This window comes from Salminus brasiliensis, chromosome 1 (assembly GCF_030463535.1).
Source record: "Salminus brasiliensis chromosome 1, fSalBra1.hap2, whole genome shotgun sequence".
Lineage (NCBI taxonomy): Eukaryota > Metazoa > Chordata > Actinopteri > Characiformes > Bryconidae > Salminus > Salminus brasiliensis.
The window spans coordinates 6,769,089-6,913,267 of NC_132878.1; the positions used below are offsets into that span (position 1 = coordinate 6,769,089).

The 144,179-nt window shown below is 43.1% G+C and overlaps 7 protein-coding genes and 1 non-coding gene across 18 annotated transcripts in view; 2 read left to right on the forward strand and 6 right to left on the reverse strand.

Annotated features, from left to right (window-relative positions):
- Positions 1-4,221: 4,221 nt before the first annotated feature.
- ass1 (argininosuccinate synthase 1) lies at positions 4,222-52,821 on the reverse strand. Of its 2 annotated transcripts, none has more exons than XM_072692743.1 (15): positions 52,746-52,821; positions 50,927-51,060; positions 44,296-44,364; positions 42,651-42,839; positions 40,081-40,137; positions 39,885-39,959; positions 38,659-38,729; positions 37,413-37,443; positions 24,342-24,432; positions 19,640-19,724; positions 19,325-19,389; positions 12,342-12,473; positions 8,465-8,621; positions 5,358-5,423; positions 4,222-4,424 (listed from the first exon to the last, which is right to left on the reverse strand). In XM_072692743.1, the coding sequence occupies exons 2-15, from the start codon at positions 51,026-51,028 to the stop codon at positions 4,376-4,378; spliced, it is 1,239 nt and encodes a 412-aa protein (XP_072548844.1). In that variant the 5' UTR covers positions 51,029-51,060; positions 52,746-52,821; the 3' UTR covers positions 4,222-4,375. The 2 variants fall into 2 exon arrangements, with proteins under 2 accessions (XP_072548844.1, XP_072548845.1); XM_072692744.1 differs by having other exon boundaries at positions 52,751-52,774.
- Positions 52,822-57,027: 4,206 nt separating this feature from the next.
- surf4 (surfeit 4) lies at positions 57,028-72,238 on the reverse strand. The gene is made up of 6 exons (XM_072694997.1): positions 72,015-72,238; positions 64,147-64,333; positions 61,774-61,850; positions 61,621-61,664; positions 60,496-60,682; positions 57,028-58,482 (listed from the first exon to the last, which is right to left on the reverse strand). Exons 1-6 carry the CDS (start codon positions 72,060-72,062, stop codon positions 58,216-58,218), a joined length of 810 nt encoding a protein of 269 aa, XP_072551098.1. The 5' UTR covers positions 72,063-72,238; the 3' UTR covers positions 57,028-58,215.
- Positions 72,239-73,550: 1,312 nt separating this feature from the next.
- On the reverse strand, positions 73,551-78,802 carry LOC140572291 (uncharacterized). Its single transcript, XM_072692745.1, has 2 exons — positions 78,714-78,802; positions 73,551-77,587 (listed from the first exon to the last, which is right to left on the reverse strand). Exon 2 carries the CDS (start codon positions 77,533-77,535, stop codon positions 75,709-75,711), a length of 1,827 nt encoding a protein of 608 aa, XP_072548846.1. The 5' UTR covers positions 77,536-77,587; positions 78,714-78,802; the 3' UTR covers positions 73,551-75,708.
- Positions 77,695-77,858, reverse strand: LOC140538445 (U1 spliceosomal RNA). The gene has a single exon (XR_011977760.1). It is a non-coding gene; the product is annotated as a U1 spliceosomal RNA (small nuclear RNA).
- A 2,396-nt stretch (positions 78,803-81,198) lies between the features above and the next one.
- On the reverse strand, positions 81,199-86,949 carry surf2 (surfeit 2). The gene is made up of 6 exons (XM_072692746.1): positions 86,622-86,949; positions 85,693-85,844; positions 84,682-84,785; positions 82,390-82,590; positions 81,480-81,613; positions 81,199-81,302 (listed from the first exon to the last, which is right to left on the reverse strand). The coding sequence occupies exons 1-6, from the start codon at positions 86,694-86,696 to the stop codon at positions 81,219-81,221; spliced, it is 750 nt and encodes a 249-aa protein (XP_072548847.1). The 5' UTR covers positions 86,697-86,949; the 3' UTR covers positions 81,199-81,218.
- An 821-nt stretch (positions 86,950-87,770) lies between these two features.
- On the forward strand, positions 87,771-91,440 carry bbln (bublin coiled coil protein). 2 transcript variants are annotated; one of them, XM_072695600.1, is made up of 3 exons: positions 87,778-87,808; positions 87,933-88,054; positions 88,963-91,440. In XM_072695600.1, the coding sequence occupies exons 2-3, from the start codon at positions 87,970-87,972 to the stop codon at positions 89,193-89,195; spliced, it is 318 nt and encodes a 105-aa protein (XP_072551701.1). In that variant the 5' UTR covers positions 87,778-87,808; positions 87,933-87,969; the 3' UTR covers positions 89,196-91,440. The 2 variants fall into 2 exon arrangements, with proteins under 2 accessions (XP_072551618.1, XP_072551701.1); XM_072695517.1 differs by having other exon boundaries at positions 87,771-88,054.
- On the reverse strand, positions 90,901-116,416 carry ciz1a (cdkn1a interacting zinc finger protein 1a). 3 transcript variants are annotated; one of them, XM_072695396.1, is made up of 16 exons: positions 116,334-116,416; positions 113,868-114,110; positions 111,209-111,333; positions 108,485-108,651; positions 107,329-107,422; positions 107,132-107,219; positions 105,455-105,531; positions 103,994-104,070; positions 103,690-103,905; positions 102,637-102,767; positions 101,960-102,053; positions 101,671-101,784; positions 101,363-101,482; positions 100,107-100,185; positions 99,859-99,980; positions 90,901-97,862 (listed from the first exon to the last, which is right to left on the reverse strand). In XM_072695396.1, exons 2-16 carry the CDS (start codon positions 114,032-114,034, stop codon positions 97,416-97,418), a joined length of 2,118 nt encoding a protein of 705 aa, XP_072551497.1. In that variant the 5' UTR covers positions 114,035-114,110; positions 116,334-116,416; the 3' UTR covers positions 90,901-97,415. The 3 variants fall into 3 exon arrangements, with proteins under 3 accessions (XP_072551497.1, XP_072551419.1, XP_072551337.1); XM_072695318.1 differs by having other exon boundaries at positions 103,690-103,902; positions 107,132-107,237; XM_072695236.1 differs by having other exon boundaries at positions 107,132-107,237.
- Positions 116,417-120,351: 3,935 nt separating this feature from the next.
- dnm1a (dynamin 1a) overlaps positions 120,352-144,179 on the forward strand; it is a 129,210-nt gene continuing 105,382 nt past the window's right edge. For all 7 annotated transcript variants that reach the window (XR_011980825.1, XR_011980818.1, XR_011980810.1 and 4 more), the window contains exon 1: positions 120,352-120,773. Coding sequence is in view for 1 of the 7 variants with exons in the window: in XM_072695869.1 (XP_072551970.1) it covers positions 120,613-120,773 (161 nt within the window). In the remaining 6 variants the exon portion in view is untranslated. The remainder of the gene's footprint in view (positions 120,774-144,179) is intronic.

The window sequence follows — 144,179 nt, forward strand, 5'->3', positions numbered from 1 at the left end:
ATGAAATATTCTGTATCTACTAAGAATTATTCAGTAACTGCTATTAATTATTCCGTATCTACTGTTAATTATTCTGCATCTACCACAAATTATTCAGTATCTACTATAAATTATTCAGTATCTACTATTAAGTATTCTGCATCTACCACAAATTATTCAGTATCTACTATAAATTATTCAGTATCTACTATTAAGTATTCTGTATCTACCAAAAATTATTCAGTATCTACTATGAATTATTCAGTATCTACCACAAATTATTTCATATCTTCTATGAATTATTTAGTATTACTAAAATGATCAGTATATACTATTAATTATTCAGTATCTATGATAATTTATTCAGTATCTACTAAGACATTTCTAGTATATACTATTAACTATGCAGTATATACTATGAAATATTCTGTATCTACTAAGAATTATTCAGTAACTGCTATTAATTATTCAGTACCTACTATAAATTATTCAGTATCTACTATAAATTATTTATTATCTACTATGAATTGTTTAGCATATTCTCTGAATTATTCAGTATATACTGGGAATTATTCAGTATGTACTATAAATTATTCATTATATACTATGAACTATTTAGTATTTACTATAAAGTATTCAGTATCTATGAATTATTCAGTATCTACTATAAATTAGTCAGTATCTACTATTAATTATTCAGTATCTTCGTACTATAATTTATTCAGTAACTGTTACTCATTATTCAGTATCTACTATTAAGCATTCAGTATGTACTAAGAATTATTCTGAATCTACTATTAATTACCCAGCATTATTTAAAGTGTAGTAAAAATGTACAGCTACAGCTTAGAAGACGTTTTCAGCACTGCTAAGGTTTAGGAGCAGGTTTAGGTTAGCTAGTAAGTTGGATATAGCGGTCACTGGTATGACCTTTGCTTTCACAGGTGACATGTGAATCAAGCCGCTGCATAATAGCGGCCTCTGTGTGCTGACGGATCAGGTCAGGCACAGAAAGAGTCAGAAGAACCCTCTAATAGAGCTCATTCATTGGGACAACTTTGACTTTCATATCTTCTCATTGTGTCGAGGGTCCCTGAGGACAGCGGCTAATGAGAGATAATTGGGCTGAGGTCAAGGATGATTAATTTCATTGGCCACGTCTCATCGTTTTCATACCTGGCCTGACGGGTCACGCCGTCTCAAGCTTCTCTTTGAGCAACGTGAGACACATGCATTTTCACTTCCCTTCAGCCTTCAGTCAGGAGGACTTCCCTTCCATTATTCCATCAGAGATTCCATCAAAGGTTGGTGGCCTTCATTCAGAAACCAGCTCAGAGGAGCAACACTGGTCTGAAACCAGTTGATTCGGTTCGCATGACTTTGGTTCTTAGACCGCTCAACCTGTCAGGTTCTCTAGACGTACCTAGAAAGTTTTTATTTCACATTTTAATGGCAACAAATGTTTGTGGACACTCCTTCTAAAAAACGCATTCAGCTACTTACAGCTTGTCTAGTCCCTGTAGAGAAGTACTGCCAATAGAATAGGACTCTCTGGGGCAGATAAACTAACATGAACCTATGACACCATGCTGCCTCATGCCAGGAGTGGGCTAGAGGGGTATAAAGCCCCCCCAGCATTGAGCAGTGGAAGAACTGTGTTCTCTGGAATGATGGTGGTGCTCCATCCAATACTTTTAGGATGAGTTGGGGAGCTGAATGCAATCAAATCCCCAGAGCAATGCTCCTCCAACATCTAGCAGAAGGTCTGTCCTGGACAGTAGAGACAGTTACTCCAACAAAAGCAGGATGAACTCTGTCTTAGAGTGGGTGTCCCAATACTTTTGTCCATAAACGTATCTTGACAAAACAAACTTCTCCTGGGTGTCTGAACGGCTGAGTCGCTCGCTGTCTTCAAACGCAGACTGAAGACCCTCCTCTTCTGAGAGTACTTAGGCAGAGTGTAGAGTGTGTAGAGTGTTAGGGTCTTCTGGATTCTAGCCGATACAAACTAGCTAAGGGTGTCTTCTGAGTGAACGGTGAAGAGCTTTTGTAAGTCACACTGGTGAAAAACATCTGCTGTTGATCCGTAAATGTAAATGTATCTGCTATGAGGTTTGGACATTTACACTGCCCGCTGCATCCGCAAAGCAACCAGCATTGTGGATGACTCCACCCACCCTTCACACAGACTGTTCTCCCTCCTGCCATCAGGAAGAAGGTACTGCAGCATCCGGCCCAACACGACCAGACTCTGCAATAGCTTCTTCCCCCAAGCCATCAGACTTCTCAACTCCAGAGACTGAACTGATGTTTTTTTCTGTTCCATGCACAAAATTTGGCTTTAAAATGACCAGGAACAGAACCAACAAACGAAGGAGGAGGAACGCCCTACCCCAGTGTTCCCAGAGGGTCCACACACACACACACTCACACTCACACTCTCTCTCTCGAACCATTTACCCCAGACAGTATAGGAAGCATTTTGCACAAATTACTACCTCACTGGACTCAATATTAATTGCACACTGCATAATTTGCACACTACACCTAAATTATTTAGTATTCTCTGTCTGTACTGTGTTGTGTTGCACTTGTGTTCTGTATGTACTGTGTCTATGTTGCACCATGGTCCTGGAGGAACGTTGTTTCGTTTCACTGTGTACTCTGTGTATGTAGCTGAAATGACAATAAAAAACACTTGACTAAAGTCCTGCAGTGTACCCAGAGCTTTGGTTGGACAACGGGACTGGAAATGGGAACACTGGGGTAGGGCGTTCCTCCACCTTCGTTTGTTGGTTCTGTTCCTGGTCATTTTAAAGTCAAATTTGGGATTTTGCCTCTTTTTTGGGGGGGGGTTTTAGTCTGATTGTTGTGCAAGTGGCATATTACTGTCAGCAGGGGGTCTTCCTAGGCCCCATCTCCTCACTCTGAAGAAGGCTCAGAGAGCACGGAGGCTGCAGCTAATGGAACAGGAAGTGTGGAAGCTGGGGAAGGTAAAAGTATTTGTTGAGGAGAGTGTGCAGAAAGTGTTTGGTGGACAGAAAATGGCTTCGCACGGACGGACTGGAAAATAACATTTCATAGAAGATATGTCATTTCTCATGCTCTGCTTGTCCACTCCCAGTAAGTGTTTTCCATTTCTGTCGACAGTGTGTAACGAGGATTTGGCCTGGAAGCGCTCCTACTTAAGTCTTCTGAAGGTACTACACTACATGGACAAAAGTAGCGCGACTTGATGCTGCTTTTGCTGGAGTTACTGTCTCTACGGTCCAGGGAAGAAGGCTTACTACTAGATTTCGGAATAGAATTGCTGTGAGGATTTGCTTGCATTCAGCGCCACCCCAAGCCTTAATTAGGTCCGGATGTTGGACGATCACCACTCCACCTTGTCCCAACTCCTCAACTCATCCCAAAAGTACTGGATGCACCATCCATGATTCCAGAGAATACAGTCGGTTCCACAGCTCCACACCTCAATGCTGCTGAGGGGCTTTATACCCCTCTAGCCCACGGCTGGCATTAGGCAGCATGGTGCCGATAGGTTCATAGTTATCTGCTTCAGAACAGACCTCTGAAGGTGTCCTGAAAGTGATATCTGGCACAAAGACGACAGCAGCAGACCATTTAAATCCTGCAAGTCGTGAAGTGGGACCTCCATGAGCATCAATGTGGGTGACCTGGTCATCAGTTCACCAGCTGTCCTTTGTTGGAGCACTTGTGGTAGGTACCGATCCCTGCATACTGGAAGTCCTATCTCAGAGCTACAACTGCTTGAAACCTAGTTAGACTAGGGCTTACATTCACAGCCAGGGGTGTATCTAGAACCTCCAGATGATTGTAAATATAAATTGCTCAGGTGGTTGATCTAACACCTGCTGGACAGCTCCTGAAGGCCTAACCAATGGGTGAGCTTGCTTGGCTGTATCCACCTAGATACTACGGAGAAAGAAAATCCCTGATTGGATCATTTTTCATTTGGAGTTTCAGATTTTAGGCAAAGTATATATACTTACAGAGAATAAATGCAGCAAGTTTTAATATTGCTAGAAAAAACGACTATGTTTTTTTTTTTTGTTTAGAAATCTTAGAAATCATTGGGCCTCGAATTCCCCTCTAGGCCTTAAGGGAATTTCAAATTAAGCTCCAACCTTTAACTAGAATCAACTAAATAAATCAACAACCATAAAATAAAGTATAAAATATATGTTGAAATATATATAAATCACAAATTCACTCAGCATGAAGTGCTAAAGAGGTCTTTAATCTGAGCCACAGTAACAATCGACTCCAGTGGGGATTTAGGTACAGTGGTTTCAGTAGAGCAGGACATAAAAACAGCATGGTTGAAGGTAAAATGCACAATACTAGTAAAGGCCAACGATGTGAACCTGGAGCTTCACTGCTTCACCTGAGCGTCTCCCTGCAATCGGTGATGCTCCCTGAGCCTAAAGTGAAAAGAAGCAGACAGAGACTGTAAAAAAACTGCAATTCTCAGTTCACCCATATTTTCAGGGCCCATGTCCTACATCTGTCTTGTGTTTCTCCGCACTCAAGGTCCCCTGAACTGAACAGCGATGAGGCATTTTTACATGACCATTCCCCATCCTCTCTTTATCTCTCCAAACTAAACACACGGTTTGTGTTACTGCACCTAAATGAGCACTGTTCTGATTGACTTCCCTGTTCTGATTGAATTATGCTTCATTTCAAAAGCAGTCCAGGTTAAACTGCATGCATGGGCAGAGCTGAATTGCTGTATAGGGGGACATTCATTAACGCACTGCTTTTTGAGAAAAACGACTGGCTGTTTAGCAGCTTAGTTTCCATATAGAGTCCTTATGGAGTTTGCTGCTGTGGAACAGTGGACATTCTGCATGTAGCTCGGCCTGTGTAGCACTAGCAATTCTCCTGACGCTAGGATCCTCCGATTCAAATGAAGCCACCCACTGCCTCTTTTCAAACTGCTGCGGACGTGGCATTGCCAGGCAGCGGACATGCTTGGAGGAAATCGCCAGGGCCCCAGGTCCACCACACTGGCTAACAGGTGCTTGTGCCAGCCAACATGGCTTTAAGAATGATGAGGGGAGAGAGCGCCATCTACCCAACTGGAGAGAGCACAGGCAATTGTGCTCTCTCAGACTCCGGCTGCAGATGGCAACTCACGACTCCCGGCCATGGTGGGAGCGCACTAGACCACTAAGCCACTGGAAACCCCCCATGTCAAACCCCATGTTGAACTTTCTTTAAAATAGCATATGGTATTTCATTTTTTTTATTAACTTTACATTAAAGTCATATCATATCATATATTCATAGCTCATTAAAAAAAGCATATTCATATTTATTTTTTTTAAATAAAAAAAAGTGTCTTAACCCACCTGACAGCATTGATCTTGATAAAGCCAGAAGCATCACAGGGGTCGTAGTCTCCCTGAACGTCCATGCTGAGAAGAAAAGGAAAAGATGTTGTTTACATCAGCGTTTATCATCAGACATTTCTTCTAAAACAGCATTTTTCTACAGGTGAGGAGTGTAATTCACTTTCACTCCACAGCAGTAAATACAAATCACACTGAGTGCGCCCTCATGGACAGACAGCTGTACACATGCATTTCTGGACAAGCTGAGAGCTCCAGAAGCAGCATCTGAATGTAGAGAAGCATGTGGGCTGAGGCGGTAGAGTAATACTACAGGATTTTACACTAATATGACTCTATGGGTTATGCAGCGTTACTCAGCAGTTCTGGAGAGATGTCTCATAGTTCAGCTCCACCAAAGCCCCCTAGTGCAGTAGCCAGCCCGGAGTGGGGATGACTGAGACGCCGTTCTCCCTGTTACAGTCAGTGGAGCATCAGGATGTCCATTTAAGATGACGTGTCTAAACTAGCTGTTTCACAGTAACAGGTTCCGCTTTGTACGGATTAAGGGTTCTATGACTCATAAGAGTGGAACCCTTTTTCTTTGCCACGTAGAACCTGTTTTTACAGGCTCTCAATCAGAACCATCTACAAGAAGTTTTCCCACATACAAAAGAACCATTTATAATTGTTGTGGTTCTATATAGAACCATTGCCATTACTGAAGAACCCTAATCCCCTTGTTTAGGAGTGTACCCTTACTGCTTCTGAGTCTCATTACAGAGACATCAACAATCAGCTGTTTTTGCAGTGTCTGAATTGCATGGCTCTGTGTGTGTGTGTGTGTGTGTGTGTGTGTATGTAGGAGGTGCTGGTAGTGTGAGGGTTAATACAGGGCAGTGAGGTTTTTCCTGACGGTTCTTCACTGAGAGACCCTCTGAACAACAGCTCAGTCATGAGTCTCTCATGATGTTGCTTACAGGTGTTCTGACGCCTCTCTGTTCTGTGTGTTATAATTACTGTAGTTTCTGCCTAATGAGGAGAGTGCACACACACACACACACACACACATTCGGATGAAGCCTAATACAACAATTAGACCTTTTAGAAAGAAGTAGTGAAGGATAAAACACACACACACACACACACACACACACACACACACACACACACACACCAGAAAACAAACCCTCAAACTGACTGAGTTTGTGTGTGTGTGTGTGTGTGTGTGTGTGTGTGTGTGTGTGTGTGTGTGTGTGTGTGTGTGTGTGCACGCAGAAACATTTGTCCTGGTGTGTAAGTCTTTGTATGTACAGCTGTCTGTACAACTGTGTGTGTGTGTGTGTGTGTGTGTGTGTGTGTGTGTGTAAAAAGGCTGCAGAGACACATTGTGACATTTTCTGCAGGATCAATACAGCGTGTGAAGAACACCACTGTGCTAATGACACTATTTACTGACTCCTGTAGAGACGCTGCAGGGTGTGTGAGAGGGAGTGTGTGTGTGTGTGTGTGTGTGTGTGTGTGTGTGTGTGTGTGTGTGTGTGTGTAAAAAGAAAGAGAAAGAGAGAAAATAATAAGGGAAAGAGGGAGACATATAAACTAAGAAAGAGAGGGGGAAGAAAGGGAGAGAGAGGAGATAGACATAGACAGACAGACAGTGAGTGAGATACAGAGACAGAGACAAATAGAAAGAGAGAGACAGGCAGACAGAGACAAAGAGATGGTAAGACAGATAGAGACAGAGCCAGACACAGACAGAGTCAGAAAAAGAGCCAGAGAGAGAGAGAGAGAAGATACAGGCAGACAGACAGTGAGCAAGACAGAGAGCCAGACAGACAGAGACATAGACAGACAGAAAGAGAGAGACAGAGAGACAAAGAGATGGTTTCAGACAGATAGAGACAGCCAGACACAGACAGACAGAGAGACGCCGACAAAGAGACAGACAGTTAGTCAGACAGACAGAGAGACAGATACTTAGTCAGTCAGACAGACAGACAGAGACACAGTCAGACAGACAGTTAATCAGACGGACAGAGAGACAGACAGTCAGACAGACACTTAGTCAGACAGACAGAAACACAGTCAGACAGAGAGACAGTCAGACAGACAGAGAGACGGTCAGTCAGACAGAGAGACGGTCAGTCAGACAGACAGGGAGAATGAGGTTTTTAGAGGGTGTAAAACTAAGGTTCTCTATTCTGTCTCAGTTGGTTCTCCACGTTCTCCTCTTGCAAACACTGTAAACCGTCTGACGGGACTGCAGGGACTCTCAGACCCCTGAGCCGCCACCTACTGGAGCTGACCCTACCCTCCACACTTGACCAGCATGAAACGCAACGGCAACATCCCCCAAACACACACAAACACAGACAGTTGACAGGGCCATTAGCAAGAGGAGAAGACTGGACATATGGACGCTTCACTGTGGTCACTGAGCTCGGCCTAAGGGCGCACAGGGGTCAGCACAATGAATACACACTCTGTTCTCTCTCAGAGGGCAGAGAGAGACACCCAACACATATGCACTTGTAGGACCATGTGTATACACAGATATACACACACACACACACACACACACACACACACACACACTGCGTAACTGACCAGCCATAACATTAATACCACCTCTATACTTATTGTCCATTCTAATAGCTCCACTTCCCATATAGCAGCACTGTGTAGTTCTATAACTCCAGACTGCATCCAGCTATTTCTCTGTAGCCTCCGTTATCAGCCTCCTCCTCTCACCCTGTTTGTTCTTCAATGATCAGGACCCCACAGGACTGACCACCACAGAGCAGGTAGTGTTTGGTACTGGGTCATTCTCACTGGCGCTGATATAATGATCATATAAATGCATATTAATGCATTTACACCCGTTTGAGGAGTAGCAAACGTTCGTGACAGGCCTACATGGTGCTGGTGTGTTAGAGTGTGTGGATGGGACACCGCAGTGCTGCTGGAGGTATCTGTGGAGTCTAGTCTAGAGGAGCATCTGCTAAATCCCATAATTGAAGCCTGTAGCCCTGATGTTCTCTGGTTTTCCTACAAAGTCAACCTGAAAATGTACGAAAACACACACGCGCGCACACACGCACACACGCACACACAGTCGTGGTATTCACCTGACGAGCTCCTCGTTGTAGAGGGAGCTGGGCGACTCTCGGCCCAGGATGTAGACGTGGCCTTTAAACACAGACAGCTGCACCTTCCCCTCCACGTTCTCCTGAGATTTGGCAATGCAGTGGCGAACAAACTCACACTCCGGACTGTACCAGAACCCTGCCGGAGAGGGAGGAAGCAGGCGTTAGTCCACACACAGCGCACAAGCTTACTATGTGTGAGAGGTGTCTCAGGGGAAGTAAATGAGGCCTGTGTGTGAGTGATCCGGTCGTAATCCGGGGTGTTTACACCTGGCTTTTTATACCAACACGCAAAATTTCAACATGATCACCAAAAACAAAAACTGTTAATGCCAAGTGTAAACAGACCCAAAACGGCCTGTCCAGGTCTGGAACAAGATTTTTTTTGGACACATAAACCATGGATGTATGGAGACGGAAAGGATAAGTTCATGATCTGGAGGGTTCTTTGTTTGTGTGTTCTGTTAAACATGGTGGAGGCACTGTTATGGCCTGGGCATTTTGATGGCTGCTTCAGACCATGAACTTATCCTTTCCTTCTGCCTACATGGATGTATGGAGGAACCATGTATAGAGAAGGAAAGGGAGAGTTCGTGGTCTGGAGCATTTCTCATCATCCGTCAAACATGGCGGAGGCACTGTTATGGTCTGGGCATGTATGGCTGCCAGTGAAGCTGGGTCACTGATGTTCACTGGATGAACTCTGTAGCTCTACTTGGTGCTAAGACACACACTGAAAGCAACCCAAGAGTCAGCCACTGTGCCTCAACCTGGTTATTAGCAGCTTTTCACTGACTCAAGACAAAACGAGCCAAAAAGACCCACAAACAAGCAGCAGCTGAGAGAGGGGCGGCAGTAAAGACCTGTAAAAGCATCTGATGGGAGGAAACTCAGCATTTGCTGATGGGTTCTTAGAGCTCTAGACTTCAGGCAGTCATTGACTGCAGAGGACTTGGTTCCAAGTGTTAAAAATATCCCTTATATCCATAATTGGGTTGGGTTGTCCAATTACTTTTGAGCCAGTAAATAGAGGGACAGCATAAACAATGGCAGAAATTACACTATGAATACACTATTTTTGTTAAACCATTAAAGCTGAAGGTGTACATTCCAAATCCACTGAGGTGGCCTACGATTTACCGACGACGTATTACTGTCCAAATACTTATGGACCTGACTGTAACTTATTGAACTAAGTTACCTGATAATTCAAACTTTTGCAGCCTTTGACCTAAAACACCACGAAACAGCTTTGCTTATGCTTAAAAATGTTATTTTGGCCAATATATAAAGTGCATACTTTATATTATTATTATTATTATTATTATTATTATTAATAATAAACACTCTGAATCAGCACCTTCACGATGCATCAGTGCAATTTTACACCCCTAGAAATAACACATCGTAACATAAATCTTTACGGTCTGTTGTGTAAAGCACACACACACACACACTCAGAAAACACACTACCTCTCGCCACCCCCCACCCTATCCCACCCCCACCCCACAGTCTGCTATTAGTGTGTCCACTGAGGCCAGTGTGTGCAGGTGTGTATGAAGCCCCATGTCTGATCTCTCTGTGGGGCAGCGGGCTGCCTCCGTTTCCCCCCAGTGGAAGACTCTAATGAGTTTAATCTGCGCACCCCGTCCTGCTGTTCGCACCTTTGTAAGGTGCTATGTCCCCCCATCCCCCCTTTCTCTCCCATGCGGCTTTAATTGCAGAGGGACTGATCTGTAATCAGCCACTAATGGAGCCAAATCCTATTATGAGTGGGGAGGGCCGGGCCAGAGAGCAGCCTGCTGCCCGCTACAGAGGGATTAGGACACCTGAGACAGGGAGAAAAGAGAAATGCCCCGTGCATGTGTGTGTGTGTGTGTGTGTGTTGGTGTATTGGGGTGTTGGGGGGGGGGGGGGGGGGGGGTATGTAAAGGGGGAGGTATTTGGTCTGATCAGGCAGTAGATTAAAGGAAAAGTTCAGGCAAAAATGACATTCACACGACCTCTCCCTTAACCCAAACCTAGTTGATCAGTGTTGACATGTTGGGTGTGTGAGGTTTGCTGCTCTGGAGCCTCTTTTTAAAGCGAATGTAGACAAGGAGTGCTACAAGCTTACGATTATAACCAACTAGCATCATTCTAACAGCATACCAGGATGACCACAGCGCTCTCAAACCACGTGGAGGTCTTCAGTATTCGCTAACAGACTCTGGATGATGTCGCTTTTCTCTGTTTATAGTGTTGATAACGCTGCTTGCTGCCACTGGGGACTTACAGGTGTCCAAGGTGGTTAGGAAATTGTGGCCAGGGGGGCTTCAGGTGGTCCCAAGTTGTAGGACTGTGGCATTGTGTGTGTAAGGGTTTGAGGGAGTAAAATGTGTCTAACATCATGCAGCTACATTAATGAACATTAATACATTCACATTTACCAAAACAGCCTTGAATATAGGCTGTAAATAGCTGTAATAGCCTATATGCGCTAAATCATCTCCCGTGAAATATATATATATATATATAAATAATATTATAATAATATTAAAATAATAATAATATAATAATAATAATATTAATAATAAAAATTATTATATAAAATAAGAGAGCACCCTACATGATCAGTTTCTCTGGTTTTACTATTTCTAGGCAATGTGTTTAAGGAAATTAACATTTGCAGTGTATTTCATAAACCATTAACATTTCCCCTAAATTCCAAAGTAATAAATTGATATTTAGAGCATTTATTAGAAGAAATGACAACTGCCACATATATCAAGGCGAACTCTGACACCTTAATCTTTTTATTAAGCGCAAATGAATCATCTCGTAGATCTCTCTCTTCACAGAGCCTAGTGACGCATTAGCGCTTTTATGTAGGGATGTAAACACAGCGTCGCTACTGTTGAGCTCAGAGGGTAGATTACACTTTATTATTTATGCTGAAATATGGATTAAATCTCATAACTAACTAACTCTCATTCTCTCACCCCTCCCTCACCTCTCTCTCTCTCACACACACACACACACACACACACACACACACACACACACACACACACACACCTGCTCCTCTCTTAGCTCTTAGCTTAATCCAGTCCAATCACTGATCATCCATTTATCTCTTAAAAAGATGTTGAAGCCCAAAAGGCTACAACTGTGGGTGTGACTAGTTGAGCTTTTGGATCTTTCAAAAAATTCGGTTCATTTGGTTTCACTGAGTGAAAAACACAAGATTATACTCTATAGACAAAAGTATTGGGACACCTGCTCATTCATGGTTTCTTCTAAAATCAAGGGCGTTTATCCTGCTTTTGTTGGAGTAACTTTGTCTCTACTGTCCAGGGGAGGAGGCTTTCTACTAGATTTTGGAGAAGCACTGCTGTGAGGATTTGATTGCATTCAGCGACCAGAGCATTAGTGAGCTCAAGATGTTGGATGAGCACTGTCCCACCTCATCATCCTCTGCTCCCCAACTCATCCCCAAATTACTGGATGGAGCACCACCAACCATCATTCCAGAGAACACAGTTCTTTCACTGCTCCAAAGCTCAATGCTGGGGGGCTTTATACCCCTCTAGCCCACGCCTGGCATTAGGCAGCATGGTGCCAATAGGTTCATGTGGAAGTCAATGTTTGACCAGTGGTTGCATGTAGATGCAGATGTTCTAGATTATTTTGGAGCAGAACCTGTAAAGGCCTCAGCTTTTGGGCTTGTGGAACTGGCGGTTACCCCAATTCTGATCTTTCGCAGGGTCACTAAATCAAAAGAAGTCCTCTGACAACTGACCGAATTGACTGAATGTGTGCTTGCATGGACTGCAGGCGAGTGTTACACCTCTCCATAGATCCCTACACACTCCTTACCGTTGTACAGAAGCTCAGAAAACTTGATGCTCAGGCCTTGCTTGATGCGTCTGACCTCCCGGTCCATGGTAAACGTCTCTATGTCCAGGTGGGCGTGGTGGAGGATAGTGCCTCCCGGAGTTTCGTAGATACCTGACAGATAGAAGAACAGAGCAGGAACATCAGAAATGTGAGAAGGGTGAAGCTGAAGTCATAAGTGTATCAAAACTCACAAGTTCTTGAGGAACACAGGGTCATATGTCCTACAGAACAATGGTGTAACCGGGACTAGTGTTTAGGACATATGGATAAAGTGCTTAAAGAGGGTTCTCTGACTTGTTAAACTAGTGGAACCCTTTTTGGTGCTAGATATTCTAGAAGAAAAGACAAGGTTCCTCTTGTATGTGAAGAACCACTTAACCAGGAACAAACAATTTTAGCATGGGGTTCTGTAGAAAAGACCGGTTCTACACCGGTCAGCCATAACATTAGCACCACTGACAAGTGGAAGACACATTGACTATCTTCCTCTGCAGAGGCTTCATCTGTGAAGGGGTGGACCTACATATTAGGCAGCAAGTGAACAGTCGGTTCTTGAAGGTGATGAAGGTGTAAAAAGCAGGAAAAAAGGGGAATGAGTAAAAGGGTAAGACACAGGAGACTGGCTTTCTCCTCCTCTTTCTGTAATGCATTTACTGTGAAGTGAGACATGGGGTTGAACTTCCCACCCATAAACGTCCCACCTGCTTCTCGGCTGCTTCTTTGCCTACGTTTCATATGCATTTTTTGTGGAATATGTCTACCCTGTGAACGCAGCCTAATGCATATTCATTTGGCCATTGCTCACATTTGTGGTCAGTGACATCAGTATGTTGGACTTCCATAAGACGACAGAGTGATAAAGCTGGTCCCTCCCTTTAAAAACGTCCCAGTCAGTTTCTGATCATGTTGCTGTTTAAAGCAGCATTATGTGAGAATTGGCATTTCTTGCTCCTGGGCTCCTCCTACTGTTCTGAAGTGGAATTCACACTTTGAGCCACTCCTAAAGGACTTGCTTTAGGAACTTTAGTGACACAGAACCATCACTGAAAGGTAAAGAAGCATGTGGACTGAGGTGGTACAGTAATAACACAGGATTTTACACTAATATGACTCTGGTGGGCGTTTTCCTGCCCACTTCACCAAAGTGTAAGCACCACAGAGCAATAGCAGTGTGCTGAGCCCAGAGTAATAACGATAGTGGCACTGTTCTGTGTATTGTAGGTCAGTATTTGTATCATTTTGAAGCTGCTATTTAAGGTAAAATTGCTACACAATGTTGCTTTAATCTTAGGTGTAAGGCCTTCTGTCCAGCTCCTGAAGGCCTAACCAATGACAGAGCTAGTCTGATTTTTTCTAACTGTCCTGGTTGTCCTAAATGGACCATTTTTAGGTTTGATGTTTTAAGATTTTAGCTCTACGTTTCTGAATTTAATGATGAAAGCAATATATAAACTAATAAAATAACTAAAACAGTTTCATTAGACCTTCTCTGGAGGCCTAGAAGGCCTGGAGGGTTCCCTACTGTTGCATTGACAATGCAGATCAGATTTGACATCCACTGCCTGTAGAAGGCCTTTGGGCACCAAGCTTTCCAAAATGCTGTTAGTCATGCTGTAAATGATCATGTTGTCTTCAGTGGTTTACAATTAGTTCCCATATTAAAGTCCATTCAGGTTTAATCAGCAAAGCAGTTTTAACCCAACCTTTGGGCCAAAACTTGCCCCATGACCATAAAGCCCCAAAGGATTAGTCCACAGCTACCATAGGCCATTAGATTTCATTCAAAAGTGAAATTTGAGGAAATTTAAATTCCAAAAGAAAGCAAAACTGTCCCAAACTAACAATTCCTCACTCATACGTGTCAAAGACACACACTATCTGCTCAAGGGTCTCAGCCTGGCCTCGTGTCCAAGCATCATCGTAATCATGACGGACTACGCTGACCAGAACACTGTCCATCACCTGCTATGGACTGATGAGCCAAAATGACAGGGTAAGAGCCCTCAGCTGCCAGGATCTACAGCCCTGGCTCTCCCTAACCTGTAATTTACACCCCCTGTGTGTGTGTGAGTGAGTGTGTATGGGGTGGGGGATATTTAACCTATGCAGAAATGAAGCCTTCACTCAGCCGTCACTGAACAGAAGAAGGAGGAGATGAGTGTTTCCTGTAGCTGTGTTCATCATATGGACACGACAGATTTCGGGACCCATGATAATGCCGGAGTCACACTGGTATGGGCAAATTATTAGCAGGCGTCAGAGGGGTGGAGCTGTCTAAATGTTGGCCCTATTATTGTGGGTTAGATCCCATCCATGAGTCCCAGAGAGTGGCCTTACTCTCTCGGTGTGGGTAGCTTAGTCCTCTCTTTCTCCCAATCGCTCAAAACAGTGCCAGGAAATGCATGTTAGCCTTCACTCTCACAGCACTGGTAGCATTGTGTGGTAGGGGGAGCCCTCTTGGGACCATTCCTAATGCCCAGCGTGGGCCAGAGGGGTATAAAGCCCCCCAGCATTGAGATTGAGAATAGGAAGGCCTCCCCTCATGTGATAGAAGGAGTTCTGACCTGCAGATGGGTCAAGCGGACACATTTCTGATAACAACAGCTTCTTAAAAGCAGAAATATTTCAGACTCTTTTGTTTTTGTAACTTTGGAATTAAGAGGTCGTCTGAGAAAAGGCCCGAGGCCCACACTGAAAGAACTGTGGGAGAATGACCGCAGAGCCTCCTGACCAAAACAGGATTTAGAGAAGGTCTGATCTCCTAAGCACTGAAAGGGGCAATCTGATACATTAAGACTGAGTGGATTTAGAGCTGAACGAGCCGAGAGCCGAAGTGTTTCAGTTCCGTTTACAGCGTCTGATCATCTATCTCTGATCACCTCCTCCAACACCAGCAGCAGCACTCATCAGCTCCGCTCCACACCACTGATCTAACCTCTGTTTACACAGAGTGAGAGAGAGAGAGAGAGAGAGAGATATAGATAATGTGTGAAAGAGACGAAGAAAGAAGCAGACAAAAGTGTGTGTGTGACAGAGAGAGAGAGAGAGAGAGAGAGAGAGAGAGAGCGAGACAAAAAAAGTGTGAGGCAGAGAGGGAGACAAAAAGGTAGAGGGGGGAGAGACAGGGACAGAGACGGAGACAGGTGTGTGTCCTGGTCAGGGCTTGTGGCCCTTTGGGCGTCTCGCCCTGCTAACACAGGTTTAGCTTTGCAGCTTAGCATTCTTACTGCTATCTGAGCAGATACACCTCAATTATCACCAGGCCTCAACACTTCAAAAGCAACTGCTCCCCACAACCCCCCATAGCCCCCCACAACCCACCCATAGCCAGCCATAGACACCCCCCCCAATCCCATCAAAAACTTCTGGGATGAGGTGGGATGGTGATCATCCAACACCCTGACCTCACTAATACTCTTGTCACTAAATGCAATCAAATACTCACAGCAGTGTCAGTGGTCCTTAAGTGAGACCACGACCAGTAATCATGTGGCCAAAAGTATGTGGACACCTGCTAATCCAGGGTTTCTTCTGAAATCAAGGGTAATAAAGCAAGAGTTGGTTTCTCTGTGCTGCAGAAACAGCCTCTACCTGTCTGGAAAGGCTTTACACTACATGTTGGAAGATTGCCATGAGCAGAGTTTGATTGTAGTCGGTCACAGGAGCTTTAGTGAGGTCAGGTAGGTAGTGGATGGAGTGCCATCCATCACTTAAGTTAGTGGAGTCAGGATGTTGGATGGTCATCTCCCCACCTCTCCCCCAACTCATCCCCCAACTGAAGTTAGTGGAGTCAGGATGTTGGATGGTCATACCCCCAACTCAACCCCCAACTCAACCCCCAACTCAACCCCCAACTCAACCCCCAACTCAACCCCCAACTCAACCCCCAACTCCCCACCTCATCCCACCATGGAGCACAGTTCTTCCACTGCTCCTCAGCTCAATGCTGCGGGGCTTTATACCCCTCTACCCCATGCTACTAACATTAGGTATGGTGATCCTCAGTGTGCCTAATTGTATGGGCAATACTTTTGCATAATTCAGTTGTTGTGAGAAGGTCCTAAGCTCAGCCAATCAGCTCCAATTCCACATACTGATCCATTTTACTGTCCAGCGTAGCGATGGGGGGACATCACTGGAGTCTCTGAATGGTCTGACCAGGGGCAATAGCACAGGAGTTAGATGTGGAATTACAGGTGGACAGCATTCCCTAAGGCGGCCTGCTCAGAATTTCCAAGCTGCCATCCCAACTGGACTGCCCTACACGCACCCCGAGTGACAGCAGCCTGACAGCTGACTGGTAGCTCGAGCCGGGAAACAACAAATTCACACAACAAATGCTAATGGTCAGAAAGCATGGGTTTCCAGGTCCACCGCAAATCTGTTTTGTGGTATTATTCAGTTGACAACTGTCAACTGACAAGCTATTTCCAGTCTGCCACTCAGATGACCCACGCTGTCACCACCCCATCAGACACACCATGACACACACACACACACACACGGACCCTCGCTGCACTTCATTCCTGCAGACTTTGTTATAAACACAGGCTGTCAGCGCAGTTCCTGCACCAAACTGCCCTCGCCTCGCTTTCCCCACCTCTTCCGATTGCCTGCACGGTGGAGCAGTCCCAGCTTCTGTGTGTGAAGGACCGCCACAGAAGAATAAATAAATAAATAAAAATCAAATCAAAATGTTCTGGATTTTCCAATTTCTACCTGCCACTCTACAGCAGACAGCAAAGGCACTGGGCGGAGAGTCAATTTGCCAGTCAGAGCAGTGTGACGGAGATTACTGTGACAAACCGAGAGTCTGAGGGTCCGGAGCAGACCCACTCAGTCCAGACAGAAGCTGAAAAGAAGGTTAAAGCCTGGTCAAAAATCAAACGCACACAATTTCCCCCGTTTCTCTGAATGTCGCTCATTAGCCAAGGCGTGTTTGGTGTCTGAAGTTTGGTGCTTCTTTAGTTCTGAACTGGAGCTGCTGGGAGGATGTAGCTAACAGGTGGACAGTGTGGTCTGTTGGTGTGGCATAACAGATAACACCACTACCTGCCACTGAGCTATTACACCATGTGGGAGACTGGGGTTCCATTCCCGGTCTGGGTGACTGATTGTTGTGCTTCACCCATACGAGTCCTTGGGCAAGACTCCTAACACTACACTGGCCCTCCTCTGTAATACGAGTAACCTTGTAAGTCACTCTGGATAAGAGCATCAGCTAAATGCCATAAATGTAAATGTATCAGGAGCTGAGGCTACGTTCACACAGTAGGTAAAGTGGCTCTCACTTAATCTTTGGTGGGATTTAAAGGCGGCTAGAGGCCTCTGCCCATGAGAAACGGGCTTTAGGAAAGCTGGAAGTACTGCAGACGTTCGTCATGAAGGGGTTGAGTAGTTCTGAGACTACATGTTAAATATTTTACATAGATATTTTAATTGGTCGCGTTCGATTGGTTCATTTCAAACAGCTGAGAGTTTGGACATTCTGCCAATAAACCTAATTTGCTAATAAACCTGGCAAGTGCCTACATCCTCACATCCACCTCCAACTCTGTGGAGCTGGTCAGTGCTCTCTAATATGACTCACTGTTATCTATACAAATCTGCAAAACCAGGGTTTGGTGGTTCTCCATGATGTTTGGCATCAGGCATGTGCTTTGTATGGACATAGACTGTCATTATGTCTCTGTAATCCAGTAAACCTGTTCTGCGGCCTGGCTGCAGCGTTAATTAGGGAAAACAGCCAAACCGGGACTAAGACTAGTGATTATCTGCTCAAATTAAGGGCAGCTGGACTCAACATCGATCAGTTACTAAAGAATCAATGATCTATGGACGGCGATGTGTAGCCAGAAACGTCCAGCTAACTGAGGCTCAGATCACACCTGTTTAGAGGATAAAGCCTCATATCTGAGAGCACAGAGTCGAGGGAATGGCCTTATGAGTATTTTCCACTGTTTGCAGGCTCATTCAGTAGACTGGCTCATCCAGGTTTGCCTGCTTTCCCTTTTAATTGAACTTAGCATGTTGCTAAACTCGCAACTAGGCTTGATTCTTTCCCCACCTGTTTTCAGGGCACGACTTCACCACTCAATGAGCTCCCACATGTTGTGATGCCTGGATTCCAGCTGTTACTGTGAATTGCAGCAAATTCAGTTGTTTACCTTCTCTTTTGTAAAAGCAAGCTCTGACTTCCTGCTGAATCTGTTTGTACAGCCAATCCAACAGCAGCTTTTTCTCCTATTGGGGTTTTAGCGGCATTCACGCTGAAGGCTAATGCTGCCGCTCAGTGGGAGTGGCTGCAGTGACCCCTGCCACCTGTGACATCATGTGCATGCCCTCTATAGACTAAAGTAAGTGATACCTTGTTCCAAAAGAATGAAATGAAGATCTGGATGCATAAAATAAATAAATTAATAAATAAATATTTGGCTGTGCGTTTACAGAGACGACACTGGGGACAGTCCAAGTCCAGTGTGTCCAGCACATATCAGACCAAACGTCTACGCTGATTGTGCTGCATCTGATGGTCAGTGATAAATCATGATAAATTATTTGAGTTTAAGACAAACGATTTGTTAGCTACATTAGCCTCTTAGCTCCAAACCTCAGACACCAGTAACCGAACCACATGTCTTGGCCGTTTGGCTACATTTGGGATAATGCGGTAAATTAGTTTGATATCCGGCCTTAGCAAGCTGCCACTGTTGGGCCCTAGAGCTTGAGCAAGGCTCTTCACCCTCTCTGCTCCCCGGGCGTGTGTGCTTACTGTCACTGTGTGTGTGTTTGAACACTAGTGTGTATGTGTGCGCGTGTGTGTGTGTTCACTGCACGAATGTGTTAAAGGCGGAGGCCAGATTTCTGGAAAGGTGTCCAGCACTAATGGAGAATATGGATGTCTTGTCTTGTTGCTGTAAACCCAGGTTAAGGACAGAAAGAAGTAAAGAAGAAGACAGTACCTCTGGACTTCATTCCGATGAAGCGGTTCTCTACGATGTCAATGCGGCCAATTCCGTGCTTTCCACTGAGAGAGGAAAAAAACGGAGCACATTCATTACCATGAACATATGTTTATTAAACAGCACTGAAAATAGTGCTACACGTATCAAACTGGCCTCAAAGAGCTGGTTTGGTAAAACTCTGGGACTATATATATATATATATATGGACTGACGTCAAAATCAATATGGATATTATTAAGCAAACAACGACTTAATAATTTAAGATCCAGGTCCGAACAGAAGCACTATTATTCTGGCCCCACTGTAACCTACCCCACTTCATTGAGGTAGCTGAAGATGTCCAGTGGAGTGTCCTTGGTCTTGCCCTCCTTCAGATGGGTCACCTTGACTGGCACACCTGTCATAGAAGGAAGGACACATGCATAAGTCTGCATTTTCCACACCAGAACTACCTCATTCTAAAAGCAGTCCCGGCTGAAACACTCCTTATGACTTCAGTATGAATGGGCGGAGCCAGGGGTGCTCAGGGGCGTCATTAGACCCACTTTCTTGAGACATGTGCTGCTGTTCCCCACTAAAATCAATGCGCTGCAGCAGAACTACACAGTTTATCACGCAAGTTCATACACACACTACATTTCCCATAATGCCCCATCAACTTTCCATACGCTTGAGAAACTAATGCTGCATTCTATTTGAACTGGGAAGTTGGAAATGCCCCCATGAGGCAGATTTCCTACTCTGAAAGTTGGGAGAGCCTCACCAACCCAGAGTTCAAAATAGGGCCCTTTCAGCCAGACCCAGTTGATCCAGTAATGGGCATTGATAACACAAGCTCGCAAAATCACCACTCCACCTCCACCTCAATGACCGATTCAGCCTACAGCAGCTTGGCTCCGCCTATTTCCAATGAAATTATAAGGAGTGTTTTTAGAATGAGGTGTAATCCAGGGCAGCCAATCAGAACAGAGGTCAGTTGCACATATATAAGTCCTAAAGGCACAGTAACAAAAAGTGCTTATTTATAGGAGATATGGAGAGGTTGAGAAATGGTCAGTAACATTAGAGTGGTCATGAGAATCTGGTCATGGGCAGCCCGCTAGTCTTAGCTGAGTGTAAAGAGTGCTCTGGGGTGGTGATGGTGAGTGTGAGCGTAGAGGGTGATTGGGGAGGAGTGGTGGGAAGAGGTGAATGGCAGTGTGAGTAAAGCTACCTCAATGGGTTCTGAAGAAAAGCACTTATAAATTCAAAAGCTTCGCCACTCTGAAGGCTGTGAAATCGAGAGCAGAGCCTTTCCTAATTTAATTACACACCCCCACCATTGTGCCACCATGTCCTCCTTACTTACCCACACACCCCAACCAGAGAGAGAGAGAGAGAAAAAGAAAACGATAAAATAAATAAACAAAGTAAAAATGAATGTAAGAAAGTGTGGAAAGAAAGAAAGGATTTGAATAAAGAAAGAAAATAATGAAGGACAAAAAGAAGGACAGAGTTGAAGGGAAAAAAGGAAAAAAATTAAAATAAAAAAGAGAAAAGAAGAGAAATGAAAAAGGAGAAATAAAACAGCAGAAAGAAAAAAGAAAAACAAGTGAAAAAACTAAATAAGGAAGAAAAATGAAAAAATAAGAAAAAATAAATAAAGAAAAAAAAGTGAAAAGTAAGAGCAGGAAGAAAGAGAGATCCATCCATCCATCCATCCATCCATCCATCCTTCTATCCATCCACCCATCCTTCTATCCATCCACCCATCCTTCTATCCATCCTTCTATCCATCCACCCATCCTTCTATCCATCCATCCTTCTATCCTACAATCATTTCATCCATTCATTCATCCATCGTTCCATCCTTCTATCCGTCCATCATCCATCCATCCATCCATCCATCCTTCTACCATCCATCCTTCAATCCTTCCACCCATTCATCCATCCTTCCTTCCATTCTTCTATCCTTCCTTCCATCCTTCTATCCTTCCACACATTCATCCATCCTTCCCCTCTTCAATCCTTCCTTCCATTCTTCAATCCTTCCACCCATTCATCCATCCTTCCATCCTTCTATCCATCCATACTTCCATCCATCCATCCATCCATCCATACCTCCATCCTTCTCTATATCCTTCCATCCATCCCGCTACCTTCTACCCATCCTTCTACCCTCTATCCCTCCCTCTGTCTACATCTGTCTAAATGTCTGCTTTGTCTGTCCATCCATCCATCTATCCATCTATATGATTTGTGAATGATGTCCCATCTATCCGTCAATATGCTGTTACCAAACTAAGAGCCTGGACGGAACGAAGGCCACAGTCTAGAACACCTAGCATTCTCCAGTAGCACCAAAAAGCAGCGTGGTGCCGTCAGGCCTCCCATAAATAAATCACTGTCAATAGGGCACTTATTCATAGCAGCAAACGAGCAACTCAGAGGCCAAAGGTGAAAGAGATGCAATAGAGCAGGCTTAGGGGGGTGTTGTGTGTCGCTGAGCGAGGGACGGAGAAGAAAGACGAGGACTCTTTTGAAAGTGCTGATGGTCCTCTACCCCGCACACCCCCTGTTCTTTGCATCTGGGTGCCTCATTAGCATTTAGCATGCTTGCAGTTGCCAATCACGGCCGAATGGAGCGTTTTCGGGCTGGCCTTTCTTGGCCGTGGGGTGTTAAAGCCCTGTTAGAATGACATGTTAAAAAAAAACAACAAAAAAAATGGGGGGACTTGACAAAATATTTTCAGACAAGAGCTTTTGTCACACGGCCCATTCCCATATCCCCTGCTAAACGCCCCGGGCCACGAGGGCGCCCCGGAGGAGAAGGCCTCGCCCCGTTAATAAAGCCGGGGATCGGCCCAAATAGCTAATAATTAGATTAAAAGTTCAAATAAATTAAACCACGGCGTGAACGCAGGAGTCCCTCCACTGGCCCCTCCCCTCCTTCCCTCTTTCGCTCGCTCTGAGGTCCATCAATGTGGAGCGCATTCACTCGCCCCCTTCACTCCTTTCTCTCCCTCCTGCCTCTCGGTCCGAATAGCACCACTAGGCAGAACAATGGCCCGGCAGACACAGTTGTAGGAAAAATTAAAGCTTTACATTTTTCCTCTCTCTTTCTCGTCCTCGGGACCCTATCTCTCCCCTTTCACAGCGCGGGAGAAGACATGGAAAAAGGAGGAAAAGCAGTGAAGGCGATGGGGCGAGGGTGGGGCGGGGGGGCCTTGGGGGTCGGGGTTGTAAAATGACAAGAGGAAAAAGGTTTGGTGGTTTAAAATTCTTTTTAATCACTGAGAAAAAGCGCTGAGAAAGTAAGAGGCGAAGAAAAGAGCGCAGAATAAGAAGTTTAGGCCTTAGATTTTTTTTTGAGGATGAAGAGGAGGAGGAGGAGGAGGAGTGGGTGGAGAGAGGGGGGGTCTTTTGTAAGTGTCAGTAAACCAGCTTTTCTCATGGGCACTAAATGGAGGTGGCTAAAATATCTATGAATACTGATTGCGCATCGGAGAGCGGATCATAGACTGACTGGCTTAAAGAGCACAATGACATCACTGTCTGGTCCAATCACGTTAGCGGTGGGCTTGAGAAAATGAGCACTCGCCGAGGTTCGCCAGCGCTGAAATGAACTGTGCGCTCAAGTTTTCCCACTTACCCCAGATGTTCTCAATCGGCCAAGACTCGGCCAGTGTCCGAATCCTGCTTCTTTAGTTTTAAGCTCAAGCTGCAATCAGAACGATGCTAGGACTGCACCCAAACATTTGACTATTCAGATATTAGTAAGTTAGTGTTTCATTTTGGGGGGGTTTGGATGTTTTTTTGAGAGGGGGGGGGCTAAATGTGGTACCGAAGCCAAAGCCGCTTCAGCTCAGGCTCCTGACTCCCCTCACTCTCAGCAAGGAACGGCACTCTTCAGTTCATGTCAGCCGCTTTACAGAGAGGGTCATACAGGGAGGAGCTGAGCATTGTGGGAAAACGTTAACTCAAACTCTGACAAGACGAAGACACAGCAAGCTTAAAAATCACCTGAATGCTGGGAGTAGGCCCATAGACTGTATAGCAGGAGTATAGCAGGGGTTAAAAAGTGATATGCCCTTATGCCCTCTGGTGGCTGACTGAGGTACAACCTATAACTCTGGCCATTCCCATGTAAGTAAAATGTATTCACAAATTTTTTTATCAGTTCTACAAGCTCTCCCTGCATTAGTAATACCCCCAACCTCCAAACCAATTTCCCTCCCCAATGTTAAATTAGCCAACTCACTTGTTACTACTCTCCCCATCACATGTATTGTTCCCAACACTGGAAGGGGGAGGACTGACACATGCACAACCAGCCCCCCTGCAATATCACCGGGCAACACACACACACTTAGAGAAAAGCAGACTGGCCAGCATCACACTGGGGTAATGAGCGCACCATCTACTCACCTGTAGAGGGCAAGGCCAGTTGTGCTCTCTCCAGCTCTGGCTGCCGATGGCCTGGCGACTCTCGGGTCATAGCGTGTTTGTAAGCTTTGCATAGAAGCTATGAGGCTAATGCAGCTAACAAATCAAAGCTAATACCCCACCAATTACATTGCCCAAATTCATCAACATCCGTGATTATGTGGTTTCTGACTCTCTGTCCTCTACAGTCATGGACTGCAGTACATTAGCATAGCTGAAAACAGCAGCAGAAGCGATCATGAAGCCTGCCTCTGTCCACACTTCTACCTAGTTTGTCTGGGCAGTGTGTTTAGGCCCGGGAGCTGTAGGAGTGGGGTGTGTAGCAGTGAGAGTAGTAGAGGATGAGGAGGAGTGTAATGTCTGAACTGAGGCCAGTAAAGCTGAAGATGAGGCTGGTTCTTCATCTAGCAGCAATATCACAGAGCCCAGCAGGAGGTCCAACTCCAATCACATAGAGTGACTGATGATGGAACCAACACGCGCGCGTGCGCGCACACGCACACACCCACACACACACACACACACACACACACACACACACACACACACACACACACACACACACACACACACACACACACACACACACCTTTTTTAAACTCTATCTCCAGCACATCTGGTGTATTTGGTGCGTCTTCAGGGTTCTTGGTCATCAGATAGAGGTCAGAAGGAGCGTGACTCTGCAGAAGATGAGGAAGCAACAATGAGAAGGGGTTATTTTCACAGATATTACAACAAGCAGAGAGACTGAACGCACGTGGCAACTGGTGCGGGTGGAGGAACGACCTGTTCTACGGTAGAGTGGGGAAGATGGAAGATGAGGGAAAGCTTTAAGATGCCATCAGGATCTAAGAGCAATGCCCATCCTCCAAAAATGAGGGGAAAAAAAAAATCAATGTGCCATTTTTCTCCTCTGTTTGGTTTCATTTTCCCCCGCGCTGCCCTCCCAGCTGGGGGCCGAGGACGACAGCCATGCAGGTGGGGAAGAGGAAAATGAAAAATGGAGTATGTACACCCCCACCCACCTTATACACCCTCACCCAGACTACAGAAGTGTGTGTGAAAGGACTGTAAAACTAAGCCAACGACCAAATACAACAAAGGTCAAACAAGGTGATCAGCTTTTAAAAAAAAAGGGTAGGACTAAACAATAGATCGTTTGTTAACCATCAGCCTTGATATACTCATACCGGGTTTTAAATTGCGATGATATACTCTGGACAAAAGTATTGGGACACCTTCTCATTCATTGCTTCTTGACTGATCCTGCTTTTGTTGGAGTAACTGTCTCTACTGTCCAGGGAAGAAGGCTTTCTACTAGATTTTGGAGGAGCATTGCTGTGAGGACTTGATTGCATTCAGCAAGAACAATGTTAGTCAGGTCAGGATGTTGGATGATCACCACTCCACCTCGTGGACCACAATCATTCTAAAGCTCAATGGGGGCTTTTGGGGGGCTTTACCACCCTCTTATCCAAGCCTTGCATAAGGCATGATGCCTATAGGTCTCTGTGTATCTGCTACATAGAGTCCTATTCTATAGCCGACTTCTCTACAGGGTCTACATAAGCTGTGTGTGTCTAGATAAGATGTGTCATCTGTGTCAGCAATGGGTGCATTAGAAGGGGAATTAGAAGGGCTGCATAAAAGTGTTCTGGAATGATCTACTTTACTAGACTTTTGGGAAGAGTTAAGGAGTTGGGGATGATGAGGTGGGGTGGTGATCATCCAACATCCTGACCTCACTAACACTCTTGTCGCTGAATGCAATCAAATCCTCACAGCAATGCACTTCTAAAATCTAGTAGAAAGTCTTCTTCCCTGGACAGTAGAGACAGCTACTCCAACAAAAGCAGGAGAAACTCTTATTAATACTTCTGAAATCAAGGGTATCAGTGAATGTGCAGGTGTCCCAATACTTTTGTCCATATAGTGCATATCAGTCTGTTCAGTTCTGGGAGATGAAGAGAGCGAGGTCATGCAGCGGTGAATTACGACCTCAGAGGGGGAAAAATGTAGGATGACGGACCCTTTAAATGTCTCAAATTTCCACTTGGCAAACACAGGCATCTCCTGTCTCGTATACGTGTGTGTGTGTGTGTGTGTGTCTGAATTTGCATGGAGGAGGGGTGTCCGTCAGGGGACGGTGGCACCCCCTGCCAATTACCCGACATTACTGTGAGGCGGCAGTCGATGCGTCCTGAGCTGAGGCAAATTGCAGGGGAACTATGCAAAATAACCACTGGGTGCATTTAAATGGAAACCTTTACCAGACAAACATCATCACTCGATAACTAATCTCCCCCCGGGGGCCGACGCCACTCGCAAACGAGCGCCCGGACGCTCTTTACCTTCCCTTTTAACTAAACGCCGTTTCTGACTGCACTTTTATTTTCTGCTCGGGCGCGCTCTGTCACAAGATAAGACAATGAACGAGTGCGGGGAGAAATGACTGTCCTAAAAGCCATCCGGTGCACTCCAGGGTAAAAATCAGACTGGATGGAACAAGTTACTCCCAGTTTTCCGCACTCTGACACACGCAATGGCTAATCTCCAACTCTCACATCAAAAAAGGGATGGCATTGGCCACCAGTGTTTAATCTTAGTTCAGCAAAATCAATGACTATCAACTCTATATGTATGTGTGTGTGTATATATATATGGCGTGTTCACATCAGATTTCCATAAATCACAGTTGCCAGTACATTTTACACTGTTCATGTAATTTATCATTTGTAATACGTTTTTTAAACTATTGAGTACTCATATTGAGTGCAGGCTAGAAAAAGTAAGTGAGTGATTTGAAATGACCTTGATTTCTGCACTGATTACTAATAAAACAGGGTCCGATCACTATCTATGTCACTATTTATCTAACTAAACTAATACTAAGCATCCATGGTGCAGGCTAGAAAAAGTAAGTGAACCCATTGGAAAAGTCCAGCACCGTTCGCTGATTTCCTACTTGTTCTGATTTTCCAGAATTACTAACCCTGGTAGTTAATCAGCTGTGCGGGTATCTGGCCCTCCAGACTTGGAATTGCCCACTCCTGCATTAGACGTACCTGCACTGTTTTCTGCACTGATTACTAACAAAAGATGGTCTGATCAGTTTCCCAGTCACAATCTTACTAAACCTTACTACAGCCTTTTTAGAAAACACTGGGTAAACATCCACAGTGCAGGCTAGAAAAAGTAAGTGAAGCCATTGGAACAAGAGTGTGCAATGAGGGTCTGCAGTTCAGCACAGTTTGATGATTTCCCTGCTCTAACAGACCGTGTTACAGGGAGATAAGGAAGTGCTCACTTTTGCATTAGAAGTACCTGGATTTCTTGCACTAATTACTAATAAAATGTGGTCTGATCAGTATCCAAGTCCTAATCTAACTAAACTATTTTCAGAAACCATTGAGTAAGCATCCACATTGCAGGCTAGAAAATGTAAGTGAACCCATTGGAAAACCATTGGCATGGGCAACCAACTACTAAACCTGGCAATTAACAGGTGAACTGAATCAAGTGTGCCTGATAGTAATAAAAATGGCTGATCATTAACTCACAATTATAGATAAATACACTACAACAATATAACAGTTCTACTGTTCATGACTTTTAATGAGAACCTGGAAAAAAATCCACAGTGCAGGCTAGAAAAAGTAAGTGAACCCTTGAGAAATCCACATTAGCAGCAAATCACCTCCACCAATGCACCTCCACCAAGCCAACAGACTGGCTTATATGTCACTGTGTGACAGAATTATCTACAGATATATCTATAAATCTATAAATAACAACAGGAGTAGCTGCACAGCTACAAATCAGTAGAGTGAATTCTGCATTTTGCCCTTTTGTGCAAATTCTGGAGCTGCCCCTCACCTTCTGGATTAAATGAAAGAGTTCATAGGAAGCAACACCCCTGACCCCGGCATTTTACTACCTACGGAGAGTAACCAATGGCCAGCATATAGCCCCGGGCCGAACTTTAACACGGACAAAGCTCAGCGCACACTATAGAGGGTGTCTATAGAGGTGGAAAAAGAGAGAAAGGGAGGGATGGATAGAATGTGAACAGATCAATGCATTTCAATTCCAACCCCCTGCAGGTGGACCGCGGCCCTGAAAGAGAGGCCGAGGCAGGTAGAAGAGAAAGAGAGAGAGCCAGGGAGAGCGGGGGAGCATTGGTGGCAAATGGTCCGTGAACTGCGCCATCATGTCTGCGCTAAGGCGGCTCACTCGGCGGCTCTTTATCCGGGCCGGCCCATATTGTTGTCCTCCGAGGCGCCTGAATGCGCAGCCCCCGAAAGAGAGGGCCGCCACATGAACTTAGAGCAAGTAAATTTCTCGCTTTCCACACGTTAGCTGCCTCATTGCCTTTCAATCAAAGCCCCCGGAGCTGAAAGTGAGTGAGAGAGGTAGAGAGCAAGAGGGGAGAAGCAAAAAAGATTGGGGGGTTGGAAGGGGGTGGGTGGGGTGGGTGAGGAGGGAGGAAAAGATGGAGGGATGCGAATGCGAATGAGAGGTAAAGCGGAGAAATCTGGGCACTGGATTGGAAGTGACGTTTAAATCGCCCTGTCTTTTCACTACCGCTCTCTATCTTGGGGCGAGTTGCTGGTAAATTGAGAAGTTGGGGGAGGGGGAGGGGGGTGGTGCAGATCTGATGAGGTTGTGTTTTGCATTTTAGTGAGCAGGAAGGTTTAAAAACAAGGCTTGTGTACCCTCAAATCAAGTGGTCTTTGGTGAAAGACAAAGCTAACAATGCTACGACAATAATAAATAAAGTAAATAATACGAATTAGGAATTTTACAGCTGCAGTCATTAAAATTGGTTACTTAAAAAGGTATTGTGTGCACTGTACAGCGAAATGTGTCCTCCGCATTTAACCCATCTGGTAGTGAACACACACACACACGTGTTAGGGGCAGTGAGTACACACACACCCAGAGCGGTGGGCAGCCAACTCCAGCGCCCGGGGAGCAGAGAGGGTAAAGGACCCAACAGTGGCAGCTTGCCAAGCCCAGGAATCGAACCCACAACCCTGTTATCGATATCCCGGCGCTCTAACCGCTGAGCCACCACTGCCCCTACTTCTAGCCTCCAGTCTGCATTAGCCATTTATATTAACATTAACATATATATTATAACACCATCATAATGCGCATATTAATATTAAAACAAGCCAGCAGTTGCTATATCGACTAACTGCTTGATTATTATGAGCATCAAATTATTTAGTTGGTTCAAACGTAACAGATTAAAAAATATATCTTTTTATTCTACTTTTAAATGATTAACAGGATTAACATCACTTTAATGGGAGCCATACAGTAGAGGAAACGCTCGATCGGCCAGTGGTGAGCCCCAGGCTGTTGATGACAGGGTTGTGGGTTTGATACCTGGGCTCAGCAAAAGCTGCCACTGTCGGGCCTTTGAGCAAGGCCCTTCACATAGTGATGGCTGCTGCCCATTGCTTCGGGCATGTGTGCTCACCGTCACTGTGTGTGTGTGTGTGTGTGTGTGTGTGTGTGTGTGTGTGTTCACTGCACAGATGGGTTAGAGGCTGAATTCCATCTGTGTCCATGGTTGTCTTGTCTAGACTATGGTTTTGCAAAGGCTGAGCATCTTGCAAGGTCAGTATTTGCGAGACTGCAGCATTATTTATTGTACAAGGCCTCCTCTGAGTCTCCTCCATTGGTGCGTCCAGGGGGTTTCTGGACGCACCAATGGAGGAGACTCTGGTGAGGCCTTGTAAAATGAAAAATTAAAGTAATGGGACAACTAAAATAAATAAAAATAATAAAATAGAGGGAAATTATCTTAAAAAGAATCCAGCTGCAGTCTCACAAATACTGACCTTGCAAGATTACTGCATTTTCCTACCGATCCTCATCCTCCTCGTCTTCTCTGTGACGTGGACCTAGTGACGCCATGTTGCCGCCTGTCCCAATTCCAGAGGAGACGAAAAAAGCCCCTTGTCTAAAAAGTCTTTTAAAGATTTTGGAGCGATATCACCGTGCACTCCCACAAAGCATTAATTAATTACATTAATTGCCATCAAAACATATCCTCACTGTCCAAAGAAAAACATGCATCTCCGAAATGCTGAATATCCAGGAGAAGGCTTTTACAGCTTTAAGTCAATGTAAGATAAGAGTTTATCTTTCAGTGTTTCTATTGGTCCATTCACCCAGAATTATTTACACAGGGTTCAAACCATGGAGAAAATCAAAAACGGACAAAACCGGAGATACAGCCACTGGACAGCAGCGATATGCATGCCGTACAGTCAGATACAGCAAGTAAGTGGGTGGGACTGCCGTGTATGTGCTGGATCTGTGCAGCAACTGTGACTGGCTCGGGAGAATTTTAGGGGTGTGCTGAATGCAAGCACTGTAATAGGCTCAGTTCATCAGCAGTCATCATCATATCTGAATGGGATCTGCAGTCCTATTACCCCCATTACTGCTCATTTCCTCTCCTCGATTCCTCCGCCTTCTTCTGGGGTAGAAGAGGAGCAGGACAGGAACAGCAGCAAAAGTTTCTGGACACACCCCATGTCTCACCAGTTCCTGTAGCTGCTCTGCTGCTCCCTGGTTGGTGCCAGAACTAAAAACAACTGTATAGAATAAATGCAGTTGATTTTATCAGAACATCAAGCTGAGAAAGTTAAAGAGTTGAAGAGCTGGGACAGCAATCCTGACCACCTTACACCAAACAACTGAGCTCTAGACACAACGATGGGATTTGACTCTGACAGTGGAAACTGCTTTAAAAGTGGCTCGATGTAAAGCCGGCATTAGAGATGAGAACAAGTCAGAGTCTTGGCTAGAGGGTGAAAGTGCCTATTCGGAGGATAGCTGCTAACCCTAACCCTAACCCTAGTCTGATTCAAACTAGACAACATAGAGTTAAATAAACAGTGTCTGCGCCTCCTTAGCGATGGTTACAAATATCCTCTTAAAATACTTAGTTCAACATAGCCAAGATTAATGTAGTAATGTAGTAAAATGTAGTCTATATTCAAGCATCTTCTTCAAAAAACATAAATAAACAAAAAAGTAGAAAAATATAATAATAATAATAAATATAAATAATATAATATATACTATTAAACTTTTACAATTCTATACAAAATATATATATTTGCATTTTTATATATTTTCTAATAATAAATATATATACATAAATAATATACAAATGTAAATATATATTTTTAAATGAAATAATTTAATAGTGTATATTTATTATGTTTTAACATTTATATTTTATATTTTTTTACATATTGTTAATGTGTTAAATTATAAAATATATATAACAGTGTTTAGAAAATATACATAATTTCTTTCATATTAAAAATATCTAATTCTAATACTGTTAATTTATTAACTAATACAAATATCACTGTTTTAATTATTTCAGTTTTTTAAATAAATCAATGCAAAACAAGTAGAGATGAGAAAAGCATGTTCAAATATGTACTTTTATGAAGAAAACTTACTAAAATAACACAACCACAGAGATTTATAGGCAACTCCTCCCCTTGTATTTAAGACAGAGTTTCTGCTGTTTGGAGTTTAAATGCGGTACAAAATGTTAATTGATTAAAGTAAAACTATTAATGTAAATCTAAATTATAAATGTAAGATTCTGTGGGTTTTCAAAATTAACACTCTCTACTAAAACCAGTGTTGGGACTCACAGCTGTTTGGACCTTGCAGCAATAAAGTGCTTGGACCCCGCATATTGCCATTTGTGCCTTTGCCATATTTCCCTACAGATCAATAAAGTACATCTATCTGTCTAAGACGACATGAATCCCTCACATGAAGAGGACATGATTCCTGTTTGAACTCTGAAGAAACAACTGACCACACATAGCCAAGCATCCTTTCCCTCTGGGCAGTGGTCTATCTGCCGGGCATCAATAAGCTGACCACCAGCTCAGAGACACGTTTCATTTATCTTCAGCATCTCTTCAGGGCTCCGCGTCACACCAAAGGTTTCTTTGTGTTTACCAAACAACAACGCCTCCCTTTCATATGTGTCCTTTGGGTCACTCTTGGTCATGCAGAGGGATAAAGGATGGGCAGTGGGTCTTTTACTCAGTCTCTGTACTCAGTCTGTTTCAATGACTTTTAATTTGGCTGCAGGACACACCAACGGTCAAAGGAAGGGAGAGAGGGAAAGTACTTCCTTTGTAGATCAAACAAGACCATACAAACAAGAACAGAAGATTAACAACAACGATAAACTCACCAACTCTGAGCGAACGGCCAATTCAGGATCATACAGAAACATCATATAGATATCTTAAAAACAGCAACTTCACAGGAGAAGGAAAAACCTTCGTAACTTTCAATGGAAGTCAATAGAAAAAGATTTTATTCCAAGCCATTTTAGAGCATTTCAATTGGTCCGTTGATCAGGAAATTTGGACAAGATGTAAAGAACAACTTCAAGATTCACGTTATGTCAAAAAGTGAAAATGGCCAAAAATGGAGACAGCTGTGATATTTTACACCAACAGCCCACGGCTTATCATGCATTGCTGGTACTAGAAATAGGTAAAAGTGTCCCGGAGTCTTTGCAAGAGGCCTGGATAGGCATGAAATTAAAGCCTGAACCCAACCCATATTTGCAAAACCAAACATAACTCAAACCCACTAATACCAGAATTACCCAATTTTCCTTCCTAATTTTAGGTCACTTACCCAACCCACTCGTTAGTACCTTCCCTCTTATCACATGTAATGCTCCAGACACTGGATCGGCATAAACCGGCACATGAGCAGCCAGCCACCGCCTTTTTTTGTTCAACTGCAGCCGACGCAACGCTCTCCGAGGATGCATCAGCTAGCAGCGAGAGACGCATCCACCTACCCAGAGACAGTAAGGCCAATTGTGCTCTCTTGGGCTCCGGCTGCTGACTGCAGGAAGCGTGACCTGGGATTCAAACCAAGCAGCCAGAGGCAGCGTCTTAGTCCGCCAGACCACTCTGAGCATCAACAATAGTTCATTCTCTCACAAAGTAAGAGAACATACAGACGATTTGTGAAACCTGCACAGGTACGATAACTCAGAAACAGCCCATGCCAAGCCTGACTTCATCCTGAACCTGGTCCAAAACCCAGCATTTACTCAGGCCCCATCAGTCATTTCACTGCTCAATACAGAGAAGCTTCACGTCCAGCCTAACTCAACACACAGCATCATATTTTGAGACCCAAACCTGACCTAAACCCAACAAAATCTGGGTGAAACTGACTAATTGCCTGGATAAGCTTTTCCAAGCAAGTCATGCGAAACCAGCCAACTATCTATTACTGCCCCTAGCGAGAGGGAAACCAATGATGCCCTCTGGGCCTCCCGGCAAGGGATGGCTGTGGCTACACTGTAGATCAAACCGGTGATCTCCCAATGATTATACCAGCGCTTAGACGGCTACACCACTCGGTAGCCCCCATACCCCTTTTTGCAGGGTGGGCTTATGGACCTCAATAGTACATCCAGTCATCAGCACTAGTGGGGGACAGTCATTCAATCAACAGTCAGTAAAGGCCAGTTAACTGTTAATCCACCAAAAATCCACCAGTTCTACATTTCTGTGTTATTCAGTGGGTGAGGTGTAAACAGTCAGAGTGGGGGTCTGGGGTGAAATGGTTTACTGTAGATTTAAAGACTTCTTTACAGTGGTGGTGAACGGAACCAAGGCCCACTAAGACTACAACACAAATACAGCTATTTTATGAACCCAAACCCAGCAGTGACCTACGACCACTACGAGGTTATGTAATGAAAAGTGGGAAAATAGTGGGAAAACTAAAGGTTGTTGAGGGACTATTTTCCCATTGCCAAAATATGTATGATGTATCAATATATTATAAAAATAAAAATATGTAACAAATATTTTGAAAAATAACATTTATAAAATGTTATATGAAATATTTAACAATATGAAAAAATACATTAAATAATTCAAATAAACAAATACTTAATAAACAGTTATTTAAATAAATAAATGTTTTAAAATAATATTAACAAATATAAAAAATATGTAATAGATATTTTGAAAAACATAAAAACAGAAATATTTAACAATGTGAAAAAATACTTATAAAAAAAAGCAAAATAAAATCATTTAAATAAATCTTTTTTTAAAATAACATTAATATTTTTAATAAATACATGTTTAAAAAATATTAAGAAATGTAAATAAAATTATAAATATTTTGAAAAATAACATTTAAAAGTATTTAACGATATTTAATAATATTCAATATATGTATGTTAAATGTGAAATGTTGAAAACATGGAAAGTTTCAGTCAATAACTGTCAAAACATTAGGCAGCATTAGGTAATATCATAATCATTAGGTATAAAAACTTGTCATGAAGCTTTTAGTAGCATTAAACTCTTCAGACATCTGGTTCCATTCACCAGCACTGTAACCAAATCTTTCTCTGCAAGTTTCTCATGAACGAAGCGTTTCACACCAAACCGCTCTGCATGAGTCCGTTTACATCTTAACCATTTAATCATGCAGAACATTTCTCAATTCTGTGATATTCCCCTTTAACTACTGGAGGCCGTCACAGTTTACCAATCAGTCCAGCTCCAGTGTGATTGTGCCCATTCCTACACACACACACACACACACACACACACACACACACACACACACACGAAATGAACAGTCCACCGCTTAGCCCTTCTCACAGACGGGCTCTCTCTCTCTCTCTCTCTCTCTCTCTCTCTCTCTCTCTCTCTCTCTCTCTCTCTCTCTCTCTCTCTCTCCAACATGTCTGTGTGACGGAGCTCTTTGTACTTTACTGTTAACGGTGACATCTCAGTGTCACGGTGTCACCCTGAAATGGGTCCCCTCCCACGTTGAAGCCTTGGGCAGACAATGGCCGCCCCTGAAGTGCCGGGCAGCCCGGAGGCCCAGCTGGGCCGCGCATTCCCATGAAATCAGAAATTATCCCGGGCCGCTGTGAGGACAGGTCACTGTCTGTCTGTCTGTCTGTCTCTGTGTCTGTGTCTGTCCCAGGCTCCTCCGCGGGCCAGCGCGACCCGCCGTGAGGGCAAAAACAAAGGAAAAATGAAGCTGAAGCTAAAGAGAGAGTGTGTGTGTTGTGAGGGGTTGGCAGAGGTCACCTGGGTTCATTTGGACGCGTACACTGAGCAGTCTGATCACAGAGGCGGAGTTTGGATTAAGGCCGAGAGTTTGGGCAAAATAAGGCATGAGGCCTGAAAGAGGCCTAAAGTTAGCAGTATCATCAGGGATGTCCCGATCCAGATATTTCCCCCCCAATCTGATACAAGTCTTTAATACTGGGAATGGGTCGATACCAGTCTGATGGCTTTTTTTAAATAATACAATCACAGTTTTTTGTAATTGCTCATATAATGACCCATTATGCACAGAAAGGTGTGAAAGGTGCCTCCAATTATGGACCACAGCATAAGACCAAAATGTGGTCTAACTGAACGCTACCTGGCCTGTTAGCTAGATGGCTTCCTTCTGCACTGGCCAGCAGGTCCCTTAACAGCCTGCGACACAGCGGTCGTCCTGCTGCTTGCACGCAAATGGACGCCAGTGTTTCAGGGTGTTCCCATGTCTGTGCTACCGTCTGGCTCTCTCCTTTTAATTAGGCTGTTATAGTCAGACCTGCCGGAGTCGTCAGGCTGCCCGCTCATCCGGCCAGACCTCTTAGAAGACTGACCGTTAGGGTCCCAGTTACTTGTATCATACCAGCTGCCACCCACCTGACTGACCACCAGGCTCCCCAGCCACCCATGTCAGACCAGCTACACACCCTCCTTCCACTGCCACCTGCCTGATGACCATGTTAAAACCTAAATGGACTGAGATTATTATCACCACCATTAACCGTCATTACTCTTACCATCACTACTATGATTATATGAGGTTCTACTACATTATGATTATGATATTATGATTATATCAGCACACCTGAGCAGTAGAACAGTCTTATGTGGTGCTTCAGTGGCTTTTATCAGTAATGTATAGTAAAGCAGTTCAGACCAGAGGAGGATGGGTCAGGTCCCTCCTGGTTCCTCCCCAGGTTTCCTCCTCCAGCTCTGAGGGAGTTTTTCCTTGCCACGGTCACTTTTGGCTGCTCAGTGGGAGTCTTAGATTCTTAAGTCTTCTTATTTGGTTGATTTCTTGCCTTTTTAATGATTACTGATTCTGTAAAGCTGCTTTGTGACACAGCCAGCTGTTAAAGCGCTATACTAATAGATGTGATTTAATCTGATATAATTAGGAGGCAGGTAGGTATAATCATATAATCCTTATATGAAAGCTTGGACCATTTCTATTGGTCAGGACATGTTCACACAATGGAAAGAGTGTTTCAAGCTGTTCTGAAACTGTAAATAAATCAAATCCGACAAAAAGGACCACGTTTAGATGTGACAGTGCTGCATTTCTAGGTTTTAAGGTTTTAAAAAACTGGCCGGCACAACTGCAATAGGTCAACTCTATATATAGTGAGAGAGTTTTTACTGTAGGAGCTCTAGATCTCATCAGAACAGATGCAGGTGAACATAAATCCAGTAAAAAGGAGCAAGAGCTTCTCAATCTGAAGAAAGTAGTGAGATCTTGTGAGCTAGTCTGAAGAACTGAGCTGGATTCTAGCCAGCACAGTATGGATGTGTTCAATTCCATCAGCAGCAGCAGCAGCAGCAGCAGCAGCAGCTCACCAGATTTACCACCACTAAGCACCTACGCATCAGTCACGCTCAGCTGTTGAAATGTTTACACAGGGCAACTGCAGCGCTATTTAAGGTGGAATGGAGAGTTAGCACTAGAACCAACTTCAGCTTCTGTTTTGGCTCATAACTGGTAACATCGCTGCACTTCACCAGTTCAAATAAAGCTCGGTTTGGTTCCCCTCATTGAAATAAGGTCACAGATTAACTCTGTCTATGGTGGCTTTAGAAAAGGTAGAAAATGGAGAAGTTGGTCTGTAGCAGCTGAGGATCACCTCGATCAATGGCACCTAAAGGATGTCGGGTGGCACTGCAAATGGACCGATGCGGCCTGAATCAGCCTCCAACCCTGAGTCACTGAATCCGATCATCCCGAACTCTAATATTAGTGTTTACTAAGGAGATAAATAAACACTTACTGCCCAGATAAGCAGCTTTTTCACCAATCTCAGTAACTCTGAGTGCTGTTGCGACCCTGTGCGCCCTCTGCTGGCTGCTAGTGGAACAGGTACGGCTGGCAGATGGGAGGTGCAGTGATTAGGGGATGCACCTGGGCTAAATTGGGACATGACGATTGCACGGATCCAGTGTAGACTCCCAGAAGAGATGGTAGATATTGGCTCCCAGGGTATAGCTGGGATTGCTGCAATATTGACCACCATTTGACCACCTTTGTTTTAATCTCTCTATGAGGTGCTGGGTCCCCCCCCCACACACACTTCTTTATGGTCTCTGTTGCAGAACCTGAAAACCCTGGATGACCTCGGATCAGGAGTGAGGATCCCTATTCGCCCTGGACACCTGACGTTTAACAGCTTGTTGTATGTGTGGTCTTCTATGGGCCGGCCATAATAGGGCCCAAACCATTTTGCATAGTACTGTACAGTAGTGTCTCAAACCAGATCTATAGAGTGTGTTTTTATTACCTTTGGATTCTCCAGTATTCCAGACTCATAGCTGTGGGAAATAAAGAAGGAGTCAATGTCTGTACAGTAGAACCTCTGCAGTGTATTGATCCAGCAATCATGAGACAACCCCAGTAGCTTATGACACTTAAAGGAATACTCCAACACTGCTCAACCTCCTCTCTCTCCGCTGGACCTGTAGCATGCGGTTGACTACCACACACACACACACACACACACACACACACACACGGCCAGACTTGTTTTTTCCGCCAGTACTTCCAGTGATAGCTGACGGGCACCTGCTTAAACAAGTGTCTAGTGGCTTCTACACACTAAAAAAGGGCCTGTAAAGTTCTATACACACACACACACACACACACACACACATACACACACATACACACACATACATACACATACATACACACACACACACTACATGTCTACTTGAAGTTGCATCCATTGCTGACACGTGTGCAAAACATGCACACACACACACACAGCTTGTCTAGCCCCTGTAGAGAAGCACTGCCCTTAGACTAGGACTCTCTAGAACTAATATGACCCTATTGGCACCATGCTGCCTAATGCCAGGCGTGGGCTAGAGGGGTATATATAAAGCCCCCCAGCATTGAGCTGTGGAGCAGTGGAGGAACTGGGTTCTCTGGAATGATGGATGGTGGTGCTCCATCCAATACTTTTGGGATGAGTTGGGCAGTTGGGGATGATGATGATCACCCAACATCCTGACCTGACTAACGTTCTTGTTGCTGAATGCAATCAAATCCTGTTCTACTAGATGCTCCGGAACCTAGCAGGAAGCTTTTCCTGGACAGTGGAGACAGTTACTCCAGCAAATATTTGGAAGAAATAATAATTGAGGTGTCCAAAAACTTTTGTCCATATAGTGTAGATCACTGGATCTCTGTGTTTTGGTTCTCTTTGACTGAACTTTTACTCCTATCTAGTTTTAATGTAAAAAAAAAAAAAACCTTTCTCTGTAGTACTAAACAGGGTTCCACAGTTGCTAAAAATGTAAAAGGGACCCCATTCAGTACTGTACAGAGTTTTATAAAATGTGCTGTTCAACTGCCCATTGACTGCCATTGAAACACACTGAAACTGCGGTCTGGGGGAATCTAGTAGAGTAATAGTTCGAGTACAGATGAGTCAAAGATACAGAGATTAGATCGCGAAGCGCTGGAGCATTCCTTTAAGGTCAAGCGTCCAATAGAATTGCTCAGCTTCTGGTGCAAGTTCTCACCTGATGTGCATGAGGTTGGCATCCATGCTCCAGGGGGCTTTGGGGGTGACTGGGACAGGAATGCCATGTTTCTGAAAGCAGACAGAAAGACAGGATTATGTGAACCACCATTCAATACATCTCATTCAGTACACCAGGCCCATCCGTTATACCTGAACTACTGTGACAGTGAGGAGCAACAAAAGAGCCTTTAGAAGGTAAATGTATTATAAATAAAGAAATATGCATCATTTTAATCAACAGGGCTGTGAAAAAGGGACTCTTGGGAAAAAAAGGCCCTTTGGTAGATTTGAGCATATCACAAGGCTGCACTGAAAGGGCCATAAGTAAGTAGCAAGAGCCCCCTTGTGGACAGAACAGGCTGTGACACCCAGAAATGTGGATATGTGGCTCTCTCCCTTTTATTTAAAAATATAATTAAAATTAATTATTAAATTAATAAAATTAAGCATCCTGACCAATCACAGCTCCAGGTCAGGGTTTCTGTAGCAGACATCATGGTTTGGATGTCACGGTATGGCACAAGTTCAGTACACCCCCCGCCAATAATGCAGGACACCTAGATCTAGTTTGGTTTCACTGATTTTGAACATACATCCGTGTAAATTACAATCTGTTCCACCTTGTGTGGTACAGCGCCCCCTTGAGGTTGCCGGTAGAGCCTGTACTGTATTGTGTTGTGTTAGCGTACTGCATGTGTTTCTACACACACACACCCCTAAAACTGTCTGACAACTCAGGCACACTGTCCTCGTCGGATCCACCAAGATTTCACGAGTTGAATTAGACTATATGAACAAAAGTATTGGGACACCTGCTTCTGAAATCAAGTACATTAAAAAGAGTTGGGCATTAAGAAGTCCAGGGAAGAAAGCTTTCTACTGGATTTTGCCAAAGCACTCCTGTGAAGATTTGATTGCATTCAGCAACAAGAGCTATTAGTTAGTGAGGTCAGAATGTTGGATGATCACCACGTCATCATCATTCCAGAGAACACAGTTCTTCCACTGCTCCACAGCTCAATGCTGGGGGGTTTATACCCCTCTAGCCCACACCTAGAACTAGGCATGGTGCCAATAGTAGCGAATGAATGCATTCATTAGAAGAGGTGTCCACAAACTTTTGGACATAGTTGTTCTTTACATTGCAGCGGACAAAAATAAAATCTCTTCACATTGACTTCCATTGAGAGTTCAGAAGCTGACGTGACGTGCACGTTTGTATACCTCCGCATAGTCCATGAGGTCCTTCCGTCCACGGAAACGGTTGTAAAATTCTGGGATCCTCCACGGGGCAATGATCTGATTTGAAAATAACAGATTTGGGAAGAAAAACAAAGACAAAACGTAAGTGCAGATCTTCACCGATGAGTGTATGGAGGACATGGAGAGCCAGCAGAGTAACGAAGCGTCCAGAACCCACCTGCACTTCCGGGTAGAGGGCATAGCAGGTCAGCTCAAATCGAATCTGGTCATTACCCTATAAACAGACAAATGAATTAATACATTCATTAATAAGTCATTATTAGCAATGATGGAATAAACATCACTGTGTTACGCTGGTGTTACTGTGGCGTTTGCCTCCATCTAGTGGAGAAATCTCACCATTTTTACACTGAATTATGTAACCCAGTGTTTCTCAGCCCTGGTCCTGGAGGCACCCTGCCCTGCCCTACCCTATCCTGCGCATTTTAGTGCTTTCCCAGCTCCCAGCACACCCGGTTCAACTAACCAGCTCATCAACAAGCCCTTTCAGAGCTGCAGGGGTGTGTTAAAGCAGAGAGTCCATTGAAATGTACAGGGCAGGGTGCCTCCAGGACCAGGGCTGAGACACACTGATGCACCCTGACAGATGTGGGTCTGCACAGGCAAGAACACCAATAAACAAGAGCTGCTATAAAAAGACCAGGAAATAGAATCAGCTCTCGGCCGTGATCATATTAACCCAATACTGTCCCACATCAACTCATCTGAAGACTGCAGAGGACAGGAGAACACCAAGATGTCCTCATAACATTGAGTCTTATCAGGCATTTCTTTACTTTCTTGTAATGAGAAACTCAGTTTCTACAACAACAACAACAATAATAATAATAAAAACAAATAACAACAATACTAACAACAACAACAATAATAATAATAAAAACTGTTAATTTATACTAGAACTATGTAATAGTACTTTTCTTAGTATTGTAAATAAAATAATAATGATATAAATAATAAAGATAATAATGATAATACAAATATGCATTTAAGTTGTAAATTGTAAGTCTTTTTTAATACCCCAAATGCTAGAGTAAACAAAGTATTCATATTACTATAATAAAAATAATAATAAAATAATAATAAAAATAATATACATGATAATAGTAACAACAACAATAATATGTTTATACTTATTTATACAATATTATTTATACAATAATGATAACTGATAAATTAAATACTGCCAAAATTATTTATTTACAAATAATAAAACTACAATTTAAAGATAAAACATATCATAATCACAATAAAAATAGATAGAAAAAAGTATTTTCTAACACCCCAAATGCTAATAAGTAAAAAGTTGATAATATATTTGTTTTACTATAGTAATAATAATAATAATAATAATAATAAAGCAAAAACACTACAGTTTATTAAAAAACACAACTGCTTATTACACAGGCTACTAAAACATGACCTACTTCAGTCCATGTGTTTGGTAAACGCTTTAGGTGTGGGCAGACAGTTCTACCGCTTCACCAAATCAAGTTCAAACAAGTTCGGCATGACGTAGATCATTAAACGCCAGCAGTACCGCAATCAGCAAATGCCTCTGGATGCACCCGACCAATCAGATTCCTGTGAACTCACTAGGAGTGAGCTAGTCTCACAGGCCAGACGCCAGACAGTCAGGTGCTTTCCACTGAAGACTTGCCTAACACAACTATGTAAATCCACCAATTACAGGCTGTTGGTTGGGTGTAGTGTCGGGCGGGAACTGACCAAAAAAGATTTATGGAAATTAGCCAGGAAATGAAACCAAGCTTCCCACCGAAATCATAAAGAGCCCTGAATAGAGCCAATCAGAACTGACAAAGGCCAGTTTACCACACTACACACTACAGGAACCTAAAGTTAGCATCAGCTAAGTCAACTAAGGTCTGCTACGGTCGTGCGGTGTAGTGGATAACAGCAACACCATGCCTTCCTCATGGTTCCCTGGCCAGACAAGTTCCCCACTCTACACCAACTTAGAGTCCTCGGGCAGGACTCCTAACTCCACATTCTCCTCCCTGTGTAACATGACTGACATGTAAGTCTCTCTGGATGGAGAGGGTCACATCAGTAGGTCAGAAACACTCAGACAAAGAGCAGCATCAGCACGCCTCCCCTGAAAATCAAGCTGGTCTGGCCCTTTCTGGTGGTAGATGCTGTACTTTAACATGAGCTGTGGCGAGAGCTACCTGCAGGTCTGTGATGACATTATTGGGACTATTGAAGACTTCTGTATCCATCTTGTAGCTGGATTTGCTATGATAGTCTAACCTGGCCATGTTGGTCAGTTGTTCCAATTGTAAGTGATTTAGTGGACGGTGGAACGGCTGATTTCTAATAGTTCTGAGATCTTTCTAACCCCCTTCTCCAGACTCCTCTCCATCTACAGCCTTCTATCTGACGGCCTCAGAGAGCTCTCTGGATCTGGCCATGGTGATCTTCACCTCTCACTTCAACCATCAAGACTAAATCTGATCAGATTTCTATTCATTTCATTTTATAATGATGATTAAAGACATTTCTTTAGTCGTTTAAGTTCAGTTAGATCACCTCCATCCCTCAGCATTAATCACATGAAGATCAAATGTCCAAATACTTCTTTTTTTTTACTGGATTTCCTAATTTTTTCACATGACTGTAAACCTGATGGTAGAACTTAGTGCTGATAATCAAATGAGGCTCTATGTAGAAGCTTTTACAGGACTGCTCTGGTCCGATATGTGCACTGACCTTCCCTGTGGCCCCATGGGAGACATACTGGGCCCCCTCCTGGCGGGCGATCTCAACCTGCCGCCGGGCGATGCATGGTCGGGCGATGGAGGTGCCGAGCAGGTAGCGGTCCTCATAAATGGCGTTGGCCTGCACTGAAGGCCAGATAAACTCTTCCACGAACTCAGAGCGCAGGTCCTCAATAAACACCTGCCAACAAACACACAGACAGCATGAGGTGCAACCTAACGGAGCTTCCAGCGGCTCATTTTTTATTCAGTGTTTTATGTGAGGGCACAAAGCCAACTCATTTTGGCATGATTACTTTCCAACCTCCCTTCATTCATAGGAATTAAACAGGCTGTGCCTTTAAGACGCTCGTTCTGATTGGCTGCCCTGAATTCAGAAGCACTCCTTATAACTTCAGCACAAATGAGTGGAGCTAAACTACTGAAGCCTGGCTGTAAATGTGCTGGTTTATGTGACATCACCAACACAATACTTCCAAAATGGGCTGTTTTGCAGCCTAGTTCCAGTTCATGGACGGAAGAAAGTGAATGAGGCACCATGAATCTTGTATACACACGTCCATGACAACTGTTGAAAGTCAGATTTCCAGGATATGGACCCTTCAACCCCTTAAAAACCTCTGGTCCGCAGGCTGAAAGTGTTATTACACCTCTATTACTGAAGAATAGCCCCACCAGTTTGTACAGAAGTCCCTGTAGTTACTGAGTACTACACCTTAGTGTGTAATAAGCCTTGGAGCCTTGATCTGGCGAGGTGCTTAACCCTCAAAGGTGCCACAGAATGCATGTATTCAGTATTTAAGGTGTCCTGTGATGTATAAAAGGTAGTTAGAGAGAAAATGCTCAGATGTCATTTAACAAGCCTAATAATTTACCACCCTGTTATTTTATCTCAGAATGAAACACACTGATGTTTCCATTACAAGGGGGCTCATAGGAAAAAAAAAAAAAATTAAAATAATGAAAAAAATGGATAAGCTCTGATTTTATTGGCTGGTTTCAACACTGATGGCGGTAGAGATGCTAGCAGGTTAACTTTTAGCTTTGCCCCCACTTTGCCCCTCGCTTCCCCAGGCCTGTCTTTCTTGAATCTTACCGTATCATAATTTTCTCCTTTCTTTTCTCTCCCCTATGTGCCGAGCTGCCCCCTGCCCCCTGATTGCTGCTGACCCCCCCCTCCCCAAAACATTTTCCTGCGCTCCTCCTAACCCCTTGTGTTTTCCCCTCCTGTCTTGTTTCTTTCTTTCTCTTTCTGACGTATTGAGATTCCCGGTTCCAACTGCTCCATCCCGGTACTGCCTGACCAGGCTCTCCACTGCCCTCCTGCCCGCGGTCACCAACTTTGACCAGCGCTGTTTAGTGGGTGGGGTTTATGCTAATTTGGGGTGTGTAAATATAGAGTCAGAACTGTGATGTAACAGTTTTGGGGATTCTGAATCGGCCTGTTCTACAGCACTGTTGTGGTTCTGCTAGATGTTCTTTTGACAGTGTTTGAGGTTCACGGGTTTGTCACTTCCACCTACTGAACTCTCATTATTCAATTATGCCAAGATAAACGCAGTTCCCCCTTAAGGACAGCTTTTAAATACCTTTACATTAATATGAAATTAATATGTGTATTCTGATTCCATCATTACCTTTTTTGCTCCAAGACTCTCTGCTTTCTTTCTGGCTGCCTCAAAGTCTTCCTCCTGTCCGATGTTGGCCTGCAGACCGAAAAACAACACAGCAGCACGGAGTGATCAATCATTTGTTCCTTTCCTTTAAATCATTTAACACTACTACAAGTTAACCTGGCCAAAGATGACCTCTGAGCCACCTCCGAGCACAAGTTTAACTCACAGGACACTTGTTGGTTGGCTGAACAGCAGGCATTCACTTTCTCCTGAGAGCACTGGCCAACAACAGCTTCCACATGATGACCCAATCCATAAAACTCCAATTTCAGATGTCTGAGTGTGAAGAACATCCACCTTTTCCATTATTACAGCTTCCTGTTATAACCCTGCAGGAGATTTTCCCCACATCCCCTACCCAAAATCCACAGCACACCACCTCACCTGTTAAACATGGTGGTGGGGGTGTTCAGAAATCTGCATGAAGATTCACCCACACCTCCAAACATCAGTCTAAGGAGCATTTTCTACTCCTCACTGTCCCAAGTCCTCCCAAACACATTCAATGAATGAGGTCTTGATCAGCTCTACATCCTTATAGACCCACATTGTTGAGGGGTCTTCTCCCAGCAGAAAGATGGACACAACAACTGCGTATGTTCTCAGATCTGAAGCAATAGTGGAGCTTGACGTTCTCCTCGTTCTTGTCAAATCGAAAGCCAGGTTTGGATTATTAGGTATTAGCATTTTCGGTGGTCTACCAGGTAATGCCAGGGGTTGTTCAGGTTGAATTTCTCTGTAGCTTTGAGTCATTTTTTGAAGCTGTAGTTCATGGCTGCTTGGACTGGAAATGAAATAAAGGGAACTGGATCTTAGCCCATTATTCAAACTTAGTTTAAACACTCCACTCAGTCCAGCTGTGTGGAGTATTCCATTAGCCATAACATTAGTACCAGCGAAAACCACTGATTATCTACACTGGCGTCATCTGTCAAGGGGTTAACAGATGTTCTTGAAGGTGATGAAGGTGTTAAAAGCAGGGAAAATGGACAAGCGTAAGAATCTAAGCAACTTAGACAAGAATCAAACGGTCATGTATAGACGACTGGGTCAGAACATCCCCTGGACATCAGGTAGGCCTTGGTTCCGGGCATACAGCAGTCAGTACCTCAGGATTTTCCGGATCTGCTGGTAACGACTTGGGGCCAGACACCACAGGACACCTTCAGAGGTCTTGTGGAGGCCTCGAATGGTCAGAGCTGTTGTGGCTGTTGTGGAGGAACCTACTCCATATTAGGCAGGTGGTGCTAATGCTAAAGGCTGTTGCTAAAGGAGTTTTGAATCAGTCAACCCAAAGGCCACTCTTTTGGTTTGGCCCAGGGGCAGGAAGAAGCCGAACAGAACTGAAATTATGGATGGTTTTGTAACATCCTTCCCGTAAGAACACTCGAGAACCTGACAACAACATGTGTGACTATGCATACCCACCCCAGAGTTACACAAACATCCTTACTGTTAATACTCTTTGAGGAAATGAAGCCTTCACTGCGCTGAAGGAAATTATTAGAGGAAGCCAATGCATTACAAGAAGACAGAGCAGTTCTACAACTTATCAGGCATCAGATTTTAACAAAGCATGCAACGAGGCATGCAGTGGCATGCAGAAACCGAAAACCAACAAAACCACGTCTTATAGTTCCACTATTTATGACCTCCAAAACCTGACTGGCGTGTTGATGAGATGAACAATGAAACCATGAAAACCCCAGAATTGGCACAACGGAAAGCCTGAGGATGACCATTTCTAAAAGGGAATTTCACAGATTGGGAAACACTTTTGCATATGGTGGCTCAGCCGCTAGAGCTCCAGGCTATTGATAACAGGGTTGTGGGTTCAATACCCGGGCTCGGAAAGCTGCCACTGTTGGGCCCTTGAGCAAGTAGGCCCTTCACCCCCTCTGCTCGCCGGGCGCCACAGCAATGGCTGCCCACCGCTCCGGGCATGTGTGCTCACTGTCCACTGTGTGTGTTTCACTGGTGTGTATGGGTATGTGTGTGTGTGTTCACTGCACAGGTGAGTTAAGTGAGTGAGTCCTACACATAAAGGTGTGCTTGGACATTTACATAAACCAATCACTGACATGCCAGGTCATGGCAATATTCAATTTTTTGAAATTTCATTATTGGCAAGTTTTCAGTTACAGGGTCAAAAACTACATAGGGCCACCCAGACTATGAATTCTGTGGTGCTGAAAGTTCCACATGTCTTTTAACCTGCCCAGACCAAGACCTCTTAACTTCCAGCTAGTGATCATGATGGACTATACCTGGTAGCTTATCTGTGCCCACATAAAAAGGGTCAATTTGTCACAGGGACAGTCCAAAGAGCTCAGGAGTGCAGATCTGAGAAGGAAGATTGTAGGTTTACACAAGTCAGGAATGCCTCTTGGAACCATTTCTAAACAGCTGCAGATTCCAAGATCACCAGTTCAATCAAGCTATTGGGAGGTGCTGCCACTTTTAGGTGGTCTGGAAGAAGACTCAAAGCCGAGCTTAGAGGGAATTCAGATGATCAGAATAAAAAAAAAAAACAACAAAAAAAAACCCCTACCAACCACCAAGTCACAGGCCTGCCAAGATCTGGTAGCTGTTGGAACTCCAGTGTTCTTGTCTACAGTTATAGGAGCTTTACATCACCATTGTAAACATCATTACGCCTAACGGAGGTAGCATCATGCTCTGGGGCTGTTGTGTGGCCAGTAGAACTCATACATTGCACAAAGTAGATGGAATAACGAAAGAGGACATCTTCAGCATGACCCCAAACCATCAGCTAGACGGCTGAAGCTTGGAGGCAACTGGGTTTTCCAGCAAGACACAACCTCAAACTCACATGATGGTTGTGAAATGGATAACAGGCTTCAGCTTTAGGAATGACCAAAGTTCTGATCTCAGCTCTAGAAAAATCAGGTCAGGGCGAAGAACTAACACATTTGGGAGTTCTGCCAAAAAACGTGGTCAAAAATCCAGTCAGAATTCTGCCAGAAGCTTGTTGATGGCAAACAGAAGCTTCTGGTCAAGGTGCAACTTGATATATTAATGAGCATAAAGGGATAAACCTAATTTCAGGTTTGTTGTATGTATAATTTGGAGCCTGCGTTAAAAACCTCACAAGAATTTTCAACTTTCTGTGATGTATTTAAAAGCATTAATCTCTTAAATGTCTGGTTGCTATGACAAATGATCTCCAATATTGTCATCTTCATAATTTTAAAACTACCCATTGCTTTGTGTTACAATTCCATGGCAAATGCGTCACGGGACTCACAGATTGAGAGGAGGTGGTACAGTGCAGTGAGCGTCTCATTGGATGTGTGGAAAGTAAAAGGAGTGACTGCATTTGGGCGTGGCCAAAGATCATAGTGTGAAGGAAGTGGCTAAATCTGCAGGTGTACAGAAGCTTAGGGTCGTACGGGTCTACCAGCAGTGGAAGAAATCCCAGTCTACAGGACATTCTCCTCAGAATTGTGGCTGAAAGACGAAACCGACAGACAGGGACCGCCGGTGGGTTTCACAGCTCGTGAACAACAACAACAACTGCTTCACCTCCAGGAAAGACTTGCTTGTAGAAGCCAGCGCAGGTTCTTTACCACCAATTTCTGAAAGAACTTTCCACAGGTGACTGCAGAGCATCAGGAGGCCTTTACTCACTTCTGCTCAAGAATGATGAGAATGAGGAGAATGTCCTGTAGACTGGTATGGGATTTCTGCCACTTCTGGTAGACCCATTTGACCGTACTCTTTCATACTCCTTCAGCTACTTCCTTCACACTGTGGTCTTCAGTCACGCCCAAATGCAATCACTCCTTTTAGCCAATCATTAACTGTATCTGCTTTGTGACCCATTTTTCCCACATCCAGCAAGACACTCACTGCACTGTACTGTACTGTACTCTTCTCAAAGTCTGAGTCCCGCCACACACCCTGCAGGGATTTATAGCCCAATCATCCTCGTGCAGCGCCATCTGCAGGAGCCTGACGTTTCTACTATATTTATTTATATTACACTTACACATTTATTACACATCCACACACACACAGTAAGACACAGTAAACAACCACTGTGAACAACAATGCCCCCTTTGATATCAAACCACTCTGAATGCCATTGTTTACACCTAGAAGAAGGTCATGCAGAAATTGTGAAAATTTGGTGGATTTGCCCTTTAAGAACACACCTATTGTTAAGCTAAAAAAATAAGAATGATAAGATAAGAATGCACTATTGTTCTCCTTGGACCTTGGTGTGTCATTAGTCTTCTGAAGGTGCTTTTTCTGGTGAGGTTGGGCTTCAGAGCATTCCACACTGCCCGACATGCGGCCGGGATTCAGACAAGGAAAACAGTAGGAATGCACATGTCTGATCTCAGTGCTGCTATCTGCGTCACTCTAAAGCCAAAAAGCCCCCGAAACGCCAACGGCTGCGAAAGCCCCCAATTCCGGCCTTTTATGAGTTACTCAGTGTGCAGTCAGGCAAAGGAGAGAAAGTGCTTTGTAGGCAAATCTTCACCACACTGGGATGAAAGCAGGGCCTAATCCACATACACTCTGTTAGAATACGTTACTCTGAAATTAAACAACCAACAACCAGGGAGTTAAACTGTGCCTATGGATCAGGAAGCAGTGATGTACAGGTGGTGATTCAGCTAAAATAAAAAGGTTTGTTCATTTTTGGCTACAATTCAATAATCAGTCTGATTTCTAAATCAAATTATATGAATGAAATAAAATAGTATGAACTCCATTGCTGTGTAAATGGTCCTTCCATCACACTTTTGTTTTCCTGATTTTACGAGAAAAATAAGTAGTTAATTTTTTTGTTATTTTAGGGTTACATCTTAACATCTTAAGGCAACAAGAAACAATTAATTTGTAAAATTTTCCTCTAAGACTGCAAGAAAAATGTAATAATGAGAAATAATACGTTATTATGAGAAAACAACTTTAGTTTTCATGAGATAGCAAGTAATTTGTTATCTTGAGATTGCAGGAAAAAATAAGTTATCATGAGAAAAACAGCATTTGTCATCTTGGGAAATCAATATTTGTTATATCGACAATTTAACTTATCTAACCCATCTTAAGATCAAGATAATGGTCCAGAAAACATAATTAACCCTGTGGAAATGGTTCCTCCATTCACATTTATGAAATTATCACAAGAAAACCACTTTCTAATCCCAACAAATAAAGTTGTTATTACAGGAAAAAGTTATAATGAGAAAAAACAGCATTTGTGATCTTGAAAAATCAAGAAAATGGAGTTGTGATTCAGGAAAAAATTTTTTGATCCAGACAAATCAACTTTTGCAAGCTTGAGATTGCCAGGAAATGTTATCACGAGTTACCGGGTTTTGTTTTGAGATAAGAGAAAGGTCATCACAAGTAAAGAACTTTTGTTATTTTGAGGTAACAAGAAAACTTAATTAGTTAAGTAAACAGAAAATAAAATCGTTGAATCTTGAAACTGCAGAAAAAAGAAATTATCATAAGCAGCATTTGTTTTCTTAATATAACAAGAAAAATAAGCTGTCATGAGAAAGCTTGTTATTATGAGACAGAAAAATGAGTTATCACAAGAAAACTCTAATCTTGAAATCACAAGAAAAATAAGTTGCGATCATGAAAAACTTTTGTTATCTTGAGATTGCAAGGAAAACTGGTTATCATGAAAAAAACATGTTATTCCAAAAATGTAACCTGTTGTCTTGAGATTGTCTTTTGTGGAAATAATAAGAATTTAAAAGTGGAACCACTGAAAAATATGGACATCTAGAAAGGCCAAGATATTTTTATTGTGAATTTCTTGGTTGCAGCCGACCCACTGGATAAAGGAAAATGTCAAACCCTGCATTTAAGAACACTGTACCAGCTGTTAAGCATGGTGGTGGTAGCATCATGCTCTGGGGCAGTTTTGCTGCCAGCGGTACACTATTAAACAAAGATGGGAAAAGGATGGAGGATATTTTGAGGAACTCTTATTAAAAGTGTTCTCCACTAAAAATTACAGAAGAACAGAAAGGCCATGAGTCAATTATATATTCTGTACAGTTCTCTTACAGTTCTAACAGCTTTTCTTGTGATCTCAAGACCAGTAAATGTACCGGGATAACAGACATCGCTTTCTCAGGACCTCAACTTGTTTATCCATGTGATCTCGACATTTTATTTTTTAAGCTGAAATTTACCACAATAATCAAACCGCAACATATTTTGAGATTTCTGTGATGTATCGAATCTTTTTGTAAAGAATCATAACTGAATCGATTCGTTGTAAGGTTACAGATTCACACTAAAATTAAATATATAATAAATAAACAAATATTACTACGTCTTTCACCTCTCAGGCACAACCGCGTACCCACCGCACATTCCTGTCAGTAACATCCCACTCCAGCACACCTGAGTCACGGCCAAGAGAACCTGATCATCAGCCAGACTACTGCCAAGAGATCTGACTGCTGAGCTTCAGAGGTTTCAGACAGTTGGTCAAAATACCAGTAAATAAGTTCTGGATGGTAAATAAACAGGATAAATAGGATTAGGGGTGGGGCTGGTGTAACTTTTCTGGCCCTGCTATGGATGCACCCACCAGATATGTGATGACGTCATAGCCCTGCTCCTTCAGCCACACCAAAATGCAGGAGGTGTCCAGTCCGCCGCTGTAGGCCAGAACCACAGTGCCCTTCGACATGTTCTCTGATCTTCTCGACTGTTAAAGACAAACTAACAAACGAAAAGAATTAGACAAGACTATGACAAAAGTATTGGGACATCTCAGCTCATTCATTGTTTCTTCTAAAAACAAGGGTGCTAATAAAAGAGCTTATCCTGCTTCTGTTGGAGTAACGGTCTCTACTGTCCAGCAAAGAAGGCTTTCTATTAGATTTTGAAGAAGCACTGCTGCGAGGATTTGATTGCATTTGGTATCAAGAGCGTTATGGGATGATCACCACCCAACCTCCTCATCCCCAACTCTCCAACTGATCCAAAAAGAACTGAATAGAGCACAGTCAGCTCCACTGCTCCACAGCTCCATGCTGGGGGGCTTTATACCCCTCTAGCCCACACCTGGCATTAGGCAGCATGGAGCCAATAGGTTCTTGTTAATTTATCAGCTCCAGAGAGTTCTATACTATTTTAGATCTCCAAATTATCTGTAAAACCTTGTAGAGATAATGTCTTTAACATATTCCATACATGTATCATCTGTGATTAGACTTTCATTACCAATAATCATAACCAGCTACCACAAAACCAATAACTAAAAATACTGTGATTATGGAAAAGTTAGATTTCACAGTTTAGACTAAACACAGTCCAGTTTTACTCCATTTTATATATTTATTTTACTTCATTTTTAATCTTTGTTCCTTTTGATTTCCAAATTGTCTGTTCCTCTAAAACCTTGTGGAGATACCTTCACATTTACACTATCCAGCTACAGCCAATCAGTGAAATACATGAGGTGAGGCCTTCTCCTCATGCTATTCCTTAGTATACTCCACAAACTTACCATCGGTGATGAGAATTTAATTAAAAATGGTCATTTCTGAGCAATCACAAAACCAAGATTTGAGAAAATACTGCGATTTATGGAAACTTTACAGAACCAGGCCAGCTTTTCCTCAAATTTCATAAATACTACAGTTATTAGAGTGGTATCCACTAAAATCAGACCAAATAAAGTCTATTTTTACTTGAATTTTATTGATTTTCCATACTTAATTTTTTTAATCTCCAAGTTGCCTGTTTCTCTAAAGCCTTGTAGAGATACCTTCACAACTAGGCAGACCATCTACAGCCGCTCCAAAGTGGAATACATGAGGCGAGGCCTTCGGATCCTGCTAGTCTTTCATTTATTCTGTAAATATAGCTTCTGTAATGATCATTAAATTATAGATTATGTTTTTTAACCTACCATAAAATCTGAGGTCTGCAAATAAATAAATACATACATTAAAAATAAAAAAAAAAGATTTCCTCATCATTTAATCAATATTACAGCTTTTGTAGAGCATACTGAAGTGGTCAGCACTGAAAACAGAGCAAACACTAGATTTTTAAAGATTTTGTGATTTTGTTAAAGACCACAATCAACAAGTGGGTGCAGGATCAGCCTACAGCCTGTCCCTCCTCAGCACACAGGGTCCAGCCTGCTCTACAGAGCTCCCCTCGCCTCGCCTCCCTCCATATCTGCCCTGGGCTGAGCAGGGCTGAGCTGGGCTGAGCTGGGCTGAGCTGGGCTGAGCAGGGCTGAGCAGGGCTGGGACCCGGAGCAGCACTGAGCCCCAGCAGCACCACGCTGCTCGAAGCTAACCGCTGTTTAAACATGCCCAGCCCCGAAAATATCCCCAATAAACCAATAATAATTAATCATATCGATCAGTTTAGGAGGATAAAGCACTCACCTAACTCAGCGCGTGGGATTCCACTATCACTACGCGCCGCGTGCGCCAATATAAATACACACTCATATATATACTCATGTGTCGTCAGAGCAGAGGAACACCGCGAGCCAATCACATCGCGTCTTACAGCTGCGGGGGCGTGGCTAGAACGTCGCTCTTTAATACTGCCCAATGATGTAATGCATGCTGGAATTGCGTTAGGATGATGGACATCTCCTATCACGCCACGTGTCCAAATGTTTGTGGACACCTCTTCTAATGAATGCATTCAGCTGCTTTAGGTTAGTTGCACCCAGATGTGCAAATACACAAACACACACACACACACACACACACACACACATATATATATACACGTACACAGCTTACAGTCTAGTTCCTGTAGAGAAGTACTGCCAATAGATTAGGACTCTCTGGAGCAGATCAACAAACCTGAACCTGTTGGCACCATGCTGCCTGATGTCAGGCGTGGGCTAGAGGGGTATTAGGACCCCCAGCACTGAGCCGTGGAGCAGTGGAGGAGCTGTGTTTCCCTGGCTTGATGACTGTGACCTCACTAAAGCTTTTGTCGCTGAATGCAATCAAATCCTGACAGCAAAGTTCCTCCAATCTAAAATCTAACAGAAAACCTTCTTCCCTGGAGAGTAGAGACCAGACAGTTACTCCAACACAAGCAGGATCAACTCTTTACTTTTTGTGGAAGAAACAGTGAAGGAGCAGGTGTCCCAATACTTTTGTCCAGTGTGTGTGTGTGTGTGTGTGTGTTTTCTTTATATAAACTCAGATTTGAGCATATATGGGCGATTCCTCAATTTCTAGAGGAACTTGTATGTCCCCAGGTTATAAATAGATGTCAGATATACTTTATTACAAAATAAAAGGCTTATAGATATTAAATATTTGTATTTTTCGCACCACCCAAAAATTCTGCACACAAATCAAAAATTGTGATTTCTATTTCCATTTTTTAGGTTTATTTTTATCCAACAATCTAATAAAATATTACCTCCCCCAACCTTATCATCCTTATCATCCTTATCATCAGGTAATTATGGGAACTGACTGGAATGAAATGGGAATATTCAAAGCTAAAGGTGAGAAACTTACATATAGATGGTAAAAATATACTGAAGCATAATTTTGGCTAAAATAATTAGATATGATAGTTGAATAGCAAAGCTGCTCCTCAATCCCAGGCACATGGCACATTACACCCTGAAGGGCTATGTAATATTAAATATGACATATTTTTGCACCACCCAAAAATTCGGCACCCAAATCCCAAATTGTGATTTCCATTTTTTAATGTTTTGAAAAATAAATAATTTTTTAAAAAGACAAAATGTATTATTTAGATTTATTTCTATCCAACAATCTAACAAAATATTACCTCCCCCAACCTCATCATCCTTCCCGCAACAGCCTGTGATTTCTGCAAGGACTTCTTTAAAGGAAAAGGTAAAAAGGGAGTAATTGAATCCTGGATTCCTCCTGATAATGCAGTAGATTTATTCAGTGTCATTACCGTCTATACCGTTACAGCAGTATATAGATATTCACATTATTTATATGAATCTAAGGTGTGAATTAGACTAACTGTTGAGTATTGTCAGGAAATCCATGTCATTACCGCAACACGTCACGGTTGTGACGGTAATGACAGGTTTGCAGTTTACTGCTAACTGTTAATGTTAAAGATGAAGATTAAACATAAACTAAACTCAGTACTTTAAATTAAAACCTAAAACGAATCTTTCCTGTTTGCTGGTCAAATGCGTGGGAACGACCTGGGTTCGAGATAATGAAATTCTATATAAGCTCAGTCTTGGTCATCATTAAGTCTTTACTGTAAAGCATGTAAATCATGATCTCGACATAAATACAACACAATTCATGCTCATTTTATTACATTTGTCAGAAAAGAGCCCCTAATTAAATAATCACCCATTTATGTGTGTTTAATTTTTATATCTAATTTAGTAATGTTCTATTTGTCTTATTTATCCCAAAAATTAGAGAAAGTGCCCTTAAACGTCTTTCTACCTAAACAGTACAGTGGGGCTCAGAATGGCCTTGAGAAGTGTCTGAAGTGAGCTTGGAGGGCTAGACCTCACTAGACCTCTCTGTCGAGCCTTTTGGAGATGACTGTTTTAATGCTCTTTACAGTCCTTCAGTAAAACACTTGAAGCAGGAAGGTGACAGAGGGGGCCTACCTGATGACCCCTGTAAAGAGCTGCGCATGTAGTGGGTGAAGGGAATGGGCTGGACCCTAAGTGTAACCCCAATTACTGGGGCAGGATTTTTGACTTCTTATCCAGCGTAACTTCACTTCTACAGTGCACCAAATTCTCCTCCTTCTTCTGCTTCATACGCCAAATCAGATGATCTCAGGGTCAGGGCTAGGGTTGCAAAGAGGTGGAACATTTTAGATACATTTCCAGTAAATTACTGGTGTCTTTCCATGGGAAGCTTAACTCGGGAACTTTGGAAATACTCCAACATGTAAACTTTTCATGATAGTTTTGGGAATGAACGGGATTTAATTACAATTAATAGGATTTTTTGGATAATTTAAAGGAACTACATCATATCCTGTCATATTTACCATGGGAGTAAACAGGTAATCAGGAATTGACTAGAAAGAAATGGGAATATTCAAAGCTAAAGGTGAGAAACTTAAATATAGTTGGTAAAAATATACTGAAGCATAATTTTGGCTAAAATAATTAAATATGATACAAAAACAGTTGAAAAGCAAAGCTGCTCCTCAATCCCAGGCACATTACCACACACACACACCCCTGCAGGCACTGTCCATTCCTCCATCACATGTACAGCGTATGTCCAGATGATTTCTAGAAAGCTAACGATTATTCCTGTTAATTCTCATGGTAAATTTCCCAACTTTGAAAATCCCTGGAATACTGCAACCCTAGTCAGGGCACAGGGTCGGCCATACTGCAGCATCCTAAGCTGGTCATGATGACTGACCAGTTTGCTAAAAGCTGGTTGACCGATTGGTCCCTAAAAGCAACAGAAACAGAAACGTCTCTACCGTCATCATGTTTATCATTGCTGTCGGACACCTCGTATCTCCAAATTCACGGCTTTATGCTAGAAGGCAAAACCCTTCTTCATTTTTAATGGAAGTCAATGAAACAAGACTTCATTCAAAGCTATTTTGGAGCATTTCTATTGGTCCATTCATCAAGAAATTGACAGATTCAAAATGTCAAGAATGGAGATGCAGATGTTTGTGAGGGAGCAGCGTTATACACTTCTACAGTAAACAGGATGCTTCTCTTCTATTAGCTGGGCCTACAACCCTGCAAGCAATATCCCAGGGCTCTGACCCCTGAGCAATCACCTGTGGCATTTGTTTGTTTTAAACAATAAAGTGACCATATTATTTTAATAATGTACTTTCAGCCATTCCTGGCAGTTTTATTGCCTCTATATTACCCAGGCTTGTGTGTGTGTGGAACAGAAAGCTCCCATTACCAGATTAAAGAAACCACTGTGTTATTGGGTCTGATGAGGAACGGATCATAGTATCCACACCTAATTGGATTTCTTTATAGTGGTTGCTATAGGAAACAGGGGTGGTGGTAATGTCACACAAAGGTATCAGGTTTGTCTACTACCCAAAATCACCAGTGAGATGTATATTCAATGGCAAGTATGCTGCCTAATCTGGCTGTCCAGTAGCTATAGGGTGTGTTTCTGTTGGGAGTTTGATGGACTAGCTGGTCTATCAGCATGACCAACTCCCCCAAGCAGGTAGTCATACTGGCCATACTGGTTGTCCAGTTTGAACAAGCTGGTGATCATACTGATCAACAAGCTTGGTCATGCTGGTCACAACCAGCATGGTCTTGATGGTCATGCTGATTGTCTAGCTTAGTCAAAATCATTAGACTTAAAGAGAACCTATGCTGACCAAGACCTATATGTTGGTCCACCAGCTTGATCAGCTTGACCAGGCCAGGCTGGGTGTTTTTTTTTTGTTTGTTTTTTTTTAAGCAGGGTCGGTAAGTTTCTGTAGTCCGCTCTAAACGGCCTTGATTACACCGCTTACACTGAATTACGTAAAAAATCGGAAGCTCTTCTTTAGTGCAGTAGTGGAATATGAAGCAAGCATGAACATGGTGCTGAACTAGTGCTGCCACAGGAGATCATGGACATGAACAGGGAATTCTGTTTGCAGAGTCGGGCTCCTGAGGCACCTACCTTTCTCTTGTTTACACAAGTACAAAACAACCAAAAAAACGAAACCATAGAGTTTATAGAGGATCAGCCAGACTGCTGCGTCTTTTTTTGCTTTTATTTTGCTCCGCCATGATCTGAAAACAAAAATAAATCAAAAACACAATATAAACTTCTGTAAATCAATATAATGAGTTATTATTTATCCATCGACAGCAAAAAAAAAAGAAAAAAAAGAAAAACTAAACACAGAGCGAGACAAAGTACAGATGCATGAACAGACCTTTTTGTTGGCCTATCCCACCTGTGCAGATCTGTAAAATATGGCGTTTCTCAAACAGATAAACTCCCCTGTCTACTGCCTTGTTCCGAGACAAATGACTAATTGGGGTGAGACCCCAAGACGTATACAGTAAACAGTCCAATCGAGGGCTCTGGAGAGAAAAAGAACTGTCGGAAGGGTCGAGTGACGGTACCACTCTCACCCTTGCGGTTTCTGGATGGCAGTTTATAGGTTTTTACGTCCCCCTTTCGAACCACGAACAGTATTGACCACAGGAAGACCCTGCGCACCCTAATCATAAGGGCTATTGGTTTGATATGAGGGTTGATATGAGGAAGGAACAAGGAGAGCATTATTAGGAGGTGTACCACAATCAACCCGAGGCTTGACTGAAGCCAGTCGGCCCATCAGTCACTCTTGAGAACTGCTCGACACCTTTCATCCTCAATCAAAGCACTAACTGACTGTCAATTCACAGAATCTATAGGCGTACACATTCACAGCTATATCTCCAAACGGCTTAAAACCAACGACCCTTCAACTATGCACATTAACGAAGCATCCCGTCAGGAACATTTCGGGATTTTTTTCAAGGCGGCAAAGTTGCTAACAGCGAGATCTGCAGGGAGAGAATGGCAGGTCAATTAGGAGAGCATGGGGAAGCCAACCGTAACTCATGGACAGCTCCTGATATTCAGGCTGCACGTTCCTTAGCTGAGGGAGGAACTGGGATGAGGGGGCATAACGGGCATATAAAAACTCAAGATTTCGGCCACTCTCAACTTATAAAAACCAAAGCAGGAGAAACGATCGAGAAAAGAAGGGGAAAAGAAAAGAACAGAAAAGGCAGGTGAGACAGAAGAGTGGCTCCGAGCTGCAGCACTGGGATGTTGTTGGCGTAGTGAAAAGATTGTGGGTCCTTGTGTCCTCGGCAGTGGATTTGAGGGTTGTGGAGGGGTGGGGGCTTTGGGGGGGGGCTCCTCACCACTCTTTCTTCTTCTCGTCCATGGAAACCCCACCCGGACCCAAAGCGACCACTAACAGCAAGCCCCCGACGACCGATGTGGTCTGGAAGAAGTCGTACTTGAGGAAGTCGTGCATGGGCTTGTAGGCAGGCACCGTCCAGAAGGCATTGAAGTAGACGTTGATGGCCATGAGCCACACCACCAAGGTGAGCGCGGCCAGCTTGGTCTTGAAGCCGATGGCCACGAGGATGATGAGGGCTGTGCCCACCATGTTCTGGAGGATCTAGGGGTGAAGGGGAAATGTGCATTAGAAATAGGGATGTGTTACATTCAAGATCATTTATATGTTTTGCAGGGGAGCAAGGATTCAAAGGATATTCAACTCGACTCGTATACACCATTAGACAAAAGTATTGGGACACCTGCTCATTCACAGGTTCTTCTGAAATCAAGGGTATTAAAAAAAGAGGTTATCCTGGTTTTGTTAGAGTAACTGTATCTACTGTCTAGGTAAGGCCTTCTACTAGATTTAGTATATAGATCATTTTGGAGGAGCATTGCTGTGAAGATTTGATTGCATTCAGCAACAAAAGTGATAGTAAGGTCGGGATGTTGGATGATCACTTTACCTCATGCCCAACTTCTCAACCTCCACCTTTACTCCACAGAACACAGCTCTTCAACTGCGTTATACCCCTCTAGCCCACATCTGTTCTTTTCTATTGGCAATACTTTTCTACAGGGACTAGATTAGCTGTGTGTGTGTGTGTGTGTGTGTGTGTGTGTGTGTGTGTTTTCAAGTTTCAGGTTTATTTGTCATTTGCACAACATGTCAGGACATTTATGCATTGAAATGCTTGTGGTGAGGCAAATGCTTGTGGTGAGGTGTGTAATTGCACATCTGTATCAGTAACGGGTGCAACTTAAAGTACCTGAATGTGTTCATTAGAAGACTGACTCTAATGAATGAACGTGGTAATACTACAGTAAACAGTGGAACAGAGTAGAGTACCTTCCTGCATATTCAATATTTACTTATACATCCCATAGTAAACAATAGTAACTGTATATCATAACTATATTATACACCATATTGTTCTAGGTGTCCTGTAGCATGTACAGTAGTAGTATTACTTTAGATCTTCTGATGTGTTAATAGTAATATGCTAAAGATTAATTTTTTTAGTTTGTATTATACCATAACCTAATAAAAGTATTTGAAATAATAATAATTTAAATAATATTCAATATTAGATATTTTAGAACAGCACAGTGTTTAGATTGATTCATTTAGATTGTTCAACTGGTTTCTAAGGAGCACAGAAACACAAAACATTATTAAAAATGAATAATAAAATAAGTAAAATAATGTACTACGCCAAGCTAACATACTAATCATGAGCCACGGTTATGCGGTTAGCTATATTCCTTCTAATGTGGTTTCATATGGTCTCTGATGCTGTACGACATACTGTTATCTACCCCGATCAGCCATAAAATTAAACCCACCCTCGCTCTCACTTTCTTCCATTCCCTAGCTCGCACTCCCTCGCTCCCCTGGTCCCTTATAATCTACAGGCGTTGCTGCTGATGAAGATGTGGTGGTGTTCTGACTGATTGGTTTGAAGAAGGGAGAATAAGCCCCTTAAAACCCCGGTGACAGTTTCTTTTGGGGTTCCTCCTCCTCCGTCAATTTTAATGCTTCTGCCTGGCCAGCCAGACTGAGAGATAGTAGTACGGAGCAGATGGGCCTGCTCTCCCAAGCTGAAGGCTGGGCTGAGACCACTACTGTAGCCTTTAGCTTACTCTGGATGGGGTGTAATACAGGGGACGTAAATAGCACTGGCTATATGGCTCAAATGGCACATGTGAACAGTTGGCTCCGGAAGGTCAGGTATCGGAAGTAAGAAAAATGGGCAAGCCTAAGGATCGGAGCCAGTTTTACAAGAGCCAAACTGTGATGGCTAGACGACAGGGTCAGAACATCTCTAAAACATCAGGCAGGTCTTGTGAGGTGTTCTCAGTATTCAGTGGTCAGTACCTACCAAAAGCTCTCCAATAAAGAACAACCAGTGAACCGGTGACAGGGTCATGAAGCCCAAAGCTCATTGATGCTCATGGAAGCCAGACCTTACAACCTACAGGACAGATGCCACAGGACACCTTCTTAGGTCTTGTGGAGCCAATGCCTGAAATGGTCAGAGCTGTTTTGGCAGCACAAGGTGGACCTGCTCAATATTAGGCAGGTGGTTTAAACAGTCTACAACACCGAAATGCAGCATTTGACGATCCTTACTGAGAAGAAGCTGGAGTCGAAGTGCAGCAGGGTCATGAACATCAGCACCAGCAGCACTCGGCCGCCCAGCTGCATGTACTGCTTAGGGGAGCTCTCGCCCATCGACGGCACGCCCGCAAACATGCTTTTCCCTTCTGAACGAGACTCGGCCAATAGCAGCAGTAGACCTCCTCCCAGAGCCAGATTTCTAGACACACACACACACACAACAGAGGAGTTAGGTCAGGATACATATAATAAAACATGTTAAAGCTTTAAAATCTGCATCACCTGGTCAATCTTAAAAACTCTTATAAACAATGATGAGGGCCCAATAATAGCCCTGACAAGCTCATTAAAGTCTGAGGCCTGGGTAAAAGGTCCATCTGAAATCTCTTGTGGTGCCCAAACTTGGTACACAGTAGGGCTGGGTGATATGGTAAAAATACTATATCACAATATTGCAGCTGATCTGTGTTTATTAAGCACTAACAGGATCCTCCATATGCTTAGAAAAGCATACTGTTATCACGATACGATAAAATATCGTCATATTGCCCAGCTTTAGTACAAAGTAACAGAAACGTGGGGGTGCCCAGATGTTTAATAGCCTTAATGTGGCATTTAAACAATAAAAATAACTAGTTGTTATTAATCATATTATTCTGTGTATTCCTGACTAATCTCATCTGCCTTTTTTGGCTCAAATTTGACCTTAAAGAAGGATTTTTCGTTCCTATTTAAAAAGCAGTGCATTTTGTTATAGCTTTCTGTATGAGGGGGATTAAATAAACTTCATCAAAATGTATTTATTACTTTAAAAAAATAGTAGAAAAATGTTCAAATTGTTTTTAATGGAGGTTTCAACTCCACCCACTTGGTGGAGCTCTGTTTTCTGCTGCTTTCAGCTGATTGATCCACAGCATCGCCCAGAGTAATCTGCTGAAGGTGCTGAAGGCACTGTATTTTGAGGCATTTGAGCAAAAGCAGCCACAATCACAGACTCTATTATACTTATATACTTATACTATTATTATTACCCTGCACTACTACTACTACTACTACTACTAACAATAATAATAATGACGATGATGCTGTAAATCAGATGTTTCAATCAGATGCCTGCTCACCAGCAGTTTCACTCACCTCATCAAAAACTTCAGGTCCCACAAGATACTGTAGGCAACCGTCTGAGAAAGAAGCCCAAAAATGATTCATCAGGTTAAACAGAGAATTACATATACTGTGCTAAGAAACACCAGAAACAGAGACAAAGCAAAACTGTGTGTTTGTGTTTACCTGTAGCGCAATAATGCCAAATAAGCCGAAGCAAGCATACTGTACGAAATTTCTACTGAGAATAAGGACACAACCACCTGCAAAACATACAAACAAAAAACACAGCATTTACAGTGAGATCATTACTAGTCTTACCCCTCATTACCCCAAACCATCTAACACAGCCTGAACACGTCCATTATAGCCATTATCATTTAAATACCTGAGTATGCATCGCGATACATTGCAAAAAAAAGTTGTTGTTTTGCCTGTACTTCAAATAATTTCATAGCATATATAAAGCCCTTAAATACAACAGTATATATATATATATATATATATATATATATATATATATATATATATATATATATATATATATGTGCGTGTGTATTTTATTTATATCTGCACTTTTAATTAATTATATCTGCACTGTTGTATTTAAGGGCTTTATATATGCTATGAAATTTTTTGTAGTACAGTCAATAAGAAGAAGCTGCTTGCTATGGAGGTTTAATAAATCATCCTTGGTGTGTGAACACTAGGGACGCTTGCCTTATTACATTTAATATAGTCAATAACCTGCAAAAACCTTCAATCTCCATTTTTAACATGAACGGGCCAACAGAAATGCTCCAAAATGACCTGGAAAAAAATCCCTTTACATCGACAGTTAAGAAAAGTTTCAGTTTTGCAGATACAAGGTTTTTGTCTGAGAGCGGCAATTTATTTATGACAGATTTCAGTTTATTTGCACAATCACTGATATACTCCATCAGTATCTCACTGCCCCCTATTGGATACATGTTGAACTGCAGCATCAAACATGTTAAAAATGACTGTACTAATTACTGCAGTAATTACACTGTCTGTAATGAAACATGCAGTTCATCAGCGTTCCTGTTCTACTCTATTCTATACTGAGGATATCGGCAGAGCTTAAAGAACACTGATCACATGTCCTCACAGACAGTGTCGTTAGTCCTGTTTAATTGGATGCAATGCAGCACATCTCGAAATAAATATATATATAATTCTTTCCCCTCGCTCAAACAATCAGCACACATCCGACACTGTCCAGTAATTAATAAGCATAAACAGGAACAGCGGTTTTGCTGCCATATTGCTCTTCAGGTACAGCAGCACCACATAACGTCAGTACCTCTGTAAGTCGGGATAGGCCATGTCACCCAGCCCCTTTTTAAGGGTGGTTTCTAGCAGTCATTGGGAAACACCAATGAGTAATCAAAGCCTGCAACCTGATGTTTGGTGCAGCCCTAGTTATATTTTTTATAATATATAATATATTATTATAATATAATAATATAATTTTTAATAAAATGCTTTATTATTTTGGTATTTTTATCTTTTTCAAAATAACGACAAAATCCGTGCAGCCGATTATTTTCAGTGCTGAGGTGGTTCTGTAGTCTTACAGCAGTGATAACTTCCTTTAAGCAGCTTGCAGACGGACTCTAATCACCTCCAGTGAGTCAGTGTAATTACAGCGGGTTAACTGACTCAACTCATGAGGACATGATGAAACTCCTTGGTGAATTTCATCAATGCAGACAATAATAATGACCAGTTTGCCACTGAGAGAACAAGAAAGAGACCAACTCTAAAGCGGTGGTTCCTTATTTCCTTATTGTCCTAACTACTGGACAAGCCCTTTGTGAGTGAAAGGTGGTATGTTGGAGCAGGAAACCCCTAAAATGTGGGAGCAAGGAAGTTCTTCATGCCAAGACTTTTGGGGTTTTGTTTTTTTTTTGGAACCACTGCTTTATAGTTTGTCTCTTTCTTGTTCTCTCTGTTCGCTACTGGGCATCCTCCCAGTCTTTCTGATGGCTGGTCCATCCCGGGTATGATGCTGTATGGTTGCTATGCTGGGGTTGCTAGGTGTTTGGTATAGTGCCCCAGATGCCTCCAGCTATGTGGTTGCTGGAGTGTCCCAAATGGTTGCTGTAACATCTCAGGTGGTTGCTAGGTAGGTCTCACAAGTGGTTGCTATGGTGTTGCTGGGCAGTTGCTATGGTGTCCCTGGTGGTTGCTATGGTGTTGCTAGGTGGTTGCTATGGTGTTGCTAGGCGGTTGCCATGGTGTCCCTGGTGGTTGCTATGGGGTTGCTATGGTGTTGTTAGGCAGTTTCCATGGTGTCCCCGGTGGTTGCTATGGAGTTGTTAGGTGGTTGCTATGGTGTTCAAGGTGCTCGCTATGAAGATGCCCCTTTTCAAGCACTATATAATTAAGAAAATAATCACATTAATCAGTAGTGACTGGTAATTTCCCAGTAGCACACCAGTGAAGCAACTGGTGAAAGTAAGAGTAATCAGAAAATACAGCAGGAGACAAACACAGTAAACACCGCTGTAGGTCTAGAACCCGGGCCCTTACCCAACTGTCCTAAAAGGTTAAGCAGCACGAAGCAGGTGGCCAGGAAGTAGCCACAGCTCCAGGTGGCCTCGATGTAGTCCCTCTGTTCGTTCCACTGGAACCACATGCGGATGCCGTCCTCCAGGAAGGTGCTGATTAAACACAAGCGGGCCAAGTGAGGCAGGTACTGCTTCGTCACTCTAAGGAACTGCAGAGGAACCAAAAAGAGAACCATTACCTTCAGAGGAACCAAACAACCAATTTGGTACTGCGCACCCACCCCGCGTTCCCCCTAGCACTAGCACTGCTCTTCTCTGATACATGCGATGCCAGCCACGGCCTCTTTACCAACTGCCACTGATGCACCATCGCCGGTAACGGAGCCAACACACTCCAGACGCCTGAGCTGGTCAACATCGCTTAAGAGTGATGAGGGGAAGGAGAGCGCCATCTACCCACCCGGAGAGAGCAAGGGCGGCTGTGCTCTCTCTCTGACTCTGGCTGCTGATGGCAAAGCGGCATGGCTCGAGATTCCTTGCGACCCCTGAAGCATAGTGGTAGTGCATTAGACCGCTGAGCCGCTCTGAGCCACTATGGTAACTCTACAGGAGGTTAAAGAGGCTGTTGTCCTTGTAGAAAAGTGGAGCCAGTAGAATAGGACTCTCTGGAGCAGATAAACATATTGGCACCATGCTGCCTAATGCCAGGCGTGGGCTAGAGGTGTATTAAGCTCCCCAGCATTGAGCTGTGGAGCAGTGAAACTGGCAGTGTTCTCTGGAATGATGGATGGTGCTTCAGGATGAGTTGGGGTGATGGTCATCATTTAGCATCCTGACCTCACTTGTCACTGAATATAATCAAATCCTCACATGCAGTGCTCCTACAAAATCTAGTAGAAAGCCTTATCTGTTACTCCAATAAAAGCAGGATCAGCTCTTTTTAATGCCCTTGGTTTCAGAAGAAACGAGGAAATAAGGAGCTAACGTTAATATTTCGGACTAACCTTTCTGAGCATCAACAATTAAAATTAACGGTGTCTTCTAACACTGTAAAACCTCTGCAATCTCTGCAATGTGCCTCAGGCCGAGTTAGTGGTTATTTTATTAAAAGGAAAGCCACAGCTCAATGCTGGGGGGCTTTATACCCCTCTAGTCCACGCCTGGCATTAGGCAGCTTGGTGCCAACAGGTTCAGAATTAACTGCTCTAGAGAGTCCTACCGTATTGACATTGTATTGTACTTCCCTACAGGGCCTAGAAAAGCTGCATGTTTGCATTTGCACATCTGTGGCAGCAATGGGTGCAGCTGAAAATAGCTGAAAACTATGGTAAAACGGTCTAATCTGGCTGTGTATTCATGCCCATTTGGTGTGAGGGAGGTTTTAGAAGCATTAAAACCACTAAAAACAAAATAAAAGCCTCAAGCTGAGCCAGGAAATATTCACATAATATTCAAATAATTCACATAACTTACAGATTCATTTAAACTAATCAAAATTAGTCAAGGTAAAGCTCCCTCATTCTCGTTTTTACGCTATCGGAAAGTTGGACATTTTAAAAATGTATTTATTTATTTATTTTTAATATTTTATCCAATTTTCTCCCCCCATTTTCACACCAACTTGGACTGACTGTATGTAATCTATATGTATGTCAGGAGGGCTGGCCAGCAAAACTGGCGTGTCCTCACACATCTTCAGTGAGCGAGTTGCTAAACATGGGGCAACACACTGCAAAGTCGGGGATACGGGACCAAAGCTAGACTTTCCAGAGTTTACAGTAATGGAAACCCCCCGCCAACTGCAACAGATGCCATCAAGGCCCGGCTAATTGAAAATCACATGTTCTGGACTTGTCCCTTACTGCAGATTTACTGGAACTCCATATTCAGTTCACTTTCAGTTAGCCTGCCTGTGCCTGCTGATCCCTCTTAAAGGACTGCATTGTTCGGGGGTCCTCCCTGCTACTCTCGCTTCAAACCAAACCCAATTCAGTAGCGTTTTTTACTGGGCTCATCCTGACATACTGGGAAAAGACATGTCCTCTTTCCCACACTTACGGGATCACAGATGTGCTGTAGTGCTATTCAGAAACCAAGAAACTAAAAGAATATAAAAATATAGGGACCCTTTCTAACACATCTAGATAAAGATCAGCCGGATAACAATTAGGTTGCTAGCATTTAGGGACACTCATAAAATCTTGCCCTGGACTGTGGTCTCCTCTAGTTCTTTATGCTGGGATAAAAAGCTGGTTTCCTTCCTTCCATAAGTCTAGCTGATCTATCAGACATGCTTTAAGTTTGGCAATGGACCAAAACCCATAGTATCCAACAACGGGCCTGGTTTCGCTGACCGAATTAAGCCACTAAATTAGATTTTTAATGGTTAATTAAAAAAAACAATAAAATTAATCCAGTCCATGTTCTTTCACAGACAGGGTTTCTATACTTCTTAGCCTTTTAGCTCTGGAGCACAACTAATAAAGCAAATTTCAGACACTAATCCTGTCTCCTGACTGACTACCACTGGGACAAGTGGGACGTTTTTGGGCAGTCTGCTGAATGGGTCACACTCATGTGCCTGATTTACAGCTGTCCTTCAACAAGCCTGAGCAGAACATTCCTCATTAAAACAGCTCCCCAGTCTACCCTCACGCCCGCACGGGGCCACTGCTCTTGACTGGCTGCTACGGCTGTCCGCCTCACATGGCCCAGATTACTTGTAGAGCAGGGATTGGCTGCTGTGCTTTGGCAAGCGCTGATGTGGACCAGGCGGTGGGCGGAGCTTCAGGTGTGTGACGCACATAGTAGAGCGGTGTGCTATGCAATGAATTCTAGAGGAATTGGAGAGTGCTAATCAGGCTTAGCTGGAGGGTGGGCTTTTCTCCACCCCCTCCTCCTGGGTTGGTTTGGTTTTCTGGTTGAGAAAACTGAAAACCTCCTGATTTTCATTACGTTATTACAGCCTTGATGACGCAATTCCTGTTACTGAGACGAACATCTAGCTGAAAGTGAAAGGGAACATGGGGAGGAAAGCAACCATTTGTTGCAACAGAGTTTAGCTCTTTTTAAACTATGCCGGCAATAAATGCACTATGTCTTCTGCCCAAGCCTCGGTTTAAGGACAGTTTTGAGAAGACTGTATATAAAATGTATATCCTTTATGATATTCACGGAAAGTGGAGCACATGCAGGATGTCGTACAGCAAAATATTTCCAAATAAAAGCCTTTATTTCTGGACTATTCTATTTTACCATCAATAAAGTATTGGGACACCTTATTTCTTATTTCTTCTGAAATCAAGGGTATTAAAAAGAGTCTATCCTGCTTTTGTTGGAGTAACTGCCTCCACTGTCCAAGGAAGAAGGCTTTTCTGCTAGAGGAGCACTGCTGTCTGCTGTGAGGAATTGATCAGTGTTGGAGATATCATCCAATCCAAAAGTATTGGATGGAGCATAAACCATCATTCCAGAGAACAGTTCCTCCACTGCTCCACACCTTAATGCTGGGGGCCTTATACCCCTCTAGCCCACGCCTGGCATTAGGCAGCAGGTTCATGTTGCCAATAGGTTCATGTTTATCTGCTCCAGAGAGTCCTATTCTATTGGCAGTACTTCTAGACTGTCTCAGCAATGGGTGCAGCTTGAAATAGCTGAATGCATTCAGTACAAGCAATGTCCACAAACTTTTGGACATATAGTGTATAGTAAATAAAAGGAACCATTTCCCACCAAGGGCAATCTGAAAGTGTGGAACCCTTTTTGGTGCTGCACACAACTTTCTACACCAACCTGAAGAACCCTTCAACCAGACAAAGAACCATTCCAGCATCCAAATCCAGAGAGAACCACTACCTTTACTAAAGAACCCTTGAAGAACTTATTTTAAGAGTGTAGAGAAGATGAGCTCCAGCCAACTCATTCACAACCAGCACAACTACAGTCCTCACAGACACATGCCCTCCTATGCTGAGACGTACAGAACCGTTCTTCATACGTCGACAGTGAAACCTGAACTTCCAGGATCCTCATTTAGAACTGGGATTTGCAGGAGATTCCCGAGACATCTTATCCTGGAAAACCAACATTAGACACAGGCTGGTAAAGCAAGTCCCTACACCTGCCTATTCCGGTACAGCAACAGGGACAGGGAATGTGAGGAGAGCTCATAATATCGCTGCTGTCTCCCATTTCTGTCCCCATTGATCCACTTTTTGACACAATTTGAATCTGCCATAATCTAAAACATTATGTGATCAAAGGACCAATAGAAATGCTTCAACATGACGTGGATGAAACCTTTTTATATGTTTTATAATAAATATATATGATCGGAATCATCAATACCAGCAGTGAAGTTGTGCGTTAATATCATGCCTTCTTCTAGGAGCGAAGCCACGAGAGCCCACTGCAGTTCAGCCACGCATCTCCTCTGCTAACCAGAAGTGCCTGATATTTTACACACAGCATTTATTTAAATAAGGTTTTTACCCAATTATTATGCATTTGATTGTGTGGTTTTATACTATGACAGTTTTCCTAAAATATTATAAAATTGCAATATTTCATTTCCTTGTTTACAGTAATGCAATATATCACAGTATGTTAAATCGTAACTCCCTGTATCATGACGCATATATTGCCAAGAGGGTCTCTGTGCTACACAGGTCTTTTACAGAGGGAATATTTACAGCCTTCATTCTCACAAACCCACACATAAAGGCTGTAAATATCCCCTCTGTAAAAGACCTGTGTAGCACAGAGACCCTCTTGCCTAAGCGCACTGTGAAAGCACTCCGTGTTGCTGGTCTTTGCTAAACCCTCTGACACCATTGAGCAACAGCCAGCTGATATTTCACAACACCGGGCCTTAAGAACAGCTCTATCAATAGCAACATCTGGGGGGGGGTCAATGTAACACTGTGATATCGGTAGGCAAACCCATAAGCGTGTTCATCATACAGCTCAAATATTCGGTTAACCCTTTAAAGACTGAGCCATTTAAAACTGGAGTGTTTATTTAGCCTTCTGTATATTATTATTAAATATTATATAAATAGTATTGTGTGTATATTGTATATTTATTAGGGTTGCATATTGATGAGAATATGGCGATATATGCATCATGATACAGGAAGTTACGATTTAACATACTGTGATATATTGCATTACTGTAAACAAGGAAATGAAATATTGCAATTATATAATCAAATTTTAGGGAAACTGTCAAAGTATAAAACCACACAATCAAATGCATAAAAATTGGGTAAAAACCTTATTTAAATAAATGCAAAAAACAACAGTGATACTGTCAATATTTCCTTACACCCCTATAATAAATATTATTGATATATTAATTACAAATGATTTAAGGTAACTATAAATGTGCATTTCCTGAAGGAAACTAGGCTCTTGCTATGTGGTTTCTAAGATCTTGCTAGTTGGTTGCTAGGTTATCCCAGGTGGCTCCCATGGTGTTGCTAAGTGCTTGCTAGACGGGTGCTACACTGTTGCAAGGGGATTGCAATGGTATTTTAGGAAGTTGCGATGATGTTGTTTAGTGGTTGCTAGGTGGTTACTAGGGAGACTATTTAAGTTGCTATGGTGTTTCTGGTACTTGTCAAGTTGTCGCTGTGATTGGTTGGGTGTTATTTGTGTACTTGTAATTGTATTACCGTGACATAAGGAGGGTGCCACAGCTTCTGCACCCCATTCATAGAAATTATGGTTGCACTTAGCAACTGATTTAATTAATTAATTAATTCATTCATTAATCAATCTAATCACACTGATGTTGCAGAGGTCAAGGGTTAAACACGTTATCTTATGTAGCTGAGCTATCTGAAGCTGTAGTCTCGTGACTGGGTTATCCCGAAACACGGATTCCTTCACTTTGCTAAAAGCATCATGGGAATACTGTAAACAGTCCTGCGCCCCGTGCAGTGCGGTGCCGTACGCCATGCTGAAAGAGAGCTTTCAGGAACGGGCGAGTCGCCTGCCTGAGTCAGTGTGAGCAGGTAAGCAGGTTGAAAACACTGGAGGGACTGAGCAGCTTACTGCTAATCTAACTTAGCCTTGTTTACCCTCACTGCATACCTGCCTCGGGACGACCTGGGAAGGCAGGGGGTGCTAATTAGCCAACAGGCACTGCAACAACAACAACAACTAGAATGGTTGCACAGCTAAAGTTGCTACGCTGGACACTGTGTGTGTGCGTTTTTGCTTTTGCTAGTGGCTGCTGTGGTATCGCAGGTTGTGGCCAAATTATCACTATGCAGTCGCTGTGATAATTTAAGTGGTTGCTAAGGTGTTGCCAAGGTGTTAGCAAAGGTGCTCCTGTTTCCTGCCATGGCAGATGCTGTGGTATTTCAGATGACAGCTACACTGGTCACTATGCCTGTGATCACTGGAGTGAACCTGTTTTAGGCTAAGTGGCTGCTGTGGTATCGCAGGTGGTTGCCAGGTTATCACTATGCAGTCCCTGTGATATTTTAAGTGGTTGCTAAGGCGTTGCCAAGGCGTTCCAGTTGGCTGCTATGGGAGATGCCATGGTATTTCAGATTACAGCTACGCTGGTCACTAGAGTGAGCCTGCTTTTGCTAAGTGGCTGCTATGGTATCGCAGGTGGTTGCTAAGGTGTTGCCAGGGTGTTAGCAAAGGTGTTTCTGCTATGGCAGATGCTGTGGTATTTCAGATGACAGCTGTGCTGGTCTCTATGCCTGTGGTCAGTAGAGTGAGCCTGTTTTAGGCTAAGTGGCTGCTGTGGTATCACAGGTGGTTGCCAAGTTATCACAACGCAGTTGCTGTGATATTTTAAGCAGTTGCTAAGGTGTTGCCAAGGCGTTCCAGTTGGCTGCTATGGCAGATGCCATGGTATTTCAGATGACAGCTACGCTGGTCACTAGAGTGAGCCTGCTTTTGCTAAGTGGCTGCTGTGGTATCACAGGTGGTTGCCAAGTTTTCGCTATGCAGTCACTGTGATATTTTAAGCGGTTGCTAAGGTGCGTTTCAGTTGGCTGCTATGGCAGATGCTGTGGTATTTCAGATGTTGCGGAGTGGACGCTACGGTGATGCTTAGAGGTTTGAGTCTTGGTGGCTGCTAAGGTGCTGCCATGGTGTTTCTAGGGTATTTTAGGTGGTTAATAGGATACCCCAGGAGCTTACTAGGGTGTTGCCAAGCGATCGCTGTGGTACCCACCCCCGGTGGTTGGCTGGCTGTCACTGGGGACTAGTTAAGACCATGGAAGACCATCAGGTCATTGTCCAGGTCATTTTGGGGGCATTTCTATTGGTCCGTTCATCCTGAAATTCGGAGGCAATACAAAGGACAGGGTCAAGGTCCTTCTGTCGGTCTGTCCACCCATCTGTCCATCTCTCGGTCCGTCCATCCACGTTAAATTAGGGCAGTTAGATGGCTAGCCAAGTTGCAGCTGCCAACATTGCTGTGCAAATGCAGGGTAGATGCAGGGTTAGAGTAAACAGAGACAGACAGAGGAGAGGAAAACACTGGTTTGCACTTAAATAGTCCAGCATAAAAGACCAGTAAGACCAATATAAACAGACAAACTATCAGATATCGTCAGTGGCTTATTAATAACAGCTCGTCCAAGCAAGTTAGCCAAAAGTTGAGAGCTGGATCCGAGACCCTAACCCCCTCCACAGTTTATTCTTGCCTTAAACTCCTACATGCTAAAGTCTAAACCCTCTCAACCCTCCAGCCTAACCCCTAAACCCGACTAAAGCGGTCTCAGACTGTGCTTATACCGGAGCTGGCTCACCTAACAGGGCTCAGGCGCTCCGTCCACTCCCCCGGTTAACTTTACTGGGCGATTAGCCTAGCTTAGCCTAGCCTAGCCTAGCCTAGCCGAGTCGAGCCCCGTTAACACACACCTGGTCCGCCACATCCTCCGCCGTGCTCATGAGATCCTCCTGCCCCATGGCTCACAGATATGAAGGGGTCTGCAGGTCACGGCAGTGCTGCTGAAGAGTGTGACTCCGGGTTTCAGAAACTCTTCCTCCCCCTGTCTGTCTCTGCAGACCAGGCCTCCGCCGTCCCACAATCCTCCACTGCGCTCAAGGCCCCCCTCGCACAGCGCCCTGGACCGCTTTGTGCCACGTGTGCACTGAGTGATCAGCCCTCACCGCTGTCTGCAGACACTGACCCGGTCAGAGCAGCAGAACCCTGGCATTCCCACCTCACATGGATCAGTGTCAATCAATCAATCCATCAATCAGCCAATCAGCCAACCAATCAATCAGTAATAAAAGGGGGTAGAGGAGTGAGATTCTGCTTGGTCTGCATGTTTTGGGGGATAAGTTAAATGTTATGTCAGTTGAATGTATAATAATGCATAATATTAATATTATTATATTAATGTGAACAGTATTAATGTTATTATTAATCACTATTATTAGTCATTTGTCTAGTGTTGAATGAAAGTGGTTTTGCTAAGTGGTTGCTGCATTGCTGCTGTGATGTTCTTAGGTGTTTCAGGTGGTTGCTATGGGATACCAGGTGGTTGCTATGGCGGATGCAGTGGTTTTTTATGTGGGTGCTGGGGTATTGCTACATTTGCATTTATGATACTTGGCTGACAGTCTTATCCAAGAAGCTTACACACACACACACACACACACACACACACACACACACACATATATATATATATATATATATATATATATATATATATATATATATATATATATATGTGTGTGTGTATATATATATATGTGTGTGTGTGTGTAAGCTTTTTGGATAAGAGTGTCAGCCAAGTATCATAAATGCAATAGCAATACCTATATATATTTTATATATATATATATATATATATATATATATATATATATATATATATATGGTTGCTAGGGTGGCTGCCATGGTGGTTAGCCTACTTATACTTATTTAGCCTTGTTTATCATTACAGCACTGTCACTGGAAGACTTGGCAGAATGCTGCTAATTAGCTACAATGCATAATATTAATTATATTAATATTAGCAGTTTAAGTGATTTTCTACACAGTTGCTAGGCCATTGCAACACGGTCACTAGGAACGTTGAATGAAAGTGGTTGCTATGGTATTCCTAAGTGTTTCAGGTGGTAGCTATGGTGTTGTTATGGTTGCCATCTATGGTTTCTTTTGAGTCCTGGTCCTCTCAGCTGTTTTTCCATTTGTTTTTAGTTGGATATGCTTTCCCAGTCCACTCATTATAAGGATGGACATGGATTTCTGAAAACACCCCTAAAAAAATCACTATACAGCGAGTGTAAAGTGGCTTCCCACGAATATATGCTCAGCTTGTACTCTCAGTGGGTTTTTGAAGATTAGGCCTGGTTTGCCAAGGACAACTACTCTGATTTCTGTGCCTTTATTTGTACTGTGCACTCACCTGCACACATGAATTAAGCTGCTTAAGCTGCAACTCAACACCACCATTTATTTAGTGAGGTAAATCACATAGACATGTAGGCAAGCTGTCGGCTGTAACCAAGGGAAGGTACAGTAATGGATTCCTGGGCTTCATTATGTGTCCAATATCACATTGACCGCATGTTTACAAGCATGTTAAAAAATATCAGACAAGAAAAAAGTCCCACCACACCCCACCGTTTAGAGGAGGGATCTTTAATTCTGGTCCTGGAAAACCAGTGACCGACACAGTCTGGTGCATTCTCTGCTTAAACACATCTAAATCTACTATTTGTTATTTGGCAGGTGTAGCAGACACAAACTACACAAATTGGACAAAAGTATTTGGACAACCACTCTTTTTTTCATTGTTTGTTCCAAAATCAAGGGTATTAAACATGCGTTTATCCTGCTTTTGTTGGAGTAACTGTCTCTAGACTAGATAGATATTGGAGGAGCTCTGCAGTGAGGATTTTATTGCATTCTGCAACAAGAGCGTTAGTGAGGTCAGGATGTTGGATGATCACCACCCCACTTCATCATCATCCCCAACTCCTCCCATTCAAACTTACTGGATGGAGCACCATCATCATTCCAGAAAACACAGTTCTTCCACTACTCCACAGCTTAATGCTGGGGGGCTTTATACCCCTCTCTAGCACTCGCCTGCCATTAGGCAGCATGGTACCAATAGGTTTATGCAGATCTGCTCCAGAGAGTCTTATTGTATTGGCAGTACTTCTGTACAGGGACTAGCAATGAGTGCAACTTGAAGGGCCGTATGCATTGTTTATAAGGGGTGTCAAGGTAGTGCATGTCTGAGCAGGACCCCAGCAGGGGGTGTAGAGGATTTAGGGTCAGGACTTTAGTCTACGGACCACACATGGATTAAGCTGGATGACTGAGACAATTTAATAGGCTAAATTCTACAGTACAGCGTAGTGTTCGGGACAATCGGCAGAGGTAAAACTGGCTCTAGAAGAGATAACTTGGTCACGCCACATTAGGAGCAAAACCTCATATCTCCAAAACAGCAGCTAACTTCAAATAAAAAGGAGGGGTAACAAAACAAAAAAGACAACAGGTGGATGGATCCAGTCATTTGTATTGTCCCTGTGCTGCACCATCTCTAGCAGCCATCAGTGTCTTCTTTCCAGGGTGGTGGACGTCCTCGACTCTTGACGGAGATGGTGCTGGCACTTAGTTCCACAAGTAACCAATAACATTTAATGGACATCAGTGTAACTAGAACCCATTAGATGTAGTTTAAGATCTTTTCTATTGGACCATCCATCATGAAACGTTCCCACGACCTAACGAGCAGAGCAGCTGAGGTTTGCAAATGATGCATAAAACAAATGAATAAATAAGAAAACAGACATGGAGATACAAGGCTTTGTCCTGATAATATATATAACTATAACTATACTGTATGAACAACTTCAGTCAGTCAATAGTAGCGAGCATCTACTTCTACACCACTGAATTAGAGGCTTGTTGGAATGATACACTACTGATCAGCCATAACATTAGCACCACCAGGTGAAGTTTAAAAACATTCTTCTACTGTGGCATCTGTCCAGGGGTGGGATCTACACATTAGGCAGCAAGTGAGCAGTCAGCTCCTGAAGGTGACGAGGGTGTTGAAGCAGGAAACATGGGCGAGCATAAGAACCAAACTGTGACGGCTAGATGGCTGGAGGGTCAACAGAACACCTCCAAAATATCAGACAGGTCTTGTGGGGTGCTCCCGGTATGCAGCGGTCAGTACCTACCTAAAGTGCTCCAAGGAAGGACTAACAGTGAACCAATGACAAGGTCATCATGGGCACCTAACATTCATTGATGTGATCCATGGAGGCCCCACCTCACAACTTACAGGCCTTAAAGGATCTGCTGCTAATGTCTTGGGGCCGGATACCACAGCAGGACACCTTCGGAGGTCTTGTGTGGCGTCCATGCCTCAAATGGTCAGATCTGCTGTGGCAGCTCAATATTAGGCAGGTGGTGCTAATGTTATGGCTTAACTGACACTCAAAAGTACCATGGAAAGATAGATCCTGGTAGAGACATCCGGACTTCAATCACAGATCAATCACAACAATAGCAGCCGTGTTACTCAAGTCTTTAAATTACTGCAGAAACATAGAACTTTGGAGAACAGGTGTATCTTCATGTCTCCTGACCGCACATCCCGTCACACGAGCTTGAAGCTGCGTTCTCCCCGACCGAGCGTCCGACAACAAACGGAAGGTCAGCAACCGTTGCCTTCAGAGAATCCGTATAGTTGGTCTTGGCCATCCAAACTTGCCGTCTAACGGCCACCGACGCCGCCATGATCCTTCCAGACAATTCCGCCTGATGCGAGGAGAGCTGGAAGGCGAACTGTCCAATGAGCTTCAGCTCGCCGAGAACGGCAGGAAGCCTTTGAGAAGACTGTTCCTCAGACATCTCCGCCAGCAGACGCTTCTGGTACTCCGACAGATATCTCAAATAGTTTGCCGTCTTGGCTAACATGCCTGCGGTCTGATAGGCCTTTTCCACAAGAGCTTCGGTGAACTTCCAGTGTTCAGCAGGAATGGACCGCTCCTTGTTTCCTGAGGGCCTGACCGCTTGGAAGATGGCGGACATGAAGCTGTTGACTTGAGGCATATGGTCATAAGCTGGAGACTGGCATTCGTGGAGCTTGTACAACTCTGAGAAAATTGGCCTGAAGGGTTTCGAGCTTGCTGGGTTGGACCAAGTGATTTGTACTAAATCTTCAAACTCCGGCACCATGGTTGGAAGCGGTGGGTCAGAGCCGTTCGGTGAGGTAGGAAAATCGACACCCAAGTGTTTGGCTGCACGACTTATGAGATTCTGAAGCTCTTCGGATGCGAGAACCTCTTGCATCGGCACGTCGTTCGCAAACTGCAGAGAATCAGTTTCTCCATCGCCCTCAAGTGACAAACCTGACCTTGAACCACATGAGATACCTTCTGCCGTTTCTTCCTGTTTTACTACGACCGATGGGTCGATGGATCCGCTCACCATGGACTCAACATTTAAACCGGTCTGTTCTCCTCGATCCACCTGGGTTAAGCTAAAAGCCTGAGAGATTTCCACAGTATTTGGGCAAACCGGAACAGGAGCTGCTGAGGAACCTTTCTTCTCGAGAACATCAATCCTCCTCTCCAGAACGCTCCACTGCATTTGCATGGTCCTCTGCTGGGCTTCCAGTTTCTGATGCACCATCTCTAGCAGCCGTCCGTTTCTTCTGTCCATCCGATTGGACCTTCTCGATTCCCGGCGCGCCCTCTTGCCCTTGACGGACTCGCAGGAGGATTCAGACGAGCTCCAGGATGAAGAGGAGGATGGAGATGGGGAACGCTTGCGCCTGTGTCCGTAGCCCCTGTTTGAGTGCCTCGAGCAGCAGGAACGACACCTAGACGAATGGCGCCTTTTGTGGGACGTGGAAGTGGAGGTGGAAGGCATCGGTGGAGGATTTGCATGCTCCACAGATGGAGCCGGGTCGGACGTATGCTGCAAGGCTAAACGGGACACGTACGTTCCCTTTACGATGCCGGCATTAGGCTCAGACAGACCCGGAGACGGGGAGAGAATGGTGAACATCACCGGTACGGTTGAAGATGACGGAGTCGGTGCTCCCGTTTCGGTCCGTGAAGTGGTTGGCACAGCTGTTGCCGCCTTCATTGGCCTGGACTCCATAACCGGGGCAGGCGGAGTCACTGTCTCCAGCTTAGTCTGAACTCCAGTCTGAGCGGCTTCGTTTTTCCTCTGCTGGGTCTCCTGGTGAATCACCTCCTGCACCTTCGTGAGACGCTTGATGCAGGTGCTCCAGTCCATCTTGGCACAGTGGGGACATTTCCCGTACTCCAGGACGGCCTCCTTGGCATGCTGAATGCCCAGGCAAAGCAAACACCTGTCGTGGGTGTCCTTGGACTGGATTTTGTAATTGCGGCAAGCACACCATGTGAACTTCACAGTCGAACTTGCCATGATATGCAGCCAGGCTTGTCAGGGTGTTGGCCAGGCACTCATACGTACAGTTCTGGAAAAAGGAATACAACAATAATTAATTTATGCATTAAGCAAGATAAGATAGTCCTAAGATAGTCCTTTATTAGTCCCGCAGTGGGGAAATTCCCAGAAATAAATCAGGGAAGAGCGCGACCGCAGTCTCCCACTACCAGAAATTATGCAGTCGAGATTCCCACATTTCGGGAATTCGCAGGGGTCAGCACAACCGGAGTGCAATGGCTGAGCCTCACCCTGGGTGAACCACCTTCTTGATCATGGTATCTCCCCTGCCAGGTAAGTATCAGGTAAGTAAGACATAAGGTTCCTAACCTCCTAACCAGTGGATTATACACACACACACACACACACACACACACTATATAGACAAAAGTATTGGGACACCAGTTCGTTTAGCGTGTCTTCTGAAATTATGGGTAATTATATGTATAAATAAAGAGTTTATCCTGCTTTTGTTACAGTGACCATCTCTACTGTCCAGGGAAAAGGCTTTCTACTAGATTTTGGAGGAGCATTGCTGTGAAGAGGGTTAGTGAGGTCAGGATGTTGGATGATCACCGCCTCCCCGACTCATCCCAAAAAAAAAGTACTGGATGGAGCTTCATCCATCCTTCCAGAGAACACAGCTCTTCCACTGCTCCACATCTCCACGCTGGGGGGGCTTTACACCCCTCATGCCCACGCCTGGCATTAGGCAGTGTCAGCAATGGTGCAACTTAAAGTAGCTGAATGCGTTGATTTGAAGGGGTGTCCACATACATTTGGACAGAGCTGATTTGAACTACTTTGATTAGAATTTCATTAAAGGCCATTTGTGGTTTTCTGTCGTTCACGTGCTGAGCAGTCGTCTGGTGGGACCAATAGACAGGATTTAGGAAGATAAATAAATAATAGCATTAAAAAATTAACATTTCAGATCAATGAATATAATATAATATAAACATAACATAAACGTTTAGCATAATTTAAGGCTGATAAATCCTCTCTGTCAGCCAGTATGAGCTGGTCTGTGTGCAGTTCTGCAGAATCAGCCCAGTTTACAGGTCCAGCGCCACACCGTGCTACTGCCGAGGCGCGCACACGCACACGCACGCACGCACGCACGCACGCACACACACACACACACACCTGCTTCTTACCTTAAAAACGGGAGAACAGAGAGGATATGTAAAGCTCAGACTCTGCAGCCCCCCTCGAGCTATAAACACACACACACACGGTGGTCCGCTTTGATGACGTCACACTGTCTGCGACGGACTCTCTCCCCACGGTAGAGTCTGTACACTTATTTATATTAATAATTAATTAATTTTAGCTCATCACCTAAATACTCAAATACTATTCATCTGTCTCCAGAGCTCTTATGTGATGCTATTTTTAAAAATAAATAAATAAATAAATAAATAAAAATGTTAAAAGCATACACACACATACAAATATAAAATCCACATGATATATATATATATAGTCAAGTCAAGTCAAGTCAAGTGGGTTTTATTGTCATTTCAACTACATACAGAGTACACAGTGAAACGAAACAACGTTCCTCCAGGACCATGGTGCAACATAGACAGTGCATACAGAACACAAGTGCAACACAAACAAGTGCGGACAGACAACACAACACAGTACAGACAGAGGATAATAAATAATTAGGGGTAGTGTGCAAATTATGCAGTGTGTAATAAATATTGAGTCCAGTGAGGTAGTAAAGTTATTAGTGCAAATGCTTGTGCAAAAAATGCTTCCCATGTTATCTGGGGTAAATGGTTGGAGAGAGAGAGAGAGAGAGAGAGAGCATGTAACAGAAAAGATATCAGCTCAGAAGTTGAGTTGTGTTGAGAAGTCTGATGGCTTGGGGGAAGAAGCTGTTGCAGAGTCTGGTCGTGTTGGACCGGATGCTGCGGTACCTTCTTCCTGATGGCAGGAGGGAGAACAGTCTGTGTGAAGGGTGGGTGGAGTCATCCACAATGCTGGTTGCTTTGCGGATGCAGCGGGTGGTGTAAATGTCCATGACAGAGGGGAGAGAGACTCCGATGATCCCCTCAGCTGTCCTCACAATGCGTTGGAGGGACTTGCGGTCAGAGGCTGTGCAGGTCCCAAACCAGGCAGTGATGCAGCTGCTCAGGATGCTCTCTATGGTCCCCCTATAGAAGAGGGTGAGGATGGGTGGAGGGAGACGGGCCTTTCTCAGCTTCCGGAGGAAGTAGAGACGCTGCTGGGCTTTCTTGGCTGTATATATAACATATATATAACATATATAGGGGGTTATAAAACCTTGATCTGTGGAGCAGTGGAACAGTATTCTCTCGCTATCAGTACCTTTGGGATGAGTTAGGGTGGTCACCCCATACCCCTCTAGCCCACGCCTGGCATTGAGCATGGTGCCAACAGGCTCATTTTGGTTTATCTGCTCCAGAGAGTCCTATTCTATTGGCAGTACTTTTCTACAGGCACTGGACAAGCTGTGTGTGTGCATTTGCACATCTGTGTCAATGATGGGTTTGTCTTAAGAGAATATGGAGGATATATTAAAGCTCAGACTGAAGCCCCCCAGCTATATACACACACTGTCTGTCTGGTTATCATATCTCTTACGCAATGCAAATTATATCAAATAAATAAAAAATAAATGAAACTTATATATGTGTGTGTGTGTGTTTTATATATATGTATATGTTTATACATATATACATATACGTGTGTGTATAAATGAATATAAATATTTAAATAAATATAGAAATACATCTTATAGGATGCATTCATTAGAAGGGGTGTCCACAAACATTTGGACCTACAGTGTACAGAAACCCATTTACAACAAGTTGTTACAGTGAGTGTTTTAACCCCGACCAGAGCCGGTTCATGAGGAGCCTGGCTTCTTCTTACTTTCCCCATTTGTTCTAGTAATTTAATCATAATTATTATCATTAATATTATAAAGTAGAAGCATGCATGACACTAAAACATCTTTAAAAGATAAAATTAGCAGAATACTTTCATTCTTCTACAGCAAACGAGCTACTGAGTGCTGATTGGCTGATGAGCTAAATCACTGGGGCAGTGGTGGCCTATGGGTTATTGATCACAGGGTTTTGGGTTTGGGTTCCCTTGATCTGCTCCCCAGCGCCACAGCAAAGGCTGCCCTTCGCTCAGGCCCCGGGGGCTAAAAGTCTCACAGTGCTCACTGATCTCTACTTCAATCGCACAAATGAGCCATTCGTTTTGTACTTGTTCAGGAGCGCCCCCTTGTGTCTGAACAAACTGGAGGACTGTGTGAAGTGGCACGTCTCCTCACTGCAAGACCTCAGAATGAGGAACAACGATCAGGCTGAAAAGATCATTTAAAAATCCCCCAAAAATTACATGAAAAAAGGTGAGGAACCCCTCATTTGTCTTGATTATAAAAATAATTACAGAATTTCAGATTTGTCACCTCTCTACACAATGATCTGCTCATTAAAATACATGCAATTCCATAAGAGTTCAAAAATGATCACCGTGGCGTTCCGCTAGACCCCAGCATGAAGGCCACAGAGCCAGTCCTGAAACTTTTCTATCCATGATCTTGGTCTAGAGTCTGAAACATGGCTGTGAGGTATCGTACTCAAAGACAGAGGCAGGTTAATGCACACATCAGTTTATTATTTTTTTACTTTGCCCATGGGTTTAAAACCTCGCCTTTTTCTGTTCTTCTTCAATTTCTTGTTAAAATTGGCAGCCTGGACCTGCAAAAACAGAGAGTGGTAGAATCAGAGGACCATACGACCTTACGACTTTCATCAAAACATACATTTATAAAGATAAACACGGCTGAAGGATTTATGGAACCTCAGAGGTTTAGGGCTAAACCCTGAGGCCTAGACTTCTGCCTTCCACTTTTGATTGGGAACTTGGGAACGGACCTTTTTGCGTTTCTGTTTGACTTGTTTTTCATCTTTATCAGAAATCTCCATTTCATCCTCATCTGTCTGGAAGTCATCTTCATCTGCCTCCATCTTTTCTTGCTCCTCTGGGCTCTTTAGAATGAACATGGAGGCTGTGGAGAACAGACAGAGACCGTGATTAAAAAATTAACTGGCACCAACTTCAACCGTGGGCAGATGCTGATATCCAAATGATTAGAATCGTACATACACCACATGTCCAAAAATGTATGGACACCCTTTTTAATGAAGGCATTCAGCTACTACATCAGCTTCACTTTAAGTTAAGAAGGTATTTTCCTTCTCCTGTGAAGTCGCAGTTCTGGAGATACGAGGTCTTCGTGGGACAGTGACAATAGACTAATATAATAATAAGCTTTTTAAGGTTTAAGGTTTAAAGAAGTTGATGCAAAGGTTCTTTACTCCTCTGAAGCTTCTTCACTCACAGCTCCTTTTCTAATGGTTCTTTCTGGAACCGCAGAAGGTTCTTTTATAACACTGCTTAAAAGAACCTTTATAGCACCTTTATTTTTCAGAGTGCACAATGAAATGCTCCTCTATGCATTTCTCAGTGTGGAAAGCTGGAGGCTTATAATTATAAATATAATTAAATATAATTATAATTAAAAATATATATTTTTATATATTACAGTTTTATATTTAAGCTTTTTTATATCTATATTTTATATAAGTTTTTTTTTTTTTTTTTACATTTTTTAAACTATACCAAAAAACAAAAAAACAAAAAAAAACTCAAAACCCTGAGATCTGAGATGTCCTGATGCACACACTTCCTAAACATACTAAACTGAACCGAGGTCAGAGATGAATACAGTTAGCTATCAGACTGCGGTTTCTGTGCTAACAAACAAAAGTGTTGGATACTGACGTGGATAGAGATCAGACATGCTGTCCTCAGAATCACTGCCCTCCTCTCCACTGGAGGTGGGGGCCCAGATGCCACTGTCCTGCTTCTGCTTGTGTCCTTTCTCACGGTCCCTCTCCATGTCATCATCTGTGTGTTTGGGTCGGTTCGTCGCTCTGAGGCGGGCTGGAACAAACTTCTCCCCTTTCTTCATACACTCCTCATCTGAAACGAGATCGGCTGTTAGTCCAGTAGATTTAAAGAGCTAAAGCCAAGTCAAATCTACAATGTGTCCAAAAGTTTGTAGACACCAATGATCTTCTAAAATCAAGGATATTTGCTGCGATATCTGCTGGGTTAACAGCTGCTTGTGCTTTCCAGTAGACGTTGGAACACTTATGTGAGGACAATTTGATTGCACTCAGCCACAGGAGTATTAGTGACTCCTACGCATCTAATTCTGGAGGACTTTATTACCCTACTAGCCAGTACTCGGCCCCTTAGACCTCTATACCACATCTTAAAGGGGCCTTACTGCATTCATTTTGGCATAGTTGAATAATGAGAGTTCAGTACTTGGAAGTGACAAACCATGAACCTCCAACACTGCAGTTCCTCCTTCAAAAGAACATCCAGCAGAACCAAAACAGAGCTGGAAAACGGGCCGATTCCAAAACCCCAAAACTGTTACATCACAGACTCCACTTGTTATATTCACACCCCAAAATTTTACATAAACCCCTAGAGAAAGCTCTAGTCAGTCTAAGCTGGTAAAACGGTAAAAATTGATGGTGGCTCCAGGAGAATAAGGTGGTGTTGATACTGGAGAGCAGCTCATCACCTCCAGACTGTGCTAGTTATGGAAATACAGGTTACTACAGGAACCAGGCCTCGTAACCACGACTTCTCCGTCCAGTCCGTCCGGTGCTAATCTAAAAGCTAACACTACCGGACGCTAGCTGTTACCGTCTCTTCTTTCCATTGTTTCCCAAAAACAAACTGGTCTCTATGTCGGCTGAACCAAACTGGAGCTAAACCCACATCAGAAGGGAAAGAGCCGGCTTACTTTATTCATGAAAAGGTACGATTTCAGAGAGCCAAATCCGGGGAAGCAAATGAGGGCCAGGCTAAAAGCTGGAGGACACAAGGAGAGGACAGCCGTGCTATCTGGCAAGATTTTTTTTGTTGCAGTGTTAAAGCTATGCTGTAATACGTGGCGTCTCTGATCTGTTGCTGGTGCTGTAAACCAGCCGAAAGAAGGTATAGCTTATCCACCCCTTTCCCATGAGCCCGCCGTAAAAGCAAAAACCAGCAGGTTTCATTCTGAGGTAAAGTAACAGGGTGGTAAATAGGCTTGAAACACTGCATCTGAGCATTTTTTCCACCCCACAAGTCATACATTAATTACTATTTACACATCACACAACTGAGAATACACAATAAAGGTCCCTTTGAAGTCACTGCATTTACTCTTTAGATCTTTCTGGATCTATCGTGTAGCTACCAATGGAAAACAGATTCAAAAGATGAACAATAAAATTAGGTAATCGTCTTGGATCACCCAGCCCTAATGCAGCACCCTGTCTCGAGTTTTGCCTTTACATTTACATTTATGGCATTTAGCAGACGCTCTTCTCCAGAGCGACTTACAAAGTGCTTCACTATTTACCCAAGAAAAACCTCAGCTAGTTAGAATAGACCAATAAATCAAAGGATACCTCTAAGCTTTAGACATCACTAAATACAAGACAATAAGGTGACCATAGTACTCTAATCGTCCAAGTACTCTCAGAAGAGGAGGGTCTTCAGTCTGCGTTTGAAGACAACGAGCGACTCGGCCATTCGGACACCCAGGGGCAGCTCGTTCCACCACTTTGGTGCCAGGACAGAAAAAAGCCTGGACGCTCGTCTTCCGCGGATTTTGAGGGATGGCGGGTCGAGCCGAGCCCTACTTGAAGCTCGAAGGGCTCTTGGTGCAGATCGGCTTTTGACCATTGCCATCAAGTACGGAGGGGCTGGTCCATTCTTGGCTTTGTAGGCCAGTGTCAGGGTTTTAAATCTGATGCGGGCAGCAACAGGAAGCCAGTGAAGAGAGAATGCAGTAGTGGAGTGACATGGCTGAATTTAGGGCCTCTAGACCTTGCCCTATCGTATGTCCTACCTATTCTGCACTGGAGACTTAGCCTGACTGTTTGGTTGTACTGTATGTACAGTATAATGACAAAGTTGAACACAAAGTTGAATTACAGTAAAAATATTCATTAAAAAAAATCAACACGATTTAATTATTAACGTTATTATAAGAGAGGTACTTACAATAAGTTAGAGCCTTCTTATATCGTTTTCCGTTAACGTGCCGTAGAACATGCTCAGGCACGCGGTTGATGTGTCTCAGGGTCAGCTTGCAAAAAAGGTGATTTCTGTAGTGAAAGAAATGCAAATGTTAGCAAATATAGCTAAACTAATATGAGGCCATAATTCAGCCCATTTCTGCCATCTGGCTGAAGACGAAAGCTCTGAAAGAAGCCTTGGATCTCAGTTTAGGTCCAAATTGGCTAGAGGGGTATAAAGCCACCCCCACCAGTATTGAGCTGTGGAGCAGCGGAACAGTGTTCTCTGGAACGACGGTCAGAGCTCAATCCAATGCTTTTAGGAGGAGTTGGGAAGTTAGGGATGAGGTGCTCACTTGGTGATCATCCAACATCTCGAGCAATGCTTTGAAGCCTACTAGAAAGCCTTGCTCCAGTTACTCCAACAATAGCAGGATCAAATCTTTTTTTAATACCTTTTTTTAAAATCAATGCATGACCAGGTGTCCCAATACTTTTGTCCATTTAGCGTATATTCCAGACCATACCAATACAAGATATCACTGTTATTTACTCAGGGCCACGGATTTCATATATCTGATATGATTTATCAACAGTGGGGAAACGCACAGATGAGCCAAAACATTATGACCATTCTAATATTCATAATGTTTTGGCTCATTTGCCACTGTTGACAAATCATACCAGATATACGAAATCAGGACCCCCGAGTGGTTCAGCGGGATAAGGGGCTGTCACTGACGTCTGTGCTAGCTGGCTGCACAGGTGTCGGTCCTTACCCTCCCAGTGTCGGGAGCATTGCATGTGATAGGGGGAGAATATGCATGGGTGGGGTAACTGGTGAACCATGGGGAAAATGGGAAAAAATAATAATAAGATATAAAATCTAATATTTTGGAGCATAAAACTTAAATCTAGGCCCGAATGCATAAAACCATTCAAACAGATTTCTAATGCAAACTAGAAGAAACCTCAGGACTGCAGCGGCTGGACTTACGGTTGTTTTGTGCTCGGGACCAGGTGTGGTTCGTACTGGCTGTAGTTAAATTCAGCAGTGGCACACAGTTTCTTGAACTTAATACCAGACGTGAAATTCCGCAGCTCCGTAAGGTTGCAGGGAAGCTCATGGCCATTCAAAGAGCACTTGATCTGAAAGAGGAGAACAGCGTTTATTAGACTGGACTATTGGACGAGTCAGTTAATCCCTGAAGGAGGGCCTGTACTAGGAAAAACCAGAAGACCTGTAGGATGTAGCTCTCGGACACGGTTCTGGTTTAATACTGTGCTGCTCAGTCCAGACCTGAGGTCACTTTACTGCATCAGTCTTCAAGGCACAGTCCCAGGACGTCCGGGGCCCCATCTACACAATTCCCAATTCCCCATCTACCCTCAATGAGACCTAGACCTCAATCAGATGACCCCTGGCATCAACTAAGCGTCTCAGAATTCACAGCAACACGTCCACCCTTGAGGTAGATGGGCTACAACCGCTGAAGACCACATCAGGTTCCACTTCTTTCAGCCAAGAACAGAAAGCTGAGGCTGCAGTGGCTCAGCACAGGCTCTCCAACAGTGGACAGACCGAAAATGCCTAGCCTGGTCTGAAGCATGACCTTCCATGGACCCAACCTGGCTTGAAGGCCACAGACTATTTGGGTGCTGTTGCTGACCATGTGCATCCCTTCATGACCAGGGTTTACCACCATAGTTCAGTGTTCTTCAGAGGTTCTTTCCAGTCATTGGACCTGAATTTGTACACCTTGAGGGGGAGATTTAGAGCATGGAGGTGTCCACATGGACCAGAATCTTAAAGGAGGTCTTGGAGTTCAAGCTATGAAGAAGTGAGGCTGAGAGCTGAGAGTGAAGGAGGCCTACAGAACAGACAGAACCTCTCTAAAGTGCAGATCATTAGAAGTAGGGAAGCACCTTCTTGTCCTCAGTGAGCTGCAGAAAAGGCTGGTTTTGGAGGAAGTCTCTCAGCTCGGCTGGTAGATCCTCCATCTCTGCACAGCTGAAGCTCTTCCACGTGTGGAAACCCTCGTGTTCCTCTCAAACGACTGATCTCAGGAGCGCAGTGTGCCTTTAGACCAGAGCACAGAGCACAGACCACCACCACCCCACACTAACCCCCCGACTGCTCCAACCACAGCGTGAAAACTGCTAGATTTGACCATTCAGCTCAGCTGTGATGGAGAAAGTCTGCGACTGTGTTTGTGATCACAGTGTAGACAGCGCGGCCATGATGTCACGCCGAGGGTCCTCAACTCAGAGAGGCGACCTCAACAGCGCCTACAGAAAACAATACAAAATAAAAGCTCATGCCGTTCAAGCACTGCCTTAATTAATTCGGTTAATTAGTAATAAATAATATTAAAATATTAAAAATTTTATTACTGCCTACAAATATTTTAACAGGCACGCTATCGTGCCTGTAAGTTCTATCAATTATTTATATTTATTCATTAATTACGCAAACACATAAAAACTATAAATAAAATTAGTCATGCCAATGTTTTCAAATGTTTCATTAATAATAATAATAAAAAAATAAGAATAGAATCTGAAATTATATTAAAATATTTCTTACCACTGCCGGACATTAAATCACAAATTAAGTAATAAAGTAATATATTTAAAAACATTTTAATACAAAAAAATAAAGCTTATTAAACCTATACACGATATTAAAATTAGTATTGTATAATGATAACATTACTACGATAATAACTGCTATATGTGTTTAATATATTTATATTTTATATGCATAATAGTGCCTTGTATTTGATTTATAATACATTAGAAATGTATTTATAATAATTAAAAAAATAAAAATCAAATATTAATACATGAAAAATAATCATGGAAAATAATACAGACGAAATACACAGTAACCATAGTAACTGCGCGTGATTTGCATTTAATATTGACACAAAAATATTTTATTCGATTTTTTTTAGGTTTTAATGTATTTTATTTAATTTTATCATTAATTTTTCTATTTCTGTTGTGTTTATTGTGTATTATTTGATGTTGTTTATTTCGCTGTGGCAGCGCAGGCAGCTGAAGGGCCTCAGTGTGGTGCCGGGCCGTCAGTCAGCTGATGCCTGCAGGAGGTTTGGCTGTCGTGTGAAACAGCGACTTTATTCGGGCTTTATTTTATAACTCTGCTTTTTTAAATGTGTGTAGTTGTTCAGAAAGTCTTAATTTAGTTAGCTAATTGTGTTATTTCAACATCAGCTGCTTGTAGTTCGCCTTTGGTGTTTTGGTGCGTGAGATGAAAATGTCCGGACCAAACGGAGACCCAAATATGAGCGCGGATGAGGGGATCGTTGATGATGAGGACGAATTCAACGAGGAAGGTGAGTTCATTAGGGCCGGTCATCTAACTGACTGACTGACTGACTGACTGACTACACGTCTGTAGTGCGAGCTAAACATATATGACCTCTAGGCTTGAATCGGGCTCGTTTTGTAGCTTCTTGCTCGAACTGTCCGTTCCACCTTAAGAGATGCAGCGCTGGCAGAACGGTGAGGGAGCCCGAGGGTCGCTGACTGTCTATGTGAACGGCTGGGGGATTTAAGGTGGAACGGAGAGATCGCACTGAAGCTAATTAGCTAACGCGTTATTCGGGTTTAAAACAGGACAAAACGCATCTTGCATTAGTTAATAACTCTATTTGTTCTAAAATCAATTTGTTATAGATTTATATAAAGATTTGAGCGGGGTTTAACAAGAGACAACATGATTCTGCACATAAACGGTCAATGCTTTAGCTAGTTAGCTAGCTAGCATATGTAGCTAACTAACTAGCTAATCCGATCAGCTCTAGGGTTCACATACAGCTGTCACGTGATTCACATGTGAGTTGCTGTGGATATGAATGTCAACCCAATGCCAAATATTAATAATGTAAAATAAGTAATTATTTACATTTTCAAAATTCAAAATTCAAAAGTGCATCATGGGAGTTGTAGTTTTTTGCTTGCATGAGAATAACAATGCTTTAAACTGCCCCAGTGTTTCACTTAAAGCAGCATTAGGCAGCATTTTGCCTCTACCACCTCAGTCCACATGCTGCTTCACCTTCAGATGATGCTGCTGCTGCTGGATCTCTCAGCTTGTCCAGAAAAGCGTGTGTAAATCACGTCCTTTTGGGGTTTCTCAAAGCGCAAATAACACATCCTGACTGTAATGCCTATTCTATATACTGCTGCTTTAATGTTGTAGTCTAAAAATCCTTCTTCTTCTTCTTCTTCTTTTAACCAGAGTATGCAGCTATCAACTCCATGCTGGACCAGATCAACTCGTGTCTAGATGACCTGGAGGAGCGCAACGATGCTCTGAACGGAAAACTGCACGAACTGCTGGAGTCCAACCGGCAGGCCAGGCAGGAGTTTCGGGCTCAGCTGAACGAGAAAGACCAGAAGGATCAGAACCGACCTACTTCTCCTCCTCCTCCTCCTCCTCCCCACTCTAATGAAGACTCTCCGCCCAGTTAGGCACAACAGAGTGGACGCTTTAGTCCAGTCTAGACTCGTTCTGCTGTGATAAATCCCTACGATGCTGTAGAGCTGGTCTGGCCTCCATATTCCTTCGCATGTTATTCAGTAGATCAGTGTTTGTCCCCTTCAGTCCTGCAGTCCAGGATTTCCAGCCAGGTCTGTACTAAGGCAGGGTCAGCAGCTTGCAGGAGTGCTGGGTTCGTGCATTTGGGACAGACTGGCATAGGCTGTGTACCATATCTGACTGTTTAATATTTTTTTAATCACTTGTGGGTTACAGTCACAGTGCAGCTCATTGGCCAGGTACATGCATTTTATATAGCACCCCTGGATATGTTGGTCAGGCAGCTGCTGGCGCTTTTCCATTGGACAGTAGGGTTACAAATCCATGATCCAGCTGAGCCCCTGTGCCGAGCATGGTTACCCTTGCTATTGGGGTACCAAGCAAAGAGAAGTGGGTCATTTGGGTGGAGTTAGGGGTAGTGCAGGTCATTGATCTGGTGGAAAGCAGTTGTTACAGGTACTTAAATAAGTCAGTGGTTGAGATGTAATCAGAGAAGAGGTGTGAGCCATTCAGAGTGGGGTTTGGCGTGAAACCAGCTCCGATATCCATAGTTTTTTTTTTTTTTGTTTTTTTTTTTACAAATAAATAATAATAATAGTAATAATATAATAATTTTTAACTTAACACCACATGTATTTTTCATTTTAGGCCAAAAACTTTTAACCATTTAATGTAATAACACTGTTGTGAAGGCCCCTTAAAATGCCTGGATCTGTTCACCACCACTGTGAGCAATTCGAAGTTGAGTGTTTCACACCAAACCACTCTGAATGACTTTACTTTTCCCAAAAATCTGTAGAAATCCCAAACTAACTGAGTCATTTCTACTAATCTGTTCATCAGGAAATTTTGGAAATTGGGTGGAATTCCCCTTGAACAGCCAGACTGTGTTGTCTGAGGAGTTCTACCCTGTGGATTAGACACCACTGTTAATTTGCTTCCATGCAGGTTTCATCAAAGTTGATCATAGAGGACACTCATGAAGTTCAGAAGGACCGCTGGGACACACTACAGCAGAAGTCTACGAGTCTGGCCCTTGAGTCCAGTTGCCAGTCCTGGATTTTGTTCTTGCTGGAAGTTAAGGTAATTAAATTGTTCGGCCAAGTAGGGTCACACCTACCGAGGACCACCCGGGCCAAGACCGGACACTGGATTCAAGGTCCAGATGTATGTCCCAGCTGTTCTTCTGAAGTTCATGAGTGCCCTCTTTGCTCCCTTTGATGAAACCTGGGCCAGGGGTGCACAACTCTACTCCTGAGAAGGTTTGGTGGCTGTCCTACTTAAGCACACCCTGGTAATTAATTGAGGTGTTGAATGAGGAGTGTTTGAGTGGGTAAACCACCATAATGTGCTGGAGCCTGCTCCCCCAGGACTGGAGTTGTGCCCTACAACTTTGCACACCAGTAAGACTAGGACGGGACCCAATTTTAGCACACAAGTTTCCTCTTGATGTACTGGGAATTTACTCTCACTGCTATTTTTATGTTGAACTTGAATCATTAAGTCATTCCAGGTGAACGTCTCACCATGTGAAGGAAGTCTATTCAGATTATAGGCTGTTGTGTCGCTTCTGATTTTAAAAACGCACAAAAAAAACAAGATAATCATCAAATATTTTAATTAACATTAAAATGACCCAAATGCAGAAAAAACAAAACATCCAAAAAAATACATGATACTTCCAGCTGCTATAAAACCATATTTTTTGATCTATTCCTTTTTTGTTTCTCATTTGCTGAATAAAAATAGATTATGAAATGTACAATTCCATCCTGGTGTCCATCCTAAAATGACCGTTTCCATGATGCCGTGGTCCTGGACTCGAAACTCTACACACCTCTACAGTGTAATAGCCTGCCTTTAACATCATATCTTTAATTCCTCATGGTTCGTCCGCAACGTCCGCATGTTGGGAAACATGATTACCCATCTGTGAATGAAGCTGATGAGGTTTTAGGTGAATATTTTTTGCTACTGACATATGGCTTCCAAAAACTGGCCTGACAAATACTGCAGGGAGGCCGTCAGCTTGACCGGTACCCTCTGAAACACTCAGGATTGGGACAGAATTGTGCAGTTAGATGTCTGGGCCGGATTCACAAAAGTGTCTCTGGGCGTTTTTTTCGGACCTACAGTTGGTTTCCTCTTCCTCTGAATAAAAACCACATGAGAACGTTATCTCTGCTGATTGGTCAGACCTTTCTGGAGTGGAGTGAGAAGGTCCTCTGGACCTGTACTCTGGAGTAGTGCAGATTTTTGCCGTTTAACATGGGAGCTTGAGGAGTACACCTGATAGTGGAGTCGGATCGAGGTCAGATCAGGTTCTCCCCACAAACAAAGTGCTGCAGAGTTTGTTTGGGACCACACTGAGACCACCTCATCTCAGGGGTCTTGGGGTGCTGAATCTGAGTGATGGCTGTGTTCACACCTGCCCAAACGATTCACAGCTTGAGTCAAAACGAACCGGAGTCCGACTGAACCGGACTGAAAAGTACATTCTTATTAAATTCAACTTTCCACTTTTTAAATGTTATTAAATGTGGTCTCTTATTCTTAAAAAATGCTGAACTTCCACAGCTTCACACCAGTCTTAGACTGTAAGAGTTCAGAAGGTCAACAGCTGAATTGCTAATTAACATCTAATTGAACTGGAAAGTGGAGATGTTCCTCACGTACTGTTGGACCCTGTTTACCCTCATGTGACTAGTATCTGGACTGTCTCCTGATTAGATTTTAGCCACATGCGTCTCCGGTCAGTCAGGATGATATCTAATTGCTGTGTGGGACGGGAAATGTAAATTTGCTGGATGTGCTGCATTTATCACTGGTGGTAGTGTGAGGGGTTTCTCAATACGCACCAAGTGACCAGGATAAACAGGGTCTTAAGGACATCAATGGCTTTCTGGTGTAACTCCACACTTCTCCAAAGAGGATTCTGCTTCAGTAACCTATAGCTCTTGTTGAGGGTTGGTTTTAACTGGTTTGTCCTCCTCTTGCTCTTCACTGCACAGATTTAACTAAAATAATGGAAAATCTTGAATCAGTTATGATCAAATGTAAGACTTGAGGGTGGAATTGTATTTAAAGAACACCGGGCCTCATTCACCGACCACATTTTATCTTAATACAGTTTTTACAAAGATTCTGACATTCATTCATTCAGAGTTTTCTTATTAGGGATTTGTTCAGTTTACATGGAAAATAGGATCCATCATTATAAGCACAGAGCTGTGAACAATTCTGCACGTTAACCCTTTAAACAGCCAATGGTCCGCCCAAACAATAGCCCCTCCAGTTTGTACTGAAGTCACTGTAGTTACTGAGTAATGCACCTTAGTGTGTAATAAGCCTTTCTACATTAAGGGTTTAAAATTAGGGTAATTGTTAGGCTGATTTTGGTAAATGAGGCCAATTATCCTGAACATCTTAGTGTTTCTCTTAGGATTCTTCTAAATGGTTTCATAGGAAAGCCTTTGTGAATCCGACCCCTGGACCAGACACACTCATGAGTGCAGGGTGACTAATACTGTGTTAACACTTGATGTTCATGAGGACGTTGACTAACTTCCACAACAGTGAATGAGTAACACCACGACTCTGAAAGCCTTAAACAGAGAGTACTGAGTACGGAGGCTGAACTCCATAGTGTGGCTAAAGTTAAATGATCCCGCCTGCAGACAGTTAATCAGGCTCCATACGGGACTAGTTCTGCACATCGCTGGTCCTTAACCCCCCCGATCTGTGTTTTCATAGCCACTGTTGCCGTTTGCTGGTTGGTGATCCACCCAGAACTTTTAGGGTGACGTGGTCATCATCCAACACCCAGATCTCACTAATGCTCCTGTTGCTGAATGCAATCAAATCCCCACAGTTGTGCTTCTCCAGAATCCAGTAATAGTAGAACGCCTTCTTCTCTAGACCGTAGAGACAGCTACTCCAACAAAAGCAGGATAATCCATTTTCAATACCCTTGCTTTAGAAGAAAGAATGAAAGAGCAGGTGTCCCAATACTTTTGTCCATTTATTTTAGCATGATGGTAAATAAAACTTCTCCAAGTGTCCAGTGTAGTGGCATTGGAGGCTTGGAGACCTAATCTAGAGAATCTAAACTCAAAGGGTGAAGCAACAGGTGCTATGAAAGGACACAGTTGTGGGCGGAGCATAAACACCAGTTCTTTGTCATCTTCTGTTGTGTAATGGGTCTCGATCTCCGCCTCAATTTCCGGTAACTGGTCCGTAAGTCTGAACCTAGCTCTGCAAACTAACCCAACCATGGTTAAGTTGATTAAGACCACATCTTTTGGTCCGGACCACCAATTGAAAAGTCAGAAGGTCCAGATCAAACAAGGTAGGCGTGAAAGCATCAATGATCCATCTTTAAAGTTCTGTTGTGGATTTTGTGTTAAAATAGCTGATTTTTAGCAAAAGCCTCTAAAACCTGCTATGTTTCGGATACTGGATCAGCCTCGAAATTCAGTGTTACTGCCTCCCTAGTCGTAGAATTTCTTCTGTAAAGGTTTGTGCATTAAAGTAAAGGCATTACGCTAAATTCAGCTGTTAAACTTAACCATCAGGAAACACCCACAGATAGGACGCAGCAATGCCCAGAGGATTCTCCTTTAAACAGTACTGAAAGCACAAGCGTTAGTCTGTGATCTGCAGAACTGAGTATTCACTGTACACAGACCATTCGGTGCAACAGCCAGGCCAAGCATTTACACATCTGCACTTTCACCTTTTCCAGTGTGTATTCAGAGCTGCACATTTAACACAAAATTAAATAAAACAATAAAGCACAATATTTAAAGTGAAAAAACAAACAAAGAAGAAAATTAACGTATCACATCCAACATCGTCCACATAGATAATGCCACTGGGGATGTAGAAAGATCACAACGCTTCTCAAAGACCTCTGTATGAAACGGCACTAAGGTCAGTGTTCACCTCTACACGGCTATGACCAGTCATAAATTAATGTTTTTCTAGTTTTATGATTTTGAGGAGTCGTGCGAGACGTCCTCCAGTCAAAGGATCTGGCCTTTTACGTTTGCACACATGGGGAACGGCTGCCAAGATTTCAGCATCTTGCGAAATGACCGGCAAGACGGCCAGAGTTATTTTCCGCGACGTCCGAGTCGGATTAGGTTTTAATGAACACAGAATCAGAAGGGAGGTACAGCAACATGTGATGGATCAATAACCTAAACAAACTGAACTTGTGGAAGACGTTCTCCGTCTTCTCCCACTTTTTAAATGAAGCCCGACACACGTACATGAGTAATTTCTGTTCGTTATTACACTCCAAGTATAATAGCCAGGGTTCGTCATCAAATAAGGGCTGTCTGTTAGCTCATATCCACCGACGATCCATGTTTCTACACTCACTGCCCATTCCATCAGCTCCACTGACCATACAGGCCACTGTGTAGTTCTGTAGTTCCAGACTGTTCATCTGCAGACTCCGTTATCAGCCTCCTCTCACCCTGTTTGTTCTTCAATGCTCAGAACCCAACAGGACTGACCACCATAGAGCGGGTAGTGTTAGAGTGGTGGGTCATTCTCAGTGTTTGGGTGTGTGTGTGTTGTGCTGGTGGTATGAGTGCATCAGACACAGCAGTGCTGCTGGAGTGTTTAAACACTGTCAGTCCACTCACTGTCCACTCTAGTAGACACTCCTACCTGGCTGGTCCACCTTGTAGTCCAGCTTCAGCAGTGCCCACAGGATGCTGTTGGCTGAATACCTCCGGTTGGTGGACTATTCTCAGTGCACACACACACTACTAACACTCCACCACCATGTGAGTGTCACTGCAGTGCTGAGAATGATACTACCTCTGCTCTGTGGTGGTCAGTCCTGTGGGGTCCTGGGCATTGAAGAACAAACAGGGTGAAAGGAGGCTGATGATAAAGTATGCAGAGAAACGGATGAACTACAGTGGAGCTGATAGAATGGACAGTGTAGAAACTAGGTGGTGGACATAATGCCCTAGTTCCAAACTTCCTGCAATGCTTAACATCTACAAAACCCTGCTTTTAGAATCTGGTTGTTTTACCTGGTTTTAGGAAAACAGCCGAGAGTTAGCTACTAAACTGACTAGTCTACAAGGATTCCTGGCTAAAAGGAAAGTGGTTAGAAGAAAATCAGTCCATGAACTTCCCTCGTCACACTTACATTTCCAGTGCAGCGTAGTAATCAAAACACAACAAAAAAAAAGAAAGACGTGAACGACATGGTCACTTAATCAGCTACGCTAGCAACAGCACAACCATCAGGACTAAGATGGGCCCAGAACAGTGGTGAAGAATCTGAGAATCCGGGCTTACTCTGGCTACGAACGGAGAAACATTTACCAAGGAACTAAAAAGGTATCATCAAGTTCTTTAGGCTGTAGCCTGGGTATTGGTCATTGGAACAGCATGCGTACAAAAAGCTCATTAAAGAGTGCTGGCTTTGTGTGATCCTGCTAAAGCTAACCTGAATGTTCTCGTCTGTTTAACCCCAGAATAATCTGGTCTAGAGAAGCCCTCCTCCTCCAAACTGAGCCCGTTTTTCGGTGAGAAAAGGGACTTTCTGTCCACTCAGGTGAATCCAATGCGACAACGTTTGCTACCTGGGACCACTTTATCAAGTCTCGACTCCTGTCACCTCTCACAGTGACACCGTTTCCATTGCTGCCCATCTCCAGGACACACAGTAAAATCCTAAATAAGGGCTCAATGAGCTCAATCAAAGCCCACATGAGCCTGTTCATCCCAAAACAAGCCCACTTACAGCAGGGATGGGCAACTGCCGTCCTGAGGGGCCGGACTCCTGCACAGTTTTGGGCTTTTCCTGCTCAAGCGCACTGGATTCAACTCCCCTATTAATTACCAGGTTCAGCAGGTCTGTTAGAGCAGGGAAATCAGCGAACTGTGCAGGACTCCGTCCCCCATTGCCCACACCTAACTTTCAGTCTGAAAACACTGGTGATTTTACTGCAGCAATAATGAAACTACCGTCGTCTAGCCCAGTGGTTCCCAACCCTGGTCCTGGAGGACCCCCTGGAGGACCTCCGGGAGGACATTTGAGTGGTTTCCTGCTCTAAAACACCACCCTCAAACTGGTAATTAGTCGATGACCTGGATCAGGTGTGGTAAGAACAGGGTACGTGGGCCGTGCCGGATTCCTGCACAGTTTCAAGCTTTTCCTCTCAACTCTAAACCTTAATTGCCAGGTTCAGCAGCTCTGTTAAGAGCAGAGAACTCAGCAAACTATGCTGGACTCTGGCCCACATTGCCCATCCGTGGGGTAATCTCTAAAATATGCAGAGCAGCATGCCCTCCAGGACCAGGGTTGGGATCCACCAGTCTAGACAGTCTAATCGATGTCTGTCAGCAGCATCCAACATCTAGCCGATCATGAATCGCCTGAGTACTCTGAAACTAAAGCCAGGAAAAGTTTTGTTTTCTGAGTCAGGGCTTGATCTGTAGACAAAATTGGGGCAGCAGTTTGATACATTCTTAAATTTAACAGTTTTAGGGCAATAAGAGACACCTCCCGTAAAAATATAGATTAATTATTAAAAAAACCACAAAAACAAAAAAAAAGGTGGGCTACCTCCCTTAAAATGGGTATTAAATTAAAACATCTCGTTCTTCTCAGTCACTCAAATCAGATCGAGAACCAATCTGAGCAACTTTTAAGACATCAAATTTCAAAATTTAGTACCTTGACAGTTTTTTTTTTTTTTTAACAAAACCACCTTTTTAAAAATGCTTAAGTGTTGCTACATTCTAAGTCACTACAAGCTTGTGCAGAATCGAGAGCGCAAACCGAGGGGAACGTCCTTTATATGCAACGTCCTTTGAAAAGTTAGTCACACAGCTCCACCTTATCCCACCTTTTGACTGTCTGAAGCTCCGGTAAAAAGAAGTAGTACTACGACCCACACGTTTCGCTTTATGGTTTGAAAAATCTGGGGCAAACACCTACAACAGAAGGCTGAGTGAAACTAAGACCTATTCTCTACTGGGATTGTCCTGGCTTTCTGCTGTTTTAGCTGAAGAGGTACACTGCAGGGGACAGGTAAACCGGAGATAAAATCAAGCTCCCTCTCATTCACACTAGATAGCAGCTCGGTCCTCTTTTTCCATTCCGCACTCTTTCCATTCCCTCAGCGTCTTCTTCCTCCTCTCCCTCTTTTCTTTGCCGACGCCCTGCCACGCCCTCTGCTGGGCTTTTCCTCTTGGACGCTGCTTTGAACGTCGTCTTCTTCCTCCGGCTCCTCCGTAACTGTCTCTTCCTCCATTTCTCCAGGCCTGCTGGGGGGTACGGACGCCGCCTGCTGGCTGGGGGAAGGGGGTCTGCTGCTGCTGTTGCTTGTGCTGGTGGCTGCGGTGGTGGTTGCTGCGGTGGCGGTAGTGCTTCCCTGATGAGTAGTAGCTGATTCAGAGGAGCTCTCCAGAGCTAGTCTACTGTTGCTGATAGACGGGTCACCTAAAGAGGCGCTACCGAGAGCCGGTCTGGCCGGGGGGTCCGTGTTCTCAGGGTGATTGTCCGCTGAGCTGCCGCAGATTGACTCTGCTGTCGAGTCCTCTTTCAGCTTTAAGGCCTTATATTTCTGTAATAAACAAACATCAATACAACAGTTACCATCATCTGGTTTTTAGAGTGGACTAGAGCTTAGGATTAGGTCTTTGGTGATTGGATCAAGTTCGGAGTTCGCTTGTCCACATAAAAAAAATCAGGCGTAAACACAGCCAGGATGCCCTGTGATCTATATTTGGAGGTGGTCAGAGATGGAGCTCCACCACATTATACTACATATGAAATATGTCCGTCAAGACGTTAACATGAGTGCTTATCACGGTCATGAATACTGATTTCTGTGTGTGTGTGTGTGTTGGGTTTTTTGCTGGTAGATGATCAAACAGCTGATAGTATTACAAAGCCGTTCCCTTTCCCCTTTTCTGACGCCGTCACTAAAGGAATGTGAGAACCGACCACCGCGCCCCCACCGGTCCTTTTCTACTGTAAAACCTCTTGACTTAACGTTAGCTAGTTTATTGTTATCTAGGCTCTTCTCTCTTCTCCCGGTCTTTATTTCTCCCTCACTTTAGTCGGGTATGTACAGATAGAAAGACTGGCTTGGGCGTTATCACATGTCTCCACTTCATGTATTCTTCATTTTAAATGAAAAGCCCTCTGCAGAATTGGTCATTTCATGACATTCAAAAGCAGCAGCGGCCTGGCGCTTTAAAATGTATGTAGCGGAGACGCTGTTTTCAATAGAATTTGTAATTGGTCCATTAATCATGTAATTTTGATTCAATGTAAAGAACAACTGTGAGATTCTGATTCTGTAAAAAGTCAAAGACCGCAAAATGGAGATGCCAGGTTTTTGCATGACATGTTACGATATGATTAAAGCTAAGAAGACCAGCCAGTCAGCCTTTTCTTGGACTGATTAACTGAGCATTAAATGTGTTGTGCCTGTTTGTCTATTAGTTTATCACAACCCTGTATCTCCATTTTTGCCGATTTTCACTTTGACATATTGCGAATCTGACAGTTATTCTTCATGTTATCAGAATTTCATTATGAATAGAGCAATAGAAATGCTAAAAAATGACTTTGAATCTTTTCCCATTGACTTCCATTGAAAGGTAAGGTTTTTTTCCTCCTCCTGTAAAGTTAATTTTTTAGATTTTAGGCTTTTGCGTGACAGTGACAACATATGAAGCACATGGGTATTTGGTTGCTTCGGATTCATCAACTCATTTACAGGCCAATTTTCGCTCTTCATGTCTTTGTAGCACTTTTTTAAACAGTGACTTAAAAATAATAAAACATTTAAAAGAAAAAAAACAAAACAAAAAATCCACTAATTTTAGGTGTGATGTGAAGGGTACATCCATTGCAGCTGCTTATGTCCTTGCAATGTCTGTACATCTACATCACAGTCAAACAAGTATTTCTGTATTACAATATAATATTTAACTCATTTTTGTATTTTAAACAATGCAGGTGGTTTGAAATGGACACAGACTTTACCATTTCGCTCACTTTTTCATCTTTTATGCAATCTATTTGCCATTTTTCTTCTGATTCGGTTTTGATTTATTGTTGTTTTTATTTGTTTAGTTCTTCATCTTTCTATTGGGTGTCGACCTGGGGAGGATGGGTTCCGCTTTTGTGTCTTGGTTACTGTGAAGGATTCTGCCTCTCGATCTGAGTGAGTGTTTCGTTTGCTATTATTGTCACAAGCAGCTTTACAGACATCTGGGTTCAAGCCTCTTTTGAGCAAGCCAGTGGCAACATTCATTGTTGTCAAAGTCTACATAAATACATTTGTTTTTACCAGGGTATCAGGGACATGAAATGTCCGTCTTGGAGGGCCCGATTTCTGCACGGTTTTGTGCTTTTCCTGCTCAAAGATACCTTATTCAACTCGCCCATTAATAACCAGATTTAGTAGGTCTGTAGGAGCAGGGAAATCAGCTCCAAACCCCAGCCCTCAGTTCCCCATGCCTGCCTTATATGATTACCCATAAAAGGTCCTGCCCATAATTGCTGTGGTTAAAAAAAGGATGATGCAGAGCAAGTTTGACACTTACCTTCATATTCTGAAAGTGTTGGAGTGTCTTGCAATGAGTGTGTCGCGCAGACGCCTCAAAGTGATAGAACTGGTTACACAATCGGCACAGAAAGCCAGCCACGGGAATAATGAAACTGGAACCTTGGAGAAAAATCACAGTAACAAGATTTAATGTACTTCCCACTAATTCAAACACAAAATAACCTTTAATGAGAACTGTATTATTTACAGCTGAAATCCATAATAAAAAGCAGTGTTCTTCCTTACCATATACCGTGTCCTGGTCAAATTCATCCTCCTCTGTCATTTCTTCCAGTGTGATCTCCATCTGCATAGGCAGCCCTTCCTGAGAGTGAGAATGACAGGAACCACTTAACATTCATTATTACACTGCATCTATTTCTTTCTACTGACACATTCACTGGAAAAGACATTACTACCATTTACATCATCTGCTCATATAAAATTGCCATAATTTTCCATACATGTGATTCTTTAAATAAGCCCTAGAATTAAACTGATCATGACACAGCTGAATAATGAGAGTTCAATACACTGAAAGTGACAAACTGTGAACCTCAAACACTGCAGTTCCTCCTTCAAAAGAAAATCCAGCAGAACAAAAACAGCGCTGGAAGACGGGCCGATTCCAAAACCCCAAAACTGTTACATCACAGTCTCGACTTGTTAACTGTACACCTTCAACATTAACATAAGTCCCACCCACTAGAGAAAGCTCTAGTCAAAGCCAGTGAAGCAGTACAACGCAACAAAGACTTCAGCAGAATAAGGTGTTGTTGATACTTTAGAGCAGCTCATCACCTTCAACCTCTGCTAGTTATGGGGATACGGGTTTCTACAGGAACCAGGGCCTCATGGCCTTGGTTGGCCAGTGTCTGCAGAAGGTGAGCTCAAACTCAGCACGTAACGAAGAGAAAGCCAGGGAAAGCAAACAGGGATCTGAACTTGGCTAAAAGCTGAAGTCAGGCAACCGACCATCTCTCCTCTCGATCATCCGCTCCTTCAAAAACAAACTGGACTATCTCAGCTGAACCAAACTTAACCTACATGCACATTAGAAGGGAAAGAACCAGCTCAATATTATTATTTTTTTTAAGCCTTTCACAGGGTCATAAACCAGACAGTAAAAGTAGAGCTTACCATTGATCAATTCTAAAGTAAAATAACAGGGTGGTAAATAGGCTTGTTAAATGATAGCTCAGCATTTTACACCCCAACTATTTATTACATTAAACAACAATTTAAACACTCAATAAATGCAGTCTCTGGTATAACGGGAAGCCTGGTTCCCCAAAACCACACTTTTTCCATTCTCGCAACTGCCTGAATTACGGTATTAACAGGGCTAGTAACTGCTCATTCTCAGATTCTTATGACTAAACACCATGAAGGCTTTTGTATGAGGCAATTCATGTTTTTCAGACAGATGGACAGGAATTTTCTGCAATACCTTCTGTAGAATTTACAGATTTATCAGATCAATAAGTGCAGTTTTCCCCTACTTGTCCATTTTCTTCATCAGGTTTTTCCTCCTCATCGCTGTCAATGCCCACTTCATCTGATCCCACTGCGTAAGCGTCCAAACACTCGTTCAGATTCTCCTGTCCAGTTTCTTTCCACAGCTGCACAAAAAAAAAAGGAAACATCAAATGCTCAATAAAACACTCTTAAAAAAAATCAGTCCTAAATCATTCAAATCCATGAGCATAAACTTTTAAAAGCAGCATGTTCAAGTGGAAGGAAAAAAGTCTGCACATTACAGTCAAGGTTACCAACCACAACATCTGTGTGTGTGTGTTTTGGAGGGTACCTGCTCCATGCGCTGCTTGTGCTCACTGGACTGCATGTGTTCTACGAATTCTCTAGATGTTCTGAACTGCTGCTTGCAGAGCGTGCAGGTCGGGCTAGAGGAACGGCTACAAATCTGCAGCCAGTGAAACAGGGGGAGTGAGAAAGAAAAAGAAAGAGAGAGAGAGAGAGAAATTACAATGGATCTGGTTTCTGTTAGCTTTCAGTGTTTTGTTATGAAATAGATATTTTAATTATATTGTCTGTATAGCCTTTGGTTTACAGATGGTTGCTAGCAGGCTGTACTGCACCTTGTGCTCCTTGGTCTTGCGATGGTCCATGACATTAGTTGTAAAGTGGGTTTGGCAGGTGGCACACCACCTCTGCAGGCCTGGTCTTTTCTCCCTACAGACACATTAAAATATACAGTACAAACTGAAAGGTGCTTCCAGGGTTACAAGGCCCTTTGCCCAAAAAAATAAATAAATAAATAAATAATAGCATAATTATAAATAAAATAAAATGTTAAAATGTACATATATCTGAGCAAAAAAACAGCATGTGTTCAGTGGAGTGATCCAATGTTTGTGTAAAAACTTCTATCAGTTTGCGTGGCCAGATTACACTATACTACCACTCTTGTTCGCTGGCACTCAAGTGCCTAGCTATGCAGTCTGCCTTTACACACATTTTTGAGAGTTGAGAGCTCCAAACCTGCTGTTAGAACTCCATATTAATCATATGGATTTAGAATGGGATGTCTTAAAAAGCTCCTGTAAGGTGTCCAAATACTTTTGTCCGCATATTATAATAATATATATTTTTTTACATTTATTTTTCCATTTTGCTGTTCTTCTGCCCTCTTCCAAAACGTTCATTAATACTGTTTTGCAATGGAACAATATTCAGACAGAACAGCTTTTAAATTAAGTGGTTATGGTTGAATATTTTATTAAAGGTTGTGTTTTCAGCTGTGTGTTCAGTTTACCCATCCTTGCGTCCTCCCTGCAGGGACTCCTGCACACGCGGTAGCAGTGTGACGAGGCAGGCGTTACTCATGTGCTGAATCTCCATCATCCTCTGCTGGTGGGCCAGTCCATTCATATGGCTCTGAAAATTCTGTGCACACAGACACACAAACACATGACTTACTGATTTTGCACCAGTTTAAAGTACACAATAAAATATATCATATAATCTCCGCCACAGGGAAGGTGGTGTTGTTACCCTCTACCTCTGCCTACACCCACCATGAATATGCTGTATTGGACGAAAAGGGGGTTCAGTTTGGAATAGTAGTCGGATATCCTTCCTGGAATGATTTAAAGCTGCTCATGGTGATCCTATCCAGCAGGTGGTGCTAATCTTAGATTTCCATAAGTAAAACCTGGGCCTGCAGGTTGGATATCTTTTTTTTTTTTTTTTAACTAGATTTTATCAGTTCTGATTGGCTCAAATGTTTGCCCATTAGAGCAAGACACTACACAGCATGATCAAAAGTATTTGGACACCTTCTCATTCATTGTTTCTTCTGAAATCAAGGCTATTAAAAACGTTCATCCTGCTTTTGTTGTAGTAATTGTCCCAAAAGTTTTGGATCTAGCATCACGATTCCAGAGAACACAGAAAGTTCCACTGCTCCACAACTCCTTTAGCCCACAGCTGGCATCATGCAGCATAGTGGCAATAGGTTCATGCTTATTTGCTCCAGAGAGCCTATTCTACTGGCAGTACTTCTCTACAGTGACTAGACAAGCTGTGTGTTCGCATTTGCACATCTGTGTCAGGAATGGGTCCAGCTTTAAGTAGCTGAATGCGGTCATAAGAAGGGGCGTCCACAAACATATGGACATATAGTGTATAAATCATAAACCACCCCGTCAAACCAGCAGACTGTGACTGACTGTTTCACATCAGCAGTGAAAAGCACCTGACTCTCTGAAGCCTGGCTTACGGGGCCAGCTCACTCCTAGAGAGTTCCCTGTGATCTGATTGGTCGATATTGTGTACTGCCTGCTGGCAAGAACTGCACGGTGTGTACCTGCTGGTTGTGACAGGTAATGTTGCAGATATAGCAGTAGAACTTGTTAGAAGCTTCGCCTCCTGCTTCTCTGGTCTCCTCAGTGCCTCTGACAGCACTTGACTCGACTGCGTCCTCCTGACCATCAGCAGCAGCCTCTGAGCCTGCAGGCTCAGACTGACCCGGACTGTTCTGCTGCTTTGCATCTTCGTGTGATGATTCAGGGTCTTCCACCTGCTGTGGCAAGAGGAGATGAGTCAGGAGCTGATCAGTATATTACAAACATTTGCCTCCACAGCACTTAGCAGTTTACTCTGCCGCCAACCTCAGCTGCTCGGCTTTGCTCCACCGCCTCGGCTGCCTCCGACCCTGCCACGGTACCATCTTCCTCCACTATGCAATCTGAAAGTCACAAACACAGCAGAGAAGAATTTAATCTTGGACCCAGCTTATGTTTCTACACTATATGGACAAAAGTATTGAGACACCTACTCATTCATTGTTTTTCCTTAATTATGGGTATTTAAAATTAAATAGCCCTACTGTCCAGGGAAGAAAAGGCTTTCTACTAGATTCTGAAGCATTGCTGTTAGGATTTGATTGCACTCAGCAGCAAAGGTGTTGTCAGTGAGGTCAGGATGTTGGATGGTCCCCAGCTCATCCCAAAAGTATTGGATGGAGCCCTATGCATCATTCCAGAGAACACGGTTCTTCCATTGCTCCACAGCTCAATGCTGGGGGTCTTTATACCCCTCTATAGCCCACGTCTGGCATTAGGTTTGCACATCTGTGTCAGCAATGGGTACAACTTAAAGTAGCTGAATGCATTCATTAGAAGGGGTGTCCACAAACAATTGGACACATAATGTAGGTTCAAACAAATAATGAGCATGCTGCAAAAAAACCCCCAAAAAACTAGCAAGTGAAATATCTGATCATTTAAATGTTTTACAATGTTGTAATGATATCTACTAAAATGGCCATTCCACTAGCAGGAGAATAACTTACCACAAGAACTATTTTTTTAATTATATCGTCCCAGAAATAATTGCGATAAACAATTTTGTCATTTTAAGACCACTTTATGCCACTGATTATGAAACAGCATAATAATGCAATTATATCATTTTAAAGAGCAATGAATTTTTAATGATAAAACTATTCAGACACTGGAATTGAAATATAAATATGTTAAGTATCCTAAATCAATAAAACTATAATAAAATAAATTGTCTTTAGACAAGGTCAACATTCTGGCTCATTCATTGTTAACATGTTCTCCTGGCTAGGTTAACAGAACAGGCAATTTCAAAGCCAGCAAAAATGACTGAAGTTTTGTCCATGTGTTGTACACAAGTTGTTAATGTAATTATTGTGACCGGCCAGATTGGTAAACAGTATGGCCTGATTCAAGCATTATTTATTGAGAACAGCTATTTGTTTTGTTATTTCTTAAATTAAAACAGTGATCCATCAACAGAAGAACCATTTTTAGTTGAGAACATCACCTACAAGTTATATGATCATGTTTTCCATCTTATCTTCTACTACAAAAACAGCACAACTGAGGAAATATGCTATCAAGCTATTGTAGATCAAAGGGAAATGTAAAGTTGAATATAAAATTCACACCCATTTATAAGGTAATTTTTTAAATTTCCAATCAGACCATAAAACCTAGAGAACATACATTATACCGCTACATTAGTACAATATATACGACTAAACATGACATCTAAACAGAGATGAGACCCTTGGTGGGGTTCTACGTCATATTGGCGTGTACCTGCAGAGTCAGGGTCTTCAGCAGGGCGCTCATATTCAGTGCTCAGGGAAGCTTCAGTTTCCACTTGATCATCCGGTCTGTGAAATTCAAGAAGCCAAACATTACAGTCATAGTCAACTCTTTTACCATTTAACAAAACACACACACAGCTTTATCTTTTAGTGGCGATACTTTGCACATCTGCATCATTTGCACATCTGTATCAGCAATGGGTGCAACCTAAAGTAGCAGAATGCATTCATTAGAAAGGGGTGTCCACATACATTTGGACACAGTGTAGGTTTAAACAAAATGAGCACACTGCAAAATAATAACCTAGCAAGTGAAATCTCTTTACATCTAGAAAAAAAAATGCCTGATATTTTTCATTTTTACACTGCTTTAGTGTCATCTAATAAAATGGCCATTTCATAAACAAAAACAAAACACCCCACACAAATCAATATAAAGCCGCTCATTAAAAGCCTCTCTTAATTTTCTTTATTACTGACTTATGGGCTCACAGCCCGACCAATCAGAAGCCTATAATCTGTGTGTTGAAAACGAATCAAATTTATATTAAAAACACAGAATAATTTTTATTTGACGCTGATATTAGGAAATGCTTTCCAAATTATTTTAGCAAGCCACAAAACACACAATTAAATTAATTATGACAATAATGACAAACAGCACTGTGAAAGACTCCAAATTTAGACAACAAATAAACATGCAGAAGCCTAAAATTCATATTATGTGATGCAATGTCAAATCAAATGCTTTGACAAATGACTAGAAATACAATTCCTAAGTATTTGGACAATGACAATATTTGTAACTCTGTGACTCTGTATACACACACACCTGAATCACTGGTGTTTACTGATGATGTCCTGCTGATAAAAGTAGCAAGATGCTTTACTTTCTGCTCAGCTTCAGTCAAATACTGCCCAACTAACAGGACGGCGCTTCACAACAGACTGAGAATGACCAAAATACATGTACCACAAACCACCAACCCAAGAGCTTTTTAATGCAAAGCTTTTCAAAGTTTTCGAGAGACAGAGTCAGCCATGTGTCCTCAACCCAAATTAGCAGCTTTTTACTGACTGAAGACAAAACTGAAACTGAGAAACCCACAAACAAGAAGCAAGAAAGGCGTGTCAAGCATCTCAACAGAGGTGACTCAGCATTTGGTGATGGTCATTCTTGTAAAGTTGCTTTGAGAGGACCTTTACATTGGTCATAGTGATCAAAGTGACAGTACTTAAGCCCACTGGACCACCCAGGGCCCAGCACCTTAATATTTAAGGGTCACTGACTGCAAATGGTTTACAGCAAATTATTAAAATAATCCTTGTATTTATTGTCCTTTTTATTGTACTTTTAATTCTGTAAAAATTAATGAACTATGTAAAAATGTCTGTTATTCCTAAATGGTCGTTGTAATATTGTTGTTAAACCCCTTTAATAAAAGCTGAATTTGATATACACCTTAATCATATCTTGAGTGCTTCATTTCAAATCCACCAAGGTGGTGTACACAGGCAAATATTATACAATTTGTGTCACTGTCCAAATACTTATGTACCAGACTGCAAATAACTACTGTAATATTATTTATCTTCTTGTTTCCAAACACTACATGCTGGGGGAAAAAAACTGTGCATGTTATTAAATATTGTAAGTGCACTTTACCCTTCTGTTCTCTGTTTCTTTGCAGCTGGCTCATCTGACTGCTGTGTAGACGACTGGCTGCTTGCCTCCGCCACTGCTGCTGCTTCATCTGCAGCCAAAGCAAATCCTAATCAGGTATTAGCGATTATAGACCACAAACACAAAGACAAAGGCATGTGAATATATTCAGCTCCACAGGATGCTCCAATTGCACACACCTCGGCTGGTGCTAGCCCCCGGCTGGCTGTCCGTGCCCCCTGCAGGTCTCTGTTCGTTCTCCCGCTTCCTGTCAGGCTGTCGTGACTGGAAGTCCTGTGTGCAGACAATTAGCCTAGTTACAACACGAGTCAACAGATAATCTCCTTTTGGTTTTGCAAGAGACACGACTACAGAACTCATCCTGACCCATAGGCGCATTTATTAATTTATTACCATTCAAAATCTTCGGTACGTCTGGAAATTAGAAGTGAAACGCTGTTTATCCGGGCAGTAAGAGATCATTTCCTCAGTAAAACACTAATATTAAAATAAACACTTATAATATTACTACAGAAAGCTCCAAAGCTCTCCTCATGGGATCATTTAGTGATTATCCAATACCTGGTTTGGTGTGAGAAGGATGTCCCCGTGGTCGGAGGCCCATCCAGGCATATTTAAATGGATCGGGTATCGGCTATTTTAATCCCAATCCAGTTCCAAGTCTTTGTTTTAACCATGGTGTTCAGAGCGCCATCTGGTGCCCACAAGGTGCCATTAACGGACATTATACATTTACATTTACGGCATTTAGCTGACGCTCTTATCCAGAGCGACTTACAAGGTTACTGGTATTACAGAGGTGGGCCAATGTAGTGTTAGGAGTCATGCCCAAGGACTCTTATTGGTGTAGCAGCATAGTCACCCAGACCAGGAATCGAACCCCAGTCTCCCACATGGTGTGGTAGCTCACTGGCAGGTAGTGGTGTTATCTGTTGCGCCACACCAACCACAAAGCATAGTGCAGCTGCTGGTGTTTGAACCTGCAACCTTCCGCTCATAGTACACGTGTCTTAGCCCACTGGACAACCCAGGATTCTTATATACATTATAGCCCAGCTGGCTGCAGCAGTGATGGTCTCAGAAGGTAAATAAAGGAGTTGAGGTTCTGCAGTGTGGAGCTATTTTCCAGTGGAACCTGAAAACAGGCCATTATATCTGACCCTTTATAAAACTCTCACTGAAACGCTCTGTTTTACCAGGGGGAGAGCCGCTTGCCTTTCTCTGTTTTGTTTTGTTTTTTAAACCAGCACTGAAGAACCCATTCAGAACCCAGAAAGGTCATGGGTAGATGCCACACTAAACAAACTGCACTGAGAGATGAACCTGAAGTCTTACATTGTTGAAATAGCGAGCATGAGGGTTGAAGTGTCGCGGAGGAAATCCCATGTGTGGAGTTTTAATGGCAACCCCCAGTGGAACGGGTCCCAGGATGGAGGACCTAGACCCCGCAGCAAAAAACTGCTGGAACTGCTGTCCACCCATGGCAAAGCTCCTCATGTTCCCTGATGGAGAAAAATGGAGTAAAAATTAAAGATGGGCAATGACAACATTCTATCATATTGTGACACATTATATTACTGTAATAAATAACATACTTTTCGGAACACTTTTTTTGCTCGCGAGCTCCCCCAACAGGTGGGGAGTGTAATTCATAGGGCTTTAATGGAGACTACAGTTCCTTTAGGAATACTCCCAAGCCTCTACAGTTCCCACAATACCAAGCAAATGGTGCCACCCACTTGTGAAATTACTGTATTAACTCTAAAACACATACCACATATTCTCTGTGCGACTGTATGCATAGAATCATGCCATTTCATCAGTACATCCCTAGTAATTCACTTTTACACCACTGCTATGATTACCAATCACGCTTTGAGCGCCCCCTTCATAGACAGTTGTACACATGCATTTGTTGACAAGCTGAGGGATGCAGAAGCAGCATCTAAAGGCAGAGAAGCATGTGGACTGAGGTGGTAGAGAGATAGTCCAGCATTTTACACTAATATAACTCAGAGCGAGCAAGTTTCATAGTGCAGTAGCAGAGCTTCAGCCTGGAGTGGCACTGACAGAGATGCCGTTCTCCCTGTTACAGTCAGTGGAGCATCAGCATGATCCTGAAGCTGATATTTTAAGGTACACATGCTACATAATGCTGCTTTAAAGAACACTGACCAACGGCATGGTCTAAAGAGGGCAATTAAGTCTGTGGATGCAGTAAAGCACATTCTGGATGAAAATCATGGTACTAAGCATTGGATAGTATTTGGATAATTTGGAGAAATGTTACTGCTACAGGTGCATTTTGTCTGTGTATCAAAACAGTGCAATACTTATCTATTGTGAAAATCTCTTTAAATATGGTTTCAATATTATTACCCTACTGCCCCCAGTTAAAATGTCCCATAAAACAGAAAAAAGATCAATACTCTCTCTTTTACAAATAAGCTCCCTCACACTTCCTGATAAGGTTTTCATTTGCAAACAATGTCTCTGAGTAGAAGGTCTTTATACAGGTCAGGGTTTATCAAGTAGCTGATAAGCCTGTTTATCTGAGGCATGTGTGGACTTTAACATGCACCCTCTCTAAATCTCTACCTATACACAAACTGACAGTTAGAATTACCACACATGGCTTTTTGTCGGTTTGTCTGTTTATTAATGCAGCGCAATACTGAACAATGAATTAGACCTCCACAGTCTCTTTTCTTAAGCCAAAAAAATACATGTTTTTTTGAAAATGTCATGACAAAACACTCAATCTGACATTTTCAATTCTGATTTGGGACAATATCTTATGTGGTACTAAAATCTGATACATAGCCAATATGCAAGTTTTACATCAATACTACCCCACCTCCTCATAAATGTGTGCTGAGGAGAAGGTAAAACGGGCGACAAACGGCAGAGAGGGGTTTTCAGTGGTGGTATAGCGAGGTAACACACCTTTTTTGAAATATTTGGGGTGATGTCTCTGTTCAAGCTAAATTAGAAGCGCAGTGTTTGAAGAAATTTTGAAAGAGACTAAAGGGTGCTGCTGCAGCGTAAAAGAAAAAAAGAAAATGCTTAAAAATGTTGAAGGTTAAAAACAAAAACAAACTCAAATCAAAAGTAGGTGTGGCTGAATAACATGCCATTTTTTTACAGTTTCAGTGATGAGCCCGGCTGCCAGCCACTGGAAAACCTTGACAGCTCTTGTGATGCTGCCGTAGACTAAACCAAAATGTAAAGTATCGCTCCTCTGTGCATGAGTGCCAGTTTACGACCGTGGACTCAACATCAGACGAATGTTGGATGTGGGTCATACTAAAAAGCCCCCCTCAAAAAAAAAAAAAAAGACACCTTTACCTGCTGCCTTACCTAAATATACCCTAAAAGTTGATTTTCATAGGAGGTGTGTCATTAATTTACACTTCTTAGTGATATAAATTCTAATAGTTTAATATGATAAATGGTAATCAGCGGATTAAACTGTATGGACCCATTTCCCAGACAGGGTTTAAGCCTTGAATGGTGATCCCCATTCAAAGTAAAATTCAGTTAAGGATCAAGCTTAAACCCTACATTCTATGTGGCAAATAGAAATGGAGCAGACCCTCCAATCAGCGAGTCTCTCACTCTCTCAGCACATTCGAAAAACGCATGGGCTTGATAACAAGCATGTAGAAGAGGGGCTTAGTAAGGAGCAGGCAGGGTAGAATTGAGCCAATCAGAGGCTTTTCTGCTCAATGAATCACTGCGGCGAACAGTGGGAGCGCCAACATTCAAAAGCTTCACAACGGAGCGAAAAATCCTCTCCATTTCATCATCATTTGAGGACAGCAACAGCAAAAATGTCATTTACCTGCATAAAATGGTCACTGTTGGACGAATCACAAGGAGTATTTATATGCAAATGTTTGTATATAAAAAAAAAACAACAACAAAGACAATGCATTGCAATGCAATTCACTGCCACAGAAAGAAGACTAGATGCGTCACATGACTGTTCTTAAATCATCACAGGCACCACACAGAAGCTATATAAAGAAAGTCATGCCTGAGAGAGACTCAGTTTACCTTGCATCTGCTGCATTAGTAGCGCCCCTTGCAACATCGGGTTTGGGGCGATGATAGTTTGAGTGGCTGAACAGAGGTTAACCATGCGAGCAGAAGGTGGTGCCGGCGCTGGTACAGCCATGGGCCTTTAAACAGAGGCAGACACAGGGTTGAACGTAGCCAGAATGAACTGAACAACAATTCAGTATTACAGTATATTCTAACCATCAAAGCATCAGAAAAGGGGTGGGCAATATTTCTCATTACTGTGATTAAACAAACACACTTACACACACACTTTTACATTTACATTTACGGCATTTAGCAGACGCTCTTATCCAGAGCGACTTACAAAGTGCTTTGCTATTTACCCAAGAAAAACCTTCGCTAGTTAGAATAGACTAATAATACAAAAGATACCTCTAAGCTTAGACATTACTAAACACAATACAATAAGGCGACCATAGAACTATTCATCCAAGTATTCTCTGAAGAGGTGGGTCTTCAGTCTGCGTTTGAAGACAACGAGCGACTCGGCCGTTCGGACACCCAGGGGCAGCTGGTTCCACCACTTTGGTGCCAGGACAGAAAAAAGCCTGGACGCTTGTCTTCCGCGGATTTTGAGGGATGGCGGGTCGAGCCGAGCCGTACTTGAAGCTCGAAGGGCTCTTGGTGCGGATCAGCTTTTGACCATTGCCATCAGATACGGAGGGGCTGGTCCGTTCTTGGCTTTGTAGGCCAGCGTCAGGGTTTTAAATCTGATGCGGGCAGCCACAGGAAGCCAGTGGAGAGAACGCAGCAGTGGAGTGACATGGCTAAATTTTGGGACATTGAAGACGACCCGTGCCGCTGCATTCTGGATGAGTTGCAGGGGCCTTTTCTGAGCATATATTTGCGGCCATGCAAAAGCCTTCCATCTCCATTTTTGACATTTTTCACCTTTCGATATAATGCGACTTCCATTAAAAGTTAAGGAGTTTTTTTAATTCTCCTGTAAAATTGCCTTTTTAGGAGGTACAAGGTTTGTACATGACTGTGACAATATTGTGGACCTGGCTCCGTCATGCAGATTTCTCCTTTATAACTTCCTGAGAATTCAACCTTTCCTCTCTAGAGAGGGCGCCCAGGTGCTCGTTCAGTTTCTTGTTATTTCAAGACAAGTTTAGCCATGCATCTCCTTTGCTGCGTTCTCTTCACTGGCGTCCTGTGGCAGATTCACAACCCAGACGCTGGCCTACAAAGCCAAGACTGGACCAGCCAGCCCCTCCGTAATTGATGGCAATGGTCAAAACCCTGATCTGTACCAAGAGCCCCTCCAGCTTCAAGTACGGCTCGGCTCGACCCGCCATCCTTTAAGATCCACGGAAGACGAGCGTCCAGACTTTTTTCTGTCCTGCACCGAAGTGGTGGAACAAACTTCCCCTGGGTGTCGAACAGCAGAGTCCAACGCTCGCTGTCTTCAAACCCAGACTGAAGACCCTCCTCTTCCAAGAGTACTTAGGGTCTCCATGCTGACTTCTGTATTTAGTATTATCCAAGCTTGGAGGGATATTTTGGATTTTAGCTGATACAAACCAGCTAAGAGTATTTCTGAGTAAACAGTGAAGAGCTTCTGTAAGTCGCTCTGGAGAAGACTGTCTGCTAAGTGCCTTAGATGTAAATGTATCCCGGATATCATCAGTACTACGTAAAGATTGACCAGGTGCAAGTTTCATTACCATTCCCAGTCCCATTTAACTATGTGAAGTGCAGCGCAGGAAGTAAAACAGTTGTTAGATCTGTTATTCTGCTCTTGATAAAGAATTCCGTTTGTAATATTTAGTTATTTATAGCCTAATAATGGTGCTTTTTAATTTTCCCAATTGATCTAAATCATAAAGAACTGACTGTGGCAATTATCCTTAGTTATAGCCCCTATGTCAGAAAAGGGCCACAAAGTCTGTATTAATACCCTTGATTTCAGAAGCAACAATGAGTGTGCTTTTGACCATGTAACGTACATACATTCACTATAACACACTGTGTAACCAACACCAACAATAAATACACTATATGGACAAAAGTATTGGGACATCTGATCATTCACCTTTTCTTCTGAAATCAAGGGTTTTAGAAAAGAGTTGATCCTGCTTTTGTTGGAGCAACTGACTCTACTGTCCAGGTAAAAAGGCTTTCTACTAGATTTTGGAGGAGAATTGCTGTAAAGATTTGACTGCACTCAGCAACAAGAGTGTTAATGAGGTCAGGATGTTGGATGATGATCACCACCCTACATTATCATCCCCAACTCATCTCAAAAGTATTGGATGGAGCACCATCATCATTCCAAAGAACACAGTTCTTCCACTGCTCCACAGCTCAATGCTGGGGAGCTTTATACCCCTCTGGCCCACACCTGGCATTAGGCAGCAAGGTACCAACAGGTTGATGTTTATTTATCTGCTCCGGAGAGTCCTAAATTAATAGCAGTACTTCCCTACAGGGACTAGACAAGCTGTGCGTGTGCATTTGTACATCTGTGTCAGCAATGGGTGCAATTTAAAGTAGCTGAGTGCAACCATTAGAAAGGATGTCCACAAACATTTGGACATGTAGTGTACATTAGGGCTGTTTTTTAATAATGTGATACAAAACACAGTGAAATGAAGCGCTGGTGCTGAGTCCTACAACAGTGTCTTACCGGCCTCCTGCATGGTGATGCGACATGTGGTGGCTGGGTGGAGGCTGAGGAGGTGGTGGAGGGGGAGGAGGAGGTGGAGGGGTTTGCTGCTGGAAAAGCTGCTGCAGCTGCCGCAGGTGCTGGTGGAACTGCTGCTGCTGCTGGTGGTGGTGATGTGGGTTAAACATCCCGACAGGCCGAGAGACAGTGGTGGTAGGAGAAATCTGGCACACTTCAACAACGATACGTCAGCCTGGTGGATTCCTGGAACAGTCAAATAGTAGCACTGTGAGGAAGGGCATGAAGCGAGTGTCATCTGAGAGGCAATATCTGCCAATTAGGAGATATATATATATATATATATATATATATATATATATATATATATATATATATATCCTAATTGTCTATATCTCCTTATATATATATATATATATATATATATATATATATATATATATATATATATACATATACACATATATAGAAAAGAAATTGTAAAATCTCCTCAATAAAACACTAATATTAATAACATTTCTACAGAAAGTGCTGGTGGTTCTCAATCACTGTGTTCATCATTAAAACACCTCCAAAGTTCTCCTCTCTCATGGAGTCTAGTATTATTTAGAGTTCTCCTCATATCAACACCTGGTTTGATGGTAAATCAGGGCTTAATGATGGTAAATCAGGTGAGCTGCTGCTGCTGCTGATGGAGTTGAACACATCCTCCACGCCGTGCTGTCCAGGAGAAACCTGGAGGAACCGAGCTCTGTTCTTCAGACTAGCTCACGACAAGATCTCACTACTTCCTCTCTTCAGAATTAAAAATTCCTGTTCTCTTATTACTAAAGAGAAATGATGGTAAATGTATAAACATTACATACCATTATAATGAACAGAGCTCTGGAATTGACTACACTGACACATCTAACACAACAACAACAATCCCAAATACACTTCATTTATGTTTAGTCTAATGTTCTTATAAACAAGCATCTTAATAAACAGACACATTTTACATAGATCACACCCCTCACTCTTTCGCACAATATTGCATATGATGATTTCTCTTTGTTTAAGACTACAGGCATAAGTACTATAACAAAAGACAAACATTAAAAGCTATATTTACACCAAAACATATCTAATATTTAATACAACAATCCAGAAAGACATGGCTGGAGATCGGTCTGGTTTTTTTATTATTATTATTATTGTTATTATTTTGTTGCCACCATCAACTACAATATCAACAACAAAACCTACAACAGATAACACCACCACCACCACCTACCATTGCGTTACAACAACACCATGTGGGAGACCAGGGTTCGATTCCCGGTCTGGGTGACTACTCTGGCTGCGCTACACCAATAAGAGTCCCTGGGCAAGACCCCTAACACTACATTGGCCCACTTCTGTAATACGAGTTACCTTGTAAGTCGCTCTGGATAAGAGCGTCAGCTAAATGCCGTAAATGTAAATGTAAAACATGGTTATGCTGGTTATTAAAAACTGAAAATGTTGTTTTCTCACTAAAATACAAGCAGTTACACTTTTTAATGATTTCTTTTGGCAATATTCACCACAAACAAGTCAGGTTAGAGTATCTAAGTGTGGCAGACACTGCATTACACCCCCCCAAAAACAGCTTCAGTACAAAGGGGCTTCACTGGGGTTACTGGGGGGGACACTAATCAATATGTAGGTGAACCTATGCAGGACAGAGCAGCACTGGAAGGGATCTGGAAGGGGTACTGAATTAATAACTACTACAGGTTATTAACATGCAGCAGCTACATCCCCTCAACTGGCCAGAGAAAACACACACACACACACACACACACACACACACACACAGAGAGAGAGAGACTGCTGTGCACCTCCATCCTTTTCAGTACTAACGATGGACGTACCCTTATATAAGCACATTATCTCGCACTGCCTGTAATAAACGCAGCTTTCTGGATGACTGCGAGGTTTATGAAGCCTTTATAAATGATCTAAACGCCGTAAATAAGCGTTTATAAGAGCTTTATTACCAATTTAGCAAGCTAGCTACAAAAGCGCCCGAAAATAAAAGGCTGTAGCTAGCTAGCTGCTTAGCTAACTGGCTAGCTAGCTAACTAACTCCTCAGCACTAGCCAAGCAGCTATAGCTAGCTATATCCTAGCAATATTAGCTAGCTATAGACCTTAACTTAACAACTAGCTACATCTGAATAAAGAGAGCTGTTCTGCTTAGCTACAAGCAAAACAACACCAGCCTATATATATTAGCTCGCCGGCTAACGCCCCCGTTCATTTCCTATTAGAGATGCTAGCCAGCTAACACCAGCTAACCACCGCCGTGTTCGCCCCACAAGGCTAGGCTAGCTAGCATGGCTAACAACAACACAACGCCGGCCAAAGCGGACTTTCTCTCTCGGTTTAAATGAGCTTAAACACGCAGTTCGGGAGTAAATACAGCACAGATGTTGTGACCTACTTTATGGCTCTGTGCAGGGTCGGAAAGCGCCGAGAGAGAGAGAGAGAGAGAGGGGGGGAAGGAAGCCTGTAGCCTGTTGAAACTCGCTCTTCGCCGTATAAGCGACTGCGCAGTGCAGCTGCTAATGCTAATGCTAACCTCACCGGCTCGGATTAGGCTGAACGGAAAACGGCTGAGACCCGGTTTGTCGTCCTCTGTCGTGTCGGATGGCGAGCTGCAGACCACCAAAACAAACCATTTGCAGATTATATCCACTTTATTTTTTTTTAATTCTTTTAATTCAGTTTCTTGAACGCAATTATTGGCCTATAGAATAATAGCATAACAATAGATCCTAATAAAATCCTTCCTGCAATTATTGTTATTATGATGTTATGCTGTAATTATGAAATAAACACCTCGTTTTTATATTATTAGGTCATAAATATATAAATATTTGTATCTAAAATGTAAAAAAAAAAAGAAAAGGTCTTCACAGGGGTCATCAGGTACGCACCCTCCTCGTTCATCAGTGCTCACTAAGCCCAAGACGCCTCCAAAAGGCTCAACACTGAGGTCTAGCGTCCCAGTCCCACTCCCCTCCAAGCTCACTTCACAGAACTATCACCTAACCAGCTTCATGACTGTAGAAGCGCACTGGCCGTAACACCGTAACACTGGCTAAGGCCGTACCTAGCCCCACATGGCACAGTATTAAAAAAGGTGCATGTATTTGTCACTGTACAGTGAAATGTGTCCTACATTTTTAACCCATCTGTGGTAGTGAACACACACACACACACACACTAGTGAACTAGGGGCAGTGAGTACACACACACACACCCAGAGCGGTAGGCAGCCAACTCCAGCGCCCGGGGAGCAGAGAGGGTAAAGGGCCTTGCTCAAGGGCCCATCAGTGGCAGCTTGCCGAGCCCGGGAATCGAACCCACAACCCTGTTGTCAATAGCCCGGCGCTCTAACCGCTGAGCCACATACTGCTGACATACAGTATATACAAAAAATCACAGCCTACGTCTCCCACAAGGCTACACCTGCACATTCAGTCACGCACCACCTTTCAGCATCCAGCCTCAGCCCTTCTTATCCACAACCACTGGCTAAATATTTCAGCTGTTTCTGACAGTTCCTTCACAGCTGCCCTCTTAGTACCCGGCCTCCGAATCCAAATTCAACCAGACGTGGCAGATTTTGCTACATTCTGGTACGCCTGCCATGCATGCTTGCTCAATTCAGCTGCCAGATCTGCACACTTTAACTTCTTCCCTTCGTAAGCATCCATCAGATCAGTGAAAGTGATTAGCTCTATAAAATAAACTCTCTGAGCATAATACACAGTCTCAGGCCTTGGCGTAGTTGCAAAGTGATGTAATGTGGTTTAGTAGTTTAGTGCCCACCTATGCCAACAGCTTTAAACCATGCCCCTAAATCACCCCATTTCCCAATATTCAAACCCTGCACTCATTCTTCATTACAATGCCCCTCAAACACAACCCTAACTGCCCTACTGCCACCAACCATGGGTATATTGCTAACCTCTAAGTGCTTCTCATCAAATGCACCTGCTAAATACCAAAGTACGTCACTATGCCTCCATATGTAGCGACCCTGCGACAAACGAAAAATCACCACCTGGCTCTTTACCTACCCACTGCTTAAGGTTATGTGCAGGTGGAAGGGCACAATAGAAGATATACCATAAACATGAAGTTATGTCGTAATTATGAAGCTTATCTCGTTAAGAAACATCATGTTTTGGCATTTTAATGATTTCGAGAAAGTATATTATTATGAAATATTACAAATAAAATGACTACATTTCATAAATGCAAAAAAGATGAAATGTCGTTGATATGATCACGAGAAAGTAAATCATTATTATGAGATCAATTGTGCTGTGAAACATTTTTACATCCCATAATTATGAGAAAGTCTCATCTCATTATGACATAAAAAAACATCATGTTATGTCATTGTTATGATGATGAGGAAGTGTATTATTATTAAGAACTATAACACTGTAAAATTACATGTAATTACATTTCATAATTACAAAAAAGTACCTCATAATGATGAAATGTCATTGTTATGATTACAAGAAATTCAGTTATTATTTTGAAATATTTTGTTGTAAATATTATAAGAAAGTATCTCATTATAAAAAACATCATGTTATGTCATTGTTATGATTACGAGGAGGTGATTATGAACTATAATAATAATACATCGTAAAACGACATGTAATTACATTTCATAATTACAAAAAAGTCAAAAATTTTTGATTATAAAATATCATTGTTATGATTATGAGAAAGTACTTTATTATTATGAAATATTACGTAGTAAAATTACATGTAATTACATTTTCATAGTTACAAAAAGTACCTCATAATGATGAAATGTCATTGTTATCATTACAATGATGACAAGGATATTATTATTATGAAATACTATGTTAAACGACAGGTGATTACTTCTTGTATTTACGAGAAAGAAAACATGTGATAGTTACAGTTCATAATTACGAAAAAGAAAGTCTCATTATGACATAAAAAACATCATGTTATGTCATTGTTATGTTATGAGGGGGTGTATTATTATGATGAACTATAACATGGTAAAACAACATGTGATTACAGTTCATAATTTACGGGGGGGATAATCTTGTGATCATGAAATGTCATTGTTATGATTATGAGAAAGTAAATTATTATGAAATATTACATTGTAAGATTACATGTTATTATATCTTCTCATAATTACGAAAAACATATGTGGTTTTGACATGAAAACATCACATGTCATTATAATTACATGAAAGTGTAATGTTATTATGAAAATGACATGTAATTACACTTGATAAGAATGTAAGAAAAGTATCTTTTAATGATGTAAATGTAAGTCATGAAGGGGTAAAGTGGGGAAAGTGGTGGAAACCACTCGGCATGATCGAATTTAAGTGCCCAGCTGTAGACTATAATTAGTGACTGCACACTGCAAACCGCTAGTGTCCATCTGGTATACCATACAAACCACTTAGCGTCCCCATTGCAACCACCTAGGTACCCTAGCAACTGCTTAGCAACAGCATAACGACCATTCTAAGCCACATAACAACCCCATAGCAACTACCAACCTATGCTTTGGGAATTGCTTCAGCTGTGCAATCCTCTTTAATTCACTTGAAGGAAAATATTATTTACCACTCTAGTAGGGAGCACAACTTCGTCTCCTGGGACCCCCTAGTGGCTGGTCCCCATGGGCAGGCACCACCACCCGCACCTCCTATGGGCAACCCTGGGTTACCTAGATTTTTTTTCCATGAATGTCAAAGATAAACAAACGGAACAATACTTGCTGCTGGGATGGTCTGACCTGGCCATGTTGGCTGTCCTATTAATGCCTTTCCCAGACGCATCTGCATCTACAGCCTTCTTCCTGAAGGCCTCAGACAGCTCTGTGTAATAGCCAAACTTTGTCCTTCTGTGGCTAACAATTTAATTAGTTACACCACCAGCTGACAAGCAGCTGTTGGTACACTGGCAACATCATGTCGTATCGCTACCTTCCGAATGTGAGAGGCGGCTGTAGGTACCTTCACCACCTTCTAAGCCTTCAATTTCAGACGCAGCCTAAATAAGACAGACTCCTCCAAAATCCTTATGCTCTACTCGTCTGCAGCCAACGTGCTGCACCTGATTCTAATCTTAGACATGTGAAGTAGTAAAATATGTGTGTGTGTGTGTGTGTGTGGGGGGGGGGGGGTTAACTTTTTCTTCACAGGAAATTTTACATTTCTATAAATTACAATATATAAATATGTTTTTAAGACGTTTCTTCAGCTGTGTGTGTTTAGATAAATTGCCTCTATCTCTCAGCATTACTCAGATGAAAATCAAAGGTCCAGACAAAGGTTGTCATAGGGTGTATTTATTTTCTCACATGGCTGAACCCTAAATCAACCCTAAAGCAACGTAAACAAAAATAGCGCCTGAACTGCGGCCACTAGCGGCGAGGGAGCAGAAGTGCAGGACCGTCCCTACTGCCTGAGAGCAAAGCAGAGATCATCCTGTCCCTCTCCTGGCAGGCTGCTCGGACAGAGACACGCACAGAGAGCCAGCAGAGGATGAAGCTCCATGCAAAACTAAAATAGCTTCAGTCTGAATCTCCTGACATCTTCACAGGAAAGGGTGGTTTTAGGGGGGTGGGTTCAGCACCCCTGTCCAGCGTGTGACATTCGCTTTTGCGCGCAGCAAGGAGGGGAATCCAAACATTAGGCAGGATGGGGAACCGTGGCATGGAGGACTTGATCCCTCTGGTCAATCGCATGCAAGATGCCTTCTCGGCCATCGGCCAGAATGCAAACCTGGACCTGCCTCAGATCGCCGTGGTCGGTGGGCAGAGCGCAGGGAAGAGCTCCGTGCTGGAGAACTTCGTGGGAAAGTAAGTGGTCGATGGACGGTGTGTGTGTGTGTGTGTGTGTGGTGTGTGTGCATGACATTGTGGACGGATGGTATGTTGCATAAAACAGCTCAGAAGCTCGGTTGGAGCTGGCACAGTGGTGCAAGCCATGGATTAATGCCTGATGGAGGAAGGGGTCGTGGTGGTGGACGTGTCAGTGGTTGGGGTGCATTGCAAATGTCCAGCATCCACTGCCCCTTTCTGTCCCTGGCAGTGCAGAAACGCACAGAGAGATTATTTCGTTACATAAAACGGGCCCAGTGGCTGATTACTGCATTGGAGACCTGCAGTGCCTGCAAGGGCAAGACTGGCGTTGTTGTTATCCTTTACTGTAGCATCCCTAGTTGGCCAAGGTCAAGGCATAACAGCATCAACATCATAATAAAAACAACAACAAATATGCATCTGTATGTATACGCTGACCTTTAAACATTTGCTCCTTGTGCAGAACATCTATAATAACAAGAAAATAACCAGGAGATTTTGCCAAAATAAAGGAAATAAAAAGACAAAAGTATTGGGACACCTGCCCATTCATTATTTCTTCCAAAATCAAGGCTTAATATCCTGCTTTTGTTGGAGTAACTGTCTTCACTGTCCAAGGATAGCCTTCTACTATCTTTTGGAGGAGCATTGCTGTGAGGATTTGATTGCAGTGAGGTCAGGATGTTGGATGATGATCACCACCCCACTTCATCCCCAACTCCCCAACCCATCCCAAAAGTATGGGATGGAACACTACCATCCATCTATCATTCCAGAGAACACAGTTCCTCCACTGCTCCACAGCTCAATGCTGGGGGCTTAATACCCCTTTATTGCCCACACCTGGCATTAGGCAGCATGGTGCCAATAGGTGCATGTTTATCTGCTCCAGAGAGTCTGTTTCTATTGGCAGTACTTCTCTACAGAGACTAGACAAGCTGTGTGTGTGTTTGTGTGTGTGTGTGTGTGTGCATTTGCACATCTGTCTCAGCAATGGGTGCAACTTCAAGTAGCTGAATGATGCATTTATTAGTGTCCACAAACTTTTGGACATATAGTGTGTGGGCAATACAATGAATGTTGAAAGCCATTCTGAGAACGTCGTTAATTGCAGATTGTCATAAATAGCGTTTGCTCTATGGCTACCTCTTTAAGGGTTCTTTAGTAAAGACAGTGGTTCTATCTAGAACCGTGAGAGCTCAGAGATCTCTTGAATCTGTGAACGACCCTTTGCCTGTTTAATTGGTTCTAGTCTATGATGGAAAACCTCCTGTTTATGGTTCTGTTAGCACCACAGCAAGCTCTGCAGTGTAAGAAAGACACTTACACTAAAGCACATTCTTAAAAAGAGGGTTCTTCAAGGGTTCTTTTGTTAAGGCAGTGGTTCAGCACAGAACCATGACACCTCAAAGAACCATATTAATGAATAAATCTAAGTTCTTCATACAGACCTTTTGATTGTAACAGTGTAAGAAGAACACTTTAGTACAACCTTTAAAAAGAGGGTTCTTTAAAGGTTCTTTAATAAAGCAAGTGGTTCTGTAGAGAAGCATGGCAACTCGAAGAACCTTGCGAATGCATAAATAGGTACCAGGATTATGGCTCTTGTAGGCTATGTGGTTCTTTAAAGACCCTGTAAAATGGTTCTTATGGAATTGAAAAGTGTTGCCCTGTTGTTATGAGTCAAAGAACCCTTTTCCAATACTATCTAGAACCATTTGTCCTTAGAGTACTGAATAAGGGGGATTGAGTAACAATAGTGGAACCATTTTTAAAAACATAAATACACAATTTGTTTATGGTTCTTTAAAGAACCATAACAACCTTTTAATAAGGAAAGACACTGTAGTACACACTTAAAGAAAGGGATTGTCAAGGGTTCTTTAGTAATAGCAGTGGTTCTGTATAGAACCAGGACAACTTTATTTAAAAAAACACTTTAGTACGCCCTTAAAGAAAGGGTTCTTCCAGGGTTCTTTAGTTGTACATACTTAAAAGGGAGTTCCTTATGGGTCCTTTAGTAATAGCAGTGGTTCTGTATAGAACCAGATCAACTTTAGTTAAGAAAGACACCTTAGTGCCCACTAAAATAAAAAGGTTCTTCCAGGGTTCTTTAGTTGTACATACTTTAAAGGAGGGCAGTGGTTCTGTAAAGAACCATTTATCTGTCGTAAAGAAAGACATTTTAGCACACACTTAAAGAAAGGGTTCTTCCAGGGTTCTTTAGTAACAGCAGTGGTTCTGTATAGAACCATGACAACTTTAGTTCAGAAAGACACTTTAGCACACACATTAACAAAGGGTTCTTCAAGGGCTTCTCTGTAGTAGCAGTGGTTTTGTACATGTTCTTCATAGGTTCCTTAGTAATACACACTTAAAAGGTTGGTTCTTCAAAGGTTCTTTAGTAACAGCAGTGGTTCTGTACAGAACCATGACAACTTTAGTTAAGAAAGACACTTTAGTACGTCCTTAAACAAATATTTCTTCAAGGGTTCTTTAGTAATACACACTTAATAAGGGGGTTCCTCAAGAATGAATTAGTAATAGCAGTGGTTCTAAAGCAAGACACTCTAGAACACTGTTAAAGCAAGGATTTTAAGTGTTCTTTAGTAAAGAAAGGGTTAAAGAAAGGGTCATTTAAGGGTTCTTTATTAATAGCAGTGGTTCTGTATAGAACCATGTCAGCTTTAGTTAAGAGAGAAACTTTAGTACACTCTGAAAATGAGGGTTCATCAAGAGTTCTTTACTAATAGCAGTGAAGAGGGGTTCCCCAAGGGTTCTTTAGTAACAGCAGTGGTTCTATATAGAACCATGTCAACTTTAGTTAAGAAAGACACTTAAAAAAAGGGTTCTTCAAGGGTTTGTTAGTAATAACAGTGAAGATAGGTTCCCCAAGGCTTCTTTAGTAACAGCAGTGGTTCTAAATAGAACCATGTCAACTTTAGAGACATTAGTACACTGTTAAAATGGGAGTTCTTCAAGAACTCTGTAGTAGCAGTGAAAAGAGGTTCCTCAGGGGTTGTTTCTTTCCCCAACAGCAGTGGTTCTGTATAGAACCAAGTGAATGCATAAATGGTTCCTTGCCTAGTTAAATGGCTCTTCAAAACCTGTGCAGACTAAATGGTTCTTTAAAGACCCTTTAAAATGGTTCTATATCAAAGTGAAAAGGGTTCCACTAGTGTTGCATTGAAGCAGATTGCCGTACCCTGCAGTCAGCTGGGTGAGTATGAGGCCTACGAGCCTGCAGAGAAGTGATGACTGTAGGAGCCTGCTGGAGCAGCATCATTGGTTCTCTCCTCCTGCGTTACTTCCGCCTGTATGAGTTCTGGCGTTGTTCTAGTGCAGCGCGTTCACGCATCTGTTATTTCTCCCCAGTAACAGAACCCTGAAGCGCATGCTTTACTGAGCAGAGCGTAAAGAGAGGAAATCGCTCGATTGCCTCGGCTCGTGACTGCGCGTCCCCTGTCATCTGACTGACTGTGAGGAGGCCCGGGCCCAGACAGAACCGGAACTGTGTTTCAGATGTTCAGCAGAGAGTCAGTTAAGAGTGAACCACCTTTAATTGGTTCTTTGATTCTGTAATTAGCCGCACTGCTGGGTAATCGTGCGCCGTTCATTTGCACCGCAACTGAAGGTAATCAGTGAGCTGTGCTAAGCTTCTGTCCGACCAATGCTTTATGACCTTGCAGGCAGAGCGAGAGAGGGAGCTTTGGGCTGGAGGAGTGTGTGTGAGTGTGTATCCTGTGTATTAGTAAAGAGAGACACTTTAGTGCACACTTAAAGAAAGGGTTCTTCAAGGGTTCTGTACTAATAGCTGTGCAGAAGGGTTCCTCAAGGGTTCTTAGTTTCCTTAGCAGTGGTTCTGTATAACTGTGAGAATGGGTTCCTCAAGGGCTCTTTATTAATAGCAGTGGTTCTGTATAACTGTGAGAATGGGTTCATCAAGGGTTTTGTACTAATAGCAGTAAGGAGGGGTTCCTCAAGGGTTCTTTAGTAATAGCAGTGGTTCTGTATAGAACCACGTCAACTTTAGTTAAGAGAGACACTTTAGTACACTCTTAAAGAAAGGGTTCTTCAAGGGTTCTTCAGTAATAGTAGTGGTTCTATATAAACCCATGTCAACTTTATTTAGGAGAGACACTTTAGTACACTATTAAAATGTGAGATCTTTGTTTGTGGCTCCTCCCCCTCAGTCTGTTCACTGTTTACTCCCATCTCCAGGTTAGAACTCCTCCTATCACATGACGACCCCAGACTGGGAGGAAGGCTTTTGACAGTGGAGCTCTAAGCCCTTGCTAGGGCTTGAACTTATGGCCTCCTCACACTTGAAGATGAGCAGCAGTTAGACCTTAGGGCCGGTCTAGAGTTGTAAAATGACACTACACACAAACACACTTCCCCTTCTTTCTCAGACACACAAATGTCTGAAATGTCACAGCTCTAGAGTGGAGCGACTGTCTAACTGCCTGCTTTTCAAGAGACTCAGGAGGTCATAAGATCAAATCCCATCAACACCACAGCCCTCCATAGGGAAGACGTCTCAGGAGTCTGAGAATAGGAAGTCCTCCCCTTATGTGATAGGAGGAGTTCTGACCTGCAGATGTGAATAAACAGTAAACACACTAAGGGGGCGGGGCCACAGCCTAAACACAGCTTATTTACTGGTGTTTTTGAGGCTCAACTCAAGATGTACTGTTGATCAGACTGAGATGCAGAAGTAAAAAATGTGAGTGAGGAATATTTTTGAATGCAGCACAAGGGAAGATGCAGCTCATTTACATATATCAGTCTTAAAGGAACAATAACAGGAGATGAATGCCCCCTGTCTGAAGAGATTAAGAAAGATTGGGCAATTGCGTTTAGCAGAATGGAGGCTATGGGCCCTTTAAGAGTGACACTCCTCGTAGCTTTGGCTCTGACACAGTCTAGAGCTCCAGCACTGCCATGGCGCTACGTGATTCAGCAGTTATTTGTGCTGAGGCAAGGTCGTGTGTGCAGTGCTTAGAGCCACAGGCCTGTGCAGCCACTGTTTCTGGAATGTATCTTTTGCAAGCAGTACGAAAAGAGTGGGCACAACGAACCCTTTGATTTGGATGTGTTTCAAGTCCATATCTAAGCTAGGTGGGTGGATAGGTCGGTAGGCAGATTGATAAATCGATAGATAGACAGACAGACAGATTCTCCTGATTTCAGACAATGAATTAGCAGACGTCCCAATACTTTTGTCCATATAGTGTAGCGAGTTAGATCATTTTAACAAAAACTGACTCAGAAGCCTCAACATCTAACCAACTAACCAGATGTTTGAGTGTTTAGAGCTTCACCCTTTACCCTTATTACAGCTTCCATTCTTTTCAGGAGACTCATGTTCCGTATTTCTGCAGAACCCTGCAGGAGATCTTTCCACACCTCCTCTCCAAGATCCACAGCACACCACCTCACCTGTTAAACATGGTGGTGGGAGTTTTCCGCAATCTTCAGGCAGTTTTATCCTCACCTCCAAAATTCAGTGTTAGAAGTCTGGGCATTTTCTGCTTCTCACCTTCAGGTCATCCCAAACACATTCAGTGATGTTGAGGTCTGGAGTCTGGGGAGAGCAGCAGCAGCTTCCGCAGTTTGATTGGTCTGTTTGTAGTCTTGTCTTAGTAAGACTTTCTTGATCAGCTCCACATCCTTTTAGGATGGACACAAACACCCATGGATGGCTTCAGATCTGAAGCGAGAGTGGAGCTTGATTGTCTTTCTCTCTGTCGAAGATGAAAATGCTGATTATCTGAGGGGATAGTTTTGGTTAAGTAGGTCTTGTGGGGGATTGCTAATGGATCCCGATTTGTCTGCAGCTTTGTGCCATGTTTTGAGCTCCAGTTCTAGAAACTCTTGTTCTTAATTGCTCTGAAACTGGATCTTCAGAAACACCTCTTTGCATGCAATATGTAAGGAAAACTACACTGTATGTCCAAATATTTGTGGACACCCCTTCCAATGAATGCACTTAGCTACTTTAAGTTGCATCCATTGCCACTGACACAAATGTGCAAATTGCCAATAGATGTCTATGCCCCATGCCTAATAATGCCAGGCATGGGCTCGAGGAGTATAAAGCCCCCCAGCATTGAGCTGTGGAGCAGTGGAGATTCATCCAGTACTACTGGAATGAGCTGGAGAGTTGTGGATGAGGTGGGTTTTGGGAATCATCTGACATCTTGACCTCACCTGATGACTCTCTTGTCACTGAATGCAGTCAAGTACTCCCTTTCTTCAAAATCTAGTAGAAAGCCTTCTTCCCTGGACGGTAGAGACAGTTACTCCAACAAAAGCAGGATCAACTCTTTTTAAATACCCTTGATTTCAGAAGAAACAATGAATGAGCAGGTGTCCCAATACTTATACTCCATATAGCATATCAATAGATCACTAATGTTATTGATAGTGAGAGGCCTATTCGTACCCTACACCATATCGTACCCTAACTGGGCTGGGTAGGGTGGTGTAAACCTGCAGGAGATTTGCCTTCCTGGAGGTTTCACCTCCAACCCAAATCTTACACACCTCATCCAGCTAATCAAGGATGTCTGAAGGCAAAAGTGAGCTGGGTCAGGTGTGCTGGATTAGGGTTAGAGCTAAAGCTGAGAGTCTGGAGGTCTACAGGAGCAGGGGTCTGTGTACTGAGCCAGTACAGTACTCTATAGGAATACTCCAGCATTTTTCAACCCGATTGAATACAGTTGATTACCATTCGACACATTTCCTTGTTCCTAGAATGGAAAAAAGCTGGTAATGCACTGGAATATGCCCTCGTTGGAGTAACTGGCTATAGGTTTCTATGGTAGAGTCCTAGGCAGCTGGCCCGTGGCTTAATTGCAGTATAAACAATAGGTTTTTTGTCTTTTTGTGTGGAAATTTTGGGAAGATTGGCCATGATAATAACCCACATTCTGCAGATGTGCTAAATACAGACTGAGCAAAGCTGGAGTATCCCTTTAACACCGGACACAAGATGCTGAATAGGCCAAGGGCTAAAAATATGCCTAATTATATCTTTAAAGGCAGTGAGGGAGTAATCATTGGGTTTCTCTCGGAAGAGCCTGGCGCAGTCGGTCGTGCGGCTGTGAACAGGGAAACATCTAGGGAAAGATTTAGCGCTTAGGTAGCGGTGAGCTCCTGGAGGTGCAATTACAGCAGGACATGCAGCAGCGAGCTTCTCTGGCAGCTGTTTATCTAACCACTTATGCTTCTGAGAACATCCTTGGCTGGTTAGCGTGTCGTCAGCTCTGGCATAGTGTTGCTTGCTGTGCGGTTTACTCATTTGCTGAATCAGAGAAAAAGCAGAACTGTCCCACTAATAGACGTTCTGTCGGTTGCTTCTCATGGTGCACAATGAAGAGTAAGAGATCAGAATCAGATTTATTGGCCAATTATAACAAGGAATTTGTTTCTGGCTGTTAGAGTCTCTTTATTATTGACAATATACAGCTACTCTACATATACTTTACAGACAATACACAATATACAGAGAACAGTAGTATACACAGTGTCTACAGTGTATGCTACACAGTGTGCTTTACAGTGTTATTCAGAGAATAGCAGTATGCAACACTACACAAATATTGTGTAAGCACAGCTGTGTAACCCTGTGTGAGATGAATATTGGTGCAGTGACTGTAGGATAAGAGTGATAATAATAGTATTTCAGTCATATCTATGGCCTGTTGCTGATGATGGTGATCAGCTGTTGATGAAGAAGCAGACAGGAGCAGCTGAAAGAGGTTGTGACCAGGGTTCGAGGAGTCTGTAATGATTTGGTAAAGCTATAAGATCGCTATACCTGAAGGTTTTTTTGTGAGACATGATATTTATGTATCATTAAATTGATTTTTTCGAGGTTTGTGTAGTTGGTTCTATGAAAAAAATGTGTAATCATTTGTCTTGCTGATGTCTTTACAATGAGCCAGGTGTCACCATGGGTACAGCACAGGTATAGGCTCATTATCCAAACCCACCAGTGAACCTGACCTCATGTTTCCATGTAAAGTTGAGGATGTTGGTAATGGTAAAATAGTGGGAAGATGGACTATATATGTTTTGTGGGGACTATTTTCCCCACATGTATCCCTCCACCATGAATGGCTGTTTAAAAAATAATTTTTAAGCCTAAATGAGGCTTTAGAGGCTTTAAACTCTGCAGGTGTCTGGTTTCATTCTCCACCACAACTCCCAACCATTCTGTAAGATAGTCTTGAACAGAGCGCTTCACACCAAACCACTCGGTGTACCTGTGTTTACAACTTAATTCCACAACTTAATTACCACATAATTCTGCAGAAGATCAATTTAAGTCATAAAATTGAACTAATAAATTAACAAAATAACACCTTAATCTTCTAAGATCCAATCAGATGCTTGTTACTAGGCAGATTATGCATTGGGGGCGTAAGGAAATCGAGATATTGAAGTATCGCGATTAGCCATGTCCCGGGTGGCTTTGAAGGCCTGATGCTCTTTTGATCCTTGGTTTGGGTTCCGACCCTTGGTTAAGGGGGAACAGAGAGTTCATACTGACAAGAGAGGCTGGATTTTTGGAGTTGTTAATGTATGTAAATGTGATTGCATAATTAATTATTATAAATGTAATTTCATAATTAATTATTATAAATGTTTAATTACAGAGTTTGTTTTGGTGTGAATGACAAAAACATGGCCATGTTGTATTATGCCTCGGTTGACCATAGTTTGGTTTGCAAGACAGGACACTGGGGACACATAGGCATCCCCCCGTAGTCAGTAACAGTATGGTCGAGGGGCTTCAAGTAGGACTGTGGCAGTGTGTGTGTGTGTGTGTGAGAGAATGTAAGGGGGTGTGAGAGAGTAAAATACTTGATGAATACTCTGATCTGCCATAACATTAGCACCAGGATGCTCCAGGATATTTATGACAAGGTTGTGGGTTCGATTCCCGGGCTCGACAATCTGTCACTGTTGGGCCCTTGAGCAAGGCCCTTCACCCTCTCTGCTTCCTGGGCGGTGGAGTTGGCCGCCTACCGCTCTGGGTGTGTGTGTGCTCACTGCCCCTAGTTCACTAGAGTGTGTGTGTGTTCACTACCACAGATGGGTTAAATGCGGAGGACATATTTCACTGTACATAGTACATCTTAAATTTGTGCCACCATGTGAACATCTAGGGAAACATAGAGATCAGATCTGTATTGTCTGACAGTCAGGTACAAATCAGGTACTGTTGCACTGACAATGCTGATAATATAGTCAAAAAAGCCTTGACTGGCGTCTGATGATTATGCAGCCAGTGCACCAATAAAAGCTCAGCATGATGTATATGTATTCTTCAGGATTCTTTGCTTATAACAGTCTCTGTTAAGGCTGTTTTTAACATGTTGCCCTCCGTTAGGCTGCCTGCCATTCGTCCCGGCTTGCACAGTGTTGCTGGACGTAGTGCAGTGTTTGTCTGCTTTTGACCCTGCAGTGACTTCACTAGTCTAAATGGGATCTGCAGCAGGGAAAGCCTAATGCACAGGGATCTGCTGAGTAGAGCAAGCCCCACGTGCTGGCTTGCGGCTGGCAAAGGAAGGCCCTAGGCCTGCCAAGGGAATCAGTGTTTGCACAAATGCTGCCTCTCAAATATATGGGGACCTTGTTTTCATAGGTTTGAAGGCACCTGTACATCCTTTGTTTCTTCTGAAATAAAAAAGTATTGGGACACCTGCTTAATCATTTTTCTAAAAGTAAGGGTATTAAACAGGGTCTCTCCTGCTTTTGTTGGAGTAACTGTCTCTACTGTCCAGGGAAGAAGTAGAGCTTTCTACCAGATTTCTTGGAGGAGCATTGCTATGAGGATTTGATTGCGTTCAGGGACAAGAGTGTTAGTGAGGTCACCAGTCCAGCTCATCATCCCCAACTCCCCAACTCATCCCAAACTTATTGGATGGAGCTCCACCATCCATCATTCCAGAAAACACAGCTCCACTGCTCCACAGCTCAATGCTGGGGGGCTTTATACCCCTCTAGCCCACACCTGGCATTAGGCAGCATGGTCTGGTCTTCTCCAGAGAGTCCTACTCTATCTAGACAAGCTCATTATCAAAGCCAGTCATTCCAGTATAATGACCGCACTAATCCGTACTGGGAAATACAACTGCTCTTTTGCCTTCTCTACTGGTATGTGTGTGTGTCAGGCAGGTGTGTGATGTGTGTAGCAGCCAGTGAGGCAGCCATGGCTGTTGTAGCTCAGAGACTGTGCGTTACGAAGGCAGCCACCCAAGCGGTTCTGTGTTTTCTTCCCGGAGCGGACGTGTCACGCTCTGATGTGCATACACGAGTCTGGGTCGTGCTCTCATTGGCTGGTGTCTGGGAAACGATGACAAGCCTCGTAGATCACCTTCTGATGTCTCTTTCTCTCGCTTGCTCTCTCTCTCTCCTCTCCCTTCCCCTTTCTCCTCCCTCGACAGGGACACCCAGAACAACAGAAGCGCTAGAATGGGAATACAAATAAGACGATGGATTTGTATCAGTAGCTTTATGTTTGATTAAGGAGTTCATTTTGGTGGGAATGACAAAAACATGGCCATATTGTGTTATGCCTAGGCTGACCACCTATACTGACACTGGGGACATATGGGCGCCCCCGTAGCCTGTGGGTGAGTGGGAAGAGTGTGAGGGTGGGAGGGAGTAAAATACCTTGAAAACCATGCAGCTGAACATTTACCAACACTAATAGCCATAACATGGTGCTCGTGGTTGGTGTGGCGCAACAGATAGCACCACTACCTGCCACTGAGCTACCCCACCATGTGGGAGACTGGGGTTCGATTCCTGGTCTAGGTGACTATGCTGCGCTACACCAATAAGAGTCCTTGGGCAAGACTCCTAACACTACACTGACCCACCTCTGTAATACGAGTAACCTTGTAAGTCGCTCTGGATAAGAGCGTCAGCTAAATGACATAAATGTAAATGTAAATGTAACACTAGTACCACCTGTCTAATATTGAGCAGGCCCCCTTGTGCCGCCACAACTGATCTGATCATTCGAGGCATGGACTTCACAAGACCTCTGAAGGTGTCCTGTGGTATCTGGCCCCAAGATCTTAGCAGCAGATCTTGTAAGTTGTGAGGTGGGTGGGGCCTCCATGAGCATCATGATTTTGGCCTTGGGTCTCCATGTCCCTGTCCCCGGTTCAATGGTTGTCCTTCCTTGGAGCAATTTTGGTAGGCACTGACCACTGCATCCCAGGAACAACCCACAAGACCTGCCTCGGTGTAAACAGCCTTAATAGCACATTATCATTATCTGCTTTCAGTAACTCATGAGTCTCAAAAGTTGAATAAAAAATTATTTAAAATAAAGTTATTTTTACCACCCTGTTACGCAGCATTATTTTCTATTATTTTTTAAATACCATTAAAAGATAAGAATAAGGCCTATAATAATTTGTAATAAAAAATAATAATAAGAATTTTAATAATGTCACATATTTTGTGGACACAGTTTATACCTGTGTGTCCACAGAGTCCACAGAAGTTCTGGGATTCTGTTCTGTGGAGGGATGAAACAAAACTGGACTATGGATCAGCAGTATGTCTGGAGAAGGAAGAATGAAGCATTCCCTGAAAAGAACACCCTGCCTACAGTGAAGCATGGAGGTGGCTCTGTGATGCTCTAGGGCTGCTTTGCCTCCTCTGGTGCTGGAGTGGAGGCACACCTGCAGTGTATGGGGGACAATATGGATTTGATCAAGTATCAGGAATTTCTAGAAGAAAATCTCATGCCTTCTGTGAGGAAGCTGAAGCTTGGGCTGCATTGGACCATCCACCACGCCAACCAAGGCTTGGTTTCAGAAGAAGTCCTGGATGATTCTGAAGTGGTGGTCAACAGTCACCAGACATGAGAGAGAACCCCATAGAAAATTTAGAACCCCCCACCAGAAACCCAAGAATATTATTGAACTGGAGGCCACTGCCCATGAGGAACGGGCTTAGATTCCTCGGGAATGCTGCCAGATGCGGTGACTTTAAAAGCAAACACTGTGGTGAAATCAATGTTAAATCCCAGCCTGGCATAATTTGTAGAGCCCAAAAAGAGGACATGACCAGAAACAGGAGTATGTATGGTCTCACTACGGTATGGTCTCACTGCTCTACACAAAGGCCTAAGAGAAGTTGCAGGCATCTGGGGAAGGAAACATAACAAATGAATGGATCAGTGTTGCGAACAGCGTGAAATAGACTTCAGTCTGTTTGTTTAGTTGATGCCGAAACCTGCACAAATATTTGCCTCGCGGCCGTAATGAAGCCTTATGAAAGCTGACAGCAGACTGTGTGGACGATTTACTCTCGCTCTCTCTCTCCTGTAGAGTGTTGACGCCGTATTGATCCAGAGAGATTACCTAGCTTTGACAAATCACTCCAGGTGTGTGATCCCACGCTCAGCCTTGAACTGTCCGAGTCATGAACATCAAGCTGCCAGTAGAGTCCTGGTTACGGACATTACAGTGGTGACAGAGCGCAAACAGCAGGTGTCGGTCCCCTACCTGCAGCCAAAACAGTTCCTACCCATCGAGGCATGGACTCCACAGGACATCTGCAGAGGCACCAAGACGTTTGCAGCAGATCCTTTCAGTCCTGTAAGTTGTGAGGTGGGGCCTCCATGGATTGCATCAGTGATCCTTAGGTGCTCATGACCTTGTCACCAGTTCACCAGTTTTCCTTTTTTGGAGCACTGTTGGTAGATACTGCATATGGGGTACATCCCACAAGACCTGCCTGATGTTATGGATCTAGCATTCACAGTTTGGTTCTTGCCAATATGTCCCACCCCTTGAAGGACACATTTGTAGCTAGATCATCACAGTTAGTCACTGCACCTGTCAGTGGTGCTAATGTTATGGCCGATTAGTGGAATAGTAAGTACTGGGAGTAATGGGATTTTTGTGTCTGTTGTAATTGGTGGTATGTGCGTTATTGCAGAACGGACAGATAATCCGTATGCCACGTTTCTTACAATTGCACAAATTTGTCAATTGCTCTTTTGTTATGCAAATGAGCCCTTCAATAAGTCTCAGAGATAATTGGTGTCTGTTATTATGTTTTGATGAATCAGTGTATTCTTGTAATCTTACAATAAGTAGAAGTCAGTTACCCTGGTTAACTGGTTAATCCACTATTGCTTATATACATATATTATCACGTTAGTTAATGACTAATGCTTGTAAGTAGCAGTCGCAGTCTTTCTGATTGACACATTAACGTAAGGAGGCATTTGAGCTGTTTCTGGTGGCAAATTAGGCCATGATACAAGCTGAGGCTGGTTTCAGCACCAAGGACAGCTCCCAAGAAATGGCTAAACACCAGAAAACTCTGCTTTCAGGCTGTTAATCTGGGTCACTTCACTGTAACGTTACTGGTGCAAAGAGAAGCTGGTGTATGCCTGAAGGCGTCCGTCATTAACCCCTGAATGGCGAGGCATAAGCTGCTAAATTTAGGGCATTAAATCTGCTCTTGTCCTAGTACACTGTTATTTCTCAATGTCGCTGCATTCGATCATTCTTGGCATAAAAAACCTTGTATCTCGTCTTTTCAACTTAATGTGAACCTGGCAAAATTTTAAGATGAGTAGACCAATAGAAATGCTACAAAAAGAATTCCATCGCACATTATGAAGGTTTTCTGTGTGACTTTGATTATATAAAAAAGAATGCTTCAGTAAAAACCCCAAAATTCACAGATCTATATTGATGGTACCGCAAAACCACAGTTTTGAGTAAGTGAACACATTAATAATGATATTAGTCCCTGCAATTCTCATTTATTCATTGCACATTAGCAAATTATGCCATATATTTCCATAGTATGCATCCAACAATAAGGGCAGCACAGAACATCTTTTCTGCAGTGATAATAACAACCAGGTCCAGTTCCACACTTTGGCCTCTTTTCCACTACAGAGACAAATGTTTACTAAGGCCAAGTCATATTGTTCCACACTGGTACGGACCCGTTAGACCAGCTACGGTTTAGTTTTACATTTGCTGTGTTACTAAATCAGGACCAGATTAATAATTATGCATCAGTTTCGCTCTTTAGTCTTGCACTACAACTTCTAGGCTAATGTAGCACAAGCTCGCTAATGCTAACTAACTTACTGAAGCCATAATTCATCTGTTAGTTGCTAATGCTGCGGTACTGCTGCTGGACAATCCCGACAGGGCGGCTGTGCTTACACTGCGGTAGCACTGTTAAACAAGCCTGGTGGACGAGCCCAGCAGGCAGGCCGTGCTAACGCCACGGTACTGATGTTGGACTAGCCATCAGTCAGGCTGTGCTAATGATGTTGGGTGAGGCCCTTGGCCGACTCAGGTCTACTAACCATTATTATGCTACAGTGCACTAACGTGTACTTGTCACCACACTAATGATCAGTGCACCTGAAGAGTGCTAAAATAAAACATCTTGTACTTATTAGATACAGTCTCTGAACATTTTCTGTGCTGGAAATTTCAAGACCCAGGATCTTGCGGCACAAAGGTGACACAAACAAAAATCTCTAAAAGCGAATCCCTAAGCATGTGTGCAAGTACAAAAGTAAGCAGTATTAGTAAAACAGTAGCAGTGATATATGTAGTGGGCTCATATTAATGGGTGCATGTCAGAATTCAGCCAGTTCAGAGCGGAAGGGGGGAGGAGTTGTTCAGAAGCCTGATGGCTGGTGCATAGAAACTGTTCATCAGTCTGGCTGTCCTGGACTTCACGGCCCTGTAGCGTCGGGCCGATGGTATGAGCCTGACGAGGCTGTGTTGAGGGTGTGTACTGACCCTGATAGTGCTGTGGGCCCTCCTGATGACCCCTGTCCTGTAGTTGTCCTGCAGTGAGGGGACTGTAAGAACACTCTCGATCTGGTAAGAACACTCTCGATCGTACTCCTGTAGAAGTGGCTGAGAATTTTAGCTGACATGGCAAATTTCCTCAGCCTTCTCAGAAAACACAACCACTGCTGGAACTTCCGGGCGATGTGGTGTGTGTTGTATGACCAGGTGAGTTCGCCACTGCCTCTTCCTCGGATCAGCAATCATCACTGGCCATTGATCTGTGATTCTACTGTTACCAGTGTGGACATGTAGCTCACACAGGCACAGATATCATGCACAGGAATCAATTCTGCAGCAAAGTGAAAGATTCAGCCTGTGCTTTCATGTAATCCGAGAACCTAAACAGGATGTGTGTGTAATTCAATGCTCAAATGTGTCTCCTAATGTTCCCGGACCTTCTTATCCTTCAATATTAGCAGGAAAAGATCCCATTACAGTCTAATCGTCCATTCGTTCATCATCTAATGGCTTTTCGGTGTGTTTGGGCTGACGCAACCTTTAGCGAGGCAGTTGTCAGTTTCATGTCCGCGTGAATTCAGCAGATGAACTGAAGGAGGGCCATAACTGACCCGTAAACTCTGACATACAGTTGAATTCATATGTTTTTGGACAATGACACATAACTTTCATAATAACATAACCTCAGTGGATTTAAAATGGAATAACAAAGGTATTGCATTAACTGTTTAGAATCACATTTTTACACAGTCTCTCTGTTTTTGCAGGGTCAAAAGTAATTGGACAGGCTGATATGATTCTAAATATAATCATTACTTTGCTTGAATGCAAATCCACTGCAGTCAATGACTGCCTGAAGTCTAGAGCTTTAAGAACCCATCACCAAATGCTAAGTCTCCTCCCTTCAGATGCTTTTCCAGGTCTTTACTGTTGCCTCCTTCAGCAGCTGCTTGCTTGTGGGTCTTTCTGCCTCCAGTTTTGTCGGTCGCATGCTGAATTTGTTTGAGCATTTGCAGCATCACCTTTCCAGCAATTGACTGAATCTGAGCACAAAGTAGATCTCTATACACTCCAGAGTTCATCCTGCTGCTTCTATTAGCAGTCACATCATCAATGAACACCAGTGACCCAGCTCCGTTAGCAGACATACATACCCAGGTCATAGCAGTGCCTCCACCATGTTTGACAGATGCTTCAGATCATGAACCCTTCCTTTCCTTATACGCACTCAAGTGTGCACCAGCAAGGTGAAGCTATACAGTGAGGGGTTTCTACTAATAATTGATTTGTGCCTCTGTATTATCAGTGTCACTTCTGTGCTATGAATGGTTCATCACCTGCCCATCATGGCCCTATGCTGACCCCCATTTTGATAGATAGACAGGAGAGAGTAATTGTAAACCAACAGTGCATCAATACAACTGGTGTATCCAATAAAGTGACCAATGAGTGTTCATACATTGTATGTCCAAATCTTTGTGGACACCCCTTCTAGTGAATGCATTCGGCTACTTTAAGTTGCACCGACCTAGATGTGCAAATGCACACATACAGTTTGTCTAGTCTCTGTAAAGAAATACTGCCAGTAGAATAAGACTCTCTGGAGCAGATATGCATGAACCTATTGGCACCATGCTGCCTAATGCCAGGTGTGGGCTAGAGGGGTATAAAGCCCCCCTGCGTTGAGCTGTGGAGCAGTGGATCTGTGTTCCCTGGAATGATGGTTGGTGCTCTATCTTGTACTTTTGGGATGAGCTGGGCAGTTAGGGATGAGGTGGGGTGGTGATTAACCAACATTGTGATCTCACTAACGCTTTTGTTGTTGAATTCAATCAGATTCTCACAGCAATGTTCCAAAAAATCTAGTTACTCCAGCAGGATAAGCTCTTTTTTTGATATCTTGATTTCAGAAGAGCCAATGAATGAGCAGGTGTCCCAATACTTTTGTCTATATAGTGTATGTGTATCTAATATAACTGCCAATGCAGCCTTTATTTACTAGCTCTGATCTATTAAAAAGTTCCTTGCCTAGCCAAACACACATTTAAGAGTATGTGTGTGTGTGTGTGTGTATGGGTGAGGGGCAGAGAGAGAGTGGGAAATCGACACACTCCCTAAACCTCTCTCGCTCAACAGGATTACTCGTAATCTGCTAGTGAGCCGCAGTCCAGCAACAAACGCCCTGATTCGCTTCCCGAGATCCCTGAAACTTTAATCCGTCTACCTAGCAGCCGTTCTATTGGAGGTAGCAGTAATTTAATCCGTGGGTTCATTTTTCTGCAACACCGAGCCCCTTATATCTCATCTCATAATCATAAAGGACTTGTATGTGTTAACACTGACAGTGTGGGGGTGGGGGGACAGCCTCATCTTCAGTGATGGAGGTGGGTGGGGGTGTGAGTGATGGCTACAGTTATGTAGTCAGGCTTAGCAGCTGAATGGAGTGATGGAGTCAAGCCTTCATGTTCAGCTGAAAATGGCTAAAATATGTACATACACTACATGTCCAAATGTTTGTGGACACCCTTTTTATTTAATATATTCAGCTACTTTAAGTTGCACCCTTTGCTGGGGACTCTCTGGAGCAGGTAAGCATGAACCCATTGGCACCATTCCAGCTAATGCCTGGTGTGGGCTAGAGGGGTGTAAAGTCCCCCAGCATTGAGCTGTGGAGCAGTGGAAGAACTGTGTTCTCTGGAATGATGGATGGTGGTGAAGCTCCATCCAGTACTGTTAGGATGAGTTGGGTGGTGATCAACCAACATCATGACCTCGCTAACGCTCTTTGTTGCTGAATACAATCATTTACACACAGCAATGTTCCTCCAAAATCTAGTAGAAGGTCTTTTTCCCTGGACAGTAGAAACAGTTACTCCAACAAATTCAGGATAAACCCGACTTCTTGTGCTGGAAAGGTTCTGTTTAGAGGTTGTGGGACCATTACACACACACACATACACACACAGACAGACGGCTCACAGGTTGGTAAGCTGTTTTTGTGTGATAGTATCTTTAACCACCTCCCATTAGCCACCTGTCAGACCCCCTGGCCCTATAAGGTCATATTGACTGGAAATCAATGGATGCAAATGAACCACTTTGTAAAGCATTACTGCTTAACAACAGCTCTGTCCTGCTTTCTATAGAAGCCACTGTCAGTTACTCCATTATGTAACAACGCCAGCTACTCAAACAGTGTTTGTATTTATAGCTATGTTTCTCACTCTGTCTGTAGAACCTATATCTATCTTTTTATTTTCTGTAACTCTACATATCTACATCGTTACCCACCAACCAACTAACCTACCAACCCACCCACCTGCCAACCAACCAACCGACCCACCCATCTATCTATCTTTCTATCTATCTATCTATCTATCTATCTATCTGTCTATCTATCTATCTATCTATCTATCTATCTGTCCGTCTGTCCGTCCGTCCGTCCACCAACCAAAATAGACTATGTAAATATCTATCTGTCCATCTGCCCATCTATCTATCTATCTATCTATCTATCTATCTATCTATCTGTCTGTCTGTCTGTCTGTCTGTCTGTCTGTCCGCCCGTCAGTCCGTCCGTCCGTCTATCTATCTATCTATCTATCTATCTATTTATCTATCTATTTATCTATCTGTCTGTCTGTCTGTCTGTCTGTCTATCTATCTATCTATCTGTCTGTCTGTCTGTCCGTCCGTCCGTCCGTCCGTCCGTCCATCTATCTATCTATCTATCTATCTATCTATCTATCTATCTATTTATCTGTCTGTCTGTCTGTCTGTCTGTCTGTCTGTCTGTCTATCTGTCTGTCCGTCCGTCCGTCCGTCCGTCCGTCTATCTATCTATCTATCTATCTATCTATCTCTCTGTCTGTCTATCTATCTATCTATCTATCTATTTATCTATTTATCTATCTGTCTGTCTGTCTATCTATCTATCTGTCTGTCTGTCTGTCTGTCTGTCTGTCTGTCTATCTATCTATCTATCTGTCTGTCTGTCTGTCTGTCTGTCTGTCTGTCTATCTATCTATCTATCTATCTATCTGTCTCTTTGTCTGTCTGTCTGTCTTCCTGTCTATCTATCTCTCTGTCTCTTTGTCTGTCTGTCTGTCTTCCATCTATATATATATATATATATATATATATATATATTTATCTATCTGTCTGTCTGTTTGTCTGTCTGTCTGTGTGTATCTGTCTATCTGCTGGGTTGTTGGTAAACAGGGACTCTGGTTCCTGATCTGTCCTTCACTGATTCTGTGTAGTGTATTTGTTCTGTTGCCATCCTTCGTCCTTCCCCCTCCCCCTCTTTGTGTACATTCAGTCTCCACTGTTACTTCATGCCTTTTTTATCTCACTGTCTTTATCTTCCTCACTCCAGTAGTTTCTCTTATCTGTGCATCATAACTCTTCATATCTCTCTTTCTCTCTCTCTCTCTCGCTCTCCTTCTCTATCCTTTGCAGTGCTGTCCTCCCTGTGCGTGCGTGTGTGTGGCCTTCTGGTTTGCTGCCACGTGAGAGTGTGAAGACAGTAAGAGGGAGAAAACAGGGCGAGAGAGAGAGAGAGACAGATAGACAGAGAATGAGTGAGAGGGAGGGAGGAGGGGAACCAGGCGCAGTGGGATTAGGGCTAGAGGGCGGGGCCAAAGTCTGTCCATCTTCACTTCTGCCTGCAGGTGCCTGCTGACTAGAGCTGTGCTGCCTGAGTGGGGGATGGGCAGAGAGCGAGAGAGAGCGAGAGAGAGAGAGAGAGAGAGAGCATTACAGCCTTTATTTTTCTGCACTGCATGCAGTACATTAGGGAAATGACTCAGTCTCTGGTGCTGCTGATAATGATTTTCTCATTTTCTAAGAGGCAGTTTCATCACCTGCTTACTTTCGGCAATAACTGTGTTTATATATTCTATAATATTTAATATTACATATTATTTTCATGTTGACATGATGATGTAGGGAGAGCAGACCCCACTAATGCTCTTTCATTGAATACAATCAAATCCTCACAGCAATGCTAGTAGAAAGCCTTCAGATGCACAAACACAGCTTGTCTAGTCCATGTAGAGAAGTATTGACAGTAGAATAGGGGTCTCCGGAGCTATTAGAATAGAGGGGTATAACTAACGCTCTTGTTGCTGAATGCAATCAAATCCTCACAGCAATGAGGAGGATTCTACTTCAAATTGAGTAGAAAGCCTTCCCTGGACAGTAGAGGCAGTTACTCCAACAAAAGCAGAAGAAACTCTTTTTAATGGTCTTGATTTTGGGAGAAACAATGTAGGTGTCCCAATACTTTTGTCAATTTAGTAAACAGTATTTGTTTTTGGGCTTGTTTATGTTTTAAAACAAAAAACAGCCCACCACCAACACCACAACTACCACTCTGCGGTGTCCTTTCAGCCAGGCCCCCGGTTAGTTTTGATGAACGGCCAGCTCATGATGGAGGGTGTCTGAGTGAGGACTGGCTGCCACCCATATGGACACTCCATATGGCGTTGTATCCGGAGGAGGAGTTGCCACGGGAACCTGCAGTTGATGCCATCTGGCTCGGGCAGGGTGTCGTTCACCCAGGGAGGGTGAAGGGTCGCAGGGGTTGGGGGGTGGTGAGGCTCAAGACTTGATTGAGGTCACTTGCCTGCTGTTATTTCAGTAACAGCCTCTTGAGACAGTCTTTTGGGAAGGCTTTACATTAGAAACTGAAACATCGCTGTGAGGATATGATTGCATACAGCTATGAAAGCTGATGTAGGATGACTGGTTCTATGTATCCTGTTACATTAGCTGACAGACGGCTGCGATATCTCGCATTGCAGTAATGGGGGAGAGGGAGGGCCATCCTACCTCATGTGGTTGCTATAGTGTTGATAAGTGGTTGCTATATGGGTGCTTTGGTGTTGCTAGATGCAGCCATGGTATCCCAAGAGATTTCTGTGGAGTTTCTAGCTAGTTTGTAGGTGGTTGCTATGGTGTTGCTAGTTTTTTTTATAGTGTTGCTAAACGGTGTCCATGGTTTTCCAGGTGGTTGCTGTGGCAACTTAAAGTAGCCGAATGCATTCATTAGAAGGGGTGTCCACAAACATTTGTCCACTATACATCACTGCATAGGGTATATCAAGCAACGTTCTTTGATAAAAACAGTAGCAGCCATCTCCAAGCTCGAGTTTCGTCCATGCTTCAGTCCATGGACATACCAGATACCAGTGTGTACAACAGTCCGCATCAGCAAGTCTGTTGGAGATTACTGATCTTCTCAGGCTTATTGATTTATCTGAGTGATGAATTAGACCTGCGGTTTACATGATGCTAACTGGTGGCTATACAGTTCCAGCACTTCCATTACCTACATTAGCCTCAGAGCTCCTCTGCAAAACTATAGAAGCAAAGCTTCAGACACCAAACATGTCACGGCTGATCAGCTACGTTTGGGCCGAGTAGCCACATCACTGCTGTAATTAGTTGGAAGGGAGAGTGACGGCTTGACAGGGAATGATTCAGCACTTTGCAGCTGACATGACGAAGCAAAACAAGCTGTTCTGCGTTTTTGCTTCCAGGCAAATCCCCGACAACCCCCCACTTACTACATCAGTATTCCCCCGACGCACTCCTCTGTATTTCTGCACTCCTGCAGTTAAGAGTGCCTGCCCGAACACACCCATGTTAACCCGACACAGTTCTCAGCAGGGATAGGAGCAGCATGCTGGAGTTGAAACCAGGGGAGAAGTTGTGTGGAAAGTGCAGATTCTTCGTGTTTGTGAGCAGAAGAGGAGATGATTGATCATTTATTGAGCCCTGTCGAACATTATTCATTACATTAGTGTATTATTATATATCTATCATATTATTATTTTTTTGCAATGGTTTTCTAGTTGGTTGCTATGGTGTTGCTATGATGCTAGATGGTTGCTGTGGTATCCCAGGGGGTTGATATAGGTAGTTTACAGGTGGTCACTATGGTGTTGTTAAATGGTTTCTATGTGATAGCTAGATGGTTCCTATCCTCGAATCCCAGTTGGTTGCTGAGGTGTTGCTACATGGTTGCTAGATAGATGTCATAATGTTGCTAGATGGTTGCTGTGGGATCCCAAGGGGTTGCTATGGAGTTTCTATGTAGTTTCCAGGTGGTTACTGTGGTGTTGCTAAATGATTACTGTGGGATCCCAGGTGGTTGCTAGGCTAGGGCTATAATGTTGCTACATTGCTGCTGTGGTGTTGCTAGATTGTAGGTGGTTATTAAGGTGTTTCTAAAGGTTTTAGTGTTGCTAAAGGGTGGCTATGATTTTCCAGGTGGTTGCTGCGGTGTTGGTAAATGATTGGTAAATATGATGTTTTTTGTGGTATCCTATGTGTAGTGTTGCTAGGTGCTTGCTATGGTGTTGCTATGCTGCTATGGCTGCTATGGAATCCAAGGTGGCTGCTGTGGTGATGCTAAGTAGTTGCCAGATGGGCGCTATATAGTTGCTATGTTATCATTAATGATAAATTACAGCAGGAGTTTGAACACCTCTGGTCAGAATATCTATCTCTGTTAATAGTTAGTCAGTAGATGACCAATAGAAGACCAGTTGGCCAGAAGGCAAAAGGCATGTAGTTAATGACGAAACCTTTCTTCTTATTTTGGCGATTTTCACTCAGACTTCATGTGAAAGGCTTCCAGTGCTATGAGGTTCTTGGGTTGTCTTGCTTCACTGCTCTATCCGGTACTTAAATGAATGTACTTGTAATTACCCTTTGAACTCTTATTATGGCTTATTAGTCAAATCAGATCAAATCAATAAAAATTTTGTATAGCGCTTTTTACAACTGTTGTTATCACAAAGCAGCTTTACACAATCAGTAAGCATGGTAGTTATGTGGAGTGAAAAAAAGTAGTCACACTGTCCCAATGTTATGGTACACCAGTACAGGCGAAATATATCCCAGCCCTTGGGTGCCTCTGACAACCAGCAGCCTCCAGTTCTCCTAAACTGCTTCCTCTGAAGAGCAGTTTGAATCATCCGCATCCGTGCAGCACTGTTTCCATATACACTGGACACTGCTCACTTTAAAAATAGACGTCGCCACAGGGGGTTCTAGCTTTGTCTGATATCTCTCTTTATTTCCAAACACACACAAACACACACACTTTGAGCACCATCTGGCAGCTCATGCTCCTGATGGCTCACGCCAAATGAAAAGACACTTGTCTGCAGAACACAGTGTAGTGTATATATATATATATATATATATATATATATATATATATATATATATATATACAGTGGGGAAAAAAGTATTTAGTCAGTCACCAATTGTACAAGTTCTCCCACTTAAAAAGATGAGAGAGGCTGTAATTGACATCATAGGTAGACCTCAACTATGAGAGACAAAATGAGAACTAAATTCTGAAAATCACATTGTCTGATTTTTAAAGAATTTATTTGCAAATAATGGTGGAAAATAAGTATTTGGTCACCTACAAACAAGCAAGATTTCTTGCTGTCACAGACCTGTAACTTCTTCTTTAAGAGGCTTCTCTGTCCTCCACTCATTACCTGTATTAATGGCACCTGTTTGAACTCGTTGACAGTATAAAAGA

What these genes read in the sequence shown, in the direction of transcription:
- surf2 (XM_072692746.1), bottom strand. Translation starts at nt 86,696, where the DNA reads ATGGAGGATCTACCAGCCGAGCTGAGAGACTTCCTCCAAAACCAGCCT. An exon ending in GTCCCGAGCACAAAACAACC is followed by an intron (nt 84,786 to 85,692) that starts GTAAGTCCAGCC and finishes CTTTCACTACAG; the next exon opens with AAATCACCTTTTTTGCAAGC. An exon ending in TAAGAAGGCTCTAACTTATT is followed by an intron (nt 82,591 to 84,681) that starts GTAAGTACCTCT and finishes ATCTCGTTTCAG; the next exon opens with ATGAGGAGTGTATGAAGAAA.
- LOC140572291 (XM_072692745.1), bottom strand. Translation starts at nt 77,535, where the DNA reads ATGGCAAGTTCGACTGTGAAGTTCACATGGTGTGCTTGCCGCAATTAC.
- ass1 (XM_072692743.1), bottom strand. Translation starts at nt 51,028, where the DNA reads ATGTCGAAGGGCACTGTGGTTCTGGCCTACAGCGGCGGACTGGACACC. An exon ending in TTCTGAGCTTCTGTACAACG is followed by an intron (nt 8,622 to 12,341) that starts GTAAGGAGTGTG and finishes CCTCTCCGGCAG; the next exon opens with GGTTCTGGTACAGTCCGGAG. An exon ending in TACAACGAGGAGCTCGTCAG is followed by an intron (nt 5,424 to 8,464) that starts GTGAATACCACG and finishes TTTTCTTCTCAG; the next exon opens with CATGGACGTTCAGGGAGACT.
- ciz1a (XM_072695236.1), bottom strand. Translation starts at nt 114,034, where the DNA reads ATGTTTAACCCACATCACCACCACCAGCAGCAGCAGCAGTTCCACCAG. An exon ending in ATGCTCGCTATTTCAACAAT is followed by an intron (nt 107,423 to 108,484) that starts GTAAGACTTCAG and finishes GTCTGCACACAG; the next exon opens with GACTTCCAGTCACGACAGCC. An exon ending in ACAAGCAGCGCATGGAGCAG is followed by an intron (nt 101,483 to 101,670) that starts GTACCCTCCAAA and finishes TTTTTTGTGCAG; the next exon opens with CTGTGGAAAGAAACTGGACA.
- surf4 (XM_072694997.1), bottom strand. Translation starts at nt 72,062, where the DNA reads ATGGGGCAGGAGGATCTCATGAGCACGGCGGAGGATGTGGCGGACCAG. An exon ending in CGGAGGATGTGGCGGACCAG is followed by an intron (nt 64,334 to 72,014) that starts GTGTGTGTTAAC and finishes GTTCCTCTGCAG; the next exon opens with TTCCTTAGAGTGACGAAGCA. An exon ending in TTGGCATTATTGCGCTACAG is followed by an intron (nt 61,665 to 61,773) that starts GTAAACACAAAC and finishes CTTCTTTCTCAG; the next exon opens with ACGGTTGCCTACAGTATCTT.
- bbln (XM_072695517.1), top strand. Translation starts at nt 87,970, where the DNA reads ATGAAAATGTCCGGACCAAACGGAGACCCAAATATGAGCGCGGATGAG. An exon ending in GGACGAATTCAACGAGGAAG is followed by an intron (nt 88,055 to 88,962) that starts GTGAGTTCATTA and finishes TCTTTTAACCAG; the next exon opens with AGTATGCAGCTATCAACTCC.